At 41.3% G+C, this 108,579-nt stretch overlaps 2 protein-coding genes across 3 annotated transcripts; one reads left to right on the top strand and one right to left on the bottom strand.

Moving 5' to 3' along the window:
• Positions 1 to 24,225: 24,225 nt before the first annotated feature.
• drd2a (dopamine receptor D2a) lies at positions 24,226 to 66,872 on the top strand. The gene is made up of 8 exons (XM_086126121.1): positions 24,226 to 24,586; positions 51,932 to 52,242; positions 55,249 to 55,358; positions 58,582 to 58,718; positions 59,447 to 59,655; positions 62,779 to 62,862; positions 63,743 to 64,124; positions 65,014 to 66,872. The coding sequence occupies exons 1-8, from the start codon at positions 24,517 to 24,519 to the stop codon at positions 65,208 to 65,210; spliced, it is 1,500 nt and encodes a 499-aa protein (XP_085982247.1). The 5' UTR covers positions 24,226 to 24,516; the 3' UTR covers positions 65,211 to 66,872.
• Positions 66,873 to 79,196: 12,324 nt separating this feature from the next.
• Positions 79,197 to 89,287, bottom strand: ankk1 (ankyrin repeat and kinase domain containing 1). 2 transcript variants are annotated; one of them, XM_086125929.1, is made up of 10 exons: positions 88,968 to 89,287; positions 88,557 to 88,839; positions 87,501 to 87,652; positions 87,281 to 87,330; positions 86,758 to 86,913; positions 84,827 to 84,951; positions 83,967 to 84,000; positions 83,767 to 83,820; positions 83,580 to 83,688; positions 79,197 to 81,828 (listed from the first exon to the last, which is right to left on the bottom strand). In XM_086125929.1, the coding sequence occupies exons 1-10, from the start codon at positions 89,141 to 89,143 to the stop codon at positions 80,793 to 80,795; spliced, it is 2,175 nt and encodes a 724-aa protein (XP_085982055.1). In that variant the 5' UTR covers positions 89,144 to 89,287; the 3' UTR covers positions 79,197 to 80,792. The 2 variants fall into 2 exon arrangements, with proteins under 2 accessions (XP_085982055.1, XP_085982054.1); XM_086125928.1 differs by having other exon boundaries at positions 83,580 to 83,820.
• Between the last annotated feature and the right edge of the window lie 19,292 nt (positions 89,288 to 108,579).

Below are 108,579 nucleotides of genomic sequence, written 5' to 3' on the forward strand. Positions count from 1 at the left end.
CAATTTATTGTTTTTCTTTTTTTTTTTTTGGCAGTTATATCTGATTATTTCTTTTTACCACAAATCCAACATTGACAGCTCTTTAGACTTTGAATTATAATTAGCTCATTGTAAATGATACAACTTGAAAACAATATTTTTCTTGAAACTTATTTCTGGCATCTCTTGTGTAATTCGTCCCACTCCGTGGCTCCGTTATTTGATTCTATTCTGTATGCCTCACATTATTTGGCAGTCGTATATATATATATGTACACACACACACTTTTCTGATTCAAATCTGTTTCGATAATGCCCCTGGCACTAAAGTGCACCCAAAGCCGCGCTTCTTATAAAATCTAGATTAAAGGGGGCCCTTTCAACCACTGGCGAACCGTAACCTCTGCTACCTCCTCCGTCCGCCTCTCCCACCTCTCTTAATTCATGCTCTCTCGCGTTTCAAATTAGAGGCATCTTTGATTAGCGAGACAAAGAGCCTGCCTTAAATAAGAAGAGCATTTACAAGTCAGACTGTGCTCTCATTTGTCATGAGGGTGAAGCTGGCGCCATGTGTACCACAATGACGTGCTCGCTCTATTGTTAATGAAATGAACACCTGGCTGCCAGGCAAGTGTTAAACCGCACCTGATGCACTGCAAACAATAAGATGACACAGTACGCAACATGGCATCGCAATGGCTGGATTCATCCCACTTTCACGCAACTCGCTCTGTTTTTTTTTTTTTTCCCATTAACAAGAAGCTTGTTGATTAGAGGAACCTTTCTCATACCAATTGCCAAGTGGTTTCCATTGGAGAGGGAAAAGTGATGACGAAACATCATTCTTAGTGAAGACTGTGATAGAGGTGCCCTGTGAATTTTAAATAATTATCTTGTGGATTTGAGTGTTATAAAAAGAAAGTGAAAGGAGCATTTTAAAGAGCCTTTTGCCAGATATTTGGAAAAGATTCACTGCTTTTTTGCAGCAGCCAAAGCAGCAGTAGGGCCGATAATGTATTTTGACATTAGCTGGCTCTAAATGCAATCCCATACTTATTGGCGTGTGCATGCCCAAGGTTGGAAATAAAGTACTAATATTCAGTACTCTGTGCAAAAATCTTAGTCCACCACTAGAATTCTTATTTCAATGACCTTTTTCATAAGAATACACAAGGAGCACCGATAGACGAGAGCAGGGATGAGCAAGCGGTTGCCGCAGGCCGGGATTTGAACCGTAATCCGAGTGCCCGCACATACGCCACCAACGTTACCTAACAATGTTACATTCAATTGTCCTCACCTTCTCACAAACCATAACACACAACACAAAACTGAAAAATGGGAACAAGCCTCAGCCCAATTTGGTGGATCAACAATATTAACACACGCTTGTGTAAAAATAACCCAATCTGCTCAAAATCCATAGCGACGCAGCAAATGGGTTATGAAAATAACCCAACATTTTTTGTGTGGTGCAGTGAAAACAAATCTATACCTGGTGGATTAAAAGAGATCTGATAATCTGGTGATGGTGAAAGTTAGAAGCTCACCTTTGACTTCTTTTTCAATCTCATTTTAAAACTTTTTGTATTACTTCGACGGTCTTCAATCCTTTTCCTTGATGGATGGTTTCCTGGATGTTTTCAATCACTCCCGGCTGCCACACAACTGATTCAAATGATCTGGATTCTTATCCAGCTTCTGCAGACTTTGCTGATTATCTGTTCATTTGATTCGGGTGTACCGCAGCAGAGAGGGATGGAAAAAATCCGGGAAAACCGGCCCTCGAGGAACAGGATAGAAGACCCCTGAAATAAACACAGGATTGCTGCAGCAGGAATCATCCACAAGCGCCTCCCTATATCGAATAATGGACGTGTGACAGAATGTTCGGTTCCCAGTGAGAGAGCGAAGCAGCAGCCGGTGAGACAATCGTTGCCCGATTCAAAGTGAAGGGATGGCTTAGAGCAGGTGGTGACATCTGCGGCAAAATGCTGCAGATTGGCTAGACGGCCATCATGTTGACGGTTGTGAAAAAAGTTCTGAATAGATTCCATCACCTCCCTCAGGAGTTGCTCATATCTGCCGAGCACCAGTCCCTGAGCATGCGCTGCTTGAGAAATCTGTCTGAAATCGAGTCTGCTGGCTTCATCACAGGTCAGAACGTACTGTCACATGAGGAGCAGAATTTCGACCCAGACACAGAGCGTGATGGTAGTGGACTCAAAAAAAAAAAAGCAAGGAGGAGAACCAAGGGAGTACTGACCAAAACGTACTCACAAAAAAAAACACTTGGAAGACAAAAAAGGCACACGAGGAAACATAATCAAATGTAACCGAAACAACAACAGAATCATGAGAAGTGGCGGCAAAGTAAGATTTACTCGTGCGCATGCATTTCTCATTTATTTCTTCAAGAGAAATAAAGGACAAGGAATCAAACGATATCAAGAATATTAATCTATAAATCCTTAGCAATTCTCATCACTTCCAACCAGCTTCATGGAACAGTTTGACGTTTGAAGACTAATATAATGACACTAACCGCAGCCTTTCACAGTTCTGAGTCTTCAGAAGAAGGATTTAAACAACAAAGTAATGAAACTTCAGTTTCCTCATCAGTGTGCGAAGCGTTTTACAACAGATGAGCGAGGGAGACCTCAATTTCAATTGACAAATTCAACCATAAAGTCTTTGAAGAAACCAAAACTCACCGACTGAGAAATGCCCACGGGCTCAATCAAACACGAGCAAATGCCACCTGTCTGAGTTTTTAATCCTTCCTTTGTTTGAAATCCCAGATTATTTCTGTGCTTGCTTTGCTTTGCATACGTAACACCTTCCTTGTTTTGATTAAGCCTTCACACTGTGGCAAAGATGAATGTGAGCGTCATCTGTGACTTAACTGATCATTTGGAGTGCCTCATAATGACCTCACTGGATCAATCGCTAAACAACAGCCTGGACAATTCTTTTTTTTTGCATGGACACCCGTGAGAACGGCTAAACCGTCTCACCCTTCCAACAAACCGGCACTGTCCATCCCCTCGAGAGCATGATACAGTCTTTTTCAGTGTATTAACAATTATCATTCATCATACTATAACTCCACATTAGTTGTTGCAATATTCGAACATTAGTCTCTCTCTCTCCCTCTCTCGCTTGTATAATTTTATTATTATTATTAATAGTAGTATTGTAGTCGTAGTAGTAGTAGTAGTACCGAAGTAGTAGTTGTAGTGGTAGTAATTGACTGCACAGTGACTGGTATTAATTCAACTCTGCTAATTTTAACACCATCAAAGTCTCTATATGCGTCCACGCTACCCAGTGTTAAAGTACCATTTACAAAAGTGTTAATGTTCAACACCCAAACATGGGAACAGCAACAATATGGAGTGTACACGATACAGGGTTTAGAATCTAAGCCCTCCATCGTGTACATTGATTGATTGACAGAGCTAATCTAAACTTTAGATTAACACTGTCAATCAATCAATCAAATTAATTATATAGCACTTTCTATACATAAAAATGCAACTCAGAGTGCTGTGCAATTAAAACTTCAAAATTACAACATAAAATAATGACTGCCCCCCCCTCCCTGCAACATACACAGATATACATCCTCACAAGCATGCCTATGCTCTCTCTCTCACACACACACACACACACACACACACCTTATGACCCTGATATTAAAGGCACAGAGAAACCATATGTGGAAAAAAGGGCCTAAAGGGAGCTAATCCACGTTGAGTGACAGCCTCCACCCCCACAGCGTGGTTGCCGCTGGTGCTTCCAACAAACACAAAATAAATAAAAAATATAAATGCTTGAATTAAAATAAGTACCAAAATAAGTTATAATAGCCACGCTTAAAAGATTTGCCTAAAGCCTCCTCTTTCAAACATCAACAGTCTCTGTGGACCTCATGTCCTCTGGCAGGCTATTCCATAGCTGGTGACCGTAACGGCTGAATGCAGCCTCACCATGCGTTTTGGTCCTCACCCTAGGAATAATCAAAAAGCCTCAGGATCCGCGATGGTTGTAATGATAAAAAGCAGGTCGGATAAGTAAGATGGGCCCTAGACCGTTCAGACATTTAAAAACGAATAAAAGCACTTTAAAATCAACACTCATGAGTGTTCATGGCAACACTACACTGTGTGGAGAAACCCATGTATCTTTCCCTCCAATAAAACACATGACACAATTTCTTGATGTAAAATGTTTGAGAATCAGGCAAATAATAACAAACATATTCAAGATCGCATAATAACAATTAAAAAAATAAACAATGAAATCTAAGATACCCCGATTAATTGATTTGCTGATTAATGATTTAATATGTATTTTTTAAAGTCTAAATCAATACTTGAAAAATGTAAAAAAAAAAAAATGAACACAAATTAAAAAATCGACAAACATATCCAAAACATCAAAAATATAAATTCAATATCAGGAAATCCAAACAAAAGCTATAATGTACATACAAAAAAAAATCATGGGAAAATAGAAAATTCTTCTTGTTTATAATAAGTTAGTAACACCTCTTTTCACTTCATGACATCGGGGAAAAGACCTCACAGATGAACCCAGTCTGTCCGAACAAGCACCACATTCCGGCTAACAGGCCTTTGTGTCGCACCCCAACGCGGTGCAGATCAAATTTTCTTCACTCACTAGATTTGATATGCACTGCACCATAAAAATCATTTCAGCAAGTGAATTTGATCTCACATGAACGAAATCTTGTTTGTTGTTGTGCGGCACTGGGAGGTCGAAAAATATTCTGATTGAAGAATGGGGCCTTGAATGAGAATATGATGTTGGAAGTGGAACTCATTACCTGGCCTTGAATGTTAACAACACACGGCTCCCGCGGAGTAGTCAAGCACATAGAACACAAAACCAGAGTGAAAACCTGAGCGCCTATCCAGCATAAAATTGAAGTGTGCCGACATTGGGGTAATTTAAATGAGAAGTACATTAATTATATGTGGCAAAAAGATGTAATCAGCTCAGAATCCAGTGAACACAAAACAAAATGAGCGCGGCGCATTTTCTACAAGTCTATTGAAAGCACAAATAGTAGCGCCATTCAAAACAGGAAATCGAATTTGTCCACAGTGTCCATTCTTCGCCATTGTGTCAGTAAGTCCCCCCGACAAATGAACTGGCCAACGGCGTTTTGTCCTCATGCTCGTAGCATGGACGTCAAAACACCTCCTTAAAAAGAAAGTGAAAATGGCAATATTAAGCCCAGATACCGTCCCAAGGATTTAGACTTAACCGGATAAAGGAGTTCTCATATGAGCAAACGCTAGTGAAAATAAAAGTGCATTTCATCTGCCTGTCCGTCCGTGTTCCTAAGCGAGCTGTCTGACTGCTGACAAGTCCCGCAGAGTCAACAGAGGGGCTCAGCGAGTGGGTGCGCAACATGGCCGAGCGGCCGGGTTCAACATCCCGGCAGGATTGAGCAGAGGGGTGAAGGTCTGAGGTGACGCTTATATCTCGTGGTTGCCATGCGACAAATGTCTGTTTGACATTCTGCAACAGCCTCACTTATATCACTGTTCGCCACATTTCAGCTGACATTTTAAAGGCTGAGTGATCCATTTAAACTTTTATTGTACACATTGTACTTTTGTGTTTCGGATGTATGATTCATCTCATGGTGTTCTGAGCCCATTCATGCTCCATTCTAAATTCAGCCCTTTAGCAGAAAAAGTTTGCCCTGCTTTGAACCCTCTTTTATTTATTTTTTTAGTTTTTAATTGCTTTTATGAGTGACACAAAATATTTTTTAACCATTATTGCATCTTTTTTTTATGTTTGGATGGGTAACATTTAGACTGCGATTGAAATAGTTTCGCCCCATTTTGTGATATGTTGCTCTTGCAGGTTGATTCCATTTCTTTCCATGGATAATAACGCTGTAAAGTTATTTTTTTTTCTTAAAATTGAAGACCCTTGACAGTCTTTCAAGGAAATTACCAAATGTCACCAAAACAATTCACGATGTAATATGACACGTGACAAACGTGCAGACAGAGAATTTCCATACATTCTCACAATGGAGAGAGCAAAGCAAATGCCCATTCAAAGCACACCAATTACCTTGATTTCGCCAGCCGGTCGAGTTTTGTGAAAAGTCAAACTTTATCGGCCCTTTTTGAAATGGCTGTTTTCTTTTGCATCTCGATTCCTACACAAGAATAACAGTCAGCTGTAAAATGGGACAGATACATCACCAACGTGGGCACATTCATTGTGATGGAATGAAACCTTTAAGGTTGCCTGCGCGTCTGCCTCTCGAAAATAATTAGCTGGAATCAGTGCTTTTGTGCACCGAGGAAGAAGAACTAACAAGCAATCATTATGTCTAGACTCGGTAGACACCTGCAGCCGCTCATTCAACGCACTTAAAATGAACAGCAGAAAGCTACTTTTCCATCCCTCTCGATGATTATCATTTGCCTGGCTTGCGTGGCTTCAGCTCATATAATGTTTCTGTACTTCCCCTATAGTGCTTCACAGAAACTCATAGGACAATTCAGTCCTCATACATGAGATAACTTATAGAAGAAAATCTGCCTTGGATAATAATACACTCAGGCAGTGAAAACCTCGGTTTTCGACCATAATCCGTTCCAGAAGGCTGTTCGAAAAGCAATTTGTTCGAAATCTGAAACCATTTTATTAGCCCATGATTAGGGGCGAACACACTATGCAGAAATAACATAATAATAGTCAGATTTGCATAAATCACAACAAACACGTCTGCTCACAATGAACGCTACACGAGGAAGCGTCAAGCCGAGAGGAATCGAGTGGCGTATTCGGGTTTGCACGGTTTGGTCGAAAACCGGTTTTCGGTCATCATCCGAGGTGTAAAAATCGAAAATCTGGTCGAAAAAACTGATTTGGTCGAGAACGGAGACGTTCAAAAACCGAGGTTTGACTCGACCATAATCCGTTCATAATTTTTGTAATTTTGTCAAAACAGGAAATGTCCTTTACGAAAAAGTTTGCCAAAGTAGAGCCCATAAACCTTTTGTGACTTTTTAATTTAGGAAAAACCCGATCCTAAATTACACAATTTTACAAAAAAGTTATGTAATCGGCTTTCAAGTGACATTTCAGGATGAACCAAAAATGGGTGGTACGGGTGACCTCTCAACTTTTAAAAATTCAACTTTTTCAATGCGTAAGTGATTTCGCACTTTATATATATTTTTTGCTGTTCTCTAACCACGAGTGAAATGGCAAATTCACATCAGGTATTAGCTCCAGCCTGAAGTTATAAACTTGGGATAAACTTCAGCTTGCCGGGTAGGGTGAGTTCCGGCTCACGGGGATCCTAGTTCTGGGCCAGATAAAGTAATGTCCTCCATGTCCAACATCTTAATTTAAGTTCTTAACTATTAGTTGAAAAAGTCACAGTCCAACAGGAACAAGAGGCTGCAGTGTCAGGTGGTGTAGTCACAGAAAAAAAAAAAAAATCCATAAGAAAGAAAAAGACTAGATTCAATGTAAACACTATTCAGCGTTGAATCTAGCCGTGTTTTCGGAGGACATAAATGTAATAACTCGTCATGCGCTTCAAACTGTCAGTTCTTTGTGTGCTTTTGAGGTCCATGTTATAATGGTGACTTGGGTTTTAATCTTTCGTGGCTGACTCGACAAAACAGGCAATCAGGTTTATGTTGAAAATTGGTGAGCATATAATCTCCGTCCTGCCTTTATTTTACCCGAAGGTCTTGAGCAAAATGGGTCCTGGCTTTTTGCCAGACATGCTCGCTCTTCTTCTTGAGAGGAAAAGTAAAGTCTTGGGGTTGGAAGTCTTCTTAAGCAATGCCTGCAGTCTCGCACTGAACACTGTTATTACCTAACGTATAACTGCTCCACTAGAGTGTTTCAAAAATTAATCGAAGCCCACCGCGAGTGTGGGTAACACTGAGGTTCACTTCATTTTTTTTTTGGAATGCAGGATTCTCTTCACCTTTTTTTTAGAGACATATGTATGCGTTTAAACATATATTAAAAGACAAAAAAATAGATAAAAGGATGAAGAAAACAAATACAACACTTGGACCAGAAAAAATATATCATGTACCAAATTGGATTCTCTTGTGAAATGCATAGTCAATGGCAAATAGAGGTAATGAATGTTTAAAATCCTGCTCTGGTCCACCATGTGCCCTTGAAGCCTTCAGAGACGCTCCTCCTCACCTCCTGGCTCCAAATCAAGACATTAATTGATTGTGAAGGTTCGTGAAGGTTCCACAATGTGACAGTGAACAGCACCTTGAGTTGAGAGGACTTGCCAATCATTTCGCCACACACACACACACACACACACACACACACACACACACACACACACACACACACACACACAGACACACGCACACACACACACAAACGTTTCCTGCAATACTCCCTAACGGATAGATACAAACACAAGCCAGTTGTGTGCTACTGTTTTGCAGGACGGCGAGGTCAGACAGCAGCCAAAGCCACAGATGATCTACTGGTGGCCTGCGGTCCTCTTTCAAAAAAAAAAAAAAAAAAAAATACCACAACAATAAATATTTTAGAAGCACCGAATGCACTCTGTGAAATTTGTTTTCATAACAAAACATGGTTTGGAGCCACAATGTTGTCTGGTATCACACATACCAGCAGAGCGTCACGCACAGTGTTTGCAATTGAGAAAATGTCCAAATAAATGAACCGATTTATACTCGCGCTGCTCCCCTGCCGCTTGTTTGACAGTAGGATTCGTCGTTTGTGCTCGTTCGGTTTTATTCATGGCCCCACGCCAGCCTCTACAATCAACTCTTCTTTATTCCAGGGCCATCTTTGCATCTCTGTTTTACCTCTCTCAACTCTTTGAATCTTCACTCCTCATCCTCCCATCATCTCCTTGGGGAAGAAAACCAACCACGGTGCCCCGATCAAAACGGATGCAAAAGCCCAATCAAGACCCGAGGCGCGACTTGATTTACGAGCACCTTTCTCAACATCACGTGCCTGCGTGGGTTTTCTCCGGGTACTCCGGTTTCCTCCCACATTTCAAAGACATGCATGGCAGGCTGATTGAGCACTCAAAATTGTCCGTAGATGTGAGTGTGATCGTGGATGTTTGTTTGTCTCTGTGTGCCCTGCGATTGGCTGGCAACTGGTTCAGGGTGCCCCCCGTATACTGCCCGAAGACGGCTGGGATAGGCTCCAGCACCTACCACACTCTAAAAAACGCTCCGTTAAAAGTACCGTATTTTCCGTACTATAAAGCGCACGTAAAAGCATTCAATTTTCTCAAAAGCCGACTGTGCTCCTTATAACCCGATGCGCCTTATATACGGATCAATATTCTGATTTCTTGGACGTAGTATTTTCAATGTTCTGTAAAGCGCTTTGTTACAGTTGCAGTGGTTGTGAAAGCTCTGGATAAATAAAGATGGATTATATTGTATTGTTTTCCCTTTAGCCTAGCTCCATTTAGTGGATTCATAACTCAACTGCAGACACTGTTGTAGCCTATATTCTATGCTATATTATAATGCGGTGCGGTGCACCCTAGATATGAAAACAGTTTTAAAATATGCAATTCATTTATGGTGCGCCTTATATTGTGGAAAATACGGTAAGCCAAATTTGGTGAACAACCAAGTACAGCATCCCAAAAGGACTGCACCACATTGGGTGAAGGATTTGACCCAGCACTTTGAGTCACGATTTTGATCCAACAAGGGCTTCAAAACTACCCATACTGATACCGATGAGTCAAAGCTACCAAGAAATTGGTTACCAGGTGATCAGGAGAGCACTGGTTCAACCCAGCCATTTTCTCTAGGTGGGCGGGTGTGGGCGGAATTTGCACCCGATCCCTGGGTCCAGATACAGCGGTGTTACCCACTGAGCCATCCAGTCACCAACGTTTTCTCACAATGTTACAGTACATTAAATTTACTTTAATTTCACAACACAACCAAGCTGTCGAATATGGTAACTGGCTTCAGATCGTCAGCCTGACAAAAGCTTTAACCCAATCTACCGGATCAAAATGATTAACGCGACCTTGGGTAAAAGTAACCCCATTTGCTGGAAATCCACAGATGCCCAGCGTGTGAGCAGGGAGAACAATTTAGCTTTTTTTTTTGTATGCAAGATTTACCAGATGGGAAAATGGCCAACGGATGTGACAGTATATTTTTCTCTTTTTCTTTTCAAAGTCAATTCAGTTGGGGAATAGTGGAAATGCAAAATAAATTGTTGCTCAAAATGCTTTAGAAGAAAAAAAAGACAAATCAGAAGCATGTGCTGTACAAAATGACATCTGCTGCAAATCAACATTGCATACAACAAATCCATTTTCGGCGGGCGCATCCAATACAAAACAACAAACAGATTTTCTTTGTGTAGTCATTTGTAATCCATGGAATGTTTTTGCAGTCAATTCCAATCAACTCACACTTTTGTCTGAACAAAATTTTCACTTTGTTTTTACAAGGCCACTGATGGAGAAAAGTCATGAAAGCTATTTTACTGATTTGAGAGCACACATGCGGTTTCATGACAGCATTGTATAACATTGGCAAAGATACCGAAAGTGCTTTAAAAATACAAAAGCATGTTTTTTATAAGCTTGAATGGAGCCAATTTGAATGTTTGATTTAGAGCCGAGTGAATATTGTCAATTCAAACTCCAGACAGAAATCCATCCTGTGTATGGCTCGTCTTCATTCTGTTTGGGGGTGAGCTGGAGCCTTTCCCAGTTGGACGAGAATAAACCCTGGTCTACAGACAAAAAAAAAAAAAAAAGAACTGTATTTGGAATTTCTCAGAGGTTTCTTTATAAACTGATATTTGACTGTGATAGAGTGGACACATTCAAGATCCCATTCCATGAAAGTTTTTTTGTCCCCCACCTTTTAATGTGGAACATACTGTATGTCAAACTGAGTCTGTGTCACGGTTTATGTTTGACATCCATGCAGTTTGTCATTGGCCTGCAATTAGCTTTGAAAGGTAAGAGAGAAAGATCTGCAAAAATGAGCAGATCTGAATTAGATGGCATGCGCCCACTTAGTGACTCCTACACGCCCACTCAACTGCTGCAAAATGATTGATGGCGTCTGCATCTTGTGCTAAGCTAGAAGTCAGTGGAGTTGAGGAATGAACTGCTTCAATTTGATTTTGGAGGCACTCGTAAGCATTTCGGAAACAGAATTGTGCTGTGATTGGCTAGCTTCAGAAACATCAATTTCAATCACGCCACAACTACATTTATAGGCTTTAATTGACAGCCGTACCTATACACCCATGAAAGTGGATTTTGTAAAAGAAGAAAAAAAAAAAAAACAGTGGGCAACCGCGGCTTCATGCTGGTCAGTCCGAGCATCACCATGGAAGAGAAAAAAAAAGAAGGACAAATTTTCCTCCAGGGCGAATGAGCCATTGTGCTGCCATGGTCGCCTCAGGATGCACCGGGGCCAGACGCAATTCTGCCGATGGCCAGTTGAATTTTAACGCAGCCAACACAATGAAGAAAAATGGTGGCCACCAGATGTACACATAATGGGAGCTTCTAATCAGAGGAAAACATTTATTAAAATGGAACATACGCAATCAAAATGATGAATTTTATCAAATAACTTTTTGTGGACAAAATTATTATTTTAATAAAAGATATTATTTTTTATTGAGTCTTGTTTAGCCACTTGTTAGCAGATGAGTGTTTGGTTCATGCTAATAGTAAAAAAAAAGGAATAAAATGAACAAAACATATTTTTAGAGACTTACCATTCATTGTACTTGCTTGTTTCCAAATATTTGGCCACTTATAACAAGACCTCAGAGTTTCATTATGCCGCTACCTTTTCATGATGACTGAGTGATTCAGACGAGGACACCAAAGGCACTTTGTAGTGATATTGACCCTGGTTTTTATCTATATATTAATCACAATATCGTGATGACGAGAGCACAGGAGTCAGAAATATGGGATGAGAGCGAAGGGGTGACTTTGTTCTTCCTGTTGACAGCATGCGAAGGGCACACATGATAGGATGAAAGTGGGCAAAGGACGGACACGGTGAGAGGGGAGAGGAGATGCTGGAGGCCGTGTGACGTGTGTCTTGTAGTTGACGGCGCTGTGGAAAAACACTGCGGTCCAAAAGAAGCCCGAAGGGTGTGCAACGATCACTCAGGAACCTCAAAACACACACACACACACACGTTAACCCATCGGCAAGGAGACTTCTTGTCTTGGCAATGCTATGTATGTTAATAAGCTTCCGTTTCGGTTCACCGACAATCCGGGATATGTTGATGAGTGGTCGTGTTGGCAAGGACGATTCATCTCAGCAAAACCAGCGCTGCAATTGTAATGTGTAAACACTGTCAAGAAAATTTGCCATGGCGACCGAGCTGGCCTATCTGTGAAATTAGGAGACATGGTATGAATCTTTTCACAATTCAATAAGTCTAATTGGATCACAATTTCTTGCCTATTTTGAGGGAAAACAAGAGAAGGTACTTTATGATTCAATTAAATACACGTTTGAAAAGAAACAATGATTAAATGTAAAATATATTTTACATAAAAGCGAAGACAAGTCAAAAATTTTCTTCACATTGATTTTCTATGCGGCACCACAAATGCAAGCACGGTATTATGATCAATATTGTGCTTGGGGCATTTGAATTAAGCAGCAAAATCCATCCGATTATTTTATTTTTTTCCATCGCGGGGGCTCTAAATGAGCTGCAGCTGGTTGATGCTCTTTTGAGGGTGTCCAGTCAGAAGACGGTTACATCAATCAAGTCTACTGGAGATCAAAGCATGGATATGTTTCTCCTGATCAGCTCGGAGCATGCAAGTCATATGATTCCTCAAAGTCAGGTTTCAGTCTATCAGCATCCCAATATTTCGGCCTTGTCTTTGGTTTCTAAAGACAGTGACTCCAGAGCCTGGTTCTTTCTAAAATTGAGTTGCCTTTTTTTTTAACCCCTGATAAAGTAGATTTAACAGACTGTTAACCTGAACTTATTTTGTTGTTCAAAACTTCAACTTTTACCAGCTGTTAACCTGGTGTTAAAATTGACACACGCCGCTGCTAACTTTTAAACAGTGTGGTTAACGCTCAAAATGGCAAAGGGAAGGTAATGAAGCACAGGTATAACACTTCAAAATGGAGGCAGGTTGCTATTTTACAACGTGGGTCATTATGTTTTCATACAAGAACGACATTATTATTATTCCTATTATTATTATCATGCAAATAATGGGTTACAAATCAAATCCGCGAATTTAGACTTGGTGAAGCATCATTTGGCTCAATCTCCAAGCCATTGTAAACAATTGTGTGTTTGGGAGGTAGGGTAACAATGTGACTATATCACACTGCACACTTTGCTGTATTTGTCCTTGCATTTATTTGCCTGTTTTTGTTTTTTTTTTGCTCTGCTGTCTGCTACCAGGTTGACATCACAAATGAGGAATTTGCTTTGAGATGCTTTATCTACATAAATAATAGTTAAATGAAAATAAAATGAATAATTATGCAGATTGTTATTTGTGGACCCTGTGTACAGTACTGCATTTCTCATCCATCCCGGATAATTTCTATTCTTTCTCGCAAGGAATAAACTCCAACTTGGGGTATTTTCTTCCTGGATTTATTATCAAAGAAAACAATGCAACAAGAGGACCTCATTTATCATGAACCGTTTTTAGGTCAGAGTGAATGCTTAGTTTTTATTTATCAAAGATGTTTTTGTTCGTTCCCCCCCTCCCCCCTTTGTTTTTTTGCCATGAAACATCTAACTGATTTCTACGGAAGAGGATTAGGGCCAATGAAGAAAAAAAAAATAAGTTTGGCAATATTCTTTCTGCCTACATTCTTGCTGCTGGAGGCTGTAAATTTCCCCAGTGTGGGACAAATAAAGGATATCTTATCTTATCTTATCTTATTCTCACTTTTATGGTGTCACTTGGCAGAAGAGTAAAAAAATAAAAATGGTGCCACTTATTCATATTCAACTCACTTCACCTCATTCAACTTGTCAACGAGTACTCGTTTTTTACCAGTGTAGATTTATATTCTCTGACGTGGCTTCAAATTAAATTACACTTGGCAACCATAGAGAATGCCCCATAGAGACCAAAAATATTTATCTTTCACAGTAGTTTTGGGGTGAAATCCAACACCTATAAAATCAATCAATCAATCAATCAATCAATCAATCAAAAACAAGCTCTGGGGCAATTTGGATATGGGGCCACTTGACTTTGACACAATCACAACATTGGTGCTCCTGCGTGTTTGGCGTATTACTTTGAGCTGGATCCAGGTTTCCTCATTATTTTCTACCTCATTTATATATTGCACTTATTAAAAGTGTTCGGCTGTGCTCACACTCCTCCCCAGCTCATTTCTCACGCCGCTATATATTCCGGCACAACGTACTCCCAACTGTTCTCCTTGACGTTGATAAATTAAAACAGTAAGTTGACTCCGGCTGATGTGTCAGAGGGATCCCAGGGTGCATTGAAATATTCTTGGCGCACACTCCTCTTGAATCCCCACCCATTATTTTACGCCATCCTGCCATCCCACCTGGAACCTTTTTCCTCCCCTTTTGCCCTGGTTTGCCATGTCGGCTCATTGTCCTTCCCGCTCTCGTTTACACCTTACTCAGGGGAAAAAAAGATCCACACTCGGGCTAATGCTCACATCATAGAGCGTCTTTCACAGCACTCACTGGCTTCCAATTATGCTCAAGAGTTCTCCTTTAAAATAAAGATCCTTAACCTCCAACGGGTCGTTGGAGGTTAAGGATCTTCGTGCTCTCACCTTTTTCACACAAAGTCAGGCCTTATCTTCACTCGCCGTTTTATTCAAGATGGGAGTAATACCGTTAGAATAAATGTTCATAAGTTAACGCATATTTACCGTATTTTCCGGACTATAAGTCGCAGTTTTTTTCATAGTTTGGCTGGAGGTGCGACTTATACTCTGGAGCGATTTATGGATGAAATTATTAACACATTATTACAGTATATCATTTCACATGTTATTTTCACATGAAACCACAAGACGCTGCTCTAGACCTGTATTGATGAAACCACGATGAGTCCGACGTAAGCGACGTAGAAGAGGAAGCGCTGCATCTTCTACCTCCGGAGTTGGTGGAGTTGCTTTAAAGTGACACAGAGGATCAAGATTCCATTGGATTTAGTGATTTGGAGTGACATTGATGGTTTGGTGAACTTGTTAGCATGTTCTTTATGCTATGGTTATCTGAATAACTCTTAATATGTTATTTGAACATACCAGTCATGTTCTCAGTTCGTTGTTTATGCGTCATGTAACGTTAGCATATCGTACACTTATTCAGCGTATTGTTTCCTATTTTATTTTTATTTTAAAATGCCTTTCAAGATGGCATGTATGTTCTTGGTGTTGGATAAATTTCCCCCCAAAATGCGACTTATACTCCAGTGCGACTTATACGTATTTTTCCTTCTTAATTATGCATTTTTTTGGCTGGTGCGATTTATAATCCGGAGTGACATATAATCCAAAAAATACGGTACTCTCAGTGTAACTGCAAAACATTTGTTCCAAACTGCGACCTTGCAAAAACCTAATTTATTTATTATACGGTGATTTGTTTGTCTGGGAGAGGCCAGTAGGTTCCTGTTCTTGCTTTGAAGTTAACACCCTTTGAGGGAGTTAACGGCTTATAAAAGTCAACTGCTGCTTATGAAGGTTCACATCAACCCCAGGACGACGCATTGTGGGACGTCAATGGCTGCAATCAAGGACCACTGACCCCGAGCATGACCCCTCTAACCACTTCAGGAATGAACTGTGTTCTGATTGAATGAACTATTTGGAGAATTCATTGCTGTTCTGAAACGTGTGAAAAACTCCCCAACACCCGCTTAGAAGATCGTGTGTCAGGCACATCCTTCCAATAAATGCAAGGAGACAAATGTGGTTTCCTCAGAGCCGTTCAGGGACTGTCCCAGTTTACACATCTTAGCCAGCTGCAAGAGCTGCTCCGAGATTGTAAACCGAGACATGTCTCAGCGCACTCTCCGTGCAAGAAATACAACCATGCCTGCCTCTTGAGTCTTCCTGATGTATTCCAAGTTCCTCTTAGCGTCAGATTACCAGCAAAGAAGGAACAAATGCCATCGTAAAGTTTCACAGGTCCTGGGGACAAGCGCACAACTAGCTGCTGACAGTAGGAACACAGACCAATGTTGCAAGAATGGAGATATACTGTATAAATATTTAATTCACGCAAAATAGTCAAGTAGCAGAAGTTAAGAGATCTTCACGGAAGAGACGGAATCCGAGGTCAAGTGAAAAAGTTCTGCTGCCATGAGCAAGATGAAACTTTTTGAACAAATATTACACGATAAAAGGCATTTGAATAAAAGTTCAGGCTTGCGGGTTAAGATGCGTCATACGGTGTCGCCAAATTTGTCCTTCGGTCATTACAGCTACCAAAGAAAATGAGTCTGTCTCTCTCGTTGTCGGCTAATTTGCATTAGCGTGTCTTCTATCACCCATTAGCATGCCCCTATTAAATATTCAAGGGGGAAATGGTGCATGAGTCCACGTTTGCCGACAAAATGACACAAATGTACTGCATCTGAATTTCTACATTCTCAAAGAGACTCACAGCCACTCTCCCCCCTCGAGCGTTATCCCCAGCAGATGTGCTACATTTGAGGCTGTAAAAGTGACACATATTTCCTCCTTGAATACTTAACGAGCCCTAGGTTGGCATTTGCAAAAGCACAAAACAAAAACAAAAACATAAAAGGTGGATGCCGCGATGTGGTGAAACTCAAACACAAAGAAGAGACAAAACAAAATCGAATGTTGCCGCATATGATCTGTTTTTTCGTGCCGCGACTCACTGCATCCATCTGCGGGCTTTTCACTCTGTCCCGCAGGCTCCTCTTTGAACCAAGGGGTCAAACGAAATGCTTCATTGTTTGTCCGGGAAGCACGTTGCGACTTCAGCAAGAGCAAACTGTGGTTTGTTCTCGCATGGAGGTCAGTTAGAAGGTGAGACAACAAGCACTCTGTGTGCGTTTGTTTGTTCTGCAAGCACTGGTGTGCGTGGGTGTGTGTGTGTGTGTGTGGCAACAGAAGCTTTAGCATTTCCAGATGCAGTATCGAAATTGGTATGTGGAAAGTAGTAAAGTAGTTTTTGCCTAATCATGCTAATTAGCACGGCAGTATTTCTCAGGTCATGCGACCTCACTCATGCTGCATTATAGAAAAGTGGGAAGTCGGATTACACCCACTCAAACTGTAACAGTTGTGGCCATTGCACATGAACGTAAGACTCCAGAAAGATTGGTAAATATTGTTTTATAACCTTGTAAATGATGTTTTGGGGTAGATATTTTTTCTCCGACTTTGTGACTTGGACCTCGCACTTTGAGTGCCGTTCCAGAGGTTTAAAAACACCCACTTCCTACTGATGCAGCATTACAAAAACAATCTGCGAATTCATATTTGAGGCAACTAGGAGGTAACTAGGATTTGGTCATTAAAACCTAAAATCCAACAGACTAGAGCAGGGGTAGGAAAAGTATGGCTATGTATGGCTTGCTCTGTTATTTAATCTGGCCCACCGAACAGTGACATGAGCTAAAATCCTGTAATATTTGTTGCATTAATTGAACAGTTTCTTTCTACATTGGTTGATTAAAATGTATTTATTAAGTGAACCTATTAAATTATTTGTTCATTTGTTATTGTAATTTTTTTTTTTTAATGATCAAACTGAAACCTTTATTCATACACTTTGGAAATCTTTGATTTAAAAAATCTGTTTTTCATAACTAACTTAATTATAAATCACATACAAAGTGAAAACTATTCTAAATATAATTAAATAAAATGATAAAATGAATCAATCGTGCACCTTTCGAATGTTTATTTTTTACATCGTCAACTCATTAAAAACGGTCTGTTTTAAATTGACAGTTGTTAACATTTTAGCCATGGGGGAGATCGATGAACTTGTGTAGTGGTGGGCAAATGTTTAAGCTCAAGGGGCCACATTTTCTTTGCCTAATAGCATAGATGACTAAAACATATCTGAACTTTTTGGGAAAACCAAAAACACAAATTTTAGCAAGCATCTTCATTGGGACAATTCTATCAATATTTCAGGATTGCTTGACATAGATCTCTCCAGTTTTACACAGAAACAACAGCAAGGTTGTCCTCATTCGCGATATCCCGACAACATAACATCCTCGGTTTATGACCATCCCTGTAGTTGACATTTCGTGTTGATGAGCGGCATAAGGATTTGTCTTCATGCGGCGCAAGGAAGCATGCTCATTTACTGTTGTACTTCCATCCATCCATCCATTATCTGATCCGCTTATCCTCACGAGGGTCGGGGGCGCCGATCGCAGTTGACTTTTGGCAGAAGGTGGGGTACAGCCTGAACTACTTGCCAGCCAATTGCACGGTACGCATCGACGAGCACTCTAATTATGACTTCATTATTGCGTACAAACATATTCAAAACAAATCTTATCTTTGCACACTCAGAAAACTGCTGGGTTAAATCTAACCTTAAGCGGGTGAAATAGCCAACCCAGGGAATGCTGGGTTATTTTATACCCAGTGCATTATGTTGAGGATTTGACCTGACATGTTGGGTCAAGATTTTCATCCAACAGGATTTAAAAACGAATCATACAGATAAGGGAGAAAATCGATTACCAGGTTACAACACATATTGTCCTACTAATATTTTCGACAAAGAAGATGCAACATTCTGCAACACCGAGTCACTTGCATAATGTTTGTGGCCGAGGTATTTTTTTTTTTTTTTTTTACCTAGCAACCCAAACGGATGTTATCATTTATCATGACCGGGATTTAAACCTCAATCCCCATGCCCAAACTCAGCACTGTTCCCCGCTGACCCATCCGGCCACCACCAATGTTTTATTAGAATGTTCCATTAAATCTAGGTGTGAAGGAACCGAACTCCCACTTAAACCGAAAGACTCCGCTGTACTGTTTCTGCCTGCGTCCTTGACTTCATCCATAAATCATTTAACTCTTTTGGTGGATGTAATATACTAGAGGCAGGAAAACAATTTTCTCCATTAAAGCTTTCATCAGCAGCGCCGTGGCTTTTCAGAGGACTAATTAGCCACACATGAGAGAGCAGTTGCTTTCCGCTGTACAGTTGTCCACATAATGCCCGTTTAACTGCTCGCTTCTCTGAAGTATTTCTGCAGATTTACTGATGCCCAAATGAGTCCAACTCGGGTGAGCAAGTCCTTCACTGTTTACTGTCCTCGAGAAAGCGCATTTAATCACTTCACACTCATTCACTCGCCGGGGAGAAAATCTTTTTGAAGTTGCCATCGTCTGCAATAAATCCTATGACGTGCAAGCAGAGAGCATCTTAACCAATTCATCCTCGTGGTCCACAGTCACATGCGTCGGCAGAAGGCTACTGAGCGTGTTGGCGAAGGCGCTGAATGACCTCAAGCTAATCTATCTGCACTCCAGGGTCTGCTCCTGCCATCAAAAAGGAGCTTCAAGTTGGATCTGCTTCTGATGACCATTGTCCATTGATTCCGTGAAGTAGACAATATTTCTTTTTCTTTCAATTAAAAAAAAACAACACATCATTCAGCATTAATTATTTATTTGCCTCCTCCTGCGCTTGGATTTCACTCAGGACATCGCTCTGTCTTTGTCTTTTATCTTTTTTTCTCTGCTGTCAAACACTGCACAGGACAAAAAAAAGGGTCACTCAGGAAAAAAGGGCCATCACCCCTCCATTTGAAGGCAGCATCCGGATGTTGAATTGAGCGTCGACATCTTTCTTCCTTTATATTCATTTAAGTGCATAATTGCTTTGGCCGAGCCAGCTCAATGAGATAATTATTGGCTTTAAATGAAGAAAAAGTGACAGCGCTCTGTTGTTGCTCTCTGGATTTGTCACCCCCCCTCCCCCAATTAAGTGAGAAACATTGCTTTTAACTGTCTTTACCGTGGGAAATCAATTATTTTACCTATTTCTATTCTAGTTTCACTTTTTTTAGATTCACCGCTTCCCATACCGATCCCTTCAGGCTTTTTCCAGTTTTCTAGTTTAATGGTTTCTGTCTGCCATTCTCACTCTCTTTGCGTTTTAGTGAATTCTTTTGAAATCAATAAACGCTGTCTGCAGGCTTTTTTTCTGCTGGAAGAAAAATTACTTTTTCTTCTTTTATTGAACAAGAGCACTAGCACGGATGTCTGAAGCAATAATTTGACTCAATCCATCAATCAATTTATCAAGACATCCATAAGACATGAATATTAAAGGGGAAGTCAACCCCGAAATGTTCTTTACAATATGTTGTCTGGGGCCGCACTATGTTGAACAAAGCCTTCTCATGAATCTTGCATTTGTGAAAAATGAGTTAAGCAGCAACATCCACACGTTTTTAGCCATCTCAAGGGTGACCATTTTGCTGAAAAAGGACACATTAGCTCGCTCACAGATCCCATCCATCCATCCAATTTCCGTGTATCCAGGATCAGGTTGCGGGGGCAGCAGCTTCAGCAGGGCAGCCCAGACTTTCTGCCAGACACTTTTTCCATCTCAAAGTTATAGTTTTAAAAATAGGCATATTATTTCAAATTATTTACTCAATTGCCTCAGTTCATCGTATGAACTGTAGGTAGGTTGATTGGTAGGTTGCTAGGTAGCTAAGTAGGTGTCAGTCACCCCTTTTGATTTGTCCTAATCCATGGCATCAGAATATCACATGAATCACCATCACATCTCAGTCGCCAGATTTCTGGTAGGGCCAAAGGATGAACTCTGCACATGGTTGCACTTTCCTTTCATTGCACTTTGTGAAAAAAAGAAAGAAGTCAGGGAAGAAGATGAACAATGTAAAACGGGAAGAAGTAAAAGTTGCCGTGAAGTAAGCAATCTCTTTGAAAGCACAGAGGACTCTGACTGTGTGCAAGTCCTGCTTGGCCAGCATATCGAATGTTTCAGGGCCGTGATAGTTGGATGACTGAGCAAAGGTGTCGCTGATGTTACCGCTTATATTTCGGTAGGTTTCCACTTTCTGTTTTCGTTCCTGTTTCCTGTTGGCTTCCCAAGGGAGGCTTGACGATTGATCACCTTTTTTTGGAACAGTGGGCTTTGATACAAATCTTTTAAACTGGCATTGTGTATTTGAGTATTTGATGTTTTATGGCTGTTTGATAACAACGAGCATGGAATGAAGATGTCGAGATGTAAACAGGATGTGCATTTGAGTCTCACACTAGATGCCAAATGCTTGTCACTTGTGATGAAGAATGTTGCGTTTGAATATTTTACATTGTATTCGCCCTGGAGTTCATTCATACTTTAGTGTGAAATTTCTTAATTTGAATGCATTATTTTTTACCATCAAATGCTGCCACCATAAACATTAGGGACAGTAGGACCAAGAATTCAGGTTTAATTCCTAATCAGCATATTTCATCTTTTTGTCAGACCCCGTTAAATTATGCACATTTGAACATTCACACTGCACTGAAGTATGGTTAAAAAAAACCAACACTGTCATTAAAAAAACTAATTAAAATGTATTACCCATCCATTAAATATGAACTGTACCCCAATTAATGCTCAACAGTCCTTAAAGATTAAATGCAAATGTATTTCACTGTATTTTCAATTAATAACTGAGATAACGTTATCTTTCAGGTCAACTATGAAACTGCTCCACAATTCACCACATGTAAACACAAACTCAGCTGCCTATAGTTGGCTTTGAAGTGCATGAGGAGATACAAAATGTGTGTCATCAAAAATCTTGGATATATTTAGCGCTTAATTGTATCAAAAAATGGAAGGTGCACCCACTATGATGCAGAGGGGATGCATCGGGGATGAACTTTAGCGTCGACAACATTTACTACTTTCCCTTTTAGCCAGAGCTGTTGTACCATCTTGTGGCATCCCGACACATGATAACAAGAGCACAAAAGAAATTATAACAAGAGCACAAAATAATAGAAACATAAAAACCGACATTTTCAGTGGATAGCTAGGAAGAAGTTTAAAAAAAAAGTGATATGGCCGAGTACTCCAAAAAGTTCACACTGTATTCACAGGCAATGTGTGTATTCGTGATTTTTCATGGGCCTAAACCTTAAAGTGACAAGTAGCGGTGCATAAAAAAAAGAACGATGTTGTTGCGATCCCCCTCATCAACTCAAGTTAATAGAGGCCATATCAGGTGACAGCAGGCTGTAAAGTCTCATCACTGAGGTGTGTTGGTGTATTCCCACTCCGAAACTGCGCATGCATTTTGAGGGTGCATCATTTTGAGTCGATGCAGGTCTGCTGTGCTGGCACTTGGTGTGCTTTGCTTTTCTGAAACAAGCAGACACTTGAGCGACAGGATCTTCCCTTGACTTGATCCCAGCATGATGGTGACAGACTGTAGAATGGTTTTCTGAATATATTTTACTTTGTAATATAGAGATTGTGAAATAATTCAACAAGTTCATCAAAGCCCAAGATAACAGGGGTGTCAAAATCATTTGTGTCACGGGCCACATTGTAGTTACGGTTTCCCTTGGAGAGCCGTTATGAATTTTGGGAAACCATATAAATGTTTAATCCCGTCCTCATATTACATACACAGCGCAAAACAAACTGATCAATAATGAGGTTTACAATCAGAAGTCAAGAATAATGACTGTTATTGTGGATTACATATGACAATTTGAAATGTTGGTTCAGACTTTAGCAAGCATCATAGAACTTGAAATAATTGATTTGCTCTCGCGGGCCACATAAATAGTGTGGTGGGCCAGATCTGGCCCCTGGGCCTTGACTTTGACACCTGTGCCCTAGAATAACACTTAATGGCGCTGCATTATACTGTGTATAATATTTCAATCGTCACTGTGAAATATTTTTGACACAGTTCTTGTTTTTTTTGGTTCTTATTAAATTGTGAATTGATCGGAGAGCTTCAATTCCGTGATATCCCCATTTAACCCTGGAGAACCCAAGAACCCTTTTCTTCTTTGGAAAATTATGAATTTTACATTAAATGATTACTATATGTTCACTGAACACCAAAATATATGTTTTTTCAAATATTTAATGCTTTAATCCTAATTTAGGATTAGGGCCAAATTTGACCCTTTGGGATTTAAGGGTAGCATTTGAGTAGCAGAATTTATAGGAGTCAAATTTGACCCAGTGTGTTCTCCAGGGTTAAAAATAAGGCTCTTCAATCGCACAAATGAATCAAGTTTAAATCATGATCTAGTTCCTTGAAGGAGTTTGCTCCCTTTGTTTTGCAAACGGTGCTCCAAACTTGCCGTACTTCTGTTTGTGTAAATGCTAAAAAGGAACAAGCCCTTTGAGGATAGAGTGTCTCTTGATGCGCCCTAATACCACGCCTCGAGCATCAGTCACCTTTCCACTGTTTAAAGCACATCCTTCCAAATTTAATTTTCCATTTAATACCCTTTTAATTTCCCGCTACGTTACCACCTCCACTCATGCACTGGTCAACCGCATGAAAACGTGTTCACGTTGCTCCCAGCTGACGCCATCTCAAAACGACGCGTATGTTACGCACGTTTGAGCGGACAGGCGGAGAAATTCCAAGAACGGAGAAGTATGGCAAGCCATTTGAGCATTTATTCCAAATCCCTGATATCAAACATAAGTGTGTTACACTAGTTCGATCTCTTTCAGCGAGCTAGTGGGCCACTAGGGCATAAAAAAGCTGACTAGCTGGGAAGTTCCCTCTGCTTGTGTGCTTCCAGGTGTCACTAGTTAGAATTTTGTCAGCACTAGTTGGACAAAAGTGGCACTAGTTGCCAAAAATGAGTGGCTAGTGAGGATTTCTGTGCAACTAGTTCGACATTCGGTGTCACTAGTGTGGCCAAGTGTCGAACTAGTGCTGAAAGAGATCGAACTAGTGTAACACACTTATGTTTGATATCAGGGATTTGGAATAAATGCTCAAATGGCTTGCCATAGAGAAGCGGCCAAGGCGCAGTGTGCTTATTGGGCGCTCTTCCGGCAAAGTGTGCACGTTGAGCACTCGGGCAGATGTAAACCCCGCCTTTGCTTTCCTCCTCTTGCTCACTTCTTGTAGTCGGCGTGCGCCTCCTCACTTCGTCAGTACGGGAAGGTAACTCCGTGCGTAAAAGCCGCTCCTTGGATCCGCACTGCCTCTCGCGCAAAGTATTCCTAGAAATGCGCTTTTATTGACCAACCATTGGTGATTTAAAGCGGGCCGAGCTATTACTCTTCTGGTCATTTCAATGTTCTTTCTGTCTGAAGTGTTATTGCGGCGTTGTTCCAAGCGTGCCCCCCCCCCCCCCCATGCCTCCCCGTACGAGTCGATGCACCCGCTCGCTGCTGCGTGAGACCAGTCCGCAAGGTGCAAAGCAAATGAAGACGAATAAAGTGGGGAGCTAATTGCCAATGCTGGATTTAAACGGAGCCAACAGAACGCAAGCAACGACAGAGAACCGCTCAAACTTATGGCGTGAAGGTAAGATGTCCAAACTTTGCCTTCCTATCCCCATGTTTCGCTCAATTGGAGCTTTTGGGTCATGTTCTCGTGTTTTGGGCCGAGGCAATTGATTTATTGGGGTGAACTCTTCTGATGTTAACTTTAAAGGCGCATTCATCACAGTGTGTGTTCATAGCTGTATCGCTGTGGGCAGCCTTTTTCCTCTCAGGGTGCGTACGAAATGCACGGGAAAAAAAACATCAAACATCTTCACCTCACCTCCCATAAATGATAAAAATGTTTTTTGGTCTAAATCATCTCGTTATGATGCTGACCCACCTTTGCTAAAACTGTTCACATCCTCAGTTCAACACGTCAGGCAGTTCTACCCCTGAAATTAAAGATGTATTCATTCATGATTTAGTTTACTTTTGTTGTGTCTTCTGAAAAGGTGACTCTTAGGAAGATCTGATTCTTATGCTGTATTATGATTATTATATTGACCCACTGCCCGTAGGTAGCCCACCCCTGGTTTATAGTATTGACTTAGTATTTGCATAGTATTTGCATATTTGCTTGTGCAACTGAAATGCTTCGCACCCGTTTCAAGCCTCGCAGAAAGTTGATGTGCAAAAAGGTGTGCGGCGTCCTTTGCAGTGTGTCAGAATTAACGGCACGTGATGCTGCTGAAAAAGAAGTTCATAGAGTTAACAGTGAGGCGATTTTTGAGTCTTTTACATTTTTCTTTCTTTCTTTTTTTTTCTAATGACGCACGGTTTTGTTTAGATTTAGAGAGAGAGAGAGACAGAGACAGATCCGATTTATTCTATTTTGGGAGTGGAACGGGAAAGAGCAAACACTGCATTGTAACAAACATCATTGATATGACTAGTGAGCAGCTGTTCTGTTCTGAACAAATGGCTCCCAAATTGTAACTGTCATTAAAAAAAAAAGACAGTTATGTTTGGCAAAATAAGGTAAAAACCACACAAGCACTTACTCTAAGAGCATCCTGTAGCAACCAAACGAGGTCCATTTGGTAACAGTGCATTGTATATGAGAAAGGATGCTCTGCATATGACTCCATATGGATCCGGCACATCCCTCACGTCTGATTCAGCTTTTCCTGAGCACTTATCAAGTCATGCAGACTGTTTGACAAAAATAGCTCCAGTGAGTCAAATCTCCTGGAGGGATTCGGAGAAGGGGTCTGTCTGAAAGGCATGTCCAGCTCAGCTGCATTCGATTGCAATCGTCGAATGATAACAGAAACCATTTTTTTTTTCCATGAGGGGAGCATGCTGTCTTTCAGTGAATGAAGGCATATCACAGTTGAAGAGGGGGGTTAGGGAGTGGGTTGAAAGCGATATCACTTCATGCGGCTGGTCAATCAATGCTGACATTTGAATTGAACAAACCACTCTCAAGGGAGGCTTCAGTTCAGTTCAACATGAGTGTCTCGCCGTCCTTCTTTCCTAAAATCAAAATAGAACACCACTCGTGACTAGCAAACATCTGAGCGCTGTCGCGGCGAGCTAGCACATTGCGCTCGTGGTGGGATGATGTTTTTGATAAAAACAGAAACAAGCAAACAGACAAGACTGTGTGTTATGAAAACCCAATGCGAATCGGGCAATGAGTTTTGATTTCAAAGATATGAGTGCATCCATCGGTACACAAACGAATGAATCAGTCCTGTAATTGTACCGCACCCCAAAATAGCGATATCGGATCGCCTTTTATTGGAAAGATACTCCTATTAGATAGCTGGATAAATAGATGCCACACATTTACAGTACTGAAAAGTTATTTTTATTGTAAAATGTAAAATTTTCAACAAGAGTGTCATTGCGTCCAGATCTGAGTTGCCTACTTTATCGAATCATTTAATTTTATTTGGGGCACATATCAATCTTGTATAGTGCAGTTGTACAATACTGCCCAAAGAACAGAAAAAAACCCAAACAATAGCAAACATGCTGTTTTATTAGTCGTCCCATCATAACGTCAGACACAAATAGCGTAAAGCCAGAATTTTTGATGGAACTCTTGCATTAGATTGAGGAAGTGTCCCCAGTATTGTGTCCAAAAGTTTATATCACTGTGTAAATATTAATGTTATAATGTGAATGTGACAATGCATTTAGAAAGAATCTTAATGCACCTTAAAATATGTATGAGGTGGCAGTGGTGCAGAACATAATGTTTACCCGCTCATGTGAGTCAAACAATGTGTCCAAAATGTGAGAAAGAACTCTAAACATGATTCATTGCGGTTGTACTCCACTGCAAACTCGAACCACAAAAATATACACATATTTGAAGTAACACTCTGCATATCAAAATGAATTATCTTTAGTTCTGCTCCTCTGCATTGATTTTTTTTTTGCCCCCGTGACATGTAAGAGATTGATGAGAATTTCTCATACTTAGGTTGGATCTCATATAATTGTTGTATTGTGTTTAGTGATTATTGTGTCTATTAGTCACCGATAGTAGTTGTGATTAGTTGACTAATACGTAAATCAAAGCATATTGCACCAGCCAGCAGCTGCTCTTGTATTACTGTCATTATTTTACGCTACAATTCTTTAAGGTATGTATTAATTAAAATGAGACAGTTAAATTAAAATGATAGTAGAGCCAATGCGTATTAAACTTTGCAGTTTGTACTGTATTTCGAGACCTGTTCATTAGGAACTGTATCTGCGTTACCGCGAAATTAAAATTGCCACAAATATCGTTGTTGTCATGTCATATTATAATAATACGATATAAAAATAAATTAAAAAATGTATTATTATATTAAAAGCACCACATCTGTTCATTAGGCCAAGTTATTTTCCATTTGTCATGTTCCAGCACCCTCTAGTGGTTAGTTTATTAGTGCTGTTTAATTTGAATGAGGCAGGTTTTGGCCACCTATGTTTTAAGATCGACCATAATTCTCCACACATTGACTTGATTCACAATGTGTGACACACTAGCAAGTAAGTGTCTCAATATAATGTGTTATGACCACGATACTCGAGTAGCGCTTGACACTAAAATGACTGGCCAATCTTCTTTCTTTGTCACAGCTGTTCGGCACCAAACACAATATCGTGCTCCCCCCCCCCCCCCCCCAATAATAGTAATGTTAACAAGATGTGAGTTTTCATACAGTATCGTCATCATTTGCATAGAGTATCCAAACTCACCTTTTGTAAACATTGATCTGGAGTAGCGGAGGGAGGAGGCTTTGACTTATGTTTGACTGAGCCAACCAAAGGGTGAACATTTGCTGCTCATGGCATTGGTGACAAAAGAAGGTCGAGTTGCCAGAACTCATGTGAATTGTAACCACATGACCATCAACATACTCACGAAGCATCGGGGCACCTTTCCTCCCCGGTCGATTTGGTGAGGTGACGAGTGGACAGCGTGAATGCTGGACAACTCTGGCATGTGCTTGATTGGCTGGCTTTTACCGAAGAGCAATGTGTTCATATGTGACAATGATTACAACACGTGTGCTCGCCTTGCTTTGCAGTCCTTTTTTTTTGTGTTGCTTTTTCTTTCCCGCTCCGTCAACCACATGTGCCAAATAAACTTTTCAATTTCTTGATATGCCAATATAAAAATGCAAAATGTAAATAGAGCTAAGATTGAAATTTTTAAAAATCGATCTTTATTTATTTATTTTATATACTGCATACATTTGCTGTGCGCGGAGAGGGTGAAAGCAGCGCGTAATTGCTCACACGCGTATCTTAGAAGCAGAGCTGTAATGCTCGAGTGTGGACTCATGTTGAAGCAGGGAGACATATAAAACATGCAGGATACGGACCCTCTAGGACTGGAATTGCCCACCCCCTGCATACCTTACTATACGATACTATCGTACACGGTATTATCGTATAGTATAGTATCATATAGAATAGTATCGTTACGATACTACACTATACTACATTACAATAAACAACACTATACATTACTATACTGCAGTGTATACATACAGTGTATGCTATATAGCAATCATGCTAGTTAACCTATATCATGGTATACTATGCTGCACTGCATTATACTATAACATATACATACCATACAATGACACACCAAAGTATAATATAAACAATAATATTTTAATCCAGATCGTACAACACCAATTTAGATTATGCCACATTGAACCATATCATATTACGCACTCCAATATTAAAATATACCATATTCATGAACACTGCATTACATTATAGTATACATTACAATAATGTACTACACCATGCCATACTGTACAAGAACATTAATATCATGTACAGTATTCACCATAATGTCAAAGGATCTGTAACTGCGCTTCATTCAGCGTGAGCCAGTTAACCCCCCAACTCCCCTTTCCAAAAAGGCTGAACGGGAAGATTTCATTTGGCCCAGGATGACCCCAAAAAGAGGCAAAGGGATGTAGACAGGAGCTCTCTGACCTTTGCGTGTGTGCTTCTATCAGGATCATCAGGACACAGAATGAAGTACATAAATAAATACCCCCACTACTACGAACTGGATACTGGGACTGAGCCCAAAATAACAGTGTGGAACACCCACCGCCTCCCCCAAACAGCGGACTTTGTGGGTATTTCAAACACATTTCATAAGTGTCAGCTAAGCCAGCTGCGTAACGCTGTTGCTGGTTGTGTTTGTTCGTCCTGCAGCGTGGTGGTGATTCTCAGGCTTTTGTGTCTCTTGACAATTACTGTACATCATTGAACTGTATTGGAGTCCACTGAATACATCCCAGTGGCCTGCATTCCCTCTCTCTCCCCCTCTATTTCAGCATGGTCGATTGTTTTCAAATAGATCAGCTTGACTATGGACCAGCAGCATCACTTAAATCAAGGAGGAAGATCAGTTAGCTCAAAAAAAATAAAAAATCTGGATGAGCTCCAGGTTAGCAGTTAAAGTTACAGTATGTCTGCTGCTTGGGGTTTCTCGGTTGCTTCTTGAGGCACATGCATCATATGAACAGTATGGTGTAAACTGCATTTTGGCAAGTCTTTTGTTTCATGCACTGTGATTTTTCACAGAATTGTCATTATTTTTAGAACTCGTTATAAATCGCCTTCACGCATATTTTGGTCTTGGCACGCCGGCATTGTCATTGTTTTCAGTGCAATGCTTCCACTGCTTGTCGGAGGATCCTTTTATTTCATTTTTTGATTTTGCAACACTTTCTCTGCCAGCTGTTTGTCCCTGGGAAGGTGTGCAAACGTGGAACATGAATGTGCAGTCCACTTGAGGAGGAAGGTTGTTAATTCAGTCAGGCTGGTTGCAGGCACATGAAACCTGACACACAGGCAACATTTATTTCTTCGGAGGCTCAGAACCGCTGAGTGAATCACTTGGTTCCGCTCCCAACGCAAGTCACGGAAAAGGTCAATTTTGAAAAAGGTGGAGTCGACATAAAAGAAGGTGATGGGTCAACCCGCCGTGCTCGGCGGTGCACGCCCCGCTTCGTCAATTATTTTCTAATTCCCTGTGTGCCAAGTGCCAACTATTGCTTGTGTGCTACTAATCGGCATTTTTACTGGCGACTTCTTTGACATTTTACTGAAGAGGGTTGGAGTCTTTGGCGAACAAAGCCATCTTAAAAACTGACCTGGATGACCTTTATTTCACTACGTTCTGATAGAACAATGTTCACACCTTTCAATGGCTGAGTTGGTAGAGCGGTTGTTTACAACACAAAGGTTGTGAGTTTGATCTTCAGTGTGTCCCTGAGCAAGATATTAAAATTCCATTTGATCCTGACACTTTTGGCCCTATCATGGTTGAAAGGCACCCGTGCGCTCGGAATTAAAATTGGCTGCCACGTCCCCGACGCAACTGATAAAACATGGATGGATGATTGCGGGTGCAAGGCAGCCTACAATTGCCGATGTCACATGCGTGGCTGATGTCGGCAAAGGGAGATCTTGCAGTTTAATTGTATAAACGCACTTCGCACACACCAATGTCATGCACAAACATTACATTACAAAGATGGTATCAGGTGCCACACAGGATATTTAAACAGAACTCCATCTGCTGGATCTGAGGAGCTCACTTCATGCGAACAATAAAAAACACGAAAAAGGAAAAAGGTTCCTTGCTCGCCAAAATATGGTAGATCGGTCTCAAACATGTGGCCCCGGGCCAATTGTGGCCCGTGGGATGGTATTTTGCCAATTTTAATTTAATACAATTTTTTTTGTCAAAGGATTAGAGGGAAGGGACGATATTACTATTGCAGCGTCCACTAAACTCGGGGTTGGAACTCACGGTCGAACTAATGCAGTTACGATGTCTCCAGGTTGCGAGCGAACAACGCTCAGTGCTGAGCTAAAAGTCCAGGGCGCCCTAGCTTCTCGGCGGCAACATATTAGAAGGTGCTGACTCCAGAGGACAGCGGGCCAAAGATACGTTTTTCAGGTCTCTATTTCGTTTACCAGCGTCTCCACCATACATTTTGTTCAATTCCCTAAAAGAGTTATTATTCCCACTGACAGGCACTGTTTATACCAATTTGCATATTTATATAATGGCGTGGAGCGAGAGGAGTCTGGTATGACAACATTTCCGCATTGATTGAGATGTAGGAAAGGAACGAGCATGTCTTCTTGTGTATGCAGAGATTCATGCATCTGTTTTTTTTTTTTCTGCATGCAACATTTTCTGGTTTTGGCCATACACTGTGTTTTAGTATGAAAACCAGGCAAATATCTTTGTACACGAGGCCCCTGGTGAAATGATTTAAGGCCAGATTCTCCTATGTGATCAAGTCAGAAGTGGTGTGTAGTTGCCATTGCCCCACCTTTATGTCAGATGCGCACTCTGGGTGGAAAAATGCGGGCATTCCTTTCCGCGGGTTCTCCCTTTCACTGAAACGGTTTTCCAGAGGCTGTAGTAAATACCCCCGTCAAGGTGACTCATAATATTGCACTTGAAATTTGGATTCACTCATCACATCTGTCGTCAGTGCATCGCAAACTTTAAAAACCTTTTCAAGCAGCTACAATTCTTTTTTTTCCGTTATTCATCTCTCAAATTGCACAAACAAATAGACATGCCTCATTTGACTGATAATGAAGACATTTAGATGTTGAACAACACTACATGAGATTTACCTTGGGCTATGATTGTGCCCTGCCTCTCTTTTGTATTTGCCTCAACAAGTGTAATGGAAAAGCAGGCCTGTGTGTGTGTGTGTGTGTGTGTGTGTGTGTGTGTGTGTGTGTGTGTGTGTGTGTGTGTGTGTGTGTGTGTGTGTGTGTGTGTGTGTGTGAGTGTGTGTGTGTGCCACGCAGACTCACATGAGACATGAATGGTTGTTACCCTGGAGCTTCCCTAATCACAACAAGGCTGATGGGGGCTTTAAAGCAACTCCTCTCCCCCACCTCAGTGAGACCACTCAACATTTTTACCCTCTGGCTACTGTTAAGTAGACGATCTCCGAGATATGGCATCCTCGCACCTCACGTCTAACCTGTTATGTTGCGCGTCCTTTTTTGTTATTTATTTATTTATTCATGCAACCTCTTGTGACACCTCCAAGAATTTCTCCGGTGTTTCGTTCGCTTTCATCACTTTGTGACACTGTCCGCCGTAGAGAAGTGTTGCCTGCCAGCTGGAAAATCATTTTTATTGAGTGGCATTTCTGCCAACACAAGTTATTGCATATGTCAGTCAAACACATGACTGAGTGGCTCCAGACATTTTTTTTCTTGGATCTCCACCTTCTATTTAACATCATGAAGACCAAGACCAATAAGTTCCCCAAACCTTTCCACACCTTCTTATAACTTGGATGTGACTACATTCAGTGATATATCAATCGCATTCAAAGACTTCAATGTTGAATGGAGGTCCGCACACACCCATCATTGTTTACAGCGCTTCTGATTAACCCTAAATAAATTTCAGATGTTGTTGTAGGTTTCTCCTGCCTTTTTTTGTTGTTTGTTTTCTCACAAAAAAAGCCTGGTGGTTTTGTGCAAACATAGATGGGAATTTGGAACTGTTCACGATTGGTCCAGGTAAAGGGGGGGGGGGGGGGACATCCACTGCCATGCTTTCTTGAAAGTCTGGCGTTCTATGATGTGCAACCACATCCATCCATCCATCCATTTTCCGAACCGCTTGATCCTCACTAGGGTCGCGGGGGGTGCTGGAGCCTATCCCAGCCATCTCCGGGCAGTAGGCGGGGGACACCCTGAATCAGTTGCCAGCCAATCGCAGGGCACACAGAGACGAACAACCATCCACGCCCACACTCACACCTAGGGACAATTTAGAGCGTCCAATCAGCCTGACATGCATGTTTTTGGAATGTGGGAGGAAACCGGAGCACCCGGAGAAAACCCACGCAGGCCCGGGGAGAACATGTAAACTCCACACAGGGAGGCCGGAGCTGGAATCGAACCCGGTACCTCTGCACTGTGAAGCCGACGTGCTAACCACTGGACTACCGGGCCGCAACCACATCATTTCTGTTATTTATATTTGATTCCCCGGCCAAAAAGAAAAAAAGTAAAATTAAATTTAGATGGACAGGCTACAGACTGTATTAATGCTGAAAAAATAAAAAATAAAAGAATTGAAATGATTTATCATTGTCATGATTCTGTTTGTGACCAACAGGTGGCACTGTAGGGCTCTCTCTGCAGCTGCACGCACACCTGTTGGTCATTATCTAATTATTGCTTTAAAAGGACTCCCGGCACGGCCACTCGGTGTCGGGTCATTGTTTGTTTCTTTGATGCTGTCATGCTTGTTCCTGTCATGTTTTTTGGTCATGTTTCTGTTATTGAGAGTTTTTAGCTTCTATGGTTTTTGTTTGCTACTTTGAATTTGTTTTGTTCTTAGGACTTTGTTTTGGATTTAGTTTTCTTTGTTTTATCAATAAACTTCTTCAAGTACACCCTGCTCCTTCCTCCTGCCTGCTTTTTGGGGTCCACCACCACCACGCATCGTGACAATCATAGTCTTTTTTTATGTGACAAAAAACAGCATTTGAACTGGTGCGTGCACACTTCTTATATTCACTCGACATGCTCTTCAAACCACAGCTTCCCTCTTCTTTGTGTTGCAGTCTACGGCGAAATTAGAGGGCGTTCCCTCCAGAGCCGCACCTGTCTTGAATCACATTGTTATCCACCTGCCTTTAAAAGATCAGACACACCAACAACCTGCTGTCAGATTATTCAGCCTTGCTTACGATTCCAAGTGCCTGTCCTTTCTAGACGTTGATGAATTTTGCCTTGTAGTTCTCTCATTGTTTTTTCCACTATTTTCTTGACAGTAGTTTTTCAGATTCAGAAAACTTTATTGATCCCCATGGGGCAATTAGAGTTTTTGTACATAATATTCTCAATGTATTATACGTGTATTGGATTTCCTTGTCCCTTTGTGACAAGCCAGTTAATTTTATATTTGACATGCCTTATGCAAGCTTTTTGGTCTGACCCGTGTCAGCCTGGTTCTTTGTGACCAGCATCTTTCGTTGCACTTCGTCGGTCTTGTTTTGTTTTTATTTATTCTATGTCTACGCTTTTGGAATGTGTGTGTGTTCCGAAGTACTCCAGTACCCCTGACATTTCATTTGTATTGGAGGGGAGGGAAGATTATGGGTCAGTTAACCAACTGTCAACAAACTGTTTGTTTTGGGCAGAAGCAAGTCTGATGTTGAGAGGAACCTGTACAATCAGAAAGTATCCGACTTTAGTACCTGGTTATGAGAAGCCATTATTCTATTGACATATTTGCCTTAGCTTTTCTGTGACAGAATGAGGACAAACGAATCCTTGATAAATCATCTCATGTATTTCAACGTGAACCGTTTTTTGATCTTGGGAAAATCAGATGAGTCAGTCAAAGTTTGCCCGTTATTATACAGTAAGTTAAAGCGAAGGTGAGGTTTCTGAGGTTCGATGTTTTATGAATCCCAAAAATAAATGTTTCATCACGGCAACAACAGGAATGCTATTGACCTTTATTTGAACCATAACATTAGCATTTATGCTCGAGCTGAGAACAAGGGAAGTCCATGGACACAAAAGTGTATGTATGTGTGTGTGTGTGTTTTATTTATATATATCAGTGATTCTTAACCTGGGTTTAATCGAGCCTCTGCAATGGAGGTTAAAACACACTCGACTCAGCATGTCAATTAGTTATGACACGCCCGCTTGGCCATCACTGGCTACAGATAATCACATTACATTGCTTGTCCAATCAGTGCTGCAGGAAATTTTGTTCGCTCAGTTGTCAACGTGTGACTGTTGTGATAGTACGTTTTGTGTGTGTGTGTGTTTTTTTTATAGAATGTTTAAATACAGTCTAACTGTCGAGCAAAAAAGCCCAAAGTGGTCGGAAGAATATGTATCACACGGATTCACTAGAGTTGAGCAACTCTAGTCTCGCACCGGCAAAACTGAAGGAACAGATTTTTATTTTTCAGAAATGAAGGGTTCGGTGAACGTGCATATGAATTGGCTGGGTTCGGTACCTCGAACAAGGTTAAGAACCACTGATATATATATATATATATATTCACACACAAACTGTACATTTAAAGCAGGTGATTCTAGCTTGCCATGGTAACGTCAACAGTCAGTCAGTGCACCATCCCATTCGAGAGTGACATTTTGAGGCCAATTTGTTCCATATTGTGCTTCAAAAAAGTAATCTATTTTTGTTGTCAATATTTTTTCTTCCTTCAATCATAAGTTTTTTAATCCTCTCCCTTTGATTTCAAATTAAATTCTTTCCCTGAAAAGAGAAACCAAACGAAACGCATGTTTAGTGACACGGAAATCTTTGGTCATGACAAGCGCACAGAGAAGGGGTGTGTAATTGCACTGCCTGGATGGTGACACGGTAATTGCTCCAACCACAATACACAGGTTTATTTTGAGCCTCAGTTAATGTCACCGCAGCCTCCACCTCCCTCGCCAGCCTGTAGAATATTGGCAACATAATTGTAACTCTTCACACGTACAGCCACAAAAGCGAGTATTTCAGTGAAAAAATGTGATTTTTCAAGATAGCCACGGACCTTCCCAGCATCAATGACTTTTGACCCGGTGACTAAAAAGCTTGCAGCTGAAAGAAAACCAATTAGGCAGAAGGCTATCGCAGGGCTAAATCAACATGTTGACAGTATTGACAAAATGGTATCAGCCAGTGGTTTTGACATTTATTTCTTTGTCAAATTCTTGAACTCAGGACCACATTTTATGCTGAAGGAGCTTTGGAGCAACTCTTAGCATCAAATCTTATTGCATCAACAGTTTAGCAAGAAAATGGGGCGTGAAAAACTGGCATGATGCAGCTGGACATAAAAATAAACTTGACCTTCAGGTTTGCATAGATACGTTTTAAACACGGGAAAAACTGGACAGAATACTTTTATAATGCAGAACAACAAGTAAATAGTCTGCATGTCAAACGGTTGCATTGAATTTTACATTGAATTTCTTATAAGAAGAGCAGACCAGATTTTTGATAAGCTTATTTCAAAAGAAAAAAAAGGGGTCACTGTTGGAATAAGAACAAAAAATCTGCAGATTTCCCCCCACCGAAATTACGATTTCAGACAATAAATGCACTGCAATTAGAGATCGTTTCTATCGTTGATGCATTGTAGCACAGCAGCTCATTTTAAGTTATGACACCATTATTGTGTTATTGTAGCAGAGGGTAAGGTATAATTTGCTGCTGCAATAAATTCTAGCACTCTGCAGTGCACACAATTACCGTACATCTTAATGAATTACACTCGCGGCTCACGATATGAGGTCCTCTCAAAGCTAATAAGATGCCAAACAAGAGCTATCAAAAATAGCAATGCTCAGTTTTGATTGACACTGTCAGAAATTATAAACAAACAAGTTACCGGTCAAACTAAATATAAAACAAAGGGACAGTTGTGGGCGAGTCAGTGAATTTCCGTTATTTGCTCTTAGCTGAGCCAGAAGTCCGTCATGATCAGTCCATCATTGTTTCAGGCAGGCCCAGTCCATCAGTTATTTTGACTAAATCGCTAAATTACATTTCGTCATCGCTATTATAGTACCGGCAGTTTAAGAAAATAATAAATAAATAAACATCTACTGTGACAAAGTCTCCAGTGGCATCACAAAAAGTTCACCAGATATTTTTATTCATGGCTTCAAAAATAGTCATTGAGGCAAGCTTGCGTCGTCATGGGAACAAGAGCCATACTGTGTCCTACTTTCTACGCGTGTAGAACAATGCAAACGTGTCATTGAAGAGCTTCTTTTGAAGTTTTCGATGGTACTTTGTTCTGAACTTCTATGTCAGGGTTGCATGTGGTTGTTTAATGCTGAATGGAGGACTATACATAGCGGAGGTTTGCGTAGATATGTCTCGACTGCCCCAACATTTTGCATCAGGTTCTTCAAGACAAGATGTCGGAAAACAACCAATTGCCTATCACTGACCAAATTATTTATAATAATGTCAATTCTTTTAATGACCAAATTGGTTCATTATTGTTATCTTTGTGACTTTTTGTGACACCCTCGCCCGCACCCCCAATTGACTGTTGTAAAAAGTTTCACAGTTTGCCCACTGCAACACACTTCAGTGTCGAAAAGAAAAGTTGCAATAACATCTTCATTCTTCGCTTCCTGCCAAGATGTTGCAACCAATTTCCATTACCTTTTGGAAAGTGAACATTTCATTTCTCCACTTTATCTGATGAAACAAAAAGGAGGAAAAAAAAGCTGTTAATGTGTACACGACAAACATCCTTTCTTATACTTCTTATTTTAAGGTTGGGTGCTCTGTGGAGAAAGGGAGTGTAGTCACTGTAATGTGCAAGTGCAGGAGAGTCAGATAATGCCTCCTGCTTTCATAGATCACTGCCAGGGGTCACTGGGGAAAAAGTGGATGTGCTCAGATGCGAGACAAAAGATTTGGGATCAAAGGTGAGGTTGGGCTATTTCAGGATTCTATCCAGGTCGGGTCAATTGCTCACAATGTAGAGGTTACCTGGTTGGCTGAGGCACTATTTAACTTGCTAATAGAATGAGATGCATGCACCATAATATCTGCACCGGGTTTCCTTTTGTATAAAATGTGGCTATTTCGATGGCTCTTATTTTGAAGAACGGCCCAGCACAACTATGCTGGCAGGTCATAATGGAGGCCGTATCCATGTTATTGCTTGATGTAAGGTCATCAAATTGATCCATCCCTTCACATCGCTCAGGGTGATGCTCTTGTTTTAAAACCTGACAAAGCACAATTTACAGCACTTTATAAGGCGCACTTACTCCATATTGCAAAGTCATTTGTTTTTTTTTAATTTTCTGCCCACGGCGGGCTCTCCAAAGCACCACGCGTAGCTCGCAGTTGTTGCATTAAAAAGTTGATTACAGTTTTTTTATGTCGCTCTTTATAGCAATATACGTTACTAATAAGCATGCAAGTGGCTCATTGTACAGTTCGTGCATGTGTGTCATTTCATCTCAGTATCTTTACGGTTTTTGTCTCTTTCAACAGTTCGAGTCTGCCAATTTACACTTTTTGAATTGAGGTCGGTGGAGGGTGTGCGGAATGGACGCTTATAAGGTCTATTTACGACAGATTGGATCTGACAGAAGGATGCTCTAAAGTATCCATTTTGTCCATTTCTTATCCTGTTCAGGGTCAGAGGGAGCAGGAGCCAGTCCCATCTGACTGTGAGCGAAGGTCCGACACACAACCTGCACTGGTTGCCAGTTATTTGCAAGGCACATCCACTAACCATCAACGCTCATATGCACACTGTCACTGAGTGCCTCACACGAGTGAGCCACTACACCAGGGGTGCCCTAACTTTTTGGACCGAAGATCTACTTTTCGATCAACTAACCTCCCGAGATCTACCCTTACCGGCACGCGCGCGTGCACACACACACACACACACACACACACGCACGCCATGATGAGAAACAGCCTGAAACTGAGGCATGCGATGCACTTTTGCAGCCTGTTAACTATTGTAGCTCACATGTACCGTTTTAAAGTGCTTCCCTGAGCCCTCCTAGATTCCTATTCTTTGCCCGTGCCCTCGGTGAATTGTACACGAAGCAAACTCTGAATGAGAATAATGACGATAAAAGATAGAGCACAACAGCTCTGATCACAAGCTGCAATTGCAGACTGCTGAGCACGAACAACTTCCGGTGACGTCATCACGCGCCACCGTAAATTCAAGATTTACCCGCTTTATTTTATTTTACTTGATTTTTTTTTGTGAAAAGAAGACTGATAGGATGATTAGGGTGCAGCGTACATTAACACAAAAATATATATTACGAACATGTACAAAGACACACAAATGGTTGTTTGTTTGTTTTTCTCCTCGACACTCCTCGGATCTACTTGGGACCTGTCTTAGATCTACCGGTAGATCAGGATCACCGTAATGGGCACCCCTGCACTACACTATCGGGAACCACATGACACCGAATGAGCTTTGAAGACCCACAGAATTTTGTGTTCTGTGACACATTCGCAGAAAAATGCATCCGGACTAATCGGTAGGTGGCTTCATCATGCAACAAGACAATGACACAAAACAAATTACCAACACAACTAAGAACTTTATAAGGGGTAAAACGTGGAATGTCTGGACGTTCACCAAATAGAATATATATATATGGTATACAGGTATATATTTTTTGACTGGTCTTGTACTACGGGGCAATGTAAAATCCCAAAGAATACGGTCGTTAGAATTTACAATGGACTCTGTCCGAGTATAAGGTGCTTACACATATTGGGATTTAGCTCCATCATAATGTATCCCCTAACCTTTATCTTCTTCTCAAAGGTTGTGCTCGGACCCAATCCAAAGCACTGCAACATCATCATCTGTAAAGATCTCTTCATCATTTTAGTTGTTCACAAATTTGATATTAACGGACACGTTTGGCGAGACCTTCCTCCTCGCCTTCTCATTGAAAATTGAACTTCAAGTCCCATGACACAAAATGCTGCGCTTTGTCTGGTTAAATTGACCTCATTAAGGACACGGATGAGCTGGTGATTATCTCAGCTGACTTTCGGCGAGAGGCGGAGAACACCCTGGATGCCCGCCATTTGCAGACGGTATCAGTCAAAACTGACAATTATATAATCTGGGGTGAAATTACTTTATATATTGCAGTGGCACATTATAAATATATAGTATTTGCTTTCGTTGATGCATTTCGAATGCGACACAAATATCGACCGGATTGCTCTCTAATTGCAGCCCATCTTGTGCCCGAGTTGCTGCAGGGAGTAAAAATTAAAACTAGCTTCATTCTACAGTCATCATCGTTTATTAATCTTTGTAATGAAGAATAAATGAGCACTATTAGATAGATTGTGCTGCTGTACAGAAGTTACAAAGGTGAAATGGTGCCATCAGATTTTTTTTTTTCACCAAACGAATTGTGTAGATTAAACAGAATACAATGTCCATCCCCACTCACAAAGTGATTTGTATTGCCCATGCTAAGAGCTCAAGGCTTTTAAAAATGTGCCACCTGACTCATAAGTGTCTTTTTTCATAAGAAGACAGAGGTGATATTGTTTGGTCCCAGTGGCCCTTGTACATTCCATCCTGTAGACTTGGGCCCCCTGTCTCCTTATCTTAAATCAACAGTCTCAAACTTGGGCCTTAAACTGGACAGTGATTTCAAACTCGATCGGCAAATTGGTGCCGTTGTTAAATCCAGCTTCTTTCACCTTAGACAGCTGGCCAAAATAAAACCTCTCCTCTCACATGAACACTTTGAGACAGTAATTCATGCCTTTGTCACATCCCGGCTCGATTACTGCAATGCCCTTTACTTTGGAGTCAGCCAGTCCTCCATTAAGCGCCTTCAGCTGGTCCAGAATGCCGCCGCTCGCCTCTTGACTGGTACTCGTAAGAGGGAGCACATAACTCCTACTCTGGCATCCCTTCACTGGCTCCCCATTCATTTTAGAGTTATTTTCAAGATCCTCTTATTTGTTTTCAAATCTCTGAATAATCTCGCGCCACCTTACCTCTCTGAGCTCATCCGCCCCTACACACAGGTGTGTAGGTCTGTGGACCAGACATTATTAGAAGTACCAAGAACTAAACTCAGGCTCAGAGGGGATCGAGCCTTTTCTGTTGCTGGTCCCTCTCTCTGGAATGACCTCCCACTGAACATTCGGCAAGCCTCCTCGCTGCCCATCTTCAAAACCCTCCTCAAAACTCACTTGTATTCTTTGGCATTCGACTCAGCATGACTTAGATTTGTTCTTGGTTTTACTGTTTGGTGCTTTCTACCGCCTTTATTACCGATTTGTCTTACTGTATATTGTGCATGTTAAATTGCTCCATGTACAGCACTTTGTATGCAGCGATGGCTGTTTGAAAGTGCTCTATAAATACTGTTGACTTGACTTGACTTGTTGACTTTTATAAAGTAGCTATTTGGCCTTCGGCTGTATTTCTTAGAAAAATCATTGTCTGCTCTGGTTTCCAGTCTGCAATCAGCTGAAGTCATTCTCAAGAACCGCAAACATTGAATCATGTATTTACAGCTTATCCTTCACCTGCGCCCTTATGTGCAATAAAGAAAGTTTTTTTCTTTTCTGAAAACCTGTTGTTGCATTTATTCACATTGGTAGTACAAAGGTTCACAGGTCCCCTCAATCGTCGGATTTGAGAGCCACCTTTCTATAAGGAGCCAGACCTCCAGGAATTATATTTGTATGGTTAATGCTTATAATTTCAATAGCAGAGTTTCCTTCAGTTTTCTAATAATGGTAGCAAATGCACAGAAGAAATTGTTAGTTCAGATTGGTCATCTGTGAAATGCATTTTCAAAGTTCAAGTACCATCCACCCTGAACTTTTTTTCTTAAAATAAAATTCATTCTCAAGAACCGCAAACATTGAATCATGTATGTACAGCTTATCCTTCACCTGCACCCTTATGTGCAATAAAGAAAGTTTTTTTCTTTTCTGAAAACCCGTTGTTGCATTTATTCACATTGGTAGTACAAAGGTTCACAGGTCCCCTCAATCGTCGGATTTGAGAGCCACCTTTCTATAAGGAGCCAGACCTCCAGGAATTATATTTGTATGGTTAATGCTTATAATTTCAATAGCAGAGTTTCCTTCAGTTTTCTAATTATGGTAGCAAATGCACAGAAGAAATTGTTAGTTCAGATTGGTCATCTGTGAAATGCATTTTCAAAGTTCAAGTACCATCCACCCTGAACTTTTTTTCTTAAAATAAAATTTAATGATTTAACCCCCCCCCCCCCCTCCTATTTACACGCCTTGTTAAAAAAAATATTTCTCTTGTAGTTCATTGTACAGTTAGTTCAGCAATAACTATTGTTGGAGTCAAGTCAACTCAAGTGTTTAAATAGCACTTTATTTCAAAACACTCTCAAAAGACGACAAGTCCACAGTTGTTAAATATAAGTGACATCTCCTGATTTTAACACCACAGAAGGGCAAAGTAAAACTAAAATGACTCCATACGGGGAAAAAAGGAGAAACCTTGAGAAGGGGCCGCAGATGGGGCAGCCCCTCTTCCCAGATGACCAGCCTGCAATGGATGCAGAGTAGGCAACTTTTAACACATTATGGTGCTATACAATGTTAGTTAAAATCGCGTGGGAGTCCATTTAATAAGATGAAATGCTGCAGGAAGACATCGTCACAGAAGTGGGTCCTGGACAAAATCCAGCATGGCTGGTCAATGCAGAAATGTCCGTGGCGGCGCCTCCGAGGATATATTCCACCGGTGCAGAATTCAAACAGCTGTCATGATTCTTTTTTTGGTTGTTGTCGAGATTATGTTTTTGGCTTTGTTTCCTCATGTGCTTTTGTCTTCCTCGTTCGGTTTTGTGTCCATCTGTTGTCATCCGGGTCCCTTGTGTCAACCAATCACCTACCTCAACCCTTTGTGTCTTGTCCAGGTGTTCCTTGTTGTCTCGTTACTTTGCTTGTATTTAGTTTTCTGGGTTCTCTCAGTATTTGTCGGATTTTGTGTTAATGTCATGGGTTTGTGTTTCCGTTGCTGCCTGTCACGTAGTTTTGTTTGTTACTTTGGTTTATTGGCAGCGGCATCCAATTTTGAATATTACAGAATCTTTTTTTGTCTGAGTGTCCGTTATTCAAAATGACTTTTTCTTCTCGTTGTGAAATTCACTAGAAAAAAAAAACAAGGTACTATCCCTTGTTTTGTTTTCTTTTTAAATTGATTGACATTAATGAAACGTAAGAGCAAAAGAGCAAGTTAGTATTACTTGGACATTGTCCGCGGTGGCGTTTAAATCTACTTAAAGTTTAACAATAACACGAAACATGCATTTAGATGGGGCCCTTTGTTTTACTGTTTATTGATGGACTGATTGTTGAATGAATAACATGTTAGTTTACTTACTTGCTTGATGGATGCATGTTTCATATGAAAAGGAAATTGTGTTTGTAACATCAAGAGCACTCTCGATGCTTTGGAGCAATATATTCAAATTTCCATTCAAGTTGGAACCGCCACTTATTGGATCTCTTTTGAACTGAGCACCGCATTCACTACTGTGTGTACACACTTTTGTTATTGACACAGTCCACGGATGTGTGACGCCGCTGCTTTTGAACTACAATTCCATTTATTTTGCAGATATTTGTATTGAATAATTGTTGTTCCCGTTTTGTGGTCGAGGAATTAGCATTTAAACGATACAGCTGAATTGTCTCTATGTGCTTACTTTGTTATAATGCCATTTTCTCAACGGTGTCAGTAATGGTAGAAAACAAACATATTCCTATGAATAAAATCATTTGGATTGAGTTGAGTTGATTTGCGATTCAAATGGTCCAGGTATTCGGATGTATAGTTCCATGTTTGCGATTGGTAGTCTTCATTTAGGAGTGTAACTCTTTATGGTTTAAATCTTTATGGTTTCACAACTTCAGCGGTTGAAGCCAATCCAATGAATGTCCACTCTCGTTTTCATTTTTTGTTAACTTTCACCATAAATGTCATACAGTTTCAGATTTTGTTTTTCTTTTCGTGGATTTGTCTTGGCCACAGAGTTATTGAGGGCCTCCAACTCAAGACCAATCGAAGATTCGAATTGTACCTGTTTTGAGGCCATTTCATGTTGTCATGGAGGTTTGCTAGAGAAAGCTTTCATACGCCAGTTTATCGACTGTCCTCATCATCTGCGCTTCACACCAGACAGGGGCACTCGGGAGACGGGAGGATAAAAGCTGCCGCCCAAAACAGAACCACGTTGGCCTTTATCAAGGGTTGCAACCTTTCAGCCTGCATTGCATCAATTGTTTTAAAAAAAGAAAACGTCACATAAGAAATTCAAGGTATCGTTTGTAGGGAATTATTGTCCACTTTTCCACTTTCTCCAAAGTTGGGTAGGAGTGAGAATTGTTATGATTTTTAAAAAAAATCTGACTTGTGATTGGCATAGCATCCATTTAACTTGAATGCCTGGTTCAAATACACACCTCCTTTTGGGGATAAATTGAACAATCTCAGCTCATGGACATCGTCACACTTAACACCCAGACATTAAAGGAAACTGCAAAGTCAACTGAAAATGATGCTAACCAGAACGGCAGCGCGGACGCAAATAAACAGTCAGACAAATAAATTTGAAGTCCTGCTGCTTGTGGAATTCCTTGCACAGTAATAAAGATGATTTTCAAGGTGCAATGATTGGCAATCAAGTTCACTCTGTGACTGGTCCACAATGTTGTCAACTAATGTGCTTGTTTTGAATGAAAGAAATCAAGAAATGTGTTACTAGATTATATGTACAGCTGTGGTTCAATGTAACGTGAATTTTACTATCAACATTTTCTAAGAATGTTGGATTAAATTTACTTCAACTTCATCCAAAGAAAAAATAAATCATTTTTTCAGTTTTTGTTTTAAAATCCAGTTTCATTTACCATAACTTGACAAAACAGTGGTGCCTTGAGAGACCACTGACCAGATACGTTTTTCAAGATACAAGCCTCCAATCGGCCAGTTACATGGAATTGACAAACCATTTTTTTTTCAGTACACCGGGCACTAATAGTATGTTCGGGGTTTTTTTCCATTCTAAGCAGTAATTTTTTTCAGAAATTGCATTGATGTAAAATATTCATTGATTTATGTCAGGAGAGTGTCACTCTTTGGCAGGTGACAACTTTCAGAGTCACTTTGGACAGCGAAGTGCCTTGTGAACCTGTTCTCATGTTGTGCTGTCAAAGCAGGAGATGACTCGAATTTGCAAGTGGGAAGAGTTTCAAATCAGCTCACTAGTAAAACAAACAAGCAGTCGATTGCAAAGAGGGGATTGGAACAATTTTATTGGCCGTTGTGCTTGCTTACAATTGCCAAAACTAAGCGCACGGTTTGTCCTGTGACAAGAAACGATGCAGATTTGACAGAACGCATTCGCTGTTCGCCAAAACAAATCCCGGTGATGGATGTGTTGGCCGTAATTCCATTTCCGACAGAATGTAGGTTGGCAGTGGATTAGAGTAGATACAGGTATGTTGTCGTGTATTCATGTGGGCCTCGTGCCTAATTGTGTTGGTGATATTGCAGGAAAAAGAGTTCAATCGTTAAATTTCCATTGTTAGTGTTTGCCAAGTGGCTAGAACACTCTCAGCCTACTTCGTAACACCCTCCCGTACTGCTTGAATAAATGTTTACAAGAAGGCGGGTAGGGGCCACACAACCACATTGCTTTGTGGTGTGCATGTGTATTTGTAAACTGGCTGAGGAGCAAGCGATTTACACCGGTACGGAAACAGATGCCGACTGGTTTCATTGTTTCTCCAATCAAAGCAATCATGTCAATGATGATTCAGCGGTGTGGGCGGAGCCTCTGCATCTGCAACAATAGCGCAAAGAACAGGGGATGCGACTATGCCCGGAAAGAACGTGATTGACAGACTAAATCACGCCGTCAAGTGACATGTAATTGCATTGTAGGTCACATGGGAGAAAGCAACAGCGGTGCGTGGGGTGGCTCTCAAACAATCGCATCAAATGAATAGAAACACATTAAATGTTTCAGAGTCAGGCATGTAGGAGGTTTAAAGCTGTCAAAAAACCTGAAGCAGCAATTAAGGGGTGTGTTGCTTGCACTGAAAAGATTATGTGTTGAATTGACGCAATTGTATTTTAGCCAGTTGTTGCATGAAATAAAATCCTCTCTGTCTAAATCCAGATGATTCAATTGTGCGCACCCACTTGATGAAATTAAATTGGGTCAATTCAACATATCATTTTCAGTATTGAGTGACTAAAGGCACAACCTGTTGAACCACCGAAACCTGCAAACTAATCCTTGAAGGGTACCTTCAAGGATTAGTTTTATTTCATGAGCTACTCCCATCAATTTTCTTGCTTCCTTCCAAGGACGTGTTGCATACAAGAGTACTTTAATATTCAGTGCGCAAATGAAGATGCTGGCCCAATCAGTCCTATACAAACAGAATTAGTAATGACATAAATCACTGGTGTCAAAATCAAGGCTCGGGGCCCAGATCTGGCCCGCCACATCATTTTAAGTGGTAAATCGAACATGTCAACTTCCATGATGATTCTCGACCAACATTTATGAATCTCTTATGTAATAAATAAGAGATATTTTAAGCATTTCTTGTGGTCTGTCATGATGACGAAAGACATATTAAAAATTCTGTTGGGTTTTTTTTGTGTGTATTTTGGATGGAAGAAAGGTGCACATTTCTTTCCATCCAAAACTGTGATACTTAATGCACCTTGTAGAACACTAATTGTTTCAGATGAGGTAATTGCAACCACCTGGGAAGGGCCAATTGTTGCTTGGACCTGATTGGCCTGAAGCTCAAGTGAACTCCCTTTATAAGAGGAATGAGGAAGTCACTGCGGCCGGACAACTTGGAGAGCAGTGCTACACGTGGGCTGCTCAAAACTGGTCAACTGTCACTCCTGGAATTTAAGAAAACTGGAAAATCTCCTTGCTGAATTGCCTTTTTATTCTTTTTTTCACCTGGCCTGCTGTTTCGCCGCATAACATGGCCAAACCCCTCATTGCAGTAACTTAAACAATAGTTGAATAAAGCGTTATTCTTGACTTCTTTATATGATTTCAGTTAGAACAGCCCTCCAAGGGAAACGGTCACTAAAATTTGTCCTGCGACGAAATTGAGTTTGACATCCCTGGCTTCAGGAACACCAAACACGATGCTGACATTGTATTGAAATCAGTGTTGCAATTTCGCAATTTAGAATGATCAGACTCTGGTGTCTCCGTGTGTCTCGTTGTTCAGTCTTGGGTTTATTGCATATTCCCCCAAATTACTTTGGGTTCTGGCAAAACAAGCTGTTGGCTAGACAGGATAACAGACAGACTTTTTTTAACCAGGACCAGATGGTCCCTGAGCTAAAATTTTAGAGACTGGGGCGGTCCACGAATCTCCAAAATCCTTGTATAATTGATGCTCATTCTACCCGCATTTTAGGAACCCCTTCTTGTGAGGATAGTGGGGATATTGCACCAATAAGCCTTTTCGACCAAAAGACCCGCCTCTTTTCACACTTTAGCCAATCACAGTGGTACCCCCCCCCCACACACACACTTCTTAATTCATGTTTGTCTTATTCTTTCTTCTTTCAGAGTTGAAGTCTGTCAGCATACCAGCTCGTTGGTGTATTTTTGCCAAGAACAGGACTGAAGCGAGGATCGGATCTTTGTTCGCAATAGCAAATATTTAATAGTATTATAGTTACTCTGCCACCCCTGCCAAAATGAACAAAAACACACAGATCACTGAAAAGGTAATGTGATATTAGTTTCCTTCCCACAGTGGAAAAAGCCACATGGTATGGGTGAGGAAGACTTTCTTAAGTCTGTCAGTGGAGCAGAGCATGTACCTACTTCCTGACCCTCAGTCTGCACTCAAATTATGACTTCAATTTTATTTCTGTTTAGAAAAAAAACGCAAATTCTCTGTCTATTAGTCCGTCCGGTCATCCACCATTCAATCTCTTTATCAGAGTGGAGACGAGGGATGGTTGATCATTGCAGACGTGGGTGTTTTATCGTTTAACTTCCATAGCTGCTGTTCTGCAGGCCACAAACTAGTTAAGACTGAATTCTCGTATCCAAGAATAAAAACAGTCGCTATGAAGCCAGCAGTTTCACACGTACGTAAACGGAGCAGCTAAAGAAGAATCGACGGCGCAGGGCATCTGGATGCGAAATCCAAAAACCTCTCCCCTGGAGCACATTATTCTTGCTTCAGTCAACTCACTCACTTCGACTTTCTTATTGTTTCTCTGTGGTAATTATACTATCTCTCAATGCACCGAGGCAGCCTCCACTGGCATTTTCTCTTATTAAATAGGCTGATTACGTGGTTGGAAAAATGCAGTTGCACATGCTCTCATCCACACGCGCGCGCACACACACACACACACACACACACAGCATGCTTTTGCAAAGTATGGACATCACTTCATTATGTAGGCATATTTACATCTAGCATGTGAGAGAGGATGATACGATTATCTACCCTATCCTGCATTTGCAGTCACTGAGAAGTTGAAAAAATAAGACAGTTCGAACGCAACATTAGTTGCACATGTATTTATACTTTGAGGTCGTGAATATCTTAATTATTGAGGTCAAATGCGTTATACCGATTTACATAGCATTCTTGTCACTTCATTTAGCTGCATGAGTGTCAACATATTAGAAAGACCCCTTAGGATTACAAAAGCAAAAAATAAAATAAAAAATCCCCAGACTGTTAAATTAATATGTCAGTTGCGGCCAGTTATTTATAAGCTATGGAATCTCTCCAAGCGGAGGTCGTGGTTTCAATTCCAGCTCCGGCCTTCCTCTGTGGAGTTTGCATGTTTTCCCCGTGCCTGCGTGGGTTTTCTCCGGGTACTCCAATTTCCTCCCATATTCCAAAAACATGCATGGCAGGCTGATTGAACACTCAAAATTGTCCCGAGGTGTGAGTATGAGCGCGGATGGTTGTTCGTCTCTGTGCGCCCTGCGATTGGCTGGCAACCGGTTCAGGGTGTCCCCCGCCTCCTGCCCGAAGACAACTGGGATAGGCTCCAGCACCCTTGAGAGGATAAAGCGGATCGGAAAATGGATGAACAGATGGATGGAATCACTTCACTGGCTTTTCCTCAAATAATGTTTTTCTGTACATTGTAATGGAGTGTAATGTGAAATGTTGTTTAAAATCCATGCTCCTTGCTCAAATTGTGCCATAAATACTTTCTTGCGGAAGACAAAATACACCACATGTACATGAATCTCATTCCTTGTTCATACAATATAAGTGTAGCGAACTACTTTTTTGGAGTACATGCAGTTGAATTACAGTTGAACAACTATCTTAGGTCTTCTTGTACTTGTTAGCGGGTTCATTATTACCAGGGAAATCCTGAACCTCTATGCTACATATCCATCCCGAAGTGTAGTTTGCACAATGTAATCTCAGTGCAAGAGTTGCACTGATGCGACAAGTCATTTATTGGAACAAGTTTAAAATATAATTTCATTTGCCGCGTAGCCATACGCCTGTTTGCGCACTCTTTGGTTCAAGCGGCTTCTTTGTGTGGGCACTTGACAGGTAAAATTTCCTTTTATGTGCTTGTAGCCTCAGTCAACGGAATGCATTGTCCTTCCTTATGTATTTATTTATTTATTTATTTTTATTGAAGGCACTTTATTGATATTGATCAGACAGAGCTGAAATTCCACATTTCTCTGCGACAGCGCCAAATCATTTAAGAGCTGGACAGACAGTATGTGAACGGAGCAGTGGGTCCACAAACCTGGTCAGAAAAAACAGAAAATACCTTTGTGAAGCTTGAATAAGTGTGTCATCATTGATTTAATACATCCACTGCTGCGAGTGGGCAGTTGAAACGTATCCCCCGAGCAATCAAATTTCAGTCCATGTCATCTTATTGTGTCAGTTTTTCACCTACTTTGCTTTTGTTGACTTTACTGATTCCATAATACTTTATTAGCTTTTGCTGTTGTTACAACACTGTTTGCCCTTGACCCGCTAGTGATGTTAACACTCTTTTCGTGTGTATTGTAAAGTTTTGTGCACCACATTGCTGCAGGTTCGCCTCGGGCTTTTGCGATATCCTCCCCAACCACGGCAGGCTTCTGTTGTTGATCCTTGAGGCATCATAATAGTTTTATGATGTGAAAATGATATCACTATATGGTGTTTATGAAGGAGAGCGAATGCTTTTGTTTTTGTCTTTGGAACATCACCCTTCATAATTTCACACTATGAAAAGTGTTGTTGCTCAGAAACTTCGGGCCATTTTCCAAAATGTGGTTGTGTCATGAATATTACAATGGTTGCCATGTGAAATGCTTCTCGGTGTTTAAAAATGTACTTTGCTGTCACTTTATTAAGCATAGCAACTTTAAGAATACATTTTCTCCATTTAAAATGAGACTGTTAATCAGATATCTGGTACGTGCTTTCATCAAGGATCAAGAATTCCAAACCCACCTATTACACACCTATTTTTTGTTTATAAGCTTAGTATTTGAACAGTTGACCCCCATCTACTCAGGACACCCACAGAATTGCATTTTATCTCCAAAAGGGTATCAAGTTGATTTCAATATTTAGTATTTCTTTGGAGGGGGGGGGGGGGGTTGAGGGAGTTCCCCTAATCAACCCTCCCCCCATTTTTTTGTGTGAATTGCATATTTTTTTCATGGTTCAAGACTTTTTTTTTATTCCTCAGTGCATTTCAATGGACATCAATTGTACACGGATTTACGCTATCGCGCGTCTGCTCGCTCCCAATCCCCTAATGGAAATGACCCGTCTGTGACACTACTCCATTTCTTTCTTCCTGCTTACTATGATATCCCGCTGTCTGCACTTGCCATAACACTGTCATCCTCTGTCACTACACTGTCTGTCTCTTCATTCTCAGCCGCATCAACATTGCCTGGAACCTCACTCTCGTCTAATCTAGAAACGAAACAGTCATATACTTACTCTTGGCCTTTTCAGGAGACCCAAGCATTTGTTCATTTGTGAATATTCCCTTCATTCTCTTTCATACTTTATAAGTTGTACGATAAAATAAATAGATTGCAATTGCAGTTGCAATTTTTTTTTCACTACCATTGGATTTATTACAAAAAAAATAAAAAATTCAATTGGAAGAAAAAGATGCCATTTTTGGTCCCACGTTGAGCTCTTAAGTACCGTTCCGGACATACAAAAATAAATTTGTTCCAATTTACTTTGAGACACCTATGAATTTTATTCATCCCACTGTGGGGATTTACTTGAAGAAATCGTTCACCTCATTCACAAAGTTTGTATAGCATGCTTAACACATATACACACACATATACCGGATTTTAAGCACTATAAGGCCCATATAAAAGCATTCAATTTTCTCAAAAGCCGACAGTGCGCCTTATAATCCTTACATATGGATCAATATTCTCATTTCTTGGATGTAGTATTTTAAATTCTCTGTGAAGCGCTTTGTTCCAGCTGCAGTGGCTGTGAAAGCTCTATACAAATAAACCTGTATTGTATTGTATTTCCTTTAGCGTAGCTCCATGTAGTGGATGCAAGACGCAACCGCAACCACTATAAAAGACTCGATTCTATATGCCTTACAATGCGGTGGTGCGCCCTATATATGAAACGAGTTTTAAAATAGGCCAGTCATTGAAGGTGCGCCTTATAGTGTGGAAAATACAGTGTGTACATGTATATGTTTATAGACTATTTTTCAACTTTGTATTATGATAAAGTCACACCACAGCCATACATCTATGCCCCGCACAACTCTAATTGTCCCACGGGGATGAATAAAGTTTTCTGAATCTGAATCTGAATCAGGCCTGATACTTCAGACTAATACTATCTACAGTCATCATTTGTAGTTCGGAAGATAAGATAAGATAAGATATCCTTTATTTGTCCCACACTGGGGAAATTTACAGCCTCCAGGAGCAAGAATGTGGGTAGAAAGAAGAAAGAAGAAAAAAACAAACACCGTTCAATTAAGTGCAATATAAATACAAAATTGATAAATCGCAGTGCTATTAACAATTGTTTTTCACATGAATGAAAAGAATGAAGCAACATGAAGACAGATTGAGTCAAGAAGCGTGCAGGCGTGTGCCATTTTTGTCTCCCTGTCTAAACATCTCCAGCGCTCTTGCAACCTGCATTCGAATATTTTCACACAAGGCGGAACTGTGTCTGTTTCCCAGGGATTTTTTTTTCTTTTTCTTTTACCCCCCCAACACCAAATCCTTCGTCTAACTTGTGTTTTCTTTCTTGTGTTTCCAGGGCCGGTTGGTGGCCTGCATCACTCACAGCTAATGGATGTCTTTACCCACTATGCTTACAATGACAGTTTCTATGACAATGGAACTTGGGGCTTCAACGAGACCGATCAAGAGCAGAAGCATGCATACAACTACTACGCCATGCTGCTCACGCTGCTCATCTTCGTCATCGTCTTCGGTAATGTGTTGGTGTGCATGGCGGTGTCGCGGGAGAAAGCCCTGCAGACCACCACCAACTACTTGATCGTCAGCCTGGCGGTCGCTGACCTTCTTGTGGCCACGCTGGTCATGCCCTGGGTCGTCTACCTTGAGGTACGTAAAAATTGAAACACGGCTGCCTTGCAGTGGTACCTCACTCCCGAGCTTGTTCCGTTTCTCTGGTGGTGGCGGAGGAGTAATGGGGGTCCTTTTTGACCACCGGGCTTGAAGTCATGACATGTAATATACTGTCTCACTGTATAGTAAATCATGAGAATTAGCACTCTGATCCGATTACAGAGCTTAAATCTATATGTCATGGTGGCGGTGGTGCATGTTTTTTTCTGTACATATGGCAGAAAGGTGTCCCGCAATAACAACATTTTAGGAAAGATTATTGCAAAAAATTGAGCCACAGCCAAAAAAAGAAATGATTAAAAAGGTGAAAAATGATTGAACAAAAAGAAATATCTCCAAAATAGAGTACAATATAGCATGATCACTTGGGGATTGTGAATTGCTCAAGTGAGGCTGCTCGAAATTTCCATTCTCTAAAAATGCACTAATTACGTTCTTGGTCAAAACTGTGTCATGTGGTGTTTTTTTTTTTTGTTGTTTTTTTTTTTCCAAACACATGTACTGTGTGAACGGGTGCAGTACGGGGACGGGGCTCAAAACCTTCTCCTGCACTGTGACTGTAAACTTTTCATGGTTATACTAGTGCCTAATTAGGCACCATCAAGCAACTGTGGGGCCGCAATGATAAATACGTTGTTCAAGAAATATCATGGTGACAGTAAATCAAATTAGTTAAAGCAGAATTGTCGCAGATTGTGTCTCTTATTATGGATTATTGAAGTCTCGAGTTAGTGGCTGTCATCCTTTGGACGAAGACAAAAACAATGATGCCTATTCAAAAGTAAAACATCCGAATCAACAAATTAACAAGAAATAGTTGTTGTGATACAGCGTACTTTGTACACTACATTGAAACCATCTGAAATTATCACTCAAAGGCTCTAGTTCAGAGCAGTTCAGAGTCGATATTTCTGTAAGAAAAAATGATGAAAACATAAAAAATCTCAATTTAAAAAAAACAACAACTTGCTGACTGGAGATACTTCTCATCAAATATAGTAACCGTGCACATCGCTCTGTGCTGCTGATCAAATTTGGCTGAAAAAAAGTTTTGCTCTGACTAACCAATTAGAAGAGAGAAGAAAACTGATGATATTTTGGTCCACTGCCAACTTGAAATAGGAATCGTGGAAAAAAATAAATAAATACAAATACACATTACATAGAACAGCACAACTGATTCTAAATTCCCTTAGCAGATTATATTGACATGTATTATGTATGCACACACACACCCCTCCCCATTTTCCTTTCACTTTAATTTCAACTGGCATCCGAAATGACTCCCTCCGCCACCGTTGTCGGCTCCCCGGCCTCTTTGACTGCATTTTCAATTTCTCATCTCAACACCTTAGCATATACGATGCCAGAATGCTGACACAATTTGAATCGGAAAGTCTTGTGAAAGAATATTTGCTGGCTCCAGTTTTAGTGTGCAGCACTTTTGTTTGGGTGTCGCTGTCAAAAAGTGACAAAGCGAGTAGCGCTTTCCCGTTACTGCAAAGGATTGTCCTGCCTGCACCGATGTGATCCGACTTGTGTTTGTGCTTTAGATTAAGTCCACGGAGTTTGAGATGAAGAAGTGATAGCAGGGATGGAAAGTAAAACGAGTGCGCCAAGAAACTCATCAGGTTCTAAAGGGTGAAAAATGCACAGGAGGACAAAAGGGGAGAGGTTGGCACTTGAAATAGGGCCGGTCATCAGGATGTCTAATCTTTGTGCAATCACTGTCAATGAGAGCAAAACGGTTTGATGCTTAATTTTTGGGATGACAAAGCCTCAGGGACAAAGATTAATGGACCCGCTGATGCATATATCCAATACCCTTTTCAGAGCTATGCTTCGTGTCAGGCAAGACGTGTGGCCTGTCATGTTACGTTCATAATGGGGTGCTTGGAGTAACCCCGAGCTTATAAATGTGTCGTCTTTAATTGAAAGCCACAGGCGGGCTACAAGGACAGGTAAAAACACTCGTAAACAAAGGTAACCAACCAAGGAATAGACATCGCTTTTTTTTTGTTTGTTTGTTTTTTTGAGATCGCAGCACTTTTATCAGAGCTTGAACATTATGATAGATATGAAACGTTTTCCTGACACACTAGAAAACTCGGTGGCAATACTAAAATATGGGCATTCTTTGGTGCTGCACAAATTTTCCCTTCGACTTAAGCACTTGTTTTTTGCACTTCAGAGGCCATAAATCATCAAGGGCTTTGGTTTGAATTGAAGCATGCAGTCACAAAGTTTTGTTGTAGTCTTTTTTTTTTAATGCAGTCATAAGACGAATGCCAACAGTGGCATACACCAGCTCTTCTCAAATAGTGGAGCGGTTCATCCTAGGGCATACGGTGGGATGTTGGGGGTGTTGAGGGTTTGTTTTTTTGTATCACACAAGAATAAAAGTGTAATTCCACTTCCACCACAGTAGGTGGCAGTTGCAGTCTCATTGTTTGAGTGTGCACAGGGAGTATAAACAACATAAATAAAGCTCTTCAACACAAAAATATTTGTTTATTTTTTGTTAATAAGGATAAAATGTTATGCAGAGCTATACTTGTATCACGTTTATAGACAAATTATTCACAAGCCTCTGGATTGGACAATGTTGCGTTCATTTTCACGGCCACGCAGCCTCCGTTGTCAGTGAATCCCATCACTCATGTTTCTGTGCTCATTCCCGGTGTGGTGGGTGTGTTTGAAGTCTGAACAAGGGAATTATGCATAGATAAGAAGAGTGGAAACGCAGGCATGTAAAAAAAAATAGGAGAACTCCACAAGAACATGAAAAGAGAAATATCACATCCAAGCATTCTATTGCAATTGCTCACTTGCGTCTGATGTGTAAATCCCCCCAAAATTGTGTTCGTTCCGCAAACAATTTCAGCTGAGCTTTTCCTGAGTACCTTTGCTTTATTTTTATTGATGGTTGCACTAAACTTCCACTTGGTGTTTTTCTCTTTTTTTTTTCTTTTTTTCTTGCAGGTCGTCAGGGAGTGGCGCTTTAGCAAGATCCATTGTGACATCTTTGTCACCCTAGATGTGATGATGTGTACAGCCAGCATCCTCAATCTGTGTGCCATCAGCATTGATCGGTGAGTCGCCCAATGATCACATAGATCTTTCCTTCCTGGCAAATTTGCATGATTTTTTTTTTTTGAAGGTAATATTTTTCTTTATGAATGACAGCAGAGCTGTGGCAACCTTTTGCTCAGTTCATGCCCATCACCATCAATCACAGAAAAAGAAAAAAAACACTCACTTTTACAACACACCATCTCACGTATACAAAGTGACAAGTCAGTACTTGTGCAATTGAGCTTTTTCCACATAATATGGAGAGTAAGTTGCTTCGATAATGATTTGACTAAAATGAATATTTGTACATAAAAACTCCATCCGCAGAAGACCGTGTGTGCTTGGATCGAGACTGAATCAAGATTATGAACTAACACGTTCACAAAAATGCATACATTTATGTCTGATTCATAATTCCATTCTGAACATGTAACATGCGTACAGGTTGATATGCAACTGCATAAGAAAATAGGAAGGACATGTGAAGTTAGTCCCGAAACTTAATTCCATTCTTCAATAAAGTGAAAAGGTTTATTAACATCAGTATTCAAAGCTGCAACCAGCAGGAACCAATTAATAAGACAAGATATGAAGTACTGAAATGAGTCTCGTTGGGAAAGGTGTGCGCTCTACCGCAGCCTTTCTAGTTTATGACTGTGGCTGGAATTATGTTTTTACTTGTTAACTTTTCACAAGGGGAAGCAAAGCAGAGAATTAATTAGGAGCTGTTGATTTTTAGAAGTGGATCACAACCTTCGCTGTGGTCAGACAAACAACTAATTACTTGTGTAGGAGGCTTTGAATTACAGATACAGCTATACAGCTTCAAATCTGAATAATATCATTTATGCATATGTTTGAGGGCGGCACGCACGGTTGTGAACTGGTTAGCACTTCCGCCAGTGCGGAGGTTGTGGGTTAAACTCTGGCCCAAGCCTTTTTGTGTGGAGTTTGCATGCTCTGCGCTGTCACGGTTCCGAATTGGATTTTGTAACAAATGTTTATCAAAGAAAACACAAGACCGGCAAAGTATAACAAAACACGCTGGTAACAAAGAACCAGGATAAAACCGAGAGTAAACAAAATCGCTTTGAAGAGGCAAGGACAAAAGACAAATGTAAATCAATTGGCACTAAAAGGACAAGGAAAATCCAATAACCTGATCTGAGGAAAACATAGAGTTTAACACAATGACAAAAAAGCGATACAAATCATGTCAAGTGGTTAGCGCGTCGACCTCACAGTGCAGAAGTCATGGGTTCGATCCCAGCTACGGCCTTCACATGTGGAGTTTGCATGTTCTCCTCGTGCCTGTGTGGGTTTTCTCCGGGGTACTCCGGTTTCCTCTCGCATTCCGAAAACATGCATGGCAGGCTGATCGAGCACTCTAAATTATCCCTAGGTGTGAATGTGAGCGCGGATGGTTCTTCAGCCTCGCCTGCTGCCCGAAGACGGCTGGGATAGGCTCCTTGAGAGGATAAGTGACTCGGAGAGTGGATATATGGATGGATGGATATATACAGTATGTGTATCAAGATAGAGCGAGAGAGAGAAAATATTGATTTTACATGTTCTGCTTGGTTGCACAGAACAAAACAAATGCTCACACCTCTCACTTATAGGACATGTATTTCTCACATTTTTCCAGAGACATACCAATCACGTCATCCCGTATAATCGCCTGATACATCATCATTTGTATTTGAAATGGATGTCTATAGATTTCCCAATGGTAAGCGGCACCACGAGTTGCATTGAGATGTTATTCATAAGACTCCGGGTGTGCGCTTGCTGATCCTCGAGGAATGACTGGGGTGATTTCCAGGACTCCCTTGCTCTTGCTTGAGAACTTGTAAGTGTCCATCTAAAGGATAATTATTTTCCAAGAGCCTTGGATGAAATGTGTCATTCACTTGAACCACTGGAGGTAGCGTCCTATTTTCTGCATGTTAGGATCATCGTAGACTTTCATATTTTATGTATGTATTAGTCTTGATTGCGTGGCCAGATTATAAAATAATATTTAAAAAAAAAAACACCAACAACAACAACAAAAAATGCATAATGCGTCTCTGGTATTGTTTGGGAGGCCGGACCAAATGGGAAGGTGGGCCGTATCCAGCCCGTGGGCCATAGTTTTGGGACCTCTGCTATAAATATAAAATATAAGCAGTCTATCTGACTTTCTGTTAGCAAAATCAATGAACATTATTTTTCCTGAAGGGCAGATGCTCTTGAGGACTAATTCATACTCAAACTCAATTCAATTTTATTCACTTTCAAAGCAACCACAGTTCTGTGTACCTCAAGTAAAAATTCCGACATAAAATCAAAGGGAGTTAAAGCAAAAATAAAATAAACGGAAAAACAGTTCGTTAATTTTGCCATCAGAAAATGAAAGTCTTCACTGCCCAATTATGTCAACTGATGTATTTTGCCACCATGCAATTTTCTCAATTGGTGTCAAGAGACGCATTCAGAAGCCCTTCAAACAAAATAAGACATGAGAAAAAAAAATCAATGTACAATCCACTACAGGAAACTATGCATTTCCTGGTGATTAAGGCCACTCCACTCTCCTGGTTGCTATAACAAGGTCAACTAAAATGCTATGGTTTAAGGCAAAGCGGTCCCTGCAACACTCTAAGGGCTGAGTCCATAAAAAATGAAATGCACCTGCTGATTGCACTTTACATTGCAATTCATTTGCACCCGCAGTTTGTTCTCTCTCAATGGCTTGTTCATTTTTTGGCCACAACATTCGTCAATTCGTGCGGACAGCTCCGTGGCGGCTGTGTTTTTTGCACCTGTAATGGGTAGCATTTTTCACAGCGCCGTTTTCTTCAGCGGGGATGACGGCGCTGTTGGACAGTCTGCGCTGGTGTGGCTGGATGGATGGCTTGTGGAACTGTGGGTGAGAAGGGAGGAGCGTCGGCCCAGAGGCGGATTTGGGACTGAGAGTCTCCGCTTGGAATTGAAACATGGGACAGTTTGGACACCCGGGGTCTCCAGCATGTATGAATGAGTCATCCTGGAGGAGATGGGGAAAAAATGGAAAACAGAAAGTCAAAAATTTGTCAGAAAATGCCCTGGCCTGAACCTGTACAACAATTACTTGATAGTGCCTGTGTGAGTTGATTGTTTTTTTTGTTTTTTTCATTTTTAAGGGTGATAATTTAGTCATCCGTATTATACTGTTTATGTCAATTGAAACGAAATTGCTTTTCCCCTCCGTCTCAGTTACACAGCAGTTGCAATGCCGATGTTGTACAACACCCGCTACAGTTCTAGAAGAAGGGTGACGATCATGATCTCAGTGGTGTGGGTCCTCTCTTTCGCCATATCCTGTCCTCTTCTTTTTGGGCTGAATAACACAGGTAAGAGATGGCACAGTATGTACTTGCACGCAATTTTTTAAAACCAAAAAGAAGAAGTTAAAAAAAAAAAGGCCTCATGTGATGTTCACATTGTGCTTGTGTTGCCTATGCATCCGTTTTGTGGTTTCACACTTGATAGTACATTGGGACTTGTTCATCATTAAGGGTCAAACTTGATTATGATATTTGCTGGCTAGAGCAGACTGCTCCCTGTGAAAGCATCACTAAGCTGCAATGAGACCAAATAAATAAATAAATTGCAGCGTTCTGACCTTTGACATGAGCCACCATCCGTCTGGAAATGAAAAAAGTTTAAGTTGACTAACTTTGCCTGTGACGGTGAGTTTGACGACAGTAGGAGATCAGGCGCTTGGACTCAGAGGTGTTTGGGACCGGAATGACTCACTTGTTTGAGTCCCCAAGAAGGTGGCAATAAAAAGGATTGTCATGTTCCGAGCAATGGGGAAAGGAGCCAAACAAACGGAATTGCGTAAATAACCCCCAGTTGAGGCGAAGTGACATTTTCTGATGTATTTTCAAGAAATTGAACGTAACATGCAATCACTCAGTTGTTGCCGCAAATGCAATTTCAAGGAAGGACATGTTAGGCGCCAATGAAGCCTTTTGCAATATGGGATGAATCTCCACACCAGTCATCAAAAGGGGCAAAACACAAATCCCCCCTTTTTTTTTTCATTTTATTTGATTCTTCTCCTTTCTCCTCACAGCAACTCGGGAAGCGTCGCTTTGTGTGATCGCCAACCCGGCCTTTGTGGTGTACTCCTCCATCGTGTCCTTTTATGTCCCCTTCATCATCACGCTGCTGGTTTACGTGCAAATCTACGTGGTTCTGAGGAAGCGCAGGAAGCGTGTGAACACCAAACCCAAGCAGCGACAGGGTCAGGCCGCCGTCCCTGGCGTGGCCACGTCACTAAAGGTAAGTTTTTGACAGTCTGTATAAACAGTACAAGAGTACTCCCAAGTTTGACCGCAATCTGTTCCATGACACTTGTCAAACTGCGGTTCTTCAAAATAACATTTCGCATTGGGCTGTATTTTATTTTCATCTTGTATTTAGGCCTTGCAGGTCTGGATTATTGGTTGTGTAATCTATTTTAGTGTGTCAATACTGTTTCACCAACCACGGTGACGTTTCACTTATTTTGACAAATCAGACAGTCAGGTCGTCACATGACCTTGCACAGTCACCACACAGAAGCAACATTTTCAAGGGACTCATGTACATTAAACATGGCACAAAAAAAAAGTACCTAACTGATAGGCTTCATATCACCTGTGACTAGCAACATGACAAGTGGCCGCCATTTTCGAGAATTTTCTAAAAGAAGAAAACATGGAAAGAGCATTCCAGATGCCTCGAAAATCCTCTATTACAAATCCATTGATAGATATTTTTAACTCAAATTCAGCGAATCGGAGCACTTGAAAAGATATGATAAGAAATGATTCACTTGTGGTGGCCCGGTAGTCCAGTGGTTAGCACGTCGGCTTCACAGTGCAGAGGTACCGGGTTCAATTCCAGCTCCGGCCTCCCTGTGTGGAGTTTGCATGTTCTCCCCGGGCCTGCGTGGGTTTTCTCCGGGTGCTCCGGTTTCCTCCCACATTCCAAAAACATGCATGGCAGGCTGATTGGACGCTCTAAATTGTCCCTAGGTGTGAGTGTGGGCGTGAATGGTTGTTCGTCTCTGTGTGCCCTGCGATTGGCTGGCAACTGATTCAGGGTGTCCCCGCCTACTGCCCGAAGACGGCTGGGATAGGCTCCAGCACCCCCCGCGACCCTAGTGAGGATCAAGCGGTTCGGAAAATGGATGGATGGATGGATGATTCACTTGTACGGTTTTACTCAAATTTAATTTTGGATCAAATTTTCAAGAGGCAATATTACATAAAGTGCAAGGCATTTTTTTCCGACCCATAAATCCCAATTTGCCCAGAATCCATTGTTCGATTTTCAAAATTCTTGCTGCACTATACTCAGGTCGAAGTGACCGCCCCAGTCAAACTACAGTATTTTCCGCACTATAAGGCGCACCTAAAAGCATTCAATTTTCTCAAAAGCCGACAGTGTACCTTATAATCAGATGCACCTTTTATATGGATTAATATTCAGATTTCTTGGGAGTAGTACTTTAAATATTCTTTAAAGCGTTTTGGTACAGCTGCAGCAGTTGTGAAAGTGCAATATAAATAAAGCTGTATTGTATTATATTCCTTTAGCGCAGCTCCATCTAGTGGATGTATAACGTAACCTCAGCCACTACTTTAGCTTCTATTCTACGCACCTTATAATGTGATGTGCCCTATACAGTATATGAAAACAGTTTTAAAATAGGGCGTTCGTTGAAGATGTGCATTATACTCCGAATCATTTTCACGTTTGGCAATTCATGTCACCTTGCTCCTGGGTGAGGATAAGCAATATATAAAATAAATGGAAACGCTACCCAAAAATCTTTGTGCCTGTCTATAAGGTTGGCATTTCAGCCAACAAGAGCCCCACTTGGAGCTTGAAAGAGGCTGTCTCGATCTGCATATACCAAATGTGATGCCTTGTGGGGTAGAGAGAACATCTGCTCTTTGTGGTAGAAAGCCTTGTGAGCATTCAACAGGAGCAAGGAGGAAAAGCAATCTGCTACGGATGCACAGCTGATGTCATTTGGCACAACTCAGATTGTTTTTGAAGAATGAAACAGATGTCATCATTGATTACTAATCATGGTGAATCCATCCAGTGAAGTTCAGTAAAATCAAATAACACTTACTTATGTATGTAATATAATTTCATTAACTTGCCATGCATGTTTTTGGAAAGTGGGAGGAAACCGGAGTACCCGGAGAAAACCCACGCAGGCACGGGGGAGAACAGGCAAACTCCACACAGGAACGCCGGAATCGAACCCTGGACCTCTGCACTGTGAGGCCAGCGTGCTGCCCAGTCGAACACCATGCTGCCCTGACTTAGGATCCTATTTTGCAAATGACACCGTGACAAAACCTGGAAGTAGAAAACGAATCAATAAACAAAACCAGAATAAGTGCGAAACATCAAAAAAACAAAATAATATGACTGCTTAGTCAGCCACATGGCAGACATTTTTAACTCTTATGAAAGTGAAACAGTCATTAACTTCTGGTGGATATTCACTGTCATCTGACCCCCCCCCCCCCCCAAAAAAGCCAAAGGAAAATGCAAAACACACACGAGTTAAAGCTTTGATGCTGAGGTCTTGTGATGTGCTCCAAGTTGTCCAACTTCAGGGCAACTTCAAGGTACGAGAAAACGAAGAAAACAAAATCAAAACCGTCAAGAACAAACAAACCTCACCAGTGATTTTTGGAGCCAACTATACCTCATGCTTTGAATGTTCGCAGATTGGGTTACATAAGAATTAATTTTTCTCTTGGCTACATCACATTTCGGGCTGCATCTTGTCGCAACACTTCCCGGGCCGGGAAATTTTAAATCCCTGCATTAATTTGGTTGCTAAAACCTGCCCCATGATATGATCTTTGGCTCTTTAATGGCATGTTTGTATTTCTGGTGTTTATTTCAGACACACATTGCAGCAAAAAAAAGTATGTTTGCGTTTGTGTGTGTGTGTGTGTGTGTGTGTGTGTGTGTAATGACACAGAGAAGGAGTTTCATAGCTTTACTGTTCCAATATAATCTAATGGCCTGTGATACACGGTCGCATCTCGACTAACGAGCAGATAATGGTTATGATGAGAAAATAATCATTTTGGAGTAGACTAATCACATTTCAATACAGCTACCGGCTGGCTAACTGCACTTGTTTGTCTGTAGTGATTTAACCTCGCTGTCTATTATATGAAGCTGTCAAGTTAATGGCCAGACTTTTAGCAGCAGCTGTCTTGGTATGTGCCAGCACTCACGTAGTCTGCTTTGACCTTCCAGGGTGCCGTATCTGCACTATGACAGCCCCCTTTTACCCTTTTTTGTCACTCGTGAGCTGACGTTGTAACTGCTGCTTGCTTGACAGTTTTTTTTTTGGTTTTTTTTTGCGGTGTGAAATTGCAGGCGTGCACTCACCCAGAAGATGTGAGGCTGTGCACGGTGATTGTCAAGTCAAACGGGAGTTTCCCCGCCAACAAGAAGAAGGTGGTACGTTATCATTATGCTGTCCTTCTTCCTCTTCTTTTTCTTCTTGAGTGTGATGGAAAGTGAAAATGATGGACTCACGAGGAGATTGAGCAAGATGTCACCTTGAGATGTGACATCCCATCCACTATGTTAAACTACGGACAGGCAGAATGCAGTAATTCATTAGTCAATTGTCGAGAACAGATTTGTTGCGTTTTAAATTAATGGACCAGATGCATGGCAAGGCGTGAAGCATTTCCACTGCAGAGATAATGGTCCGCTGTCTATTTGTTAAATGCTACCGGGATGCCATCTAATTGAAAAATAACCTCTGTAGTTAAAATGTTGTTGTTGTTTTTTTAATTGTTTGACTTGTGAGAATGTAAGATAGTGGTTAGCACATCTGTTTCTGAGTTCTGAAGTGTTCAATAAAACCTAATGTGCACGTTGATGGAATATGGAAGGAAGATGGAGTACCCGAAGAAAACCCACACAATTACAGGGAGAACGTGCAAACTCCACACGGGGAGGCCAGAGCCCGAAATCGAACCCTGCACCTTTTTGCATTGTGAGGCGGACGTGCTAACCAGTCGACCAAAAATGGTTTTGAAGGCCTGCATTAAGAATAACCAGTGAGGATGTTTGTTTTTGACCAGCAAAAGGAAATGTTTTATTCTTTCTAAGAAGCAGCCGAACGGCTCCACTGTCTTCCGGGTTTGCAGAAGGGTTCATTCTAGGACCACTGCTATAGTGATGATGGGGAGATTTATGTTCCTCTTAAGATAAAAGATCCCTTCTCTTCAAAAAGCCTTTTATTAGCTCTTCGAGACATTAATGCTTGGATGAGCTTGAAACAATAATGATCCATCTCCATATTTTTGCTGCTTTTGACACTTCTCAGTTATTTATTAAAGACATCGCTACCAAGGGTGAGGATGTGGAACTGGAAGAGCTCAACAGCGGAAGCAGCGGCCATAAACAGAAGCCACAATGCAAACTGGGAGGCACTCCAGCCACCAGCCACCAGCGGCTGATGCCAGCTAAGGCCAATGCTACCCCCACTTCCTCGCCCCCGACACCCCCGGACGAAAGCCAGAGAGTGGATGAGAACGGCGACCCCAGCAAGGAAGCCCTGGGAGATTCCACGCAAATGGTGACTAAAGTTTTCCAGACGCAAACCCTGCCGAACGGCAAGACGCAGACATCTTTGAAAAGCATGAGCAAGAGGAAGATTTCCCAGCAAAAGGAGAAGAAGGCCACGCAGATGTTAGCCATTGTCCTCGGTAAGTTTGCTCACAGAAGTTGACCTCGCAATTAGATTGCAGAAAAAGGAAAATGCTGATGATCCAATTAATTAATTCCAATGAAAAAAATCTAAACCTCCTCCTTAAGATGAAACAATTCAATTAGACAAAACTGTTCTGCTTCAGTCATAGATCTGTGTGTGTGTGTGTGTACGGATTTCAATTTCATCTTGTCATTTTACCAATTCTATTCCGATAGATGTTCTTCTTTGTTTTTATGTTTTATTGGATGCAACTTAGGGAAAATAAAAAATTCCTACACACATCACAGTTTTGTTTTTTGCAGTTCTTGAGATTGTAACTCCCAGAACTGCATTTGCTTCTATAATTTTGATTATTCAGATGTTTAACAGTGGATATGACAACGTTACTATTTTATTGAACAACTTTGGTTTAGATGCGAAGTTTCAAAATTTCAATGAATTAATCTGCGCATAAGAACAAGAAAGAAGAGGAGCAGTCACATGGTACCGAAAGGCACAAGCAGTTTCTTTTTTACTTAGAGGGGGTTGGGGTTGTTGATGGCTTAGGAGTGTTTTTCGAAAAAACATTGATTGTAATTATGACTACTGGAACATCAGCATTGGAATTGATAGTTATGCAAAACAAATTTGGGACAGTATTCAATGTATGCTGTGCAGTACAATTTTACAATCTTACAATTTACTCACCCACTACGGATTTCGGTTGCTTCTGAATAATTCTTTAACAAAAAAAAAAAAGAAAAAGAAATGGAAAGGCTTCAAACTACCGAGGCAGTAATACAATGAAAAAAGGCAGGAAATAGTTGGACATGTCCACATGGAACTTGGAGGCTGACGTCCTTACCATTCATTAATCTGTCGTCCATTTTCTCCTCTGTCCTCAGGTGTATTCATCATATGCTGGCTGCCGTTTTTCATTACACACATCTTGAACACCCACTGCACAAAATGCAAGGTTCCTGCCGAAGTGTACAATGCTTTCACATGGCTGGGCTATGTCAATAGCGCTGTGAATCCCATCATCTACACCACTTTTAACATCGAGTTCCGAAAGGCATTCATGAAGATTTTGCACTGCTGAAACGCAGCGAGGCTTTTTAAGACTGAAGGATGAACACAAGCGTGTCGCCAGGCAAATACCTCATCTTGGAAAGGAGAATGCACCACAGGGGCTAACTGAAATGTACTTTTCAAAGTCAGGGAGCAAAGTTACAGAAGTTCGGAGCTGCTGATGTGGTGTAAGAAAAAATATTTTGACTGGCAAATGCGTTCAGATATACTTGCGAGTACGTTCAAACGAGCTTGTATGCTAATTGCTACAATTGTTGCATTTTACCATAATGCAATGGGCGTATTGAATTACGCATTCACAAGTAAAAGAAAGCTGTTTCTTTAGCATTTAGCCTACAAGTACGTTCGAACCTATTTGCGAGTATATTTTTTTCTCTGCGAAACGCTGAATGTAAAACAAAAAAAAAATGTCTGTAGCAACGGTTTCTTCAGAAAATACAAATGTACCTTGTTCTCTGAAAAAGAAAAACATTGTGCTTGTCACCATTTAATGTAAACATCGCACACAAAAATTGCTATTCTGTGTATTTCTTGTTTATACAGGTGTGTGTGTGTGTATATATATATATATATATATATGTATATATATATATATATACACACACACACGTGTGTGTGTGTGTGTATAAATATTAGTCTTCTTTTCAGTGTTCAATCAGATATGTGAGCTCTATATTCTGAAAACCTATGTAGAATGTGTTTCCATGGCAAAAAGACTCTTTATGGTACTTGCTGTACAGTGTGGCTATGACAACCCATCCATCCATCCATCCATTTTCTAATCCGCATATCCTCACAGCGAGGCCAATACCCACATGATTGCAATTTTATAAATTGGAATGTCTTATTTCCTTATTGATCATTGCTCTAATTTGCTGTGAATATGTTTTACTAACCACATTTATTGTGTTTATATGATATGCCTGCGACTGAAATGTCATGCATGCTCCACAGTTTCTCTACTTGGCTTCCCATGAAATATGTTATCTCAAACAGACAAAAAAGATGTCCAATAAATGATGAGACACCGTCAAGTGCCATTTGATTAACAGAATTAATATTTGGGGTTTATTGTTTTATCCGAAATTGTCCTGTCATCATTCAGCAGTGTTTGCTTTCACTTATGCCCTCAGCATCCAACGCATGACTCAAAATCCACCCCCCCGCCCTTACCTTAATTACCTCTTAAATGCTCAAGGAGTCTGATATGTCACCTTCCAAGTGTCTTGACCACTCAAACTGGAGTCGTTTATAACGCATACATATCATCAGACGCTTCTTAGGTACAGCTACACACAGTGCTTTCGGTGGAAAAAAAATACGTGGCGGGCAGCTACGTATTCGACGGTTGCCTTATAAAATAGACGGTGGGTCACAGCAGATCATTAAGTTACTGAATAAATAACTACATAATAGATAATACCTGATTTGGTCGTTTGACCGGCAGTCTGCCCAATCATTAGTTCATCTTGAGATTGAGGATTTATTGTGTGTCTGTTGTGTAAATATGCTCATTGTATCCGAAAGCTCTTCTTTCCAAAGTCTCAGAGAGAATCAAGTTCTTCTCTCAAAGCTTAATACGGTGTGGCATCGCCTTGAAAGAGTATGCCATGAATAAAGTATATTCCCCAAACAGTTGATTAATCTATGATTAATCGATGCTCTCCAGTCATTCATGTATTTTTGGAGAAACAAAGAGTGAGTGACTGGTAAGCGTCGGACTGCTTTCTGTGCTGCGGTGTGGTTGGCTTGTGCATGTTTCATGGGGGGGTTGCGCAGTCGAAGGTGAATTCCGACCTTCGCCCGGAGGCTCAAACAAATTCAGCAGAGAAGGTGCCGTGTCATTTCCACTCCTTTCCTTGAGGCACCGAACGACTGATGTGATGTTCTTGGCGACTCAGTTTAATGGACTTAGAGCATCTCGAAGGACATTCGGGTTCAGGTTGGCCACTTGGCGAACGTAAGCGGAGGAAAAGTGGTTATGGTCCAACTGGGAAGGAAAATGAAAAAGCATTGGGATAAATACACGAAATATTTGACATGCTCGTGTGCATGAACCATGTTGTATTGCTGCTAAAAGAACCGAACGTGATCCATGTCTGCGATACGGAATTTCTCCATTAAAATTCCAGCAGATAATTTGCCGCAGGAATGCACAGGACCCACTTTAGTCACATCTGACACATATTTCTTTCACTGCACTCCTTCTGTTGTCATAATTACCATGTTATCAATTTAATTAGCACCACATTTGATACATTTCTTAAGGTCTTGTTTGATGAATGAATTAGTGCCTGTTTGCATAAAATTCCAATATGATTTTAAAGCATTACAAAGGAAAGATTCGGAATTAGTGGCATACAAGCTTAGAAGTGAGGCTCTTTTGTTGGGTAATCAGTAATGCATGCATTAAATAACAACTCTATAGGAGCTTTGAAAGAATGATTTTTTGATAATTGCAGAACAGGAAATGTATTAACATCTGTTTTCTATTGCATTTCCTCACAGACATTGCAAGGATGTGTTTGCATGCGTGCGTGCGTGTGTGTGTGTGACAGAGAAAGTATATGTATGTATATTCCATTATAAAAACATCTGGCAAAAATATTGAGATATTAATTTTTGGCCATATCGTAAAGCCATTGTACGTACGTACGTACACATATATATATATATATATATATATGTGTGTGTATGTATGTATATTCAGATTTAAATGTGATGATTATAGCAAAAAGAAAAATTATTGGTTGGAAGCAGTGATCATTTTGACAAGAAATTTTAATTGAGTAGACATGTGCCCGTCGGTACGGTGCCTGATAAATATGTGCCACCTCGTCAGTTCTGACTTCTGTCTCTGATTGGCTATTTTCTTCGAGCGAGGTTTCTTGCAATTACAGGCAGATGATTTTCATGTTACTTTTTCCCAAAAAATCATTATTTCTGTCACCAACCATATTGTGTTGTACTTCCCCCCCCCCCTTTCCCTAAGAGTGTGGATTACAGCATTAGTATGTTTGAGTATGTTTGAATACCTGAGGTAGAAAAGCGCTATACAAGTGACAGTGCATAGAATGTGCTGTTTTGATATGTACATGCTACATTTGATTACATGATTTCGGTGGTAAAAAGTGACTGGGAAATAACAACAGAGTCACATCTGCATTCATGAATAATTGCAGGGTGCATGCTCAGCTCCGATTCAGTGACACACACACTGTGCCAGGCATGTGCGCACAAACACGGCACAGTGATTTGCTTCGTTTGTAATCCAATCAGGCCTGATTGTTTTGTAGGTTATGAATTTGATTATTATTTCACCATTGTTGCTGGAGGGATAGACTCATTCTTTTTCTGATTCCATCAGATGCGATTTCTTCCTTGTTGGCAACCCACACGCCTGCACCTCAGGTCATTTTAATCCGGACACTTTGACATGAGCCGCTCACAGAATGTTCTCGTCAATCTTGCGGCCTTGTCTCTAACCAAGACATCCTAAAAATGGCACATGACCATGCGCCGGTACTGAGCTGTGATTTATGAGTAAGCACTCACGATCATTGATTTATGCTTTGAGGAATTTCCGAGGCTGTGTCGAAAAACCTTCCTGTGATCCTGTAATGGCTGTCTAAATTGAGTGTGTCCGTCTCATTCTCCTCAAAGTGTTTTCTCTTGTCACCTCTGAGCACTCCGCAGCTTGGTGACAAGCAGCTCCCAAAATAGTTGCAGGTTTCACAGGAGGAGAGCAAAAGTGGAGTAATGGAATACATATAACACCTTTATGTAATTAGAACATCAAAAAAAGGTACCGTATTTTCCTCACTATAAGCCGCATTCAATTTTCGCAAAAGCCGACAGTGCGCTTTATAATCCGATATGCCTTATATATGGATAAATATTCAGATTTCTTGGACGTAGTATTTTAAATTTTCTGTAAAGCGCTTTGTTACAGCTGCTCCAAAGCGCCCTATAGTGCGGAAAATACAGTAGCTGAGTTCCGTTACTGTTACAGGAGGAAAAAAAATGCATACTCAGATTACCGGTACACTTTATAAAAATTGGGTTTTCATTTTCATTTTAATAGGGAGAGAAGCCAGTTGCTGACTTGAGCCCTCATTAAAGCTAGCAAGCAAAGCAACCTTTGCAAGAGTTAGCAGCACAACAAGTAAGTAAGTTGTCATAATTTCCGCCATTTCGGCCACGGAAGCTCATGTAAGATTTAAGTTTGTGTTTACAAGAAAAGTCCAATTTTGGGGTTCGGCTGGATGGATGGACCATGACTGGCTGGCCACCTGTCCAAGATGTAAACTATCTTCCGCACAATGTCAACCTCAACATTAATGGATAAATGAAAAATACTCGACGGGCTGTCTGTATCCAATCATGAGCCATTTAAAATACAGTTTTAAACTTGCCGTAGATAATCAGCGGAGAGCGAAGCACTAAACACATCAGTTTGAATGGTTACCTACCAAGGACCAAATGTTAATCTTGATTTCTGGAGGGGGGGGGGGGGGGGGAACACAGCATTAATGATGGTACCATTAAGGGGGAAGTGGCCCGTTTTCTTCCACTGTGGCTCCAGTAAATCAAGTGCATGGAGAGGTGTAAAAGCAGGAAAAAGTGCAGCTTCAAAAGCGGCATCTTCTTCCCTTGTTAATAAAAGAGCCTGAGGGATGGATCAGTCAGTGTTCGGCATGAAAACTACCAGGTTTTGGCTACTTAATATGTATGGCATATTTGTATTCTTCTATTCAGCACACTTGAGTTGATTTGCATCGCGGCGTGTTGCTGAAAACAAATGATCAAAGTTCAGCAGGGAGCAGCCCTGTGTCTATTCCTTCGAAAAGATTATCTCGAGTCAATTATGTTTGTTAAGTTCATCGTTGTTTTTCCGCCCGGATCAGCTCGGAAAGATGTTAAACCCTTTTGAATATATATGATCACAAAGTTTGGCTGAGCCATGGACTTTGTGATTGCGAAGCGGAAGAGAACAATAGCTAATTACAAGGTGACCGGAAGCATGGCCTGTTGCCACACACAACAGGCAAGCAATTAACTGCAATAAAAATGACAAGGAGAAGAGTTTGCATCTGCATAATCCAGATAAGCAAGCAGCTAGTCTAGATCAGGATGGGGAAACGTCAATGCTTTTTTTCATTCTTGCGCTTCCGGAACCACATAGGACCACGTACTTCCTGGCCAGATGTATAACAAAAATGCAAATTTTGTTTCCAAAAAAGTGCACACTCTTGCTCTTACTCTCATGCTCTCAATTAATGTCAGTTTTCATAATGCATTACTGAAACCATGTAGAAAAGATCCATTACCTAACCTAAAAACTGAGATTTTGAAACAAACAACAAAATAAACATTTTACACCCCAGTGTAAAGGGCTCCCTCGCATAAAAATTACCATTCAAGGACGGCAACTTTTTGCTCAACGGCAAACCAACATTAAGTGCAAGAACTAATTTTGTGCGCGTCTTTCACAAAAATCAACTCACTCAAAATTGTAATGATTGAGGTATTAGGTTGTTCTTTATATCAGAGAGAGAGAGAAATGTGCTGTCCTTGCAAACTCTTTTATTGTTTATACTTTTTTCGTAATTTTTTTTGTAGTGAATTGCTTTGCCTGTTGTGTTTGGCAACCGAGCATGCATCAGGTCACCTCGTAATTCGCTATTGTTCTTTTCTATATCCACCAATTGGTATTTTCTGGTAAGAAAACGTTCAGTCTTGGAGTCGACTGGCAAATGTCAATGGAGACATTGTTATAGGTTGCGTGTTTGGTCATGTGCTTGTTATCTCAATTTCACTACACAATACAAAAAAAAAATCAGTTTGGATGGTAAAAATCGGTATGTGCGTGTACCCCGCTTTATCATCTCTCCTAGCTTTCTCTCACTCACTTCTTTGGAGGTCCGCAAAGACGAATAAGGGAAGTCTGATTTGATGTTAATTGAGCCAGCAGTCAGTGTGAGCAATTTGTGAGTGCTTTCCCGGAGCAGCTCGTCGTAATCACATTCTTCGATGACTTAGCTGTTCAGTGACTCCACTTGGTCTATGTTTTACATCAGTCCCCTTTAAACACAACTCCCTCGTGTAAAGTGTAATGAAATGTGCCACATAAATAAAATTGACATTGGCATTGATATGCATGACACACAAAATGAATCATGTCTACGTTGTGTGGGAAAAAAATATCTTGGATGCAGTGACTGTTTGGAAGTGAAGCAAATTTTGTCAACCGAAGCAAAAGTTGCCCCAAAATTCTGTGCGTAAACAAAATTTGTTCCCAACTTGTAACAGGGGCAATCGGAAAGCAAGGCTCAGCTGTACTTAACGTCCTTCCCCCCCCCCCCACTTCATTCAATTGGTGTCATATATTTAAAGCTTGCTTTTTATCCCATTGAGAGGAAGCCTCCAAACGCAACATGAATAAGCGCAATATAATTTGTCAAACTAGAAATAGATCTTGCAATAAAAGTGATTGATTGTCGGCGTTGCACGTTTCAATCTCAGCTATATTTTCCATGAAAATCACATTGTGACTGGAATCCCATTTGGGGCCTTGTGCGCTTGCTCGCCAGTGTCGCGCTCACCCATCTGATTGATTGCTGATCAGCCCGCACACCTGCCATCCATCATCTCATCAACTGTGAAGAATATTAAACACGTTTTCCATGTCGCCATCAGCAATTCAGCCAGTGTGTGACTCAGTTTTGTCACCTTAGCTTGGCCCCAGCGGTGATTTGATCATAGAGCACCTGTCTAAACATAATCACTGCATGCCTGTCAACGAAGCTGCTTGCTTCTCTCCTGACCTCCAAATCTGTACTCCCAAACTTTGCGTTGCTTGCTTTCGCCCGGCCTACTTTCTAAGTCGGCAGTCCCCTCACCTGAAGTGACCCCCGCGGACAAGGCAATGCGCCCTCTCCTCAGCCATTCCCGTCTTACTTTGCGTGCGCCTGCATCCAAGTGTGGTGATCGCAACCCAAGTAGTTCTCGCTGCACGCAAGGAGAGTGTTTAAATCAAAATTATGCTTTATAGCGGCGTGTGCTTTGGTGTCTAAAGGTCTGAATCATAATTGCAGGATTCTTTTTTTTTTAATCGTATAAATTGTAGTCCACTCATGTGCAACCTGTCCATGCTGATGAATTCAACCTTTGAAGCACGGATGATTTAAATCTCTTAAATAATTAGGTACGTACATTATATGAATGAAAAATCAAGACTGTTACAAAAGGAAAACATGAGGACGGATCATTTAGTACAGTGGTCCCCAACCCCTGGGCCATGGACCGGTACCGGTCCCTGGTCATTTGGTAGCGGGCCACGCAGAAAGAATAAATAACTTACATTACTTCCGTTTTATTTATTGTGGAATCTGAAAGATTGAAAATTTACCGGATCCTCTGTTACATCCTTCTACAGTATGTAACTCTTGACGCAGGTCAAGGCGCGCTTTTCGGTCACATGATAGGTTACCGCTAAATTGAAATCCGGGAGCTTGCAAAATGAGTGAAAAACAAACGTCCTTGGAAAGTTTCTTTGAGAAGGGAAAAGGCCGAGCCAGGAGACAGAAGAGGAACCTCCGACTTTTAAGAAAAAGAAGGCTACATTTAGACAGTATCCGGAGTCCTACTTAAAATACGGATTTATCTCAACGGGAGATTCCCACGCACCAAGCCCACTCTGCATAACATACGGTGATGGTGAGTCGTATATTTCGTGCACTTTGTATCTTATTTTGAAGGCACTTTTAAACGTTACCATAGCGACCAGAGAGTGTTGCGGCCAGAGAGGACGTTCCTCGTGTCACGATTCGTGTTTATTATTATGTTTCGAAAATTCCACAGTTTTCATGCAGATCATATCATATGATTTTGTTGTATTTATCCGAGACACCTTAAAGGCCGGTCTCTGAAAATATTGTCTGACATTAAACCAGTCCGTGGGGCAAAAAAGGTTGGAGACCGCTGATTTACTATTCTCAGGGCTTCAGTTGTTCGGTTGGGGACCGCTGATTTACTATTCTCAGGGCTTCAGTTGTTCCACATTTTGTTCTGATAAAAGCAGCTGTGTGCAGAATTTGGAAATGTATTTCCATCCATTTTCCAATCCGCTTATCCTCACGAGGGTCTCGGGCATGCTTCAGCCTATCCCAGCTGCCGAATAATGAAGTCTCATCTGCTCACACAAGAGAGAAAATGCAGTGGAAAATGTAACACATCAAGGTTACTTTCCATTTGAAGTGATGGGCTGGCGAGTCATTCCATGCCATTGACAGTGGTGTCGCGATCTGATGCTGTACGTGGTGCCGGGCGTCCAGTCGCTCACTTTTAGGAGACAGGACCTCCGTCTCAAATGGGCTAATTTCAGCAAGATGGCAAGTAAGCTAGAATTCTCCCTTCTTAGGGTAGTTTGACAAAATCATTCCAGAGATATGTCATGAAAACGCCTGCGGACTGTGAAAACAATTAAAAGAAGACCTGTTGAGTGAATTAATTCATCATCAATTTGGAGCCGACGCGGCCCAGAGATTTGGACTGCCACATACCGCTGCTTTTATCAACCTCATGAAGAACAGCCAACTTGCGATGAGAGAAAACAAATTAGCAAGCGTTCACCAATAGCCTCCACAAAATAGAGAAGAACGCCATCCAGTTGGAATAATTTATGTCTTCCTTCCATTCTCTACATGCAGGGATTGATCTGCCAGCTGTCTAGGTGCATCCCTCCCATCCCGCAAGCCCGTCTGGGTTCACAAATAGACAGAGCATGTATAAACTTGGCAGAAACAACATCCTTCTCAAAGCTTTATCCTGAATTTGGCGAAATTTGAGAGCAAATTGAAGCTTCTTTCACAAGTCCAACAAGAACAAAGCCCTGCATCTTGACATCAACATCATGGAGAGTTGGGGGGGGGGGGGGGGGGGGTGTCCATACAGCTCTTACATTTGGATTACATCAGAATTGAGGAAGTGCATATTTATGCTACCGTACGTTGGTTGTGAGGATGGTAAGGTCGTGACAATCATTTACGTTCTGAATACAAGTACGGAAAAAGGCAGGAAATGGGTTCATGTTGTGTGAGGTGTGATTTGTCCTATTCCGAGATTTGCCCAAAATCACGTACTGCTAGAAATAAAAAGTACTTTCAAAGGCTCATGAATCGCGTTCAAGAAAAAAGTCAAATCTTAGTAATTCAAAGGACTCGATAGGCTGCCGAGGGAGGCCCTTTGGAATACGTGACCATAACTCACCGGAATAGCCTTCCTCTGAGAAGATGGTCCGAGGCGGATGCCACGATTCTTGTTTGCTGAATCGCACTATTTGTATCACAGCCTCAATGTTATCCAAGAGGGACTTCTTCAATTCAAATGGTTTATGGCCTCAGCAATAGCTGTAATTCTACTTTGAGTGAGATAAGCGCTTCGATCTGTCAGCACGCCGGAAAACCAGTTAGGAGCAAGCAAATCCATTCAAAGACCTGAACGTCTCCGCCAGCAAAATGACAGCTGCATTTATTGAGGTTCTCCTAGTAGAGGACTGTTGAAAACCCCAAACCGTATCCAGACATGCATTTAGGCCAGTCAAGCCATGATTGGTGTGAATCGGTCACATTTTTTTCCTTTTTTTTCAATAGATGACGCAATGCGTCCACTGTACGAGACAAGTTATTGAGATCAATAATAAATTAAAAAAAATAGTGTGGTTTTGTTCTAAAATTATTAGAATGTGAGTATTATATTTGATCTATCTCTGGGTGATGGGAGATTGTTGTTGTTGTTTTTTCGCCAATAGGTGACAGAATGTACGAGTTAACATGAAAAGATTGAAAAAATATTGCGAGTTTCATGATTATTATTTTCAGGCTCTGATAATTGCATTTTTATCTATCGATTTAGTTTTGGTGGCAGTCAGTCAGGGGCTTGGGCCATGGTGGCTTCAATGAAAACTCTGAAGCTCGCAGGCTGGCTGTGATGTCAGTACAATGTGCCGTAACTCTTTTTCTTTTCTTTTTTTTTCTTCCTCCAGGGAATGAAAAACCTAACAGTTAGTAATGTCATCTAAATTATAGAAACACTTAAAGACGCCATTTGATAAAGCAGGAAATGCTCATTTTGACTCAAAACTACACTTTGTGCTTATTTGTCTTTTTGGGGGACGGGGGGGGGGGGGGGGGTGACAACACTGATGGGAGTTTTACACAAGTGTTTTTCCAATGGGCGATAACGGCTCATAAGGAAAAACAAAATGTGGAGGGTGGATGGATATAACGCGGAGGGGAAGGAGGAGAGTGGAGAGGAAATGAAAGAGATGCATATCTGAGTGGGCTTTAATTCACCGTGGGTTCGGTCGTGCTGGCAACCGACAGCAAGGACGTGTTCGGCTGTTTTGATACTGTGATCTCAGGCACTCTCTGCACACATTTGGAACCCCCTTCCCTAGTTTCTGATAAATTATCAACAAAAAAAAAAAGCGAAAAGTGACAATGGCAATTCATTGCAGCTCTCATGTATGATAAACACACACTCCCCTGAATACTATTTATTCGAATGCATTCAAGCGCTAGATACACAAAAAGCAATCATTGCCCTGGGTTAAACTGAAACATGAAGTGCAGTTGTAATATTCATATTTTTCTCCAAGCAGAATATTAATATTCTTTTGTGAACTTTTTTTATTACGGCAAAAATACTACACACTCGCTTTTGATTGCAAATTTTGAGTGGTGAGAACATTTTGTGACTATTGTGAAGTTAAACGCATCCTTAATTGATACGTTTGCTCGGATGAAAGCCATCAAATTGCACCCGATAATGATAAGTCATTTGCATGATGCATTCGTTCAAGTGTTTATTAAGGAGAATTGCACACACATTCCTGTATTGCTCTCTGAAATTTTTCTTGATTTCACCTTTGATCGCCATTTCAAGCAAATCTTTATCAATTTCTGAAGTTTTACAAATTCAAGCAGGCTTTTTCTTGTAACGGTTTTACAAGTATGATCAAAGTTGTACGTAAGATGTGATAGCTGGCGGCGCAGATCAAATGAGCATATGAACTCACACTGGGAGGCTTCTTAGAAAGACCGCGTTCCAATGCGGGTAGAAGCATTTCTGTGGAGAAGTGGTGCTCTGTGGAGAGTGAGTGCATTGCATTCAAATACTCTATTGTGGAAAGTGTTGGGGGCTGTGTTCTGTGCCTATGCGATAGCTGCGGCATTCACCATTAATCATTGCGGAGGAGCATGACAAGAGCAAGAAAAATCTGCATGAAGTGATAGTAAAAATATACTGGAGACTACAAGTCCCTTCAGAGGCTACACTTTAATAGCGCAGAGAATAAAGTCAGCTTCGAAGGGACTTTCTTTTTAACTCGCTGTGTGTGTGTGTGTTGTTCATCTTGGAGTCCTTTGTGTGACTTTCTTTGCTAAAACACCTCTTTTCACGGTCGCCTGTGAGAATCTGTCAAGAGGATAACAGTCAGCATGAGCCTTTGACACTTGGGGAGAGCAAACTGCTTTTGTGTGTGGTTTGTTTGTTTTTTTTGTCAAAGGAAGAGGTAACCAAGAGATGACAATAACCACCCCGGGAGAGATGGTCAACCAGAAATCACTGCTGAGAAGGCCTGGCTACAATGGCACACGCAGACCGAAGGCTACAGCACACCCGCCACGATGTAGTTACAGGAAGTGGGGTTCTGCACAGAACATGTTATGGCTCTCCCGCTATGAGAAGCTTAAAGGAGACGCAACCCACCAGATGACGTCGGCTGGCCTCAAACACATCAGTTTAGAGCCATTTGAAACATTAGAACGAACCCAAAGACCCTGTGAAATAAGCTCATAGAATTGTTTCTAAATAAAGCGGTGCCTTAGGATGCGAGGGTGAACGTCTGTAAAATTCAGGTTTGTAAAACTCTCTAATGACGAGGCAACTAAAATGCTGGAGTGGGCCATAACTTTTCAGCACTGCTTCCGAGGACCACGTTGGACCACATAATTCCTGACCAAATGTATGACAAAAATGCTCTCTTAGATATTGACAAAATACATACTTATGTACATGCTCTTGATGTCATGTTCTGCTCGGCCTTGTTTTACCAGCTGGGGTGTTGGGCGTGACCCTTCGGCCTTGCACCTGTGTCTCGTCATGCAATCAAGCTTCAATGTATTTAAGGACTCTGACTTCTGTTTCTCCTTGTCAGATTATTGACCTTGTCTGCTGTTCATGCCATTTTCTAGACCTCATGCTCTCGCTCATAGTTGCTTTTTGTCTCGATAGATTTTGGTTTTGGAAGTATCGTTTTGTCAAGCGATCATTGAATTATTTTATCATGAACACTTTGAAACCGTAATTCATGCCTTCGTCACATCCCAGCTGGATTACTGCAATACACTTTACTTTGGAGTCAGTCAATCCTCCATTAAGCGTCTCCAGTTGGTCCAGAATGCTGCTGCTCGCCTCTTGACCTGTCCTCGTAAAAGGGAGCACAAAACTTACTTATTAAAACTTAGCATCTGTTTTCTGTGGAAAATATATATTGAGTGTTTATCAGTGTTTTCACAGCTTTTCTGTTACATGAGGAGCAGAATTGGACAAAAAAAGCAGTCAGGAGACGAAAGGGATGAAGTAAAAGTCTTTCAATGCAAACATTCAAAGTCAAAAAAACTGCTCGCCATTGAAATTCGACTCCATAATCAAAGCAATTAAGCATCTCTTTACGCAATCATCAATCAAACTTACTGCAGCTTTGTCAAACTGCTCATTAGACACAGATCATGAAGGAAGTTATTGCATCATATTGCAAGACGCGCCACCAAATAATTTAAAGACATAACATTGTTCGCCTTGTGTTGCTGCAAGCGTGCATCAATCTGGAGGAGGAATCTTCTTTCAGCCTGCCGCCTTGCTGCAAAATAAAATTAGCTGAGGTGCCTTAACACAATTAGCAGCTAATAGAGGGGATGCAATGTGTCACCCTATTTGTTCAAAGGTTGCAGCAGCACCATTGATTGAGCTGACGTTGTTTCAAAAGAGAGTTTATTTGCCGAGTGCCTGGAATGACAGCGACGTCCACAGAAAGTGTGTTTGGCAGGTAGAAGTAGAAAAATGTCGTAATACGCGTCCGACGCCGCCCGCTTGGATTCCAGAAGCGTGTGTCAATTTACACACTTTGCTTTGCACAACAAACAAAACGTGGTTTACATTTAACTTTTAAGATACCGAGTGTGTTATCATTATCAAACTGTCACCAAAGGTAAGCTTGTTTCCATAAATCAGGCAATAACATTTCAGCGCAGCACGGACACATCTCAAAGTCCAGTGGATGAACGAAGGCCAATTCAAGGTCGACTGATTTTTCTCTATGATGAAAACATAAATCAGCATGTCGCTCATCTAAATCAGAGGCAGCTTTTGAAAGTGCTTCTTGACAGCTGTCCAAAAGGATTAGAAAGGAAGGGAGGGGATTTAGTTCTTGAGTGTAGGGATCGCTGCGGGGAGAAAAAGTCAACACATTTAAGTAGGGACGCGTTGTACATTGATCTTAGTAAAAACCACTCTGTGGTTTGAAGTTTGTTTACTGACATTTTTGCCATTCGTGGCAAAACTATTACAGATATGGAAATCCCTCGTCAAAGTCTGTAAATCTGTTTGTCATTAATATATTTTAGGAGCCCTGACTGAAGAGGTCTAAGCCGAAAGTCAAACGACATTCCTAAGAGAGGAGATTAAGATGTTATTATTCATTTTAAATGGCACTAAATCTGTTCACGTACACACAAAAGATACATTTTGTTTGCTCTTACCTGAAGGGAATAAACATGAAATTACTCTGTTATAACTGGTCCCCCTGAGGGCAAGCATGACTACATTGTGGCCTGTGATGAAAACAAGTATAGTATGCGTATGCCCGCTATTTTCAGGGAATGAGGAGAAAATAGCAAAAATCCATGTATAATTGATGACCATTACAACTGTATAAAAAATATAGTTTTTATTGATTTTTTTTAACCAAAAACAAATCTTTAATTTCGCAACGAGATACAACCAGATTACATTTTCTACAAAAAATGGGTGTTGACTCTGAAAAAAAGAAAGAAATATGCACTAAGATGATTGGAAACCAGTGTTCAACTGAAGTATTTTTTTTTTTCCAGAGAATTGTTTCAGCAGTGGTAAAGCAGTTATGGAAGAACACACACACACACACACAAAAGTAATTGTGCAATTGAATTCTGAATTTAAGCACAACACAACAGTCACTCATTTGGAAATTTTAAAAATCATTTTGACTGTTCATGGAGTCATTTGATGCTGTCTCACTCACAAGCCTTCATCGCTCAGTCTGACTCGCAAGTGGATGCTTAAGTATTGAACCAAAAAAAAAAATGGAACATGTGGGTCGACCCAGCTCCAGACGTCATGCATTTCATTTCAACTTAATAAGGTGTCACTGTGGTAAGCGACCCACGCGCATGTGGCGACGCGCTTTTCTCTCCGGGGATGGACTTCATCATTGTAATTATCTTGCAGCACTACTTTTACCTTGTCACAGTCCATCGGTGCGCTTCAATTCATTAATTACTGTCGAAAGATTGAGAGTGGCACAAATAACGGCGAACCTGGATTGAATTATTTTTTTTATTGAATTCATTTTTTGGGCATATCACGTTTCATTAAATCGGTCTGACGGAGCAGTTCAGTGGTTGCTGCTCTGTCAGTGTTTGTGATGAACAATAAGATCCTATCCAAACAGATAATATGATGTTGAATTTCCAAATACAGTAGGAACTTGTTTTATCAACGGCAGCGGGATCCGGGAGATCGTGGTAAGATAGTTAGTATAAGACAGTTGGGTCCCTTCTTCAGACTACAAATATATAGTGAACCCCTGATACATACCGGTTGAGATATATATATATATATATATATATATATATATATATATATATAAAATGCACTACCCAGCCATTCATATCTGAACCCGTTTTATCTTCATGAGGGTCTTGGGTGTGCTGGAGCCTATCCCAGCTAACTCCGGGCAATAAGCAGGGTACACCTTGAACTAGTTGCCAGCCAATTGCAGGGCACAAATTGAGAAACAACCATCCACACTCACAATCACTCCAAAGGACAATTTTAAAGTGATCAATGGAACTACCACGGATGTTTTTGGAAAGCGGGAGGAAAGTAAAGTACAGGTACTCGGAGAAAACCCACCCAGGCACGGGGAGAATATGCAAACTTCAAGACAGAAGGCCGGAGCCCAGAATTGAATCCATGAGCTCTGCACTTTGAGACGGAAGTGCTAACCCGTCGTTCATCACTTTTATGCATAATGAAAATGTAACTGTAAATGTGAAGTGCAGCTCTCATTTTTGTCCACTCTTAAGCTTAATTCTGCCCAACTGCCAACTCCAATAAATATCCATCTAGTTAAAAATAAGAATAGAGGAAGTAGACATAACGCTGCACTTCCAGTGCAGTTTAAAGGCATACAAATCGACCAATATTGTATGACTAAGTGGATGGAATAAGAGAGGTTAAAAAAAGACAGAATAAAAAAAAATGCAAATCAATTCTGCAGTAATTGGACTATTTCACATTTTCCGTGCCTCTTTGCCACGTCGACAGGTGTCGATCCGGAGGAGTCTGGTCGCATTCTGTCTGCACCGTTGAGCAGTAGTGCCTTCACAATGGGCGTGTGACCGTGCTGTGCAGCAATGTGCAAAGGCGTAGCTTTCTCTGCGCTTGCGGCATTCACATCTGCATGATGAGAAATCAAGTGCAGGACACTGGGGAAACTGAGACTGGCACAGGCGACGTGTAACGGCGTCCACCGTTCACTGTCCTCAGTCACATTTGGGTCGGCATGCGCGGCCAGAAGCTTGGCCACCATTTCGGCCTCGCTCTGGTGGCAGGCCAGGTGCAGCGGACTCCAATTGTTCTCACCAGGAGCGTTGACACTTGCGCCCAGTTGTTTCAGTTCCACCATGGTGGTTTCGTGTCGCTTGATGACGGCCAGGTGCATGGCGGTCCAGCCCTGGTGGGTCCTGACATCTGCGCTGGCCCCGTTCGTCAGCAGCTGTCTGCATATGCCTTTATGGCCATTGAGAGCCGCCAGGTGAAGCGGAGTGTGTCCTCTCTTGTCCACACAGTCAACCACAGCCCCATTCTTCACCAGCTGCCGTACTATTCTATTATGCCCTGCCTCGGCGGACAAGTGAAGAGGAGTGAACAGGGAGATATCGGTCGCGTTGAGATCGGCTCCCTGGGAGATTAGCAGTTTGGTTATATTCATGTGACCGTAAGCCGCAGCCAGGTGAAGCGGCGTCCTCTTCTGGACGTCCTCCCGCTCCCCGATCGCCTTGACGGACAGGCGCGTCAGCAGCAAGCGGACGACCGTTTCGTGGCCATTCTGGCAGGCCAAGTGCAGCGGCATCCATCCAGACTTTTCACGGGGATCCGCCATCGCCCCGTTGTCCAACAGTAGGCGGACGGCTCTGTCATCACCGTTCTGCGCTGCGAAATGAACGCCCGTCCACTGGTCCTCATCTCCCCGCGTGGGATCGGCGCCGTGGGCCAGCAGCAAAGAGATGATATCGTGAAGCCTGCAGAAATTAAGACCAGTGCAGAAATTTGTCTCCTGTGAGTTGAAGCAATATTTAAGACCAGTGCTTAAATTAATTAACTTTCACAATGCAGTCAAAACTAAATTTAAAATATATATGGCCCGTGACAACAATCTTGCCAAGCCCAGTGAAGTAATGAGCATAAATACTGTGAAAGATCCGGATCAACAAATTGCTCATGCCCAACATTTTTAAACATGAGTTGTTGTTTTTTTTTAGGTGGCAGCAGAGTTATGAAGTAATTATTATGGCTGCCTCAAAAGTAAAATTCTCCAACTTTGAATCGGGCATTTCTGTGTGACATTTGTATGTCTTGAGTATACAGGTTGAGTCCAGAACTTGTTTCGATGCGCTCATAGCGCAACCCGAACGGCACAAACAGGACCCAAAACCAAACTGGAATCCGTGAATTAACTTATACCCGTACATTTCCTGGATCGATAAGCATTAGTATCGAAACAGCCTCTTTCCAACACGCTGTGAGACCAAACCAACACCTCAGATTCCAAAATATTTGGTCCATTGAATACTAACTTGCCCAGGGGTGTGAATATGAGTATGAATGATCTACTGTCTTTGGCCAAACGAACCCGTCACAGACCAGGAAACAAGACATCAATGACATCTAATCAACAATTCAGTGCCCTTTAATAGGGGCTCGCCTGAATCGTCTACTAGTCGACATCACCTCGCCTCAATGAATAGCTTGAAATCAGTCAGTCGCCAATCGTGTGTTTTGACATTCACAACATGAATATTTGACTGAAATCAACAGGTGGTCCGTGACGACGAGATGAAGATGAGTGGTGGTCTATCAATCACCTCCTTAATGTAAAAATCGTTTGATGTTGCCAAAAAAAAAAAATCCAATTAGCTCTTTCAACGGCCTTCATCCGTCAGACGTGCTCCAAATCCTCTTTCTCCTTCAACAAATGAGACTCGTTCAGGGTGTCACAGTCAGAATTTATAGAAGTCTTGCAAAAACTCACATGGCGCATCTGCAATATATTATTGCAAAATAGTCCTCCTCCTTGTATTTTTTTCATACAATGATCTATTGTGGCAAGGAGCAAACCTGGAGTTCGGTCGAATTTGTGTTTTATAATTTCCAACTGTCCGCGCGGCAGTGAAGGGGTCGGATTGTGATTGGATGAGCCTGAACGTGAGCAATTATTTTGCTGTGGTTCCAATGAGAGTGTGCTTTGCTCCCCTCCTACCCCCCCCCCCCCCCCAAAATTGTTCCAACTCAAATAGTCTGAGGTGTGAATGTGAGCGTGAAATGAGTGTGTATGTGTCGGTTTGGTCCTACCTCGCTGCACACCTCATGCCATCTGTAAACAGACACTTCAAGGTAATCTGTCTAAGCAACCTCAATTACTTAACAACAACAAAAAAAAATCCCCTGCAACCACAAGTCCTACTGCACAGTGTATAGTTGATGAAGCGCCACCACGCCCATCTAACCATTAGACATATAGTGAGATGACAGGGAAAACACATTTACTGTCATTATTTTTCAGACTTGGCATCCATTCACGTTGGTATTCCTGCATTGCATTGAATAACATTGGGAGACAGTTGCACCTGTGAGAATGCAAGGCGAGGTCATATTCTCAGAATTCTGTGATTTACTCCCAGATTTGACTGCTGACCTTTTCCAAACAGTTTTTTTTTTATTCTTTAACGAATCCCAAATATTACAGTATGTATTAACGTGTCTCACTACAGACCTGTTGAGGACAGCCACAATCAACGGCGTGTACCCTTTGGGCATGACACAGTCGACTTCAGCGCCCAGACTCAGGACGTGCTCCACGCTCTTTACATCCCCGCTGGCCACTGTGTAGTGCAGGAGACTCTTTTTCCCGGTAAACTGTGTGCTAACGTGCTCCCGTTTCACAGATAAACGGAAACTACCAAAGTCTTTCTTAAAGAGGTGGGAGAGAACGCTGTCCTTGCTGGATTGTTCTTCTGTCAAATGAGAGCAAAGGACATGGTGGTTGCAGGCATGTCATTCCATTCAAGTTGTTCTGCAGTGCAGTAATATTAACATGATGAAACCCTTTTCAAATAGCAGTCCTGCTGGCTGTGGATCCCTCATGCTCTATTCTATTTACCTGCAGGAAGGTCAGGCCATTGAGGTGAAGAAATCTAAGAGGGGAAATGACAAAGAAGGGAAAACATCAAAAACAACATTTTGCCTGTGGTTGTGCATTTTAGCTACTCATTAATCCTAGCACCGACACACACCAAACACCACTCTCTCCCTGGTTGCTGGTCGACCTAGAAGTCTTTATTGCAGTTAACATTTGACTTGTTTATAGCTCCACAATGTCCAATAACTAGACTGGCTCCAAAGTATATGTGAACCCATCCATCCATTTTCTAATCCGCTTTTCCTCACGAGGTTCGCGGGTGTGCTGGAGCCTAGCCCAGCTGTTGTCGGGCAGTTGGTGAGGTAGACCTGGTTGCCAGCCGATCGCCGGGTGTATCAGAACCAAGATAATCAAATGAGTAGCGAGTCACGTTTCGGGCGAACACAAATTTGGGAGTTGTGCTTCTATATATTGACCAGTGGTTCCCGACTGACCAGAGTGTCATCATAGATCATTGGGGCCCAGTTGTTCAAAGGTCATCTGAATGGATTTTGGCTCATGCATAGTATTAATTCGTGAAAATGTCTTGTTCAAAACCAATCACGGATTTTTGAATTGGTTTATATCCGATTTTAGTTTTAAATCTGGATTCATTTCATATTCGAGTGTGTATTATTCGCAAGAAATTACAGCCAATCCATTTGTGAGTAAATGAAGACTACATTGTCATTATGTCAATATTGATTTTATTTGTCGCATTTCAGTTTGTTGCCATACGAATTTTCGAATGTAAAATAGGTGCCTTTGCGCAATAAAACTTGGAAACATTCCACTAGACAGCGTGACCTGCGATGTGTTTATACTTATCAAACTGAATTAACTTCATAGATGGGGAAAAATGGGCCTCGAGGTTCCAAACTGTGTCCATTTTTTCTGCTGTTTTGACAATCAAGTGGTCCAGGGATCTTCAAGACTTCACTTAGGGCCTCGGTTTTCCTCACAGTTTCTGCAACAACATAAAAGCAGTCAAGGACTGGCATGAATTTGCCTAATTGAATCCGGTTCAATTGACTCTAAAACCCCAGTGGAATCTCATCATCAATGCAGCAATATTATGCACTATACCTTCACGCATGGCTTGCAGGTTAATGTTCCCATAGTATCTGCATCTGTTATTAGCTACTTGTTCATGAATACACATCACTTCGGAAGGTGTACGAGCTTGTTTGAGCAAAGTTGGGCATCGTTGTACTACCTGATCCCCTTTTTAAATCACCCATTTCAATCATGCATAACATGCACTGAGAAAAAAAACAACAACTCTGCTTAGAGAAAAGCAATTAAACACATGACATGTCTGTGTTGTAGCCAAGTGCATCATATTAGCGCTTCTCAGAGTCTTTTGTTACAGCTTGGAAACTGACTGCTGATAATACAAATAGATGTTATGGCTGGCTTGCACAAACCTGTCAACACCTTTTTAAATGTCATGCATGGATACTAATGATTTTCATCAATTTGATACATCAATTTGATATTGCGTAGTTTGTATTAAAACCCCTGTCAAGTGAATGTACACATCCATCCATCCATTTTCTGATCTGCTTTATCCTTACAAGAGTCGTGGGGCGTGCTGGAGCCTATCGCAGCCGAATTGTTGCCAAATTTGAATAATTAAAAAAACAAAACAGCAAGGATGTGTAACCAAGGCTTCAAAATTATGAAAACTTGAGACTCTTCCTCAATTCTCAGACGCTGTGCACGTTGCCACTGAATAGACTGGAAACACATTCTTCTCAACGTTTTCCTGCCACTCAAATATGTTCTGACAGTACAGTATGTGCTCAAATATCTCTCAGCAGATAGAGGTTTTGTTGCGTGAGCCGCAATTGCAATATGTGCCTCTGTGTTTCCCTCAACGTCTCTGTTCTGTGGATTTACACACCAACACAACACTGAGCGAGGCACTGAGGTATTGCATAATCCCCCACTACCAGTTCCGAATTCCTGTGACGCTGTAAGCGAAACGCCAGCTCATGTAATAATCATTAAACCTTTCCCTGAAACGTGTCTGTTGTGTCCACCCAGACGTGGCGCACGGAACGAGGCGGTGGAGAATTGGACCGTCCCGCTGCTGGTCTGCAAGTCAGCAAACAAGATAGCCCGCTAGTAGCTGCGCTCATCTATCGAGCTAGCTGGTTCGCGGACGGCAGCGGGGTCTTCCAATTCTCCACCGTCTCGCTCCATGTGCAGTGTGTGTGTGTCTACACAACAAACACCGCAGCCCAAATAACACAAAATACAACATTTCGGTGAAGCTTCGGCTTTTAGCATAGCTCCCTAGCTAACAGCATGCTGTAACAGTAGCAATGGCCCAAGTTATTCGTGATAAGTAACTTGCAATAGTGATGGATACATGCAGATGAAATTTAAAAATATAGTGGGGAAGTGCCGACACATGCTAGAGGCACAAGTCTGTGGCTGGGCCCCGTTCCAGCAAAACCGCAAAATTCTGGACAACTGAGAAGGTGAAAAATAGTTTAATGCTAAATTTAGTAGTTACAATTTATTTCAATCATGCTAAATTTAATCGTAACTATTTATTTCAATAATGTACTATGAAACACATTGAACTATGACAAGGCCTGGCATGAAAATGAAGAAACCCCAGCTTTTACATTGAGCGCACAAGCGGCTGTCCATCAAAATAGGGCCCAGTGTGTGTGTGCTTCTGAATGGGCATATTATTGAAATACAAATACTTTTGTGTAAAATGGACAGTTTTTTTGGGGGGGGGGGGGGGGGGTTCAACCTGAGAACAGTGGCCTCTTGTTTTGTTCCTGATCCCAGCACTGCTTCATGATGCTGATCATCTGATCGCACTCACATGGCCTCTGCTCAGGCATGATCTCCATGCAGGGTCTCCTACCATGCGACACATTTAAGAGCACGGTAGTCATGCTGCACCCTGCATCCACAAAATAAATGTCAGCCAAGAGAGTGCAAAAGTAATTGGTTATGCAGGTCCACGCTAACCGAATTCTCAGGAAAATACATTCGTGTGACAGTTGAAGGCAGCACCATTTCAAAATGGGATTGCCTTTTTGGCGGAGAATCCAATTTACATGGTGTTCATGAGAGATGCTGCCTCCTTTTCGAAAAATAAGCCATGCATATGCAATGAAATCCATTGACTGTTTGTAAAGGATTCAATTTCTATGAAGACAATAACAATAAGGCACAGCCTACTCGTTTGAAATGATAAAAAATGAGGACGTTCATGTCCTTATCTGTTATTTTTGTTTCTGCAATCTATCACTTGAATCAATTCGTACCTGCGTAAGGTTTCTGTTGTGTCAGAATCTCCCAGATTACGATTCCAAAGCTGTACATGAAAGGAGTGAGACAAAATTGAGTTTGAAATTACTGCCTTCATCTGATTTTCATGTCATACAACTCAAATGCCATGTGAGGTCAATTAGGATACATTACAGCGAAATATGAAATTAATTCCAGTCTGTAAAAGAGTACTTGATGAATGCTGTTGTAAATCACCTATAAACATCGAAGGTAAATCCAGGAGGATCACAGGACTGAGAGAAGATCTCAGGAGGAATGTAGCTGATGTTCCCTCGTGCTGTCAGATGCTCCACGAACAACTTCTTGTTTGTCCCTTCTTCCCAGTGAATTAAACCAAAGTCTGAAATCTAAAAATACATGAAAATATTAGGAAAGGTCTCTGTGGGAACAACGCACCTTGCCAATACTTTGCATCAAAGTACAAAGTACACGGCACTGATGTGAAGAAAAAGGTGTGCCAAATCTTCACTGCTTATGCCAGGCAGTTTATTTGTCTGCTGAGCTTCCAGATTCATGTTTCAGTACTTTTTAATCATGAACTTGTATCAATTGCTTCCCAACAGTCTAGCCTCTTAATTTACAGCAATTCTATCGGCTGCATTGCTTCCAATGCATGTATGGAGGCTTTTTTTGGGGGGGGGGGGGGGGGGGGTTGATTTTTTTTTTTGGTCCCATCCAATTCCAGCCTCAATGTCTTGCCATGTCAATGTAATCTACTGAACAGCTTCAGTTGTGTCACTTACAGTAAATGGGACTGTTTCTTGAAAACAATCAGATTTCTGTTTCATCCTCGCAGGGGCAACAAGATGCCCCTGAATGATGTCCTGATTTTTCTGTCCTCTAATTATTTTCATCAGAACAAGCCAAGTTTGACTAGACCCACACATTTGTAGCAATATGCACACATTAAGGGGTGATTTTTCAATGTGTTCAAGGAGTATTTCTGTACTGCAGATTTCTCTCATTGCAGGGGTGTAACCCCCTTACTGGGTTTACTGGGATTTTGTTCATATTTGTTCAAGCTGTCCATATAACTTCAGGAATCAACTAAAACTCTGTTAACTCCACACTGAAGGCCCGGGTCATGAAATCACAGCCCGCCGCTGCTTAAGACATAGCGTGTCACCCAAAAAAAGGATTTGGATCAGAAAATCAGTTTTGATTCAAAAGATGTGGGTGCTGCTCAACACTGTTGAGGAATGAGCTGATCTGAGCGCAAATGTAATGCTGTTACCTCGGCACGTCACTGACCTTGACATGGAGATGGTCATCTATTAGGATGTTGGATGGCTTCAGGTTGAGATGGAGTTGCGGGGGTTGCAGGCTGTGGAGGAAATTCATGCCCATGGAGGCCTCATGAATGATTTGGAACTTCTTGGGCCACATCAGATTGTGACTGTTTAGGAGATTGTTCAGGGATCCATTACTCATGTACTCCATTACAATGGCTGGCACATCATTGCACAGTCCATAGACTGACACGAGGTACTTGAATTTCACTTTGGCTAAATTGGACGCATCCTCCATTAGGTTCCTGTAACAAAACAACGGTCTTCAAAGAGGGCATTGAACTAAAACACAAATATATAAAATATAAAAACTTGTATTAAGAAAAACAACACACAGAGCCTCTTTGCAACATAATTATACTGTGCTACGCACCTTTTCATACCCACGGTTGTGTCAAAGACTTTCAAGGCGCAAATTTCCCGCCACAGCTTAATCTTGACTTGGTAGATTTGGCCAAATTTGCCCTCTGCCACTTTAGTCCAGTCCGTCTCAAAGTCGTTCTTCTTAAAGCTCCTCAGCTGACCACGGGAAGCGTCCAGAGAATCCATGAGTGCTGTCTTGCACTTCACACAAACCCCGTGAAGGCACTCGCTTTTGAATCCCAACCATCAACGGGATTTTTCCTCGCAATCCCGTCGATCGGCGTCGCCCGGGGATGTTTGCGAAATGCACAACATGGATTCGCAATCAAGTGTGTGGCTGAAAGGCACGTTGAGTCACCCGTTGATATATGGGAAAAGCCCAGTCTTGAAAACCGGTTTGCGCTGAATGTCGCAAAGCCGGTTTCTAACAAACAACACTGCAGAGCTACGTTGCTGTCCTGGGACGTAGCAACAAATGATTCAGATTTAATGGTATTTAAAAGTGGTATCGTGTGACCCCAATCACTTTGTGACAATAGTTATCTTTTATTGAGTCATGTGTTTTTAATGTTTTTATTACAATTCATAACTAAAAGTCACAGAAAAATATTTCTCCTTTTTTATGCACTGCTAGCAGTACCTCAATATGCAGTTACGTTTTTTTTTTTGTTTTTTTTTTGTCCAATCAGATTATAGCATCTGTGTGACGATTTCAACTTAGTCTGCCGAGAGCCTTCAGAATCAGCAGTGCTGACTCACTTATTTCAAACTATATTAGCAACGGGAATATTTCTTTCACCAATCAGATTATAATTTTGTACTCCTGAGCCAGCAAGATGGCCTCTTAATGATGTCAACATACAGCATACATTCATACAATGTGTGACATTTCCTTGACAACTTGGGAACAGAACACACAGGAGTTGCAGGAAATGATTCCCCCCAAAATATTTCAGAAAGATTTTAAATGTGGTGGCATAGTGGTTGACTGGTTAGCACGTCAGCCTCACAGTGCAGAGGTGCGGGGTTCGATTCCGGCTCCCGGCATTCCTGTGCAGAGTTTGCATGTTCTACCTGTGACTGTGTGGCTTTTCTCCGAGTACCGCGGTTGCCTCCCACATTCCAAAGACATGCATGGCAGGTTAATCGAACACTCTCGATTGTCCTTAGGTGTAATTGTGGAAGTGGATAGTTCTTTGTCTGTTTGCCCAGCGACTGGCTGGCAATCAGTTCAGGGTGTACTACGTGGCCTACTTCCTCAAGACAGCACACCCGTGGATTCGAAAATGTATGGAAGTCTTTTAAGTGTAATAATTTAAAGAGTACACTTGCAGTCTCACAAGGATATCAATTCAATAAAGAAAACGAATGCCACTTGAGTCAGATATAAAATGATGAACTCAAAATAAAAAATTAGCTCATATTTCACCTCTGAACTTCTTTGAAGCATATTTTTTAACATTTGTTTTCAAAACTTTGAATTATGTTCTATTTCAAACTGTTCAATAAAATATTATCAAGAAGAAAATGAATGAGTATTTAAGTTGTTGGGTTGTTGTTTTTTGCAGATCAGTCTTTTTTAAATCTAAAAAGAATTTGGAATTGAACGTGATAAAGTTGGCACCAAGCATAAAATGACCTTGGTGTCTGGTATCATAACCGCATGTCAGATATTTGTGACAAACCAATCTGCCTAAAAGTCAGTGAAGAATTGGACAATTTAAGTTGACTTTACAGGCATCAAATACAGTTGCCTCAATACAAATGAATGGAAGAGCTTGTTGCGGACTTGCACTGCCTCCTTTGCCTACCCTACCCTGATGGTGTCAAGGTCAATTCATCTGACTTGCATGCTGGCAGCGTGGTTTTAGTGCCGGTGGTTTCAGTGCAACTGGCAGTCTGTGCCCTGGGAGTGAATGACCGATCCAGAGTGCTTTCGCCCAGTCAGCTGGGAAAAGGCTCCAGTTTCCCTAAACGGGATACGCTGAATAGAAAATGTATGGATGGATGTTTTAAACTGCATAGCTTCTGAGACCGGATTGGTGGAACTCGTTAAAATGCATCAATACTGAGATTTTCTTTGCCACCTCTGTTTCTCTTCCCACCTGCTGTTGGGTTTATCGGGTTCATCACTTGTATTCCACCACCATTCTTTTTGCATAATTTCCAGTGAACCAAAGGTGTTTTGTAGCCTGAGACAGGTTCACACGTGCACATTCATTTAAAATGACGCACATACAAGAAATAGTGCGCATGTATTCAACAAGTTACAATGGGACACTTTCAATCACATAAGCATTTGGGTCACTTCCCGTGGGGTTTGTCATCTAGAGCGCATTTTGATTCCGCGTGACTCCTGCTGTGAGCATGAAGCACATGTGCTGCTGTGACACTCACATTCGAGAGCAACCCTCGCTGGGAAATAGTTATTTCCGCTTTGTTGTAAAAGTGATTCACTGTGATTTTGGCAGACAGATCGTGTCTTATGAGAGGGGGGAGTGACGGGTTTGATTCCTGCCATCCTTCCTGTTATACTTTATGACTCTCATTTAAAGACGAGCTTGAAATAATGAATAATTTTGCTCTAATGTGATTTATTGTCTTCAGCTTGCTCTTCCTCTTCGTCTTGGGATCACATTGCTGGTCTGTGCTCAACGAGGGATTCACACGTGAGATGACTTACCGTCAGGCGTGTCTAATACTGTCCACAAAAAGCACGGTGAACAAATATGATTGCAGATTAATTGTACTGGCACTCATCAATGCACATTCTGGTAAAATAGAGCGAGCCGTCAAAATGTGAGAAGACACAAGAAGACTAACGGATGGCGTAACTGCAAAAGTGGTTCGTATTTAGCTAGCGTAATAAGAGTTATGCAGTACATTCAGCAAAAGAGATTGATAGACTTACTTCTGGTTCAGGTGACCGGGACAAAGAAATTAAGAATTAAATGGCTACACTGTCCTTTGTTTGCTACAAGATGTCTTCAAGATCCACGAAATAGACAATATGTGATGTTTAGCATTTGTTGTTGTATTCATATCATATCCAAAATGTATCAGAACGTGACCTACTTGTATTCATCTTCTATCTGATGATACCGACCGTAGAGAAAAAAGTCTGACTTCAAAAAAGCATGTCATCAGCCAGTAGTTACGCTCGTTATTGATGCAAACACAGGAAGTCCACTTTAAAGTATTTACATGACATTCGATATAAAGCAGGTTGTAACGTTCAGTGAGCTAGCTAAATATGCTATGCAAGCAACAAGGGGCATTCAGGGTACTTCACTTTCACATCGGGAACTTGTCAACGTTCTGCACATATTTTTTTTTTCTCCGATGATAAGGTTTTGAAGATCAAGAGAAGCCAAAATCTAAATTACAATTAATCGTCCAGCCCAAGCGTCTGGTCCGCAGACTGGAGGCACCGGGAAGGCGCGTAGGGGTGGAGGAGCTCAGAAAATGATAATCAAAGATGATCGGGGAGGCAGTAAGGGGAGACCTGAACTACATATATTATGTGCTCCCTCTTATGTGCACCATTTTGCATTTGAGACGAGCTCGAGAAGCTTGAGGGAGGACTGGCTCACTACATCAGGGTTCATTCAAGGTCGCAACTTTTGCCAAATGTTCGCCAACAGTTTTAATGGCTTTTCTTGTTGCATGTTCATAACTTCCTTGCAACAACAACAACAACAACAACAACAACAACGCATCCGCGACAATTAAAACTGTTGGTGAATGTCTGGAGAATGTCTACGACCTTGAAAGAATCCTGATGAAAGAAATCAATCTTCACTATTCTTGGAAACGTTTGCCGCTCAGGAGAATACGGGCTTCACGGTCGGTCCCATGTTAGAGGAAGAGAAACAAAGGTTGAGCACAGGCTAATTGGCAGATGACAATAGGAACATGATGGAAGATTCTCGAGCTTCTCGTGAGGATGAAATCAGAGAAAGCAGGATGGTAAACAACTCAAGATAATGCAGAGAAAGGTCCTGACAGCTCTTACTCGTAGTGAAATTAGTTTTTGAAAACATTTGAACCAAATGGAGGACAACCAGCTTTGCAGAACAGATTGTGTTCAACCTTGGAGGTTACATTGTACACAATTTTCTCTTCTCCAATTCCTACTTTTGAACAGTGTGCCTCGGAATGTTCAATCCCACCTCTGTATGCAGGTGTTGCGGTTGATGAATTTAACATTCACCGGCAGCCGCGGTTTCATGCTCCACCGACTCACGCAATTATGTGAGAAAGAGTCGTGGATTGATGTTCCAATGAAAGCCCAGCGCTCGTTATCAGACTCCTGATGTATTATTACCTGAGGAGAAGAAGTCTATCTTCATTGACGTGAGCTGCACGTCGTGAGGCGGCCAATCAAGCAAAAATTTGCTTTATTTCAGCTTTGACGGTCCAAAAGAGACCTAAACAAAATTGATGCGTGGTGGCCACGACAGAGACACTGCCTTCTGCAATGAAGCACAGTGACAGTGAATACGTGAAGTATGCTAGTCACTCGAACACTTGAGGGTTTTCTGAAGAGTTTTAAACAAGCTTGAACGAGATCAGTGTCCAGTGCTAACATTTTGCCACATGTATTTCTCAAGACGAATCAAAATGAGAGAATGCTGTAATCATTACATTCGCCATAATGCATTAGAGTATACATCAATATTAGTGATTCCTCACGCACCCCATATTTAAGAGAGACAGATGGGTGGGTGGGCTTTTGCAGGATGTTGAAAACTTAATCTTGCAGTCTGATATGTACGCCAATACACACAAGTACTGTTTTGCCATCACTTAGTCTCACGCCAGTTTGCACGGTTAATTGATAATTAGCCTTCAGGAAAAATACTAGATTGTTATCGCGATGCCTCCTCCCTATCCGTGCATAGTTTGGTGGGTCTTTGTTAGTCCAAGGGGGCGATTTTATGACTTTTTAAATGAGGAGAGATCAGTTATGACGATTAAAATTCTATAATTAATCCCCACAGGAAATTAATTTTCCCCATTACCACACGACAATCAAAGGAAGACCATTCATGTGGTAGATGGGGACTTTAATGCATAGCTCAAGGGCAGCGGCATTTCTCCAGCAACACATTTGAAACATAACAAAAAAAGTAGGTCCTGAAGTCCGGGGCGTACTGGACAAGGACGACGCAATGGTGGCTTGAGAAACAAGTTGCCCTAGTTACGGCTTTTTCGAGGTAAGCGTTGTACGGTAGCAGTAAATTCAACTCGCCTGACTTCAAAACAAGCAGGAGTTTGGCAGGGAGCTTACACATCATCAAAACAGAAGTTTCAAGTTGTTGACTGTCACTCCCAGTTGAAGTTTACTGTCAAACTGAACATGAAACAGGAGTATTACTCGAGTATTGAAAGGATCTATATCATCATACATCCGCTTTGTCCTCACAAGGGTCGCCGGGTGTGCTGGAGCTTATCTCAGCCGTCTTCGGGTAGTAGGCGGGGGACACCCTGAACTGGTTGCTAGCCAATCACCGGGCACACAGAGACGAACAACCATTCATGCTCACACTCACACCTAGGGACAATTTAGAATGTTCAATCAGCCTGCCGTGCGTGTTTTTGGGATGTGGGAGGAAACCGGAGTACCCGGAGAAAACCCACGCATGCACGGGGAGAACATGCATACTCGACACAGGAAGGCCGGAGCCGGAATCGAACACACGACCTCTGCACTGTGAGGTCGATGGGCTAACCACTCGATCACCGGGCCGCCAGGATCTATATCGTGCAAAATAGATATTTTTTTGGAGTATAAGCCACGTTAACATCCTAATTCCTCACCAAAAACACCCCCTAAGTGGTGACAACACCAGAAGGAGCATTGAAATAAAGCAAAAAATGTGGAAAAAAAATTGGGAGTCTGGAACGGATTATTGACATTTCCATTCAATTCAATGGTAATATGACAATTTGAAAATGTTTTAGGTTACGAGCAGTCGCAGGGCAAAAGAATCTTGTATCGCCAAAGCACAGCTGTCTGTGAAAAACTCACCATGAATAATGGTGAAAGAGAAGAAAAAGGGAAACATTAAAGGAGCATGCTCTTGGCTTTATAAAATAAAGACAAGTGAACATTTTAGAAACACCCCCAACACTGCGCTTAACACCACTTGTGTGCAATACTGTTGCTAGTAGAGTAATGTCGGCATGTGAAGAGGGAGCCCGTCGACTGCATCACACAGAGCAAACTGAATAATTGATTTAGCCAGTGGTTTTCATTGGGGCAGACACGCTAGGGCAAACGTTCAGAATCAACAAGAGAATTTGTTTTTCATAACCAAACTGCAGGCGTGAGCGACAACTGTGACACACGCAGTGTCAGAATGAAGAAAGACTATTTCGGGCAGCATGGGCAAAGAGGAGTGACTAACACGCCGAAAAATGTCCGTGCTCAATTTTTATGAAGAGCATGCGTGCAAACATCTTGGAAGGCAAGTCAGTGTTATGTGTGAGCAAGTCATTCAGTATTTCAGTTGAGAAAGTTAAAAAGTTTAATTAGAACTTTTTGTCTGAGCTTTTGATAGCGTTCCACATGAGATGCACAAAAGGCACGCAACACTCCAGACACAGATCCCGAGGGACACTCACGCCATCATCTGATCCTTCTCTTGTCTTCATAAGTACAAAGGCGGGATCTGTCTCTGACCGCTTAGCTTCTATTACAGTCTGCTGCTGTTGCACAATTTACTTCTGTAAATCTTCTGTACATTCAGCAACAATAATCACTACATGATTGGTCTGTCTTTGACTCAGCAATGATCTTCTAAAAGTTCTAAATTTATCCCTGTAGCAAGCAATACTAGTCGATTCGCTTGTTTATTCTTTGGGAATCCTGTTTTGCTTCTCTGTGGACCATTTGTAGTTGTAAAAGACTTTTTTTTTGATCCAAAGGTTAGAGCAGAGTTACAAAGTATACTACCTGAAGTGAGTGGAAGAAGTGAAAACTGTTTGAACGTATGAAAGGCATTTTTGTTGAAAATTGGTATTCGTTCACATTATCATACCAAAGTATTTCAAAGTACTTTTTGAGCTATTTTGTACGATATACTGTTTCTCCTGTTGGTGTGGGGTTGGGGGGAGGAGGGGGGGTCTGGAGCTAATTTTGGATTGTTTGCCAGTGGGAACCAAAAGCAATCGTTGATACTCATGTGCACATCGTCAAGGAGGAGGAAGTGGAACTGAACCCATGTTTCCTGCACTGAAGTCTGGAGGGGGAACCATGACACTATCTACTAGGGAGAGTGGTTAAAGAAAATGAATAAATATCTAGATTTTAATTACCGTATTTTTTGCACTATAAGGTGCTTCGGAGTATAAGGCGCTGTTTTAAAACAGTTTTCATACATAGCACACACTGCATTGTAAGGCGCATAGAATAGAAGATTCAATAGTGGCTGCAGTTGCGTTGTGCATCCACAAGATGAAGCTACGCTAAATACAATAAAATACACCTTTATTCATATCGAGCCTTCACACCGCTGCAGCTGTAAAAAAAAAACACTCTATAAAACATTTCAAATACTACGTCCAATAAATCAGAATATTGATCCATATATAAGGCGCATCGGATTACAAGGCACACTGTCAGCTTTTGAGAAAATTTAATGCTTTTAAGTGTTGCTTTTAAGTGAACATCGAGTTCTGGGCTGGCCTCCAACTTGTCTTTTTTTGTTTTTGTTTATTTATTTTTTGTCTGGAGCTCTGTGTTCTATGAAGACATCGCTAAATAATACATTGACTTCCTGCTGAATTACTGTACATTCACAGCCACACCAACTGAAGGTTTTTTTTCTTTGAGTCTATGCTCTTCCATAGGCTTTAGCCTTGTGTGGACACATTTGAATTCCTCTCATGGACTTCTCCCCGAAGTTTGTGTTTATGTCCATGACATTGGACTTTCAAGTCTAAGGGTAACACGGAAGGTTTCTCAATGCTAATAGGACCACAGTCCAATTTATAAGCCTACATATTGCAAGGAATTGGGTTCACCGAACTTTCTGCATTTTTTAAAACTCTTTGTGAATCATACAAGACTCTCTTCGGTACAATTTAAGGAAAAAACAGTGAATGAGGTCCAATATTTCCATCCAGCCATCCATTTTCCGATCCGCTTTAGCCTCACAAGGCTCGGGGGGGGCGGGGGGTGCTGAAGCCTATCCCAGCTGTCTTCAGGCAGTAGGTGGGGGACACTCTGAACCGGCACACACAGACAAATAACCATCCACGCTCACACTCACATCTAGGGACAATTTAGAGTGTTCAATCAGCCTGCCATGCATGTTTTTGGAATGTGGGAGGAAACCGGGATACCTGGAGAAAAAACACACAGGCCCGGGGAGAACGGTTGTGAGGATTAGCGGATCCAAAAATGGATGTATAATGTCCTTATGTAAAAAGTAAGCTCACGTGCACGGTGTCACATGAGGCTCAAGAAGTCTGTGACACAGAAGGAAGTTTGGGGCTAGCGTGCGCATGGTGTTGCAAGTTTGTTTCGCAGTGTACGTTGGTGAACAGTAACTTGTCTCATTCTTATTTACGTGTCCGTGAGCACATTTTTAAAATTAGCCATCGTCTCTTCAACCAAAATATTTTAAATATTTTGTTCGAATGGTTTAGGCATCCTTAAGCTATCATGATGTTGGTGTCACGTCGCGATGTCAGACACCGGACGTGGCACCGATTCAGTTTCAAGTTCAAAACACCAACCAGAAGTGCTACTTATTTGTTGCCAGGCAGCTTAACCACGCTTTGTTTAACAGGGCTTGTTTAGTGAACGTGTCCTAACCTCATTTTTTGGCCTATTTTTCTTTAGGAAAACCACATACATGTACATGCATCCATACGCAAATAGCCATAGCCCACAACTGTGTACGAATGTATGAAGATAGAAGTGAATTGAATGAGGGAAAGCTGGAGAAGGACAAGGAAAGACAAAAACTTGCCTTGTGCATGATTGGAAAGCATTCTCCAGTGATGTGAAGACAGCTCACTTAATTGATTCAATCAGTGATTAGTAGCAGAACTCCCCGATAATCTTGGTTTGTATTTTTATGTTAAGAAAAGCTGAGTGTAGAGTTGTTTGTGATTCAGTCTTTAAAAATATATAATCAATCAAAGGTGTTTTGTTTGATTGATCGGAATCTTATGTTCAACATCCGATCACGCCGCAATGAAGGTTCGAAGCGTGTGTTTGTGTGCCCTTGCTGATGTCCGCCGTCAAACTGCACCTGCAAGAGCTGCTCATATTTTTTGTGTGGCTGAATGATTTATTATGATAGGAGCTTTAGCCAGATAGGAATATTTCAGATATGTATATCTCAAAGTCAACAATACAGGTTTTCCCTGCTTGAAACCACACGTACATTTGAATGCAACGCGAAAGTCAACCAATCACAAACCTCATTTCATGCTTGCAAATCCGAGCGCGGGAGGAACGAGTGTGTCACAAGGTGAAAGTTTCGAACGTAATTTGACAGATTTCAAGCCTAAAAATAAATCATCCCTCATTATTCGAATGTATTTTGGATGAAAAGAGAGTGAAGCAGGGTGAAGTGTTGTGCTGGTCATGCTCACTTCGCAAAAATCGTCACAGAAAAATATGTGAACAAACACGACACGTTTTTGTTGCATTGAGCAACATCATAAATTGAGAGAGGTCCTGTTTGAAGCCAGACATGATTAATTAGATGGGTTTTTTTCAAAGAATCTTGAGATGTTTTACTGTTGAATCCGAGTGGCACATGCCTGCACACATGCGGTTGTTTATTAGATAATAATCATTGGGACCGGGCCTGCGTGGGTTTTCTCCTGGTAATCCAGTTTCTTCCCACGCTCCAAAAACACGCACGCCAGGCTGATTGAACACTCTAAATTGTCCCTAGGTGTGAGTGTGAGCGTGGATGATTGTTCGTCTGCGTGTGCCCTGCGATTGGCTGGCAACCGGTTCAGGGTGTCCCCCCGCCTACACCTCGAAGACGGCTGGGATAGGCTCCAGCTCCCCCTCCACCCACGACTCTTGTGAGGATCAGCGGATCGGAAAATAGATGGATGGATGGATGGATGACTGAGCTACCAAACTCAAATGTCAAAATCATAGTGTTTTGATTTGTTTGCTCTTTGAAGGGAGGATCTTTTCTTATTTTTGGTCAAGGTGTTGAGTTTCAAAGATTGTTAATTGGGCCTCTTGTGATTACCGTATGTGTGAAATTTCACTGCTGCACCAGTGCCACTTATGAGGGGGGACGTGTGACTTCTCAACATTCAGTCTACTCTATATACAGTAGCTGTGCTCTGTATAGAGCAAATGCGATTGACTGCATCACTGGGTGTTGACTAATGTAATTGGCTGCTACTATTTTGGTAAAGGACAAGATCTGTGTAATTGGCGCTGGACCTTTCTGTGTCCCTGGAGGCTAGAGTGTCCTCCTCGATAAGCAGAAAAGGAGCAGGCTGCAAGTGAAGGTTGTCCAAATCTGACTCAAATGAAGGGAGGCCAGCTATGACTGTGACGCTAGAAAAGTCCCCCCCCCCCCCAGGCCGGCCTGAAAATGCCCAAAACCAGGTCCAGCTGTGTTCAGGTTTGAAAATATATCACATGAACAACAGCGCTGAAGTTGTTCAACCTTTTACGGTCTCGAGAAAACCTCTGTGGAAATGTTGGCACCATGTTCTCAGTGGTAAATGAGCGTTCATCTTCAAAACACTCCAAAGCACAGTAACCATTGTCTCCTCATCCACCTACTGATGCAACAGAATCAGGAGCAACTGGGGTTTCAGTATCTTGCTCAAGGACACTTTGGCATGGTCACAGGGGCTTAGCGTCCTTCGGGTTGCAAGACGACCAATTAACCTGCTGTGCCACGCCGCCCCATTTTATGAAAGTGGACACCGGTAGTACCAGTATAGATTCAATTCTCGATTGGCAAACCAAAACCAAGTCACTTTTGGTGACCAGTCTTAAGCACAGGTAAATGAAAGAGTTGTACTGTACTCGGAAAGATATACAGTGCAAAAACTGAGGCCCAAATTTCATTGAAGTTGAGGCGAACACTCCGATGAGGCAAGCAGATCAAGTTACTAGTATGTGGGTTCAACCCTGGAAAAAAAGCATAACCCTTTGTCTTTTGCAAGCAAATGAATAGAGTGTGTTCCGCCACCAAAGGAACCTAAGTTTGTACACCCGAACCGTGATTCTGGATGCTCTCTTTCCACAAGCTTGTAAGAATATTTGAGTTTATTGTTGATATTATCGACAGAGAGGGCTTTGACTGTTCTATCGTGTGTGTAGTTACCGGCCAGTGACGCATCTTCTCGGTGAACTTCAGTCCCAAACAGAGAAAAATATTCATCAGTATGGCATTTGATATGAAAGGTAAATCTTTGACTTAATAGTATAGTGGGCAGTGAGGCTGATGGGAGTGCTAGCATTCCTTGACAACTACCAACATCGGTAAATGTGAGAGTTGTATCAGAAAGGTCAGGAGGTATCAAAATTCAGACACACTATTGTGTTTCTGTTCTGAAATCTGATAGTGGGAGTTAAAAGAAAAGAAGCTATTACCCCGGTATTGATTTCTGCACCGTATACAAAGTTATTTCTCCATTGTTATTTTATTTTGTGGAGGAGTTGCTAAGAATGCAACCTGTGAACTGGGAGTGTCCCGAGTGTCATTGAGACATGTTTGGAAGGAAGGAATAAGCAGCAGATCGATGTTGGAGTTCAGGCTGATGACAGCACAGAGGCACCGAAGATCTCCAGATCCCAAACCCGGAAAAGTTACGTTTGGAAGGGTAAGTAACGTGATGAATGTGATGGGCTTTGGTAAACCCTGATGATGGGATAAGTCAAACGAGAGGAAAAGTCTTGTGGATGGCATCATCCCGTCATGGGAAAGACCACAGTCCAATTTCTAAGAGTATTACGAGTTTTCTTTTGCGGCTAAGAATGCAGAGCAGATTGGGGGACTCTGGGCTTCAGCAGAACACCAACTTTCCTAAACTTTGACCACTTGTCTTGAAATATTGTGGAAAAGTGGTCAAAGTTTAGACGCCGTTGGGTCGAGGCGACATGGAAAGGCGCTCCCTTTGGAACACAGGAAAACACAGCTTTAAACACAGCTGTTTAAAATAAATATGACCCCGCTTTTTGACAGCGAGTATTGCTGATGTAAGTATCTCGGGTGAAACGCTCAAGCTTCCTTGCGGAGTCAGTGCCCTGTCGCTATTAATACGGCTGCTCTAAAGGGATAAGGTTTTCTTTTCTTTGGGAAAATGTTTGGTCAGGAGTAACTGCTATGAAAGTTGGGTTAAAGGTTGCATTAAGTCTACGTTCATAAGCATTTTTTTTTTTAAACAACCGCCACCTCCTCCAAGTATTTCCGTGTCTCTAGAGTATCTGGATTTATGGGTCTCTGTGGAACAGAAAAAGGTCTTTGCATAATTTGAAATTCCAGAACTATCAGAGATGTAAAATTATAAATTAAGATTGAAAGAGAATTTAGCCCAGCCCTTAATTGACTGATGAATTAATTCAGACGTAAGTTACCAAGACCTTTGGCCATTGCCACCCTAAGGTGCAAATGCCTTTGAACATTTCATTATAAGCCCATTAAAATGTAATTCGGCAACGTGGTTCTTTCAGTCACATCACACAGATAACTGGGATGCCCATCTTACAATTTCTTTTCCTGTCGCCTTTTCCAATACTTTTCCTGTTATCTCAGATTGATCATTTGATCATTGGTTTTTAGACAGCGTTAATAATTAGTTCTCCCGGATGACAAGGTATAATTCTTTAGTTCTTAACAACATGGGACAAAAGTGTATGTGATTCCAAAGATTGCCGACAATAGCCTCTGGACGCTAAAAGGGGAAAACTCCCCTGTCTTAGGAAGTGGTAAGCAAAATGCGTGTGAGTATGAAAAATATCAGCGTTGCAAACGGATAATTAACTTCTGGGAAGAAGGATGGGGGTCCTGGTTGTGTCTCAAAGATATCAGGAACAATGCAGACACATGGCAAATGGAATAATACAGGTGCAGGTCTATGATTAATGTCAGAAAGTTTACTTTGGGGTATTCAAATGCACTAACAAAACCTGTTCAAATGAGAATGGAAAAAGAATGATTTGGAATTAAACGTGACACTGTCTTTTAAATCTCACATCCATCGGTGCCGTGAGATCTAACTTTTTGTTCGTGATATTGCACCGAGTGGCATGAAGGCGAAGATGGATTTGTTTGTTATGGGAAGATAAATCTAGTTAAATGTCAGCATTGCTTGATGTGTCAGACTGCACCTTGTTTAAATAATGCGATACAAAATAACTGCAATCGTAGAGCCACTAAGGGCACCTTAACGTCTGAATACAGCTCCCTTTCCCATGTGAATTACATTCTTCTTGTTTTATTAGAATCAGCTTCGCTGTATTGTGTGGTTTTCATGCTTGGTCAGTTTATTTTGTATTTTTTTTTTGTATGGGCATCATCAAAAACACACTTGTGGAGTTAATACTTCAGATGCTGATGAATACACCATATTTGCCGGCGCTAGTCAAATGCGCTACTATATTGTGTTCGTGGAATAAGAATTGAACAGAATAATTCATCAAAGTGGGGTTGGGCAAAATCATCAGATGCAGAGTAGAAGCGGGCTTGGGGAGTAATGGAATACATTTACGTTTACATACATTACATAACATTTCGTACAGTAATCAGGATACCAAATTTTTTTTAACTGCATTCCGTTACATTCCAGAAAAAAACACATAATCAGATTGGTGAGTTTTGGATCCTCTTCCCTGGAGGACTTATTCATTCATTTGAAATAGCATTTATATAGAAACGTGTGTGCTGTCAGACTCATCCAGACTGCTTGTTACCATATGAATAGCTAGCAGGCGAATACAATCCCTGCAACTTGTAAGTAAATATTTCGCTAATTCCCGTCACGAATCAATCACAGCTCGACTATTTAAATGCCATATTACTAATACCATCTACTAAATTTGCTAAAGTTTTTTCACTGTAGACTTGACTATCATATAAAATTACGAATGTGTGCGCATGTGTGAACACGTGTGTGTGTGTGTGTGTGTGTGTGTGTCTATGTGACAAGGACGATTGAAGCAAGCTCGTCTTTTTTTAACCTGTCACTTGTAACAACCACTGTACATGTGGAAAGTCTTGAGAAACTTGATCAAGCTATCAAAATGAATTTTTCTCATGAGATCTATCTATCTATCGATCTATCGATCGATCGATCTCTGCAGCATGGTAGACAAGTGGTAGCACGTCTGGCTCACAGATTTTGTGCTTTGGATTTGAATTAACACTGAGACCTCTTAATGTCCGTTTTTTTTTTTTTTTAATTTAAGTCCAGGTTGAAAATGAATTTTTAATCATGTCTGACGGCCGTCCTCTCTTTCTCAGGCATCGGCATCTTGTAATGGACGGGATGTCATGGCTCTGTTTTGTTTGTCTCCAGCAGGGCGCATCAGAGCGCTTCTCCTCCAGAAGCGCACCTGTTTCTCATATTGTCGTCAGCTCTATTCTGTTCATAAGGACTGCCACACCTACCACTCTGCGTTGGATCAATGTGCTACTGAGAGGGGTTTTTGTTTGCTTGCTTGTTCGTTTGTTACTTACTTTGAGTTTTGGGGGTTTTCCAGGGCTTTGTTGATGTTATTGATTTAGTTTGTCCAGTGTCGCTATGCAAGTGTTTTTGTTCATACATTTTGTTCAGTACTCTTTGCCTCTCCTGCGTTTTTGTTCCTCGACCATTTCACACCCTATGACAGGGGAACCGACATAGAATATTACCAGATGAAGTCCAGTGTATCCCTCCCATTCCTTGGTGCCCTCGATACAGAGACAAGCCTATTATACACCATTGTGTATTATTCCATACAGTTCAGTGCTGTTTCTAAAGAACGTTTTATAGGGCTACCGGTATTCATCACCCCAGGCTTCACAAAGGCACACATCAAAATGATTCTAAGCCAATTGCTACGTGACATTCCCACAACATCAGGAGAGAGCAGTTTGTCTCAGAACATCAACATCTTTTTCGGCACTGCTTGTGTTTTATTCTAACTTTGAAGCCCATATCTGACCTTCAGAGTGCGTAATGGCATGACAGATGGACTATAAAGCTGCCTCCCCCAGCTTTTCTGAGCCGAAAAAGAGGAAAAAAAATCACACCTCAAAACAATTCTAAGTGCAACCGCAGTCGATGAAGTGTCCATTATTCATTCTTTATCCACTTTAAGAATGGCTTTTATCTATTTCTGAAATAGATTTTTTAACATCTTCCCTTCTTTTGACTTTTAATACATTAAAATATGAATGCCTCATTTTCAAGTCATACTTCGATTGACCGTTAACCCGCGGACTGGTCCCAAATCGATCGCGAGAGGAAAATGGGAGGAGGGGTGGGGGAGATTTGTGTGTCTGTAGGTTTTGGTTTTGTACATTTGTGGGGCCGTTACAGCATCGTGGCGCGCATATGCGTGTGCGTGACATGAGCATGGTTGCGTGCGTGCACGTGTGTATATGTATGCTTGCAAGCTCACGATCGTATCGATCGCTGGAGGTTGGCTTCAAAAGTCGATCTTCGGTCTAAAAAAGGTTGGGCACCCCTGCCTTCATACTATATCCTGATACTCTTTCATCCCCTCACATTCAGTTCACCCACTCGCTCTTGTCCTACCCTGTCAAAAGCTTCTTTAGGCAGGCCCTGAGATCACAGTGAACATACACTACATAGTAATTAATCATTTGCAGGAGACCAATGGCGAAGCTGGCAGCACTCGACAGGGCAGCAGGCAGTAGCACGATCCCTACCGGCCAATATAAGAGATCAACACAATCTCACGGTATATCCTTTGAATAAAAAAATGGAAGGAAAATGTGTTGCTGACCATATCCCGCAGGTAATGTCAAGTGCCAAATGACACAAAGGCACTGCAGATGCAGACTGGCTTACAATCAATATTTTAAATTGAATTGGGTTGAAAGGTTAAGGGAGAAGAAATCATGTTAGATAAAGGTCAACATCCCTGTTAGGATCAATGCTCACGGTGTGTTGAGTTTTCAAATTGGGCAAGGCATAAAATACTTTTTTTTCCTAAATTTACGTTTACAATAGATTTCATAGATGTTCTTTTCACTGCACCCTCCATTTTACTATCAACTGATAGATGCATCCAAAAAAAATGCTCCTGTCTCTCTTCCAATTGAAATTGCTTGTTTCAAAACTTGTTTTCCGTATTTTAATACATTGGGTCAGACATTTGAGCAGACAAAGGTGACTATTCGGAATTATTTATACATATAATATGTTGTACAATACAAAACTATTTTTGGATACCCTCTCAGCTTCTAAGAGCATATATTAACAATTGAATTATTATTTTGTTTTAATTTGTATTTGTATTCCATTTCAGATATGTTCAGAGGTTAAATAGGTTCAAATATGCAATCTCCTTTGCGGTCACTTATAGTCATTGTGAAACATCCATCCATCCATTTTCCGAACCGCTTGATCCTCACTAGGGTCGCGGGGGGTGCTGGAGCCTATCCCAGCTGTCTTCGGGCAGTAGGCGGGGGACACCCTGAATCGGTTGCCAGCCAATCGCAGGGCACACAGAGACAAACAACCATCCACGCTCACATTCACACCTAGGGACAATTTAGAGCGTTCAATCAGCCTGCCATGCATGTTTTTGGAATGTGGGAGGAAACCGGAGTACCCGGAGAAAACCCACGCAGGCCCGGGGAGAACATGCAAACTCCACACAGGGAGGCCGGAGCTGGAATTGAACCCGGTACCTCTGCACTGTGAAGTCGACGTGCTAACCACTGGACCACCGGGCCGCCCCATTGTGAAACAGCAAATCAAATATAACATGAATACGTTTTTGTTCTGCTTAAGTAGACTTGATTCAGAAATGTGCATGTGGGAAATCTTTAATTCAAGATGGAGTCGTGTTCAAAAGGTTTGATGATTCCATAAAATGCAGTGAGTTGGTGTGAAATGTAATCCATTTCTCAGCCATATCTGAAACAAGTATAAGCTCAATTTAAACTCTGCAGCCAAGTGCTGTGCATAAAGACAATTGAACAGAACAGAATTTAGAAACCATGAACCTGGGACAGAGTCGAAGTAATAAAACAAATCAAAATCAATCGGACTCGAAAACAAGGGCAGAATCAAGGAATAAAAAGTTGTTACAGCTGCAGGTGTTGTAAAAGTGCAATACAAATAACCTGAGAGTTATAAAGTTGTTGAGTTTTTCTCAATATCCCAACTTCATTGAACTTGGGGTCTGTACATACGAAACGTTTCAGAAATTGTTTTAGCTTGTTTGGTGTTATAGCTAAAAAATAAAAATAAAGGGCACACTGCAAAGCACACATATACGGTATATTTCGGATGTTCCCCATCTCAGACTACAGTTGGAAACTTAATCTTGAGATCAAAAATGCTGCAGGAGGGGCGGGGGGTGGAATCTGGTTTCCTTTCATATGTAAATAGAGGACAGAACTGTAACCAAGCCAAAGCCCGTCTGGTTTGGGGGCAACACAAATACAGTATTGCAAAATAGGGTGGCGAGAGGGTCAGGTGTTCCCACCCCTGTTCCAACTTTCTGGCTAGCAGAATTTTGGGTTCCCCCATTCAATGTCACTTCCATTTCTGTATAATTACCTTGCAAATGCTATATTATGGCAGCTATGGCCTTTAATATTTCTATGGGATGATTTGCTGTTCTAAAAGGAATTATTATTAAAAGAAAAAAAGGATAAGATTCCACCGGCAGATAAAGATGATGTAGCCCATCCCTTGTGTTTAGGTGTGGCTATGTCGATGCCTGCTCCAAGCTTGCGTCCAGGCTCATGAACCGCTATCTCGCCTTTCTCCACAACACAAGCTGACATCGTGGAATTGTGCTTCTCATATCTCAGCTTTGGCTACGCTTTGATATAATTGTGTTTTTGTTTGGGATTTTTTTTTTTTTTTTTACGGTCAGTAGTGGGTGCCCGGTAGACTTTTCAATTGTCCGTGTAGTTGTTCGGGTTCAGGTAAAGTGACCTCTGCTGCAATAGCTTCCTGAGTTCTGAGTGCCAGAGGTCTCTGAATTCCTTTCCATTGTGTTCTCCACGAAGAGACTGGGTGAGTCTACTTCGTGGCACAGGTGTCACCAACTCCGTAAGTTTTTTGTTGCAGTTCTAAAACCAGGTTGCAGATTTTTATCAATCAGATTTCCAGACAAAGGGAACAGAGATTGTGTATTAAGGGTTTCCCGAGGTCAGCCGAGATAGGGTCAAAATCACCCATGACACTGAACCAGATAAGTTGTAGAAAATAGATGTTGTCATGCACTTCAGAATCCTTTTTCTTTACATTGTACAATTCCAGCCAAGGACAAAGCCTATGCAGAACCGGTATTTTGAGGAGATGTCTTCAAAGCACCTTTTAAAGTTGTGCAACCCTTGGTAAGAGATAGAATAGGCTCGAGTAGATTGAGGGACATTTCTTTCTTGCACCGTTATTGCCTTTATAACACTGTGTTTTGTGACTATCCATATAGTAGCTCATGCAGAATGTTTTGTTTTTTTATCCTGTTTGATGTCGACATTTATGATTTTGGTTTATCACTTTTTTTGTGTATGTGCTGACAGAAATATTGTTTAGGACCAAGTAGTGGTATGCAAAGATTATTGGGGAATTAAATAAGACTGGAAAAAACAAAACAAAACAGGATAAAAATAATTTGAATTTGTGTGAAATTTTGACATCATGAAATCATATCTCATGAGAAAGGCCACCCAGTTGGGACGCAGTGTTGTGGTTTAATTGTGTCACGGTGTGGTTATTTTTCTTTTTTTAAATTTCTTTTTCATTGTTATGTACATAAATCCACAGTGTACCGTGCCTCTCCCAGTCAACATTTCAAAATAAAATAACAATGGGTGTGCTCTCATGATCATTCGGCTTAAAAAAAAAAAAAACACCCTGAAAATTATATTTGATATTCTGAATCCTTAATTATTAGCGACTGACACTCGCATTTGGGTTTTATATGAATAAGAATAAGAAAACCTTTTATTCGTCTCACAATGGAGACATTCCCAATTCACAGCAGCAAAGTTATGAAAGGAAGAAAGTAGAAGAACAAAAAGGATAGGAGCTGCGATCAAGACAGACACTCTTGCGGCGCCATTTTGAAGTCATATAAAGATAATCACAAAATAATACAACACAACACATAAGACACAGGCAGTCATTCAATCTTAACCACTTTTTCTGCATACTCTTTGGTATTTGAAGCAGTTATAGATGAAAAAGGAGAGGATCAAAGTGTCCTTTCACCAGTGGATCAGGGACTTTATTTTGGATTAGCCTCCAAATGAGCACTGCCGCCTCTGGGCTAGGACTGAGTGACTTCATTTTGAGGTCATGAAGATGAGATCATGGTCCCTTACTTGAGGTCATTCTCAATATTTATATATATATATATATACCGGTATACCTTTTGTTTTCCCCCACAACAATGCCTAACTTGACTGCTCTTTTAGCCT

The sequence above is a fragment of the Hippocampus guttulatus genome, chromosome 12, assembly GCF_054856545.1.
Source record: "Hippocampus guttulatus isolate MCC_2025c chromosome 12, RoL_Hgut_1.0, whole genome shotgun sequence".
NCBI classification, from domain to species: Eukaryota; Metazoa; Chordata; class Actinopteri; order Syngnathiformes; family Syngnathidae; genus Hippocampus; species Hippocampus guttulatus.

Excerpts from the sequence above, each read along its gene's own strand:
- drd2a (XM_086126121.1), top strand. The coding sequence starts at position 24,517 with ATGCTGGATTTAAACGGAGCCAACAGAACGCAAGCAACGACAGAGAAC. Across the intron at positions 52,243-55,248 it reads CCTGGGTCGTCTACCTTGAG|GTCGTCAGGGAGTGGCGCTT; the intron begins GTACGTAAAAAT and ends TTTTTCTTGCAG. Across the intron at positions 58,719-59,446 it reads TTTTGGGCTGAATAACACAG|CAACTCGGGAAGCGTCGCTT; the intron begins GTAAGAGATGGC and ends TTCTCCTCACAG.
- ankk1 (XM_086125928.1), bottom strand. The coding sequence starts at position 89,143 with ATGGATTCTCTGGACGCTTCCCGTGGTCAGCTGAGGAGCTTTAAGAAG. Across the intron at positions 88,840-88,967 it reads ACAACCGTGGGTATGAAAAG|GAACCTAATGGAGGATGCGT; the intron begins GTGCGTAGCACA and ends GTTTTGTTACAG. Across the intron at positions 83,821-83,966 it reads ATGGCCTGACCTTCCTGCAG|AAGAACAATCCAGCAAGGAC; the intron begins GTAAATAGAATA and ends CTCATTTGACAG.